We start from the raw sequence: 144,179 nt of genomic DNA, 5'->3' as shown, positions 1-144,179 counted from the left end.
TTCAGCATATGTTTCCATGGTCATCAACAGGGGAGCCACAGCTGCCCCCAAACTACTGCAAACTCCAATGATTCCAAAAGCTGTTGCCCTTGGAGCACAAACAAAAAAGGCATAATAAATCTGTTGAGAATGCACATGGATTTGTGTCACCTTCATGCATTAATTATGGGAGACAATAAGGGATGTGCTTTGTCATGAGAAGATTGATGATATGCTCTTGTGATATACCCAACCTGATCTTTTCTTAAAATTGGGAGCCATCTTGCCACAAAGCCATGGAAAGATAATTTCGGCTTTACTATAAATTACTGCAAATTCTGAACCTACTTGGAATACCTGTCCGTGCCTTGAACTCACCCATGACTGGCTCTCTGACCAGATAGCAGCCCCTCACAAATCTTGGCATCACAAATCTTGGCCTTCCCTGGCTAGATAAAAACCCTCTCTGAGACTCTAATGATCTTCATAAATTCTGATGTCGGGGCCAGCAAAAATGTAAACTATGATTAGTGTTATGCTCCTTAGAGTTTTGTTATCTGAAACCCCCTTTGTGTAACTTTCAGGGCTATAAAGCTGGGCTGCAGGAAAGCTGCGGCTGCTGTCTTGTTCCTGCAGTTTTGGGTGGGAGGGGAAGCCCAGCCAGTCAAAATAATAAGCTTGCTTTAATTTGATTTTAATTGGAGTCAGTAGTCTTTTCTTGTGTCATGGTCTAACACTTATTTTTGAAATTTTTGTTCGTTTGCTAGCAAATTTTCTCAAGTTTACAGAGTATTAAGACATGTTTTATCATTTAGAAATACTATTGTTCATTTATTTAATTTTGCTTTATTTCTCATTATTTTATTTTCTTATTCATTTACTTTATTTTATTGCTACTTTTCAATTATACAAATTATAGTATAGTATTTGATGTGATACAATTGTATATGAACATAATTTTGTCAAGTTCATTTTACAGTTCCTCCTCTATCCTGCCTCTCTCACATCCCCTATTCTAGAAGTTTCCTTCAATTATATTGAAAATTCTTGGTTCCCCCTTTTTTTCTTTCTAGCTTTCACATATGAGAAAACATTTCAACCCTTCAGTTCCTGAGTCTGGCTTATTTTACTCTGCATGGCCTTCTCAAATTCCATTCATTTACCTGTAAATTACATAATTCTGTTCTCTTTATGCCAGCATAAAGCTCCATTGTGTATATTTACCATATTTTCCTTATGCACTCATCTGTTGATGGACACCTGGGCTGGATCCATAACTTGGATATTGTCAGTTGCAAAATAGTATCTCAAATTTAGGTGAATCCAAAGAATACATGAGATGTACATTGGTGGTATATTATCACACCTAAAAGTACCTAGCAAAAAGCTAACTTTGAGTAAACTGTGGCTGTAATTGTTATCATCACCATTGATTATTTGTGTTTTCTTTGCTTGAAAAGTCAGTGATTTGGAAACAGGCCCTTTTTACCCTGATAGAGAACCTGTGAGATTTTGTACCTGATGACGGTGGGGAGCAGTTAATTTGCCTGGGTCAAAGAACAGGTAATACAGGCAAAACAAATTCCTCCTCCCAAAGTTGTCAGAATCATACGCACAGTCGGCATTTCTGGAAAGATAATCCAGGAGAGTCAGGATCTAAGATGAAGGTATTGGCATCCCCCAAATCCAAATGGAAAACCCTTATTGGAGATAGTCACAGTGTAAAATATTCTATAGATAAACTGCACAGAGGTGAAATTTGTGACCAACCTAAGGGACTTGCCTGAATATTTTAAATTATGGTGAATAAAATGTTTTCAATAATTTAATTTATTCTCCTTGCCTTCCCAAGTTTGTCAAATAAAGAGAGAGGATGCTGAATGCAGAAGAAACTCACATTCTTTTTCTTTCCAGTGTCTTTTGTACCATTTATGTGGCAGATAGGACAGTCATATGGGAATTACTGAAGGGTGTCAAAATTACTGAAGGGTGTCTTGCTCTTTTATAAAACACAGTTATAAAAAATACTATATTAATGGACAAGCTGGAGAATAGCCTGATCTAGTAAAATTTATCAAGACTCAAGAAAAAGGACTTCTCTTATGGAAAACATGTCACACTTTGGAAACCACTGAAGGAAACTTTCATAGATTCAGTTACCTACTCTAAGAAGAAAATCTCATGAGAGCTTGAAATCTTGGAGAAGGTTTTCTTGCAGAGCATCAAACTGACATCATTGTTCACATTCAAGAGAAGTGTAGCCTATACATGGGTGTGATGGCACACACCTGTGATCTCATTTTCTCTGGAGGCTAAGACAGAAGGATTGAGAGTTCAAAGCCAGCTTTAGCAACTTAGCAAGACCTTAAGCCATTTAGCAAGACCCTGTCTAAAAATAAAACAGGCTGTGGATGTGGCTCAGTTGTTAAGTGCCACTACAGTCAACTCCTGGTATGTACCAGAATGAGAGAGAGAGAGAGAGAGAGAGAGAGAGAGAGAGAGAGAGAGAGAGAGAGAGAGAGAGAGAGAGAGAGACAAAGAAGAAGAAGAAGAAGAAGAAGAAGAAGAAGGAGAAGGAGAAGGAGGAGGAGGAGGAGGAGGAGGAGGAGGAGGAGGAGTAGGAGGAGGAGGAGGAGGAGGAGGGGAGCCCACAATTGTGGGATTTTGTAAAACATATTACAACACAAAGAGTTCAGCAATGCATGATGATGGATACATTGTTGCTGCTGTACACCTCTTCTCTACTTGAACACATGGAGTTTTATTTCCTTAAGTCAAGACAACTCTCCAATCCAAGGTTGCATTCTGGTGACCTACCATGAGACTCATGTGTAGATACACAGAGTTTGGGAATAAATTGTCTCTGAAGGTGAAGTAATAAGACAGAGCCAGGCAGAGGAAGTGATAGTACAGTGCGGCTCATGATGGTAAGTCTAGACCCTTCATGTTTGCAAGAAAATGTGATTGGCCAATAGGTAAATGTTGTACTGCTGACCTAGAAACTCAGAACTCAGTGGTACCATGTTCCAGGTACTTAACTGACAATAATGAAGAGAAGCAGGCATCTGAACAAACTTTACTGACCTTTGGCTGTTTTCCTAGCAACCTAATGGCAGAATCTGTCCTAAATGCCCAACTTGTGTCAGGAAGACCTTAGAACCCAGTTTTTCTGATTCCTGTATGTGCTACCTGAAAATTTCTGAGGGAAGTGGGGAACATATTTCATTTTTCACCCTGTGCTCTTTCCTCACCTGTAGGCACAAATATGATGGCCAGAAAAGTGATTCCCATCATGGACATGAAAAAAAATATGCTTATACGACGGCCCCTGTGTTTCAGTGCCCAAAGTGAAACACAATTGGCTGGGAGGTTGACTACACCAAGGAGAACCTGGACCAGGAAAACATTGCTCCCCAGGTGCTGGAGGTGGAGAATCAAGCCAAAAGTAGGCAGCATTGTTGCAAATCTGTAGCAAATACACAGGAAAGACACATGCCACAAGGGTTAGCACTTATATTCTTTAGATAATGGTAATACTGGCTCAGTCATTTGTTGGTGTTAAAACATACAGGCATATCTCTTCTTTGGAATATGTGCCTATGGGTGATTATTTTAATTATTAACTGTATTAAAACAAATGTATGATGCTGGAGGCCATCAGTGATGTTTAGTTTGGGGAGATATGAGGGACATTGTGGAAATACAATACAATCCTTAAGGGTCTTTAGGATTTTAGGGTTTTTTCAGCTCTTCATCTGAGTGTTGAAAATATCTTTACATATGTAAATATGCAGTGAGTTACATATATTTATGCAATTCACTCTTTGAAATTTTACCTCCATTAAAGCAAACAATGAAAGCAAGCAATGAAGAAAATCAGAGACAATGTCTGTTCATAGTTGGAGTTTGCAGCATCAGCCTCTGGTGTGAGCCTAGCTGTGTGATATGATAAACAGGACTCCTCACTGTGCAATGGTTCTGTGTCAGTCTTTACATGACCCTCTGACTGTCCACAGCCATCATGGTGCTCTTTATGTCTTCCTCATCTTTTATCTCCAAAGCTGAGCTCACAACATATTGTACACTTTGAAGGAAGGAATATATTCTTTATCCACTCTTTCTGTAAGCATGGTGTGAAGCCTACCTCACCAAGGACAGGAGACAGATCCGTTTACACACGTTGGGTGTGTGGAACAAGTCGCACAGAGTAGGTTTTGTCTGTGTTGCCTTCAGCTCTTCCTTCATGGTGGATCTCGCAGCCTTCAGTTAATAACAGAGACAACAAATTGTTCCATTGTCAGTAAATGATAGGTATTGAGGAAGCACCAAGCAAACACAGAGAGCAAATTCAATAATTTCATTATCTAGTGGAAAACATAGACATTGAAATAATAGAAGGTATAAAAGCAGTGTGCTAGGCGAACTCAGTAGTTCACAGAATCTCAGGGAACTTGTGCAATGAAGACACATTAGCAGGAAACTGGAGAGGATTATACAGCATTGCAAAGAGAGTGTATGTTAGAGATTTATATGAAGAGAGAAACCAAATGATGAGTTAGACTACAATCCTACAATCCAAAGCCCCATTCATACTAGATGGCTATAGAAGTGTAGGTAGTAGAGTTTTTTTTTTTCTCCATTAGTTACTAATGATGGGGAAATAATTCTCCTGTCTCAGGAAAATGAATTATTTCCTGGAAATTTATTTCTTTATTTTTATTTCTTAGTTTTTTAGTCATCCTATTTTATAAAATAACTTGGATGGTGTGTCCCCATGAAAGAGGGACCTGGAATTAAACTTGAATTGGAATCATGGATGATGTTGATTTAAATTAATTTAAGCTCAGGCTGAGTTTTATACTGAAGTGCTACCTTGGACTTGCCAATTGCTTGTTGTGTACCCTGGGAGAGGTGACTGATATCACTTTACCCCAATTTCCTTGTCATTGAAAAGAAGAAATAAAAGAGTCAGGATCAGGAAAAGTAGGGGAAAAACGCTCTTCTCACAAACATTTTCCAGGCTATTTAGTAGTAACAGTAATTTATAAATGTGCATAACAAACTACTTCTACCAGAACTCTTGTACTTATTAATTTATTAGTTATTTGGAGATATTAATTCCATTGCCATGTCTCCTCTACAAATGTGATAATACTATAAAGGTCTTCAGAAAACTTTTGTGAAGAAGGGAATTCAGAGAACTAGACCTACTCCCATGGCTGGGGAATTCTACACCATTGGGAATGGCCCGACAGTTTTCAGCCCTAGCTTCAGTAGTGGAAACAGGATTTATGCTTGTGTTAGAGAGGCATCTGTAGTGATACCCTCTGCACCAAACACATAAACCCATGGCCACTGGCCATTGTTCTTGTGGTATTAATAAGAATTGGCTGCAAGAAGACCTTAAATCTGTCTCAGATGAGGGTTGCAATGCCTGAGAGTGGTCTTCAAACCCTTCCAATATCAAAGTCAAACATCAGGGCATACTGGCTTAATTTGGTACCAGTTACAAATTTTTGATGAGCTTACAGAAATGAGTGGAGCTTCCAGAGATATTTAGGTGGGCAATGCTAGCTGACATTGGGGCTTTACAAGTTGTCCTTCCTGGTAACCCTTATTTGGGGAAGAAGCAGCACCTATTAAAATGGGGATATGCTGGTTCTTCACATTTTATGAATGTATCTTTCTCTGTGACTTCTTTTCTATGCCAATCATCACACCATGATTTGAGGAAAAGCTTGAAATTGTCTCAGTTTTCCAAGTGTGCCAACATAGTGCCTTGAAGTCAGTTCATACTGATTTACAAGAGCTCTTTGTTAAATTTTTAATGATTAAGAGCCTGTTGACATCATAAGGTTAGCTTGAATTTGACTCTGGTGGAATTTAGCAATCCACAGAAATTAATAATTGCTACAATTCTGGACTCTAGGATTTTTTCAAATCTTTGAATGTTGGAGTTAAACATTTACCTCGACACCAGTCACTTTGCCCTTCTGAAGTCATTTGGACTCTACTCAAATGCAAATAACCATATACCCTGACTGCTGAAACCTGGATGGTTCTACCCTAATCTCGAAGACACATTTCAGACACTACAAGTTTCAAGATGCATTCAAAGCCTCCATCTCTACATTGAGGTTAGGTTTCCATCTTTGGGATTCACTTTGCCACATTACTTGACTGCTCAAAGGCTGTATCAAGCCCACTGACCTGGTGGGGTTGGGTGATCTTTCTGAAGACAGGAGCTGTAAATGCTTCTGTCCCCTATCTGTCAAAGAATTTGTCACAAGGAGTTATGGAACATGTTCAGAAAGGAAGTGCAAGAAAGGAAAAATGCTATGGGGAAAGAGGGCAAAACAGAGACCCAAGGCAGGATGCACTTGGAAGCTGAAAGAACTGACATTCCAGTGCCAGTTGAGTAATAAAACAAATCATTTGAGCTTCGGGACAATGTTTGTGAACTTGTTCATAGATAGAAGATGATGATAACTATTTTCTGCTTCTCAAATTTCTTTTTAATATATAATCAATATTGAAAAATCTGCCCATATTTAACAATGCATCTTAATGATTTTGGAAGTAACTGCATACCTGTGAAGTTGTCACCAAAACTTATCAATATACTGAGTCCCTTCAAAATTTCTTCCTCCCCTGTGTATTCATTTTTGTTATTTATTTTGATAAGAACAGTTAGGACAAGATCTGACCTCTTGGACATTTTGAATTACATAATATAGTATTGTTTATTATTGTCAGAATGCCATACAGTGGATTTCTAGAACTTACTTATCTGATGTATTTCCACAATGAAATGGGAATTCAGAGATCTCTTCGAGATCCAAATTTGAATTCCTTTGAATATATACCAAGTTGTGGGACTGTTGGATCAAATAATTCTATGCAAATTTTTGAGGAATTTCCATATTGTTATCCACAATGGTGGCATCAATTTACATTATTATCAGCAGTGTGTACAAGGGTTCTTTTTTATCCATATTCTCATTATTAGTTGTCCTTAATCTAATAAAAGCTCTCCTATCAGGTATAGGAAATATCTCAATGTGCTTTTGATTTCTACTTCCCTGATGCTTAGTGATGCTAAGCCTTCTTTTACATACCATTTTGTCATTGTGTCTTCCTTCACACATGTCCACATTTCAAGACAAAAGAAACAGAAACACAAAAACAACTTACAGAACACAGTAAAGTCTGTATTAAGGACGTACAGGAAAAGCATCAGATGAAATTCAGCATCCTTTCATCATAAAACCTCTCAACAAATTAGGTATTCAAGGATCACATCTCAACACAATAAAGCCCATTTGACATGCTGAAAAAAAGTCAGACCCATGTCTTTACTACAGAGGGAAATTGATCCAAAATAGACTGCAGACTTAAATGGAAGTCCCCCAAACCATTACACTACCAGAAGAAAACTTGGAATAAAACTACATGACTGTAGTGTGGGAAAGGATTTTTAGATGAGACCTCAAAAAGAAACAAGTCAAAATTGACAAGTGGGATTAGAAAAAAATTCTGCACAAAAAGGAAGCAAGGAACATATGGAAGAAACAAAATACACAGAGAGGAAGATATTTGTCAACTATGCTCCGATAAGTCATTGTTCTCCAAGATGTATGAGGAACTCAAATGACTCAATAACCAAAAATTAATTAAAATACAAAAAAAATCTGATATTAAGATGGGAAGACAATCTTCAGAATCACCTGCAGCATCCCCCTCCCTAACACTTACACATGGGGATCCTTATAAGCAGTAGTGGGAACCATTGATTTTTTTTAAAAAATGGGCAAAATATCTGAACAGACACTCTCAAAGGAAGACCTGTGAATGGGCAATAGGTAAAAAAAAATAAATACTTAATATCACTAAGCACACAGTAAATGCACATCAGTCCTACAATGAAGCAAAACATGGTGGCATGTGCTTGTAAGCCCAGCTACTTGGGAGACTGAGGTGGGAGATTATAAATTTGAGCCCAGCTTGGGCAATTGAGTGATTCCCCTCTCCCAAAATAAGAAAGTGGAGGAGATACTGGGGATGTAGCTCAGTGATGGAGCAACCCTGGGATCAATCCCTAGCAAAAGAAAAAAAATTATTACAATGATATATTTACTTCTTCCCTCTTGGAAAGGCTACTATTAAAAAAAACTACAAAGGATTACAAGTGTTAATGAGAATGTGACAACAGAGAACCTTTGCACACTATTTATAGAAATTCAAATTAGTACAATCATGGGAAATAATGTGAAGTTTCTTCAATAAGTAAAAATAGAATTGCTATATTCAGTGTATATAAAAGAGCCAAGATATGGAACCAACTCAAGTGTTCATCAACAGATGAGTGAATAGGTTGGGCTTGATGGTGCATGCGTGCAATCCTAGCAAATCAGGAGGTAAGGCAGGAGCATCACAAGTTTAAGGGTAGCCTCAACAACTTAGTAGGACCCTGTCTCTAAATAAAAAGACTGAAAATGTAATTCAGTGGTAAAACAGAAAGAGGTTCAATTCCCAAAATTAAAGTTAATAAATAAATAAAGATGAGTATGTAAGTAAAATTGATTATATCACAACTAAAGATTATTTAACTTTACCAGAGTGAAAGTACAATATACTTTCTACAGAAATACACTTTGAATTTTGATCATTTCCTTTGGGATACTGCATGATATTCTTTCAACATGTTAGACAGCTGCAGGGAGCCATAGTTCTCATCAACATGATCTTTATGGTGACAACCTACACTCCACCAGGTACTGTGTGTGTATATATACAGTAGATTATATATATTAAATGCACTTTTGACTTGTAACATTTAAATTTATTATTGGTTGTTATGGTTTGGAAATGAGGGGTCACCCCAACGTTCCACTGTTATTGGGGGAGATGAAATGATTAGATTATGAGTATCATACATAGTCAGTGAATTAATCCTTTTGAAGGATTCAAAAATTTGAATGGGTTGCAAAGTGGTTTACCATAGGCAGGTGGGGTGTAGATAGAGAAGTGGGTCACTAGGGAAATACCTTGGGGATTATATGTTTGTTTCTATTTCCTTCTCCTCTATATATTTTGGTTTCCTGATTACCATGAAGTGCACAGCCTTTCTCTACAATGCACTCTGCAAAAAATGCTCCATCTCACCTCTGGACCAGACCTATAGAGGTCAACTGACGATGGACTGGGACCTCTGAAATTGTGAGCACAAAGTAAAATTTTCCTGGGCAAAATCATTCTTCTCAGGTATCTTGGTCACTGACACCAAAAGCTAACTAACATGTTGGTTTATTGAGACTTTTATTAATTAGTTTAATTAATTGGTTTAATTAGCTAGACTTAACCATTCTACTCCGTATGCTTCAAAACATCACATTGTGAAGATAAAAACATACAGTGTTATCTGTCAAATTAAAAACTAGTCAAATAAAAAGAATAAAATCCTGTGGAGGCAGTTGTGTGAATTAATTTTGAGTTCCAAAAGGAAGAAAAAATTGGAACTCTTTGCCTCCTCTGAATAAAATCTCTGTGCCCAATCTTTTCAATGACACCACATTGCATCTTTGGACACCTATTAACAGTGTGTCTTCCCTGTCTCATAAGCACCTCCCATCCTGCTCACCTCTATGGTTAGGGCATCTGCAGAAGTCTTCACCTGTGCAGCTTTTTTAAGTTCCTGTAAGCCCTCCTCGGGCTTGTTGTTGATAATCAGCCACCGAGCTGACTCTGACATCCACCTGATCAAAGACAATGGAAGTGTAGTCAACTCTCACATGATATTTATCACATCACCTTCCATCTAATACTACTACTGGCTTAATTAAGCCAAGAAACACACTGTCATGTTGCCTGGTACCATAATTGGGCAAATGGGAAATGATGCCTGCATGCAATACACCTGCACAGCTGGGATGGCAGACGTGGAGTCCTTCCTATTAGCAGCCTTCTTGGTTGGACACACCTTGACTATGGCACCCATAGCTCTGGAGCATGAGGGACACTTGGCTGTTCAGACCTTATCCAAGTTCTTTGTAAGGGCAAAAGAAATGCTGATTTATAAAGTGTTTTTTTTTCCTAAAATAAGCACCCCCAAAATATTTTTGCTTACTGAAGGTCCCATGCAGACTGGAAACACTCCTATTTCTGCCACTGTGGTGGAATCTGATACACAAACAGCTCAGTCTGCCTGGACACTCTCATCTATGTAATGGGAACAGCAACGTCACCAGTTTGCAGATTTGTTATAATCATGAATGACATCATGGATGAGTGCACCACAGGGTACACCCTCTTGTCTGCCAGAAATCATCTCACTCTCTTAATCTGTGATCATATGTCTGAGAGTCATTCCTCACCAAATGGGCCTCCTCCACTGAGCCAGCTTTTGGGGAGGAGGAACATCAAAACCTATCTTAGGCTTTCTAAAGACAGGAAAGGAAGAAGAGTCATGGAAAAAATGCTATAAGTTGTCCAGGCTGCCTTCATTTTCAACATGATAAACAGTGCTGCTCCTTCATTAAATAGCTATAGATGGAAATATGTCCTTTCTCTCATCCTTTATCACCTCCAAAATTGCAAATCCCCCAAATATTCTCTGTTGGGCATTTTTCTTTGAAAGCTATACACAAAAAAATACATGACATAGTTGCGGCTATCTAATCTTCAAGTGCTTCCTGATGTGATGGAAAATGTTTTATTGTTTTGTCATTTTATGTTTATTAAATACACTTAGTTTTCATTAAGCATCTTCATAGTCACTAAGTATTTTAATTTTTTAAAAAGTACAGAGAGACAGCATAACAGTGGTTGTTACCACAAATTGTACTAAAAATAATATTAATTTTATCAGTTCCCTAAAATAAGAAATAACAGAATCAAATTAAAACTTAGTTTTAAAAATTTTTATTGATCTATTATAACTATATATGATACTGGCATTCATAGATGCACACAGCATAATTTGATCCACCTTATTCCCCAGTATCTCCCCTTCTCTATTCCCTGCTCCCTCACCATGATCCCCTTCCTCTCCTCCACTGGTCCCTCTTCTATTATATTTTAATTAGTGATTTTAATTATATATATATATATATATATATATATATATATATATATATATATAATGGAATCATTGTGGTACCTTTTATCATGGCAATATCATAATTTGGTTGATTTTATTTCCAACTACATACATATCCTTGTTTACTTTTACATTTCCTTTCACTACTCTATGGGTCTCATTTAAATTTTTGTGAAATCCCTTTTTTATTTCTTTTTTTTCACTCCCATTTCTGCATATGAGAAAGAACATTTGACCATTGATCTAAGAATGGTTTATTTCACTTAGCTTGATGTGCTCCAGATCCATCCATTTCCCATAAAATGACTTAATTTCATTTTTTTGTTGTTGTTCAAGTAAAACTCCACTTTGTATATGTATCACAATTTCTTTATCCTCTTATCTGTTGATGGACATCAAGGATGTTTCCATAACTTGGGTACTGTGAATTGTGTTTCCATAAAGATGGGTATGCACGTATCACTATAGAATGCTGATTTTAGTTCTTCTGGATAGATAGAGAGGAGTGGAATATCTGAGTCACATGGTGATTCTTTTTCTAGTCTTCTGATTGATCTTCATATTGGTGTCCACAGTGGTTGTAGGAATTTACAGTTACACCAACATTGTACAAGTATACCTCTCCCCCTCATTCTCATCAGCATTTATTGTTATTTGTATACTGATGAATGCCATTCTAACTGGGGTGAGATGAAATCCCAGTGTAGCATTGATTTGCATTTCCATGATTGCTAAGGATATTGAACTTTTTTATGTATTCGTATTTCTTCTTTTGAGAAATAGGTCTTATTTGTTTTGCTCATTTATTGATCATGTGTTTTTCTGATTTTAAGGTTTTGTGGATTCTTTATGTATTATGAATATTAATTCCCTGTAGGAAGAGCAGTTGGCAAATATTTTCTCTTATTCAGCAGAATCTCTCTTCATGTTCTTGTTTCCTGTGCTCTGCAATTTGTTTTTAAAATTCCATACCATCCCACTTATTAGTCTTTTGTTTTATTTTTTATGCTGTAGGATCAATACCTGCACTAATATGTTGGAATGTTGAACTAATGTTTTCTTCTAACAGTTTCTGAATTTCTGTTCTAAATTCTATGTCCTTGAGCCACTTTGACTTCACTATTATGTCAGATGAGAGGTAAGTATATAATTTCATTCTTCTACATATGAATATTCAGCTTTCCCAGCACCATTTCTTCAAAAGAATATCTTCTCCACTACATGTTCTCAGCACCATTGACAAGGATTATGAGTGTATCTTTGCAGATTTTTCTCTCTGTCTTCTGTTCTGCTTAATTGGTCCTCATGTCTACTTATATGCCAGTTCCATACTGGTCTTGTTACTATAGCTCTGTAATACAATTTGAAGGACATTTTGATGCCTCCAGCATTGTGCTTATTGCTCAAAATTTTTGGCTATTCTACATCTTTTATTCTTCCAAATGGATTTTAGGACTGTTTTCCCAGTTCTGTGAAGAATTTCATTGGCATTTTGATGGGGATAGCATTGAATCTGTAGATTCCTGAAGCAGTGTGAACTAGTCTTCTTTGTCTCTTCTGATTAATTTTGCCTTTCAGTCCTTTTTATCTGCCATGAGATACAGCAAGGATGTTGGCCTGCAGTTTTTGTTCCTTTATTTGTCATTATCTGGTTTGGGTATCAAGGTGTTTCTGCTTTCATAGAATAAATTTGTAAATATTATCCCCTTTTTATCTCATGAAACAAGTTAGAGAGTCTTGAGAAGTTTTCTTCTTTAAAGGTCTTATAGAATGCAACCAAAAATCCAACTAGTACCAGAATTTTCTTTGTCACAAAGGTCTTTATTGTTAATTCAATATTACTGCTTTTTTATCCACTTAGCTTTTCTATACACTTTGGCTGTCGTTTGGGTAAGTCACATGTTTTTACAAATTTTTCAATACCATCTGGATTTTCCAATTTATAGGAAAATAAGTTTTTAATAGTCCTTAATGGTCCTTTGTATTTCAGAAATGTCTGTGGCTATATTGTCCATGTAGCACTAATTTTCTTTAGAAGGTTTCTTCTTTTTTTTCTTATAATTAGTTTGGCTAAGAGTTTAAGAGTCCTCTTTATTTTTTCCAAGAATTAACTCTCTGTTATATTAATTCTGTGAGTTTGAGGGGGTTATTTTTTTATTTCATTGGTTTGTGTTTTGATTATGTACTATCATCTAATGGACATAGAAGTAGTTTGATCCTCATTGCCTGTGGCCTTGAGATGTAATATCAGATTTTTTATTTAGGATATTTCTATCTTAAATGTAGGCACTTACTACATTATATTTTTTCTTAAATCTGCATTCTAAGGGTCCCAGATTTTTGGTATGTTGTATCACTATTCTTATTTTTTTCTAAGAATTTTTAATATTTCTCTTGATTTTTTCTCATATCCAGTCCTTGTTCAACAGTGTGTTGTTCAGAGGCTCCCAAATGGTGAAAAGAGGAAGGAGACACTTCCCACTTGCTCTGATGTTTGGAATTGAGGAAACAGTAATAGTTCTTAATTACGAGATGGGTGTATGAAGGAAATCATTAGAAATCAGTATTTGTCTATCAGAGATTCAGAGAAGCCCAGAAATTCTGGTGCTGTGAACGAAGGATATAAGGAAACATACCAGATCCTGCACCACCACAAAGGGAGGGACCACACAAAGGGAAAGTTAAACCCAGTGAACAACTGGACACATAAACACCTTTAAAAGGCAGTCTAGATTTGGCAGACACAAATACCCCTGAGTGAACTGGTGTTTAAATGTGCTCCATGTTTCTCAACATGTAAATGAAGAACAGAAATGGAGATCTAACTGGAGGAGTTTAAGCTGAAACTTGTTCCTGTAGGAACTTGAGAGTTCTTTACAAAAACTTCCACTTTTATCTCAGCCAGTGCTTACCGTGTTATCTCAAGTTCACCTGAAAAATCATGATCCCAACATGATCATAGTGAATAGCGGAACCAGGGAATTCAGGACAGAAACAGAGGAGAGTATAACCTACTCTCCCTTTGGGCCCTGTGGTGTGAATGATCAGTTGAAAAGGACAGGAAAATTAAACAGGTGGACAGGATACATTTAGGGATGGAGAATTTAAAGTTCATATTTGGTGATCGGTGGAGGGGGGCTACAGAAATCTTTCCATTCACCGTCTATACGTAGTGGTCTACTACCATGATCTATGGGTAGAACTCTTCAGTGATGTTGGAAATCCACATGCCTACCCGAGAACTTCATCTACTCAATCCTAGGGGCCTGAGAATTTAGCATGCAGGATAAGACCCCACACCAAGGTTCGAAGCCAAATACAGTTTCAAAACATTTTTATTTTCTTATTAACTAATTTATCAACCAATTACACAAAATCACCCCCATTTACCACTCAGACTAGTGGATTTCTGGAGAACATTTGTAATACGTTTTTAAAAGATTTATTAGTATGAAATTGTTCTGAAGTGGTGGTAACTACTTGAAATTAATCTCTCTCCTCTCAGTGTCCTCTTAGAGACGAGACATAATAGGAAATTTAAATTGAGTGAAAATGTGAACCTCAAGGCATTCACCCAACCCACAGCATAACAAGAAAATGTCCTTTATATAAAAGTAAAAGAGATAAATATCCCTTAAGTAATACTAACAACATGGAAAGAAATGAATCAAGTCATTCCAAATACCTCCCAATTCAACTAATCCCATTGACGTCATAATGGAGGAAATGCCAGAAAAAGAATTTAGAAAATTTATGTATGATTTGGATATGAGGTGTTCCCCAAAATCTTATGTGTGAGAAAATGCAAGAAGGTTCTGAGGAGAAATGATAGAGTTGTGAGAGTCTTAACTAACCAGTGAATTAATCCCTTGATAGGTATTGACTGAGTAGTAACTGCAGTGGTGGGTTGTAGCTGGCTGAGGTGGGAATTGAGGACATGGTTTGGGGGTATATATTTGTATCTGGCAAGTGGAGACCGCTCTCTCTGCCTTTTGTTCATCATGTGAACTGCTTACCTTTGCAATGATGAGTAGTCTCACCTTGAGCCCTGAGGATGGGAGCCTGCCGTCTATTGATTGAGACCTCTGAAACCGTTGGCCCCCAAATCAAGTTTTCTTCCTCTAATATTTTTCTTGATGGGTCTTGAGTTCACAGTAGCAAAATAAGCTGATTAAAACAGCTGCAAATTAAATTTTTCAGAGTACTAAAGGCATAGCTATGAAGTGAACTAAGAGATAATATACCAGAAATGATATAATATTGAAATAAACAGAAATTTTTGAAAAGAACAAATTCTGGAACAGAAATAATAAATCAAATAAAAAATTCAGCTGAAAGCATCACCAATATATTAGACCACACACAAGGAAGATTTTCTAATATCAAAGATGAAGTATACAATTTTAAAAGCAAAGTTAACAATAAATGAAAGGTAACAAATCATGACCAGAATATACAAGAAATCAGAGATAGCATTAAGAGCTCAAATCTAAGACTCTTTGTGAACAAGGCACCAAGACACAAACTAAAGAAATGTATAAAATTTTTAGTGAAACTATATCAAAAAGTTTTCCAAACTGTAGGAATGAGGTGGAAATCCAAATACAGGAGGAATTTAGAACCCCAAATAGATAAGATGAAAAAACATCCTTTCCAAGACACGTCATAATTAACCATCTACTACACAGAACAAAGATAGAATTTTAAAAGCTGAAAGAGAAAAATGGCAGCCCACATTAGAGGCAAGTTGAGATTATTTTTAAATTCTTCTATGGGTAGTATTTTTTTAAGTATTTTATGTAGTGCTACCTTGTAGTCATGAATTCTTTCAGTATATTCTCATTTTTGGAAGTTTTTATTTTTTATTTGATTCTAAAGGATAGTTTTGCTGTATATAGTGATCTTGGTTGGAAATTTTCTTTCAGAGATTAGATAACCTCATTCTATGCCTTCCTGGATTTAAAATGGTGTGAAGAACTGAGGAGTTGTCTGCATTGGTTTACCTATAATGTGTGCTGACATGTTTCTCTCTCTCTCTCTCTCTCTCTCTCTCTCTCTCTCTACTGGGGATTGAACTCAGAGGTGCTTAACCACTGAGTCACATTCTCAGCCATTATTAGTAGTTTTTTCAGAGTCAGGGTCTCAATAAGTTGCTTAGTGCCTTGATAAGTTGCTAAGGCTAGATTTGAAGTAGCAGCCTCTTGAGCCACTGGAATTACAGGTGTACCACTGTGCCTGGCTCTGACATTTTTCCTTGCAGTTTTAAAATTCCATTCTTATTCACTATGTTAGGCATTTTAATTATGATGTGTCAGAGAGATTTTTTTTGCTATTGTATATGTTTAGTTCTATATGACTCCTACATGTTCACCTAATACTTAAAGTTTTAAAAATTTTCTTCTATTATTCGACTGAAAAGTTCTTAGTACCATTAGCTTGTATCACCATGCCCTTTTCAATTCCAGTGATGTTCTTGTCCTTTGTTCTTTTAAAGTATACATGACATTAGAATATATTTTGACATATTATACATACATATAATTATTCTAATCAAGAACTCATCCTTTTTGTGGTACATGATGTGGAGTTTCACTGGTCATGTATTCATATATGAACATGGGAAAATTATGTCCAATTCATTCTACTGTCTTTCCAATTCCTATCTCCTCTCCCTTTCCTTTATTCCCCTTTGTCTAACTGAACTTTTATTCTTCTTTCCTTGTTGCATGTTTCCATCTGCATATCAAAGAGACATTTGACTTTGCAGTTTGGGGGGTTGGCTTATATCACTTAGCATGATAATCTCAGATCCATTTATTTATCATCAAATTTACAAAGTCAGTTTGGTCTCTTAATGCTTTCCCATAGTTCTTGTATATTCTGATAGTAATTTTATTTCTATTTTAGTGCCTATAAGTATTCAAGTTCATATAAACTCTCTTCAAGGCCTGAAGCTCTGTTTATACAAAATCTAATCTGTTGTTGATTCTTCCAAATTAATTTTTATTCTATTTATTGTGTTTTTAATTTCCAGGAGTTCTGGTTGGGTGTTTTTCTTAGTCAATCTCCCACTGAAATGGTTTTTCACCTCCTGAATTTTCTCTCACTCTGTTCCTTAGATCTTTGTTTAACTCATTAATCATTTTAATAATCATTTTATTATCTCCTTCTGGAATTTCATCCTTTTAAATATGTGTGGGTTTTTTTATTTGGGAAATGCAAATTCGGATGGAGACTTGTTGGCATTGTTTGTCGCATGTTCAGAAGTCCTAGACTTGTGCATCTGTTGAGATAAACTCCTCTTCCTCTTTGATATGGAGGATATTTTGGTGAGTAGTTATCTTTTTGTAATAACTCTTAATCTGAAGATATATCTTAGCTTTAGCATATAAGCTCAGAAAAAATCTATTGTTAATTTTAACTTGTAATGCAACTTTGAAAGCAGAAAATAAGAGTGATAGTTTTAAAGTAAGCCATATGTCCACATCTAGTACAAATGTAATTTCTAATGATCTCTATGACTCTGCTCCTTCCAGAAGAATGTCTATGAATAGCAATAGAGAAGAGCATGAGAGGGCTACACATTCATAATTGTATATTCCATTAGAATCTAAAATATGATACAAATAAAGAAAATAGAAAAAATGAGAAGTCAATGAAGGAAGATGGTGGGTAAGAGAAAAAATACAGAGGTTCAAATGGTTACAGTAAAGTTAGAGCACAAAAGAAAACTATAGTGGAATAGTTATATGGTGGAGATATTAGGTATGCATTATTATCAGTCAGTTATTACATAAATTATCATAGAGAAGTTAAGATTATTTGTTGATGAAGTTTTAAAAACTTAGTTCTTTTGAGATATACATAAAAGAAGAGTGTATTTTGACATTATAAATACATAGAGTGTAACTTATCCTACTTAGGATCCATTTCTTCTAGTTGTACATGATGGGGAGTTTCACTGGTGGTATATTCATATATGAACACAGAAAAGTTATAACCAATTAGAAATCATTAAAACATACTTTTGTATCTGTTTCAAATGTTTGAACCTACAAACTGTGAGAATATTATTTAAATGCAAATCTAAGGCTTTATACTGATTTTGTCTCTAACTCAAGCCAACCAAACTTGTTAAATCACGCATGAAGGCCAATGGAAAAAAATAGAAGACACAGAGATAAATCCATGCAGATACATCTGATTATTGCCAAAGTTGTCAAAAACATACACTGGAGAAAAGACAACATTTTAAACACATTTTGCTGGGATAATTAGATATCCATATGTGGAAGAATAAAATTATATTTCTATCTCTCACCCCGCACAAAGGCAACTCAAAACGGATCAAAGACCTAGGAATTAGACCAGAAATGTTGTAACTGAGAGAATAAATTAGGGTTCACATTGCAACATTCAAGAGCAGGCAGTCACTTCCTTAATAAAGCTGTAGGTTTCGGTTCCTGGCTAACATGAGTTTGGCCCAGGAAACACATACTACCCAACATAGAGTGTGCTTAAGTGGCCAGGAGAAAATCACACATGGAGAGAGGTTTACACAGAGGACAATTGGTTGGGGAAACCCACCTGGCTCTACCCCTCTCCTTCTGACCTGGCTGCGTGCAGTACTGGCTGCGTGCAGTACTGGCTGCATGCAGTACTGGCTGCTTGCAGTACTGGCTGCTTGCAGTACTGGCTGGGAGAGACCTATCTGTCTAGGAACTCAGAAGGGCAGGAGCAAGAGTGATTGAGTTTGGAAACTGAGACCAAGACAAGAAAATGCATTGTCTGAAGGTAACATACTGTACTAAGAATTTGCTCCCTGTAACACACAAGTGGAACCCAGGGGAGTTCCCTGGGGTACAGTCTCCCAGATAGAACAGCCATTGCTGGACACTGGAGGTGTACCCTTTAAATCTCTGGACCAATTGGCATTCAGTGAAGAGCCCGAAGCCTACCTAAGCTTAAACCCTCTCTCCAGGCATTCCACCTATGAGATTACCTCTCTCACTCCAGCAATTCAGAGGGTGGACTGTAACACTCCAGATGATCACCTAAAACTGCTGAGAACAAAACCTGAGAATATTTTGAAGTTCAATTCTTTAACTTTTTAAAACTTTTCATTATTCTTTTCTTTCTTTTTTCTTTCTTTATTTATGTATTTGTTTGTTTGTTTCTTACTTTCTTTCTTTTTTTTCCTCTGTTTAATTGTGACCTCAATGGTTCATGGACATATATACATATTTGATTTTCCTCCTTATTCCTAGCATTTTTGGAGTCACTTATTTTTGATGGCTCAGTTTGTTGAGGACTTGTATGTTTGATTAATATGTTTTAGTTTTTTTATTATTTTATTTTATTTGTAATTTTTAAAAATTTTTACTCTCTCTATATTTTTTCTCTTACCAAGGACATCCCTTGATTCTATTTCTCTATTTTCTTCCATTAACAGCCAATCAGTATTGTTTTTTGACACTTCCTTTAAGTTTTTACTTCTATAATTTCTCCTCCCCCTTCATAATCAAAACATCCTATATCACTCTCTTCTTTCCCTGTCCACCATTTGAAATTATAAACCCTTTTGCAAACTTGCTGTTTTTGTTGTAGACAATCACTGATCGTATGATTTATGTTTATTGTGATAATTAACATTGTAGATGTCATAATAGGAATTATTCAGTTTAATACTTTATATTTTTTGCATTGGTAATTGTTATTATTTGTCTCCCACCAAGCAGTGATATACTGTAGATCATCAGGGACATCATAAGTCCACAGAGTTGAAACTCCACTACCTCAAATTCATACTGTTAGATGGGTAGATGCACAAACAAAATGAAAAAGCAAAGTAACAAATCACACCACACAAACCAAGATACTCCAATAACAGAATGCATCCACACCAAAGTGGAAGAAATGCCAGAGAAGGACTTTAGAATGTACATAGTTAAACTTATCTGCAAAGTGAAGGATGATATAAGGACAGAGATCAAAGAGAAAATGCAAAAAGTGAAAGATTGCTTCAATAAGGAGATAGATATTCTGAAATAAAAAGTAGAAATATGTAAAATGAAGGAAACAACAAACCAAATTAAATATTCATTGGAAAACATCAAATCAGACTAGATCACTTGAAAGATGGAGTTTCAGGCAATGAAGGCAAAACATAACATTGAAAACAAAGTTGATCATGAAGAAAGTATGTTAAGAGACCATGAACAGAACTTCCAAGAAATATGGGATAATCTAAATAGATCAAATTTAAGATTTATCAGAGTAAATGAAGGCTTGGAGATAAAAACCAAAGGAATGCACAATACAATAACATCAGAAAATTTCCAAAACCTAAAGAATGAAAAGTAAAATCAAATACAGGAGGTGTACAGGACCCCAAATATACAGAATTACAACAGACCCACACAAAGTCACGTCATTATAAATATACCTACCTTACAGAATAAGAATAGAATTTTATAGTTGCCAGAGAAAAATTACAGATAACATTTAGAAGAAGACCAATCCAGATCTCAGCTGATCTCTCAACCCAGACACTTAAAGCTAGTAGGTCCTGGATTAATATATACCAAGCTCTGGGGAAAAAAAAATGGATGCCAGCCAAGAATACTATGCCCAGAACAATTGAGTGATTAAGCTTCAGCATTTATTTTGGTATAAAAAACATTCCATAATAAACAAAACTTAAAAGAATTCACAACTAGAAAGCCTGCACTACAAAACATACTCAGTAAGATAGGTAATGAAAAAGAAATAAAAAATAAAAGTGAAAACCAGCAAATGGGGGGACTACACTAAAAGAACAGTGAATCAATTGAGAAAACAATTCAAAGTAAAAGTGCTATTCTGATCAAAATCCCAATGGCATTCCTCATAGAAATAGAAAAGGCAATCATGAAATTCATCTGGAAAAATAAGAGACCCAGAATAGCTAAAGCAGTCCTTAGCAGGAAGAGTGAAGCAGGTGGCATCACTACACCAGACCTTAAACTATACTACAGAGCAATAGTAACAAAAACAACATAGTATTGGCACCAAAACAGACTGGTAGACCAATGGTAAAGAATAGAGGACACAGAGACTAACCCACAAAATTACAATTATCTTATATCAGACAAAGGTACCAAAAACATGCACTGGAGAAAAGATAGCCTCTTTAACAAATGTTGCTTGGAAAACTGGCAATCCATATGCAACAAATTGAAATTAAACCCCTATCTCTCACCATGCACAAAACTCAACTCAAAGTGGATCAAAGACCTAGGAATAAAACCAGAGACTCTGCATCTATAGAAGAAAAAGTAGGTCCTAATATCCATCATGTTGAATTAGGCCTCAACTTCCTTAATAAGACTCCTTTGACACCAGAATTAAAATTAAGAATCAATAAATGGGATGGATTCAAACTAAAAATTTTCTTCTCAGCAAAACAAACAATCTCTGAGGTGAATAGAGAGCATACATCTTGGGAGAAATAAACCAAAATGACAGTAAAAATCAAATCTCAATAATAACATTGAATGTTAATGGCCTAAACTCATCAATTAAAAGACACAGACTGGCATATTGAATTAAAAAACAAGGCCCAACAACATAATGTCTCCAAGATACTCATGTAATATGCAAATACATTCACAGACTGAACATAAAAACTTGGGAAAAAACACATCATAGACATGAATTTCATGACAAGTAGGGGTTTATATGCTTATATGGGATAAAGTGGACTTTAAGCCAAAGTTAATTAGAATGGACAAAGAAGGACATTTTATACTGCTTAAAGGAATTATACATCAACAAAATATAACAATAATAAATATTCATGCCCCAAACAATGGAGCATTTATGTACATCAGACAAACCCTTCTCAATTTTAAGAATCAAACATACTAAAACACAATAATACTGGGTGGTTTTAACACACCTCTCTCACTACTGGATAGATCATCAAAATAAAAACTAAATAAAAAAGATATAGAACTACAAAATACAATTAAAAATTTAGACTTAACAGACATATATAGAATATTTCATCCATCAAAGACTGAATCACTTTCTTCTCAACAGAACACAGTTCCTTCTCTAAAATAGACCACTTTTTACGCCATGAAGCAATTCTTAGCAAATACAAAAAATAAAGATAATACTGTGCATATGATCTCATCATAATGGAATAAAATTAGAAATCAATGATAAAATAAAAAATAGAAGCTTCTTTAACACATGAAGACTAAAATATGTTACAAAATGACAAAAAGCAGAAAAATCAGGAATAAAATTTTAAAATACAGGTAAATGAGACTAATGATTCAACATATCAAAATCTCCAGGACACTTGATGAAAAATAAAATATCACAACAGACACTACTGAAATACAGATAATAATCACAAAACTACTAAATTTAAACTCTAATAAAATAGCAAATCTTTTTATTGATTTTTTAAAAATAAATGACAGTGGAATGCATTACAATTCTTATTAAACTTATACAGCACAATTTTTCATATCTCTGGTTGTATATAAAGTATGTTGACACCCATTCGTGTCTTCATACATGTACTTTGGATAATGATGTCTATCACATTTCACCATCCTTGCTAATTTCTAGAGACATATGACCTACCAAAACTAAATCAGGAGGACATAGAAAATTTAAACAGATAAATTTCAAATAACAAAATTGAAGATGCCATGAAAAGCCTACCAAGAAGGAAAGCCCAGGACCATATGGATTCTCAGATGAGAATTCTTTAAGGAAATGTCTACAAGACCTTCCAAGTCCTATTCTCCTCAAATTATGCCATAAAATAGAAAAGGAGGAAAATCTTTCACACTCATTCTATGAATCTAGTATATCCTGATACCAAAACCAGACAAAGACCCATCAAGGAAAGAAAATATCAGAACATTATCTCTACAGAATTTAGATGAAAAAATTCTTAAGAAAATACTGGCAAATCACATACAAAAAAGGCATAATAATGAGACTCTGTGCCTAATAGAAGAAAAAGTAGGCTCAAATCTTCACCATGTCAGCTTAAGACGTGACTTCCTTAACAAGACTCCTAAAACACAAGAAGTAAAATCAAGAATCAATAAGTGGAATGAATTCAAATCAGAAAGCTTCTTATCAGCAATGGAAACATTCAATTATGTTAAGAGAGAGCCTAGAGAATGGGAGAAATCTGGGTCACCAGCACCTCAGAGAGAGCATTAATCTGCAGGATATATAGAGAACCCAAAAATTTTAACATCAAAAAAACAAATAACCCAATCAATAAATGGGCTAAGAAACTAAATACACACTTCACAGAAGACAAAATACAGTCAACCAACATTTTATGTAAAAATGTTCACCATCACTATCAATTAGAGAAACACAAATCAGAACTACTCTAAAATTTCATCTCACACCAGACAGAATGGCAATTATGAAGGATAGAAACAAGAATAAATGTTTACAAGGATGTGGGGGGAAAGATACACTCAAACATTACTGTTGGGAATGAAAATTAGTGCAACCACTCTGGAAAGCAGTATGGAGATTCTCAGAAAACTTGGAATGGAACCACAATTTGAACCAGCTATCCTACTTCTCAGTTTAGATCCAAAGGACTTAAAATCAGCATATTAGAATGATGCAGCTTCATCAATGTTTAAGCAGCTCCATTCACAAGCTCAACATAGAAACAACCAGTATATATACATGATATATATATACATGATATATATATATATATATATATATATATATATATATATATATATATCATATATATATAATGGAATATTAATCAGCCTTAAAGAAAAATGAAATTATGTCATTTGCCAGTGAAGGGACAGAACTGCAGGATGTCATGCTAAGTGAAATAAGCCAATCTTCCCCCATCAAAAAAACACCTAAAGGTTTTCTTGGATATGTGAATAAAAATTCACCATGGGGATGGGGACTAGGGAAGTATAAAGTTATTTTAGATAGAGGGGATTTAAAGGAGGGGAGGGGGTATGGGGGTAGAAAGATTAGTAGAATGAATCAAATAGTATTACCCTATGTACATGTCTAACTATACAACTGGTGTGATTTCCCATTATGTACAAGAAGAAGAATAAGAAATTATACTCCATTATGTATGATGTATCAAAGTGCATTCTCTCTTGTGCATATCTAATTAAAACAAATAAAAAAATTGAAAAAGACAGTGTAACATGATAAAGTGGGGTTTAGCCCAGGGATGGAAATTTGGTTCAATACATGGTAATCAATAAACATAATTCATCACATCAATAAACTTAAAGACAAGAATTACATGATTATCTCAATGGATACAGAAAAATTATTTGACAAAATGCTGCATCCATTCATTTTCAAAACACTTAAAAAAACTAGGGATAGTTTTACATTGACATTGTAAAACTTGTCTATGTTAAACCCAAGGCCAACATCATTCTAAATGGAGAGAAATTGAAAGCATTCCCTCTAAAAACTGGAACAAGACAGGGATGCCCTCCTTCACTACTATTATTCAGCATCATCCTGGAAGCTCTAGCCAGAGCAATAAAACATAAGAAACACATTAAACAGGTACAAATAGGAAAAGAAGAACCAAATTATGACTGTGTAGAGATGACATTATTCTATATTTAGGAGATCCAAAGCACTCCACCAGAAAACTTCTAGAACTAGAAAATGAATTCAGCAACTTAGCAAGATATAAAATTAACACCCATAAGTCAATTGTGTTCCTATACATCAATGATGAATCAACTGAAAAAAAGAAAACTATCCAATTCATATTAACCTCAAAAAATATTTAGGAATCAATTGAACAAAGAGCCAAAAGACCTCTTAAATTAAAACTATAGGACACTAAAGAGAAATTGAAGAAGGCATTAGAAGATAAAAAAAAAAACTCTTTCATATTCTTGACTCAGAAGATTTATGCTGTCAAAATGGTCACACTAACAAAAGTTCTATACAAATTTAATCCCATTTATATTAAGGTCCAATGACATTCTTTATGCAATAGAGACAACATTAATGAAATTAATTTGAAAAAATTACAGCCCTAGAATACCAAAGCCATTCTCAGCAAGATAAGTGAAGCAAGAAGCATCATGATATCAGACAATTAAATTATACTACAGAGCTTTAGCATAGTATTGACACCAAAACAGTCATGAAGACCGGTGGTACAAAATAGAAGATACAGAAATAAGCACACATAAAAACAGTTATCTCATACTATACAAAGGCACCAAAAACATTCATTGGAAAAAAGATTGCCTCTTCAATAAATGGTGCTGGGAAAACTGAATATCCATATGTAATAAAATGAAATTATACCCCTGCATCTTCTAGAAGAAAAATGTGGGCCCCAGTATTTATCATGTCAGCTTAGAAACCAATTCCCTCAACTAGACTACTAAAGCACAAGAAGTAAAATCAAGAATCAACAAATGGGACTATATCAAACTAAACAATTTTTTATTGATTTTATTATTTTTTTAAATACACAAAAACAGTGGAATGCATTACAATTCTTATTACACATGTAGAGCACAATTTTACATATCTCTGTATATAAAGTATGTTCACATCAATTTATGCCATTACATGCACTTTTTTGCATTACAATTCTTAATAAACATATATAACACAACTTCTCATATCTCCGTTTGAATACAAGGTACGTTGACACCCAATTCAAGTCTACATACATGTACTTTGTATAATGATGACCATCACCTTCCACCATCCTTGCTAATCCCCTTCACCCTCCCTTTCCCTCCCACCTCTCTTCCCTATCTCGAATTAATATAATCCTCCCATGCTCTCCCTCCCTACCCCACTATGAGTCACACACCCCCCTTATATCAGAGAAACATTTGGCATTTTTTTTGGCGGGGGGGGGGGATTGGCTGACTTCACTTAGCATTTTCTTCTCCATCGCCATCCACTTATCTGCAAATGCCATGATTTTGTTATCTTTTAATGCTGATTAATATTCCATTGTGTATAAATGCCAATTTTTTATCCATTCATCCACTCAAGGATATCTAAGTTGTATCCACAGTTTAGCTATTGTGAATTGTGCTGCTATAAACACTGATGTGGCTGTGTCCCTGTAGTATGCTGTTTTTAATCCTTTGGTTATAGTCCGAGAAGAGGAATAGCTGGGTCAAATGGTGGTTCCATTCCCAGATTTCCAAGGAATTTCTATACTGCTTTCCATATTGGCTGCACCAATTTGCAGTCCCACCAGCAACGTATGAGTGTACATTTTTCCCCACATCCTCGCCAACACTTATTATTGTTTGTTTTCATAATAGCTGCCATTCTGCTTGAAGTGAGATAATATCTTAGATTTGCATTTCTCTGATTGCTAGAGATTATGAGCATTTTTTCATATATTTGTTGATTGATTGTATATCCTCTTCTGAGAAGTGTCTGTTTAGGTCCTTGGCCCATTTATTGATTGGGTTATTTGTGGGGTTTTTTTGTTGTTGTTGTTGTTTTTGTTTTTGTTTTGGTGCTTGGCTTCTTGAGTTCTTTATATACCCTAGAGATTAGTGCTCTATCTGATGTGTGAGGGATAAAAATTTGCTCCCAGGATGTAGGCTCTCTGTTCACCTCACAGATTATTTCTTTTGCTGAGAAAAAAACTTTTTAGTTTGAATACAACCTATCTGTTGATTCTTGGTTTTAATTCTTGTGCTATAGGAGTCTTATTAAGGAAGTTGGGGCCTAATCCCACATGATGAAGATTAGGGCCTATTTTTTCTTCTATTAGATGCAGAGTCTCTTGTTTAATTCCTAGGTCCTTAATCCATTTTGAGTTAAGTTTTGTGCATGGTGAGAGATAGGGATTCAGTTTCATTTTGTTGCATATGGATTTCCAGTTTTCCCAGCACCATTTGTTGAAAATGCTATATTTTCTCCAGTGCATGTTTTTGGCACCTTTGTCTAATATAAGGTAATTGTGATTTTGTGTGTTATTCTCTGTGCCCTCTATTCTGTACCATTGGTCTACCAGCCTGTTTTGGTGCCAATACCATGTTGTTTTTGTTACTATTGCTCTATAGTATAGTTTAAGGTCTGGTATAGTGATGCCACCTGTTTCACTCTTCCTGCTAAGGATTGCTTTAGCTTTTCTGGGTCTCATAATTTTCCAGATGAATTTTATGATTGCTTTTTTTATTTCTATGAGGAATGTCATTGGGATTTTGATCAGAGTTGCATTAAACCTGTATAGTGCTTTTGGTAGTATGGCCATTTTAATAATATTAATTCTGCCTAACCATGAGCAAGGTAGATCTTTCCATCTTCTAAGGTCTTCTTTGATTTCTCTCTTTAGGTTCTGTAGTTTTCATTGTATAGATCCTTCACCTCTTTTGTTAAGTTGATTCCCAAGTATGTTTTTTTGAGGATATTGTGAATGGGGTAGTTTTCCTCATTTTCTTCTCAGAGGATTTGTCACTGATACACAGAAATACCTTTTATTTATGGGTGTTGATTTTATATTCTGCTACTTTGCTGAATTCATTTACTAGTTCTAGCAGTTGTCTGGTGAAATGTTTTGGTCTTCTATGTATAGAATCATATCATCAGCAAATAGTGCTAATTTAAGTTCTTCTTTTCATACACTTATTTCTTTAATTTATTTCATCTGTCTAATTACTCTGACCAGTGTTTCAAGAACTATGTTGAATAGAAGTGGTAGAGAGGGCATCCCTGTCTTGTTCCAGATTTTAGAGGGAATGCCTTCAATCTTTCTCTGTCCAACTAAACAATTCTTCACTGAAAAGGAAACAATCAATAACATGAAAGGAGACACTATAGAGTGGGAGAAAAATCTTTGAATATCTGCACCTCAGATATTGCATTAATCTCCAGGATATATAAAGAACTCAAAAAACTTAACACCAGAGAAAAAATACTTACAACCCAATCAATAAATGTGCTACAGAAGTGAATAGACACTTGACAGAAGAAAAAATATGAATGCTCAATAAATATTTTAAAAAGTGCACAACATCTCTAGCAATTAAAAAGATGCAAAACAAAACTACACTGAGATTTTATCTTACTCTAGTCAGAATGACAATTGTCATTTATACAAGTAACAATAAATATTGGCAAGGATGTGAGAATAAAGGTTCACTCCTACATTGCTGGTAAGACTGCAAATTGGTGCCACCACTCTGCACAGCAGTATAGAAAATTTCTCCAAAATCTTGGAATGGAGCCACCATTTGACCCAGTTATCCCAGTCCTTGGAATATACTCAAAGGAAAAATAAGCATGCTATAGAGACATGGCCACATCAATTTTCAAAGCACCTCAATTCACAATAGCTCAGCTATGGAACCACCCTGGGTGCCCTTTAATAGATGAATGCACAAAGAAAATGTGGTACATATACAAAATGGAATACTACCCTTACATAAAGAAGAATAAAATTATGGCAGTTTCTGGTAAATGGATGGAACTGGGGACCATGATGCTAATGAAATATGCCAGTTCTGAAAGAACCAAAGGCCAAATGTTCTGTCTGGTATGTGAATGGTGACACATAATTGGTGGTGGAGAGGGAGAAATGGGGATAGATGGGAATGGGAAAAACAGTAGAATGAATCAGACATACTTTTTCTATGTGCATATATGAATTCACTACATGTGTAACTCCACATCATGTACAACCACAAAAATGATAGTTGTACTCCATATATGAATGATATGTCAAAATACATTCTATTGTCACATATAACTAAAAAGAATAAAAATATGCTCATACATCCATAAACATATCAGTATAATTGAAATGACTCTCATTCAATTTTACTGGCTAATGCCTTCCTTCCTCTAAGCCATAGGTCCCATTTCTTTAATGTACTGGTCTGTCTTCTATTTTCATATTTCCCTAGCATTTTTCCCTTTTATGGTCTTTATCTTCCACATCTAAGAGAAAACATGACACTTGACTTTCTGAGGTTGGCATATTTAACATAGCATGATGTTTCCCAGTTTCATCCACTTACCAAAAAAGACATAATTCTACACTTTATGAGTTGAGTGAAGCTTCATTGTGTATATAAACCACATTTTCTTTATACACTCATCAGTTGACTGGTTTAATAACTTGGCTATTGTGAATTTCATGGCAATGAATACTGGTATGCATGTATCATGTAGAATGCTGATTTTAGTAATTTTGTGTAAATCCAATGACTTGTGAGAGCTGAATCATATTGTGGTTTAATTTCTAGTTTTTGAAGAATCTCCATATTAATTTCCATAGTCATTGTATGACCTTGCAGATCCAACAAAAATGTATAAATGCACCCATTCACAGAAATAATTTCCAGTGCTTATCATTATTTTCATTCTTGATGTTTGCATTTTGAATTGAACTAACATAAAATCCCTATGTATTTTTGATGTTCATTTCCCTGATGTCTAAAGATGTACAAAAAATTTAAATATATATATTGGCCATTTGTATTTATAACGTGAGAAATTTTTTTTATATCAGTGACCCATTTAGTCACTGTTTTTTATTTGTTTGTTTTGTTTTGTTGTTTTCTAGGCTTTTTATACATTCTGGATATTTGTCCCCTATTAGAAGATGCAGCAAAGATTTTCTCCCATTCTGAGGACTCTTTATTCGTGTTAAATTGTTTATTTTGCTGTTCACACCTCTCTCACCACTGGATAGATCATCAAAACAAAAACTAAATTAAAAAATCTATATAACTGCTAAATACAATCTAAAATTTAGACTTAACAAACATACATAAAATATTTCATCCATCAAAGGCTGAATCCCTTTCTTCTCAGCAGAACACAGATCCTTCTCTTAAATAGGCCATTTTATAGGCCATACAGCAACTCTTAGCAAATATAAAAAATAAAGGTAATTCTTTGCATATGATCCCATCATAATAAAATAAAGTTAGAAATCAATGATAAAATAAAAATAGAAGCTACTTAACACATGGAAACAAGATAATATGTTATAAAACGACAAACAGATAGCAGAAGAAATCAGGGATAAAATTTTAAAATACAGGTAAATTAGAATAGTGATACACCATATCAAAATTTACAGGACACTATGAAAGCAATCCTAATAGTCTTCATTCCTTAAAAGTATAGAAAATCAACAAATAAATAACCTAACAAAGCCCTACAATAAATCAACATCAAAAGCAGAAGACAAGAAATAATTAAAATCAGAGATGAAATCAAAACCAAAATATATCCAAAAAATTGATAAAAGAAAAACTTTGTCCTTTGAAAAAAAATCAATTAAATTGATAAAACTTTAGCCAAGCTAACAAATAGAAAGAGAGAGAAAACTCAAATTACTAAAAAACATGAACTACATCCAAGAATTATGGAACAGCATCAAAAGACCAAATCTAGGAGTTATTGGGATAAGGAAAGGCACAGATTTTCAAACCAAAGGAATGCACAATCTCTTTTTTTCAAAGAGAGAGAGAGAGAGAGAGAGAGAGAGAGAGAGAGAGAGAATTTTAGTGTTTATTTTTTAGTTTTCGGTGGACACAACATCTTTTTTTGTATGTGGTGCTGAGGATCAAACCTGGGCCACACACATGCCAGGCGGGCACGCTACCGCTTGAGCCACATCCCCAGCCCACACAATCTCTTAAATGAGATAATATAAGAAAATTTCTCAAGCATGAAGAACAAATTGGAAAACCAAATGCAAGAGGCTTACAGAAAACCAAATGTACAAAATTACAACAGATCTACACCAAGGCACATTATAATGAAAATGCCTAGCATACAGAATAATAATAGAATCTTAAAAGCTGTAAGAGAGAGAAATCAGATCACATATCAGGAAAGACCAATTCATATCTCAGCATATTTTTCAACCCAGACCCTCAAAACCACGAGATTGTGGCAATATATACCAAGCTCTGAAAGAAAATGGATACTAACCAAGAATCTTATATCCAGCAAAATTAAGCTTTAGATTTGAGGAGAAAACAAAAACCTTCCATGATAAACCAAAGTTACAAGAATTTACAACTAGAAAGCCTGCACTACAGAACATCCTCAACAAAGTATTTCAAGAAGAGGAAATGAAAAACAATGATGAAAATCAGCAGAGAAAGGAATTACACTAAAGGAAAATCTAATCAGAGGAGAAAACAAGTCACGTTAAATACCAAAAAACAAAAAATGGCTGGGAATACAAATCATGTCTCAAAAATAACCCTGAATGTTAATGGCCTAAACTCACCAATCAAAAGACACAGACTTGGGCTGGGGTTGTGGCTCAAGTGGTAGCGCGATCGCCTGGCATGCGTGCAACCTGGGTTCGATCCTCAGCACCACATACAAACAAAGATGTTGTGTCAGCCAAAAACAAAAAAATAAATATTTAAATTCTCTCTCTCTCTCTCTCTCTCTCTCTCTCTCTCTCTCTCTCTTTAAAAAAAAGACATAGACTAGCAGATTATATATATATCCCAACAATATGGTGCCTCAAGAGACTCATGTCACAGAAAAAGACATCTACAGACTGAAGGTAAAGAGTTGGAAAAAATCATACCACTCACATGGATTGTGGAAGCAAGCAGGGGTTTCTATTCTCACATCAAATAAAGCAGACTTCAAACTAAAGTCAATCAAAAAGGATAAAGAAGGACACTACATACTGCTCAAGGGAACCATATGCCTATAAGACTTAACAATTATAAATATATATGCCCCAAACAATGGAGCATCAAAAAAAAACTTATCTCAAATTAAAGAGTCAAATAGGCCACAACACAATAATTGTGGGTGACTTTAACACATCTATTTCATCACTACATAGATCTTCCAAACAAAAGCTGAACTAAGAAACTATAGAACTCAATAATAAATCAATAACTTAACTGACATATATAGAATATTTCATCCTTTAATGAGAGAATACACTTTCTTCTCAGCAGCACATTGATCCTCCTCTAAAATAGACCATATATTGCCACAAAGCAACTATTAACAAATAAAAAAGTATACATACTACCTTGCATTCTATCAGATCATAATGGAATGAAATTATAAATCAATGATAAAATAAGAAATAAAATCCACTCTAACACCTGGAAACTAAATAATATGATACTGAATGAACAATGGGTTACAGAGCACATCAAGGAGGAGATTAAAAACTTTTTATAGGTGAATGAGAACACAGATACAACATCAAAATCTGTGGGACATTTATGAAAGCAGTTCTAAGAGGAATGTTCATTGCATGGAGTTCATACCTTAAAAGAAGAAAAAGTCAAATAAATGACTTAACATTACATCTCAAAGCCTTAGAAAAAGAAGAGAAAATCAACACCAAAAGAAGCAGAAGATAGGAAATAATTAAAATGAGAGCTGAAATCAGTGAAACTGAAACAAAAGAAACAATGGAAAAAATTCACAGAACAAAAAGTTGGCTATTTAAAAAAATAAATAAAATTGACAGACACTTATCATTCTAATGAAGAGAGGAGATAGAAGACTCAAATCACTAACATATGTGATGAAAAAGGAAATATCACAACATACAGTACAGAAATACAGAAGATAATTAGAAATTATTTTGAAAACTTGTACTCCAATAAAATAGAAAATATCAAGGCAATGACGAATTGTTAGAATCATATAATTTGCCCAAATTGAATCAGGATGATATACACAATTTAAACAGGTCTATTTCAAGTGACAAAATAAAAGATGACAACATAAGTCTACCAACCAAGAAAAGCCGAATACTGAATGAATACACATCCAGTTCTACCAGACCTTTAAAGAAGAAGTAATACCAATACTCTTCAATTTATTTCAGGAAATTTAAAAAGAGGCAGCACTTCCAAACTCATTCTATGAGGCCAACAACACTGTTTCCAAAACCAGGCAAAGACACATCAAAGAAAGAAAACTTCAGACCAACATCCCTAATGAACATAGATGCAAAAATTCTCAACAAAATTCTAGCCAATCAAATACAAAAACATCAAAAAGATCGTGCACCATGATCAAGGGATGCAAGGTTGGTTCAACATACAGAAATCAATAAATTTAATTCATCACATTCTTAAAGATAAGAATCATATGATCATATCATTGTTCATTCAGTAGCATATTGTTTAGTTTAGGTGATTGCCGCAGTCTGGCTGGGCACAATTCAGGAGCCACTTGTCAAAAGAAACTAACTTTATTTTTAGAACCACACAAGATAAACAAAACAGCTCCTCAGGAAAAAACCCTCAGAGCCCAACTGCCACCACCGGCTTCCCCCAAGCCACACACCCCAACAACCTCTTCCTCCCACAATCCTCCTGCTCTTGAGGCCGATTGGCTGGGTCGCATGGGCGGAGACAAAAAAGTCCCCCAATGAGTAGCTCTGTGGTCTGAAAGGGCAGGGAAACAGCCCAATGAGCATCACCGCAGAGGAGCCAATCAGCTAGATGTTGCTGGGGCCGCTGTGAGCCAATCATCAGCTGGCAGTCTGAAAGTTTGCTGGGGCCCCTTCAGCTCATCAGCTGGCAGTCTGAAAGTTTGCTGGGGCCCCTTCGGCTGTGGCTCTCAACAGGTGATGAAGAAATTTCTTTTTTTATTTTGACGTTGATTTCCAATTTCATTCCATTATGATCTGATAAAATACATGTTAGTATCTCTACTTTTTTGTGTTTGCTAAGAGTTGCTTTGTGGCATAGTACATGGTCTATTTTAGAGGAGAATCCATGTGTTGTTGAGAAGAAAGTGTATCTGCTTGATGCAGGTTGAAATATTCTATATATGCCAGTTAAGTCAAAGTTATTGATTATATTATTGAATTCTATAGTTTCTTTATTCAACTTTTGTTTGGAAGATCTATGCAGTGGTGAGAGAGATTTATTAAAGTCACCCAAAATTATTGTCTTGTGATCAATTTGACTCTTGAACTTGAGAAGAATTTGTTTGATAAACAATGCTGCACCATTGTTTGGGGCATATATATTTATGATTGTTATGTCTTGTTGGTGTATGGTTTCCTTGAGCAGTATGTAATGTCCATCTTTATCCCTTTTGATTATCCTTGGCTTGAAGTCTACTTTATTTGATACAAGGATGGAAAGCCTTGCTTGCTTCTGCACACCATGTGATTGGTATGACTTTTTGCCTTCAGTCTATGAATGTCTTTTCCTATCAGATAAAGCAATATGCTTGATATACTCCTGGAAGCACAATAATGTTGGGTCTTTTTTTTAAATCTCGTCTACTAGCCTATGTCTTTTGATGGGTGAGTTTAAGTCATTAACATTCAGGGTTATTATTGAGACATGGTTTGTATTTCCAGCCATATTTGTTTATTTTTGTTCTTCAACTTGACTTTATATTCTTCTTTGATTATTTTTTCCTTTAGGGTACTACATTGTTGTTGATATTCATTGTTGTTTTTTGTTTCCTCTTCATGGAATACTTTGCCAAGGATGTTTTGTAGTGCTGATTTTCTAGCTATAAATTTTTTTGCTTATCATGGAAGATTTTTATTTCATCTTCAAATCTAAAGCTTAATTTTGCTGGATACAAGATTCTTGGTTGGCACCCATTTTCTTTCAGAGCTGATATATGTTGTTCCAGGTTCTTCTAGCTTTCAGGTCTGCGTTGAAAAATCTGCTAAGATACAAATTGGTTTTACCCTATATGTAATCTGATTCCTTGGAAATCTGAGAATGAAACCACCGTTTGACCCAGCTATCCCTCTCCTCAGACTATACCCAAAAGACTTAAAAAGAGCATACTACAGGGAAACAGCCAAATCAATGTTTATAGCAGCACAATTCACAACAGCTAAACTGTATAACCAACCTAGATGCCCTTCAGTAGATAAATGGATAAAATATGTGGCATATATACACAATGAAATTTTACTCAGCAATAAAAGAAAACAAAATCATGGAATTTGCAGGTAAATGGATGGTGTTGGAGAAGATAATGATAAGTGAAGTTACCAATCCCCAAAACACAAATGCCAAATATTTTGTCTGATATAAGGAGGCTGACTCATAGTGTGGTAGGGAGGGGGAGCATGGAAGGAATAGATGAACTCCAGATAGGGCAGAGGGGTGGGAGAGAAAGGTAGAAGGCAGGGGATGAGCAATGATGGTGGAATGTGATAGATATCATTATCCAAAGTACATGTAGGTACACATGAATTGGTCATCATACTTTATATACAGCTAGAGATATAAAAAATTGTGCTGTATATGTGTAATAAGAATAGTAATACATTCCACTATCATTTATTTTTTAAAAAATTGATTAAAAATCATATGATCATTTCAATAGATGCAGAAAAAGTATTTGACAAAATACAGCACCCTTTTATGTTCAAAACACGAGAAAAACTAGGGATAACAGAAACATATCTCAACATCATAAAGACTATCTATGCTAAGCCCCAGGCCAACATCATTCTAAATGGAGAAAATTGAAGTTGAATTGAACTTCTAAAAACTGGAACAAGACAGGGATTCCTTCTTTTACCACTTCTATTTAACATAGTTCTTGAAACACTGGCCAGAGCAATTAGACTGATGAAAGAAATTAAAGGGATACACATTGGAAAAGAAGAATTCAAGGTGGCATTATTTGCTGAAGATATGATTCTATAACTAGAAGACCCTAAAAGTTCCACCAGAAAACTTCTAGAACTAGGAAATGAATTCAACAAAGTAGCATGATATAAAATCAACACCTATAAATCAAATGCATTTCTGTATATCAGTGACAAATCCTGAGAAAGGGAAATGAAGAAAACTACCCCAATTTCAATAGCCTTGAAAAAATAAAATACTTGAGAATCAACTTAACAAAAGAGGTGATAGATGTATGGAATGAAAATTAAAGCACTCTAAAAAATATCAAAGAAGACATTAGAAGATGGAAAGATCTACCTTGCCCTTGGATATGTAGAATTAATATTATCAAAATGATCATACCTCCAAAGTACTATACAGATTTAATGCAATTTCAATAAAAATTCCAATTACATTCATCATAAAAATAGAAAAAGCTGTCATAAAATTTATCTAGAAAAATAAGAGACCTAGAATAGGTGAAGCAGTCCTTAGCAGGAAGAGTAAAGCAGGTAGCATCACTATTCCAGACCTTAAACTATACTACAGAGAAAAATAACAAAAACAGCATGGTATTGGCACCAAAACAGACTGGTAGACCAATGGTACAGAATAGAGGCCACAGAGACTAACCCACAAAATTAAAATTACCTTATATTAGACAAATTTATCAAAACATGCATTGGAGAAAAGATAGCCTCTTCAACAAATGGTTTTGGGAAAACTGGAAATCCATATACAGCAAAATAAAATTAACTCCCTATCTCTCACCATCCACAAAAGTCAATTCAAAGTGGATCAGGGACCTAGGAATTAAACCAGAGACCCTGCATCTAATAGAAGAAAAAAATAGTCCCTAATCTCCATCATGTGGGATTAGGTCCCAACTTCCTTAAAAAGATTTCTGTGGCACAAGAATTAAAATCAAAAATCAATAAATGGAATGGACTCAAAATAAAAGTTTCTTCTCAGCAAAAGAAATAATTTGTGAGGTGAATAGAGAGCCTACATCTTGGGAGCAAATCTTTACCCCCCACACATCTGATAGAGCACTAATCTCTAGGGTATATGAAGAACTCAAAAAGCTAAGCACAAAAAAAAAACAACCCAATTAAAAAATGGGCCAAGGATCTGAACAGACACTCCTCATAAGATGCTATACAATCAAACAACAAATGTATGAAAAAAATATTGAACACCTCTAGCAATTAGAGAAATGCAAATCAAAACCACTCTATGATTTCAGCTCACTCCAGTCAGAATAGCTATTATGAAAACAAAAAACTTTAAGTGTTGGTGAGGATGTGGGGGAAAAGGTACACTCATACACTGCTGGTGGAATTGCAAATTGGTACAGCCAATATGAAAAGCAGTATGGAGTTTTCTTGAAAAATTGGTAATGAAACAACCATTTGACCCAGCTATCCCTCTCTTCAGTCTATATCCAAAGGACCTAAAAACAGCATACTACAGGGTCACAGTAACATCAATATTTATAGCAGCACAATTCACAATAGATAAACTGTGGAACCAACCTAGATGCCTTTCAATAGATAAATGGATAAAAAGTGGCATATATACATGATGAAATATTACTCAGCAATAAAAGAGAATAAAATTTGGCATTTGCAGGTAAATGGATGAAGTTAGAGAAGATAATGCTAAGGGAAGTTAGCCAATCCCAAAAAAAATGCTAAAAGCTTCCTTTGATATAAGGAGGCTGATTCATAGTGGGATAGAAAGAGGAAGCATAAGAGGAATAGACACTCTGGATAGGAAAGAGGGATTGGAGGGTTTAAGGAAGATAATATGGGGTTATTAATGATGGTGAAATGTGATGATCATTATTATCCAAAGTACAGGTATGAAGACACAATTTGGTGCAAATGTTTTTTGTATACAACTGGTGATATGAAAATTGTGCTGTCAATGTTTAATAATAATTGTAATACATTAAACTGTCATATATAAAAAAGTCAGCATACTATAGTAATATACCACATCAATATTCATAACAGCTCAATTCACAATAGCAAGGGGATGGAACCACCCTAGATACTCTTTAATAGTTGAATACATTTTAAAATGATGAATATGTACAATGGAATGTTACTCTTCCATAAAAAAGAATAAAATTATGGAATTTGCTTGGAAATGGATGGAACTGGAGACTATCATGCTAAGTGAAACAAGCCATTCCCCAAATCCAAAGACTGAACATTCTCTCTATATGTGGATGCTGGCTCACAATAGGAAGGAGTTGGGTGGAGGAAGGAGGAATTAAGAATTACTAGATTGGACAGGGGAGAGTTGGGGAACGGAGGGGAGATGAGAATGGCAAAGTGAGTAGAATGAATCATACATAATTTTCTTTTGTTCATATATAAATACACAACCAGTATAACTCCACATCATGTACAACCACAAAAATGGAAAGTTGAATTCCGTGTACATATGGTATGTCAAAATACATTCTACTGTTATGTATGACTAAAAAGAACAAATAAAAAACAATACAATTAAAACTAAAACATCTGGTTGAATACAGCTGGGAATTCACCAGGTTCTGGATTTTTTTTCTTTCTTTGTTTCTTTGCTTCTTTCTTTCTTTTTTCTTTTTTTTTTTTCTTTTTTGGAAAGCTTTTTAGTACTGCTCAGTCTTGTTGCTTGTTATTGGTCTGCTAAAGTTTACTTTATCTTCTTCATTCAAAATTGGTAGGTTGTCTGTGTCTATAAATCTTTCCTTTTCTTCTAGGTTTGTCATTATATTGGAACATAAGTTTGCAAAGGATCCTATGATCCCAAACAATTCTCAGAAATATCTGTGATGATATCTTTTACTTATCAGTCTCTCATAAGCCTTGCAGGCTTTTTTTTTTTCATTCCTTTCTATGTATCTTTCTTTGAGTGGTTCTGTTCAAAAGATTCAAGTTACTTGATCTCCTTTTTATCTTTCCATCATTTTAATTTTTTTATTAATTGTGCTTATTAAATTCTTCAGCTAGATTTTCTTTTGCTTCACTCTTATGATCTCTAACTCTCTGCTGAGTTTTCATTTACGTCAAGAATAGTCTTCAAATTTTTATTGTGTTTTCTCTTATTCTCTTATATGTCATTAAATTTCCTCAAAAATTTGTATTTTGAAATATTTTTAGAAATTTTCTTGATTAAGAAAAGAATAAGAAAATTCACTTATTTTCTTTTCCTTGTCATCTGTTCTGGAGAATTGTTGCATTCCTTTGGAAGCATTATGATATCTTGCATGTTTACATTTCTTGTCTCCCTACTTTGGTATTGACAGATCTGACAGTTCAGTGGCCTCTAGAAATTTTATAGAATGGTTGTGTATTAAATTTTCTCTTTGGGCAATGATTTTATGGTGTTAGTTGTGTAGTTTGCATTGGATTGTATTGGATATACCAGGTGGCCACAATGGTATAGTCTACATGTACTTTCTTCACCAGCAATCCAGGTCTGTGATATCTGTTATAGTCTCAGTGGTCCAGAATACATGGATTTGAGGATTTTTCACTGGTAGGATGTATCTCTCTTAGTGGGGAGTAGTTGAGACTTGTCAGTGCCTGTGTGTGTGGTTCATGCAGCTACAGGTGTGAGGCAGCTCTCAATTTCCACAGGTTGTGTGGATGAAGGGATGCTCTGGTGAATTGGGGCAGGTAATGTGTGCTTCCCATGGCTGAACGCATGTGGGCAGGTCTACCTGACTGCTCGTCGGTGGGATGAGCTGTTTAGGGTCACCTGAATGAGGATGGTTAGGTAGGAACACACATACTCCCCTATACCACAGAAGTTTGTTCAGGATTACAAGAGGGTATTCTGATCCACTTGGTTTCCCCATGGGTCCTTTGGAGGGTGAGTGCAGCTGCCTAGGTACTTCATAGGACTGAAGATGGGTGAATGAAAGAAAGTACTTGATTTATGGGATCTCAGGTTTTGGGAGTCTCCAGATATTACTATGGAGCAGAACCTTGGCTGTAGAAGGGCACACCATTGGCAGGGAACATTGTCTGAAATAATACAGCTAGGCTGAGGTCCTATGAGGGCTGCAGCCCTCTCTAGCAGCAAATACTTCAGTTTTTCATGGTGTTAGTTGGGACTGTTAGGGGACCTCCTGATTGCCATTTCTGCTTGTGCTTCATCCCTCTTGGAGTCAGAAAAGAGACATTATGTGTTTTATTTCCTTCTTTATAAGACCATTTTGGATTTCCAATCTCCACAGTGTCTCTGCCACATCCTTATTATGCTCTGGTGCTCTACTTCAAATAATCCAGTTATGTTTTCTTGTTTCCTCCTTTTTCAAAGATGAAAGTATGCCAGGCACCTCTACCCAACCTTCTTGCTGATATCACTTACTAAAGTCTTTACTATGATGTCTATGTTCAGAAATTAACCAATTAAATGTCATTTACAACTAGAGAAGTCTAAAATCCAGTGGTCTTTTCAGAGTTTGAGAGATTATATACTGACCAAGGGGTGTAGGGAACATGATGGCAAATGTTGTGATTTAGATATTAAGTGACCACCAAAAGCTCATGTGTGAAACAATGCAAGAGAGTTCCGTGGCGAAATTATAGTATTATGAAAGCCTTAACCTAATCTGTGCATTAACATACTTGAATCGATGAAGTGGATGATAACTGTAGGTCAGTAGGTTACGGCTGGAGATGAGTCATTAGAATTGTGCTTTGGGGGCTTATATTTTGTCCTTATTGAACAAATCTCTCTCTCTCTTCCTCTCCCTATCTCTCTCTCTTTCTCTCTCTCTCTCTCTCTCTCTCTCTCTCTCTCTCTCTCTATTATTCTTCTTCTCCTTCTCTTCCTCTTCATCCTCCTTCTCTTTCTCCTTCTAATTCTTTCCTCTTTGCTTTCCAGTGCCATGTTCTAAACTGCTTTCTTTCTCTGCTGTGCCCTTCCACCATAATGTTCTGCCTAGGCCCAAAGTAAAGAAGTTGGCCATCTATAGACTGCAACATCCAAAACTTTAAGTCCCAAATAAATTTTTTCTCCTCTGATGTTGTTCCTGTCATGTCTTTTGGTCACAGTGGCAAAAAAAAAGTTGACAAAAACAGCAACCAGAGACACCCTCCAGACCTCAGGTCCTGTTACAGGTTCACCTTTCCTGACCTATGGGAGCCCAGGCCCAGGGTAGGCCCAGGTTGCCACCCCACACCTGGGAGCCCAGGCCAGCCCACTTCTATCTTAAGACACTGTAGCCATCGCCAGAGCCTTCCCCAGAACCAGCTACATCTTGGAGCAGGCATCCCAAAGCCATTGTAAGGCCCACCTATTTAGCCCCATCTCAAAAAGATGTTGCATCCATCCTGGGGCACTTCCACTACCATCTCAAGTTACCTCTGCTATTGCTGCCATCACTTTTAGTTACAGTAGCATACACCCTGGGACACCAGAAGGGTCTGGAAGCCCAACACCAAGATTATTAATGGATTTCTCTGCTTTGAGCTGCTTGCAGAACTTACCTTGACTGTGTATCACTTATATGCATTATGAACTAATCTATTGATAATTGTAACAGTACCAGGATATCTTTGCTGACGGTGTCATCGGTGGTAGGAACCATCATATGGCTTGGTATCGTGGCATTTTGTATCCTCCTCTTTCTGTTTGTGGCAGGTTGTTTATGGTGTTTGTGTAAACGCCACTATGGTTGTTATCCACAAGTATGATAAATAATGTTGGGCTGGTAGTCAAAGACGGGTAAGATCCAATTACAATGGTACCAACCTAAGACAGGAGGCAGACGATTTGAGATCAGACCATCCAATGACGGATAAGGACCATATGTAGTATTGGACAACCTAAAACAGGCACGGTCCCTAAGCCACATACTTGTTGTTTAATAAAACAAAAGGGAGGAGATATTGGGGATGCAAATCAAGTCAAGATGGAGCCTGGAAGTTTGCCAGGAGGAGTGGTTTGTGAAGCAACTCCAGCGAGCCATTAAGATAATGAGGATTCCTTATTGGCTGACTGCTGTATCTAGATGATGTTAATTGAGTCAAGCTGTGTGTAATTAGTTAGATATATATACCTCTGCTGTCTCGCAGAAAAGCGGTTCCGCTACCTTAGGAGCCCAATACTTTGAGTTCTTGCTCAGTTCCCACTGAGTTCACTTGCAATAAAGTAGTTCCCGCTTCGACCTTCAAGTTGCTTGTCACCTCCCAGTTATTTGCCCAGCTGGACTGCAGCACAAGATGATGAACAGATAATCTGCACTAATACTATGAGATTATATGGTAGAAACCATACTATCTCAGATCCACACTGCAAGAAAAGAAGACACATAGACAACATGAAAAATCAAGGGAGGAAAGTGCCCCAAACAAACCAGTTTACTACAGTAACAGAATCCATGGACAGCACAGTTGATGAAATGTCACAGAAGGAGCTCAGACTGTTTATAATTAAAATTATCTGTGAATTAATGAATGGCCTAAGTAAGCAAATACAGGCAAAAATTGATCTCCAACAATGAGATAAGAGAGCAAATACAGGCAACCATTGCTGACAACAATAAACAGAGAAGGGAGCAAACACATGCATCCATTGATCACATCAACAAAGAGACAAAAGAGCAAATATAGGTAGAAAAAGATTGCTTCAAGAAAGAGATAAAGATTCTGAAAAAAAATCAAAAATCATTTAAATGAAGGATACAATAAACCAAATTTAAAAACTCAATAGAAAGCATCACCAACAGACTAATCGAATATAAGATAATGAAGACAAAGAATACAATCTAAAAAATAAAGTTGACTACAGTAAAGATGGTAAGAACATACAGATTGCAGAATCACATTGGTTACACATCCACGTTTATACATACTGCCATACTAGTGTCTGTTGTATTTTGCTGCCTTTCCTATCCCCTACTATCCCCCCTCCCCTCCCCTCCCCTCCCATCTTCTCTCTCTACCCCATCTACTGTAATTCATTTCTCTCTCTTGTTTTTTTCCCTTTCCCCTCACCTCCTCTTATATGTAATTTTGAATAACAATGAGGATCTCCTTCTATTTTCATGGAATTTCTCTTCTCTCTCCCTTTCCCTCCCACCTCCCATCCCTGTTCAATGGTAATCTTTTTCTCATGCTATTCAACATAGTTCTCGAAACACTGGCCAGAGCAATTAGACAGATGAAAGAAATTAAAGGCATAAAGATAGAAAAAGAAGAACTTAAATTGGCACTATTTGAGCATGACATGATTCTATACCCAGCAGACCCAAAAGGTTCTACAAAGAAACTACTAGAGCTAGTAAATGAATTCAGCAAAGTGGCAGGGTATAAAATCAACACGCATAAATCAAAGGCATTCCTGTATATCAGTGACAAATCCTCTGAAATGGAAATGAGGACAACCATCCCATTCACAATATCCTCAAAAAAATAAAATACTTGGGAATCAACCTAACAAAAGAGGTGAAAGATTTATACAATGAAAACTACAGAATCCTAAAGAGAGAAATAGAAGAAGATCTTAGAAGACAGAAAAATATACCCTGTTCATGGATAGGAAGAACTAACATCATCAAAATGGCAATATTACCAAAAGTTCTCTATAGGTTTAATGCAATGCCAATCAAAATCCCAATGGCATTTCTTGTAGAAATAGATAAATCAATCATGAAATTCATATGGAAAAATAAAAGACCCAGAATAGCAAAAGCAATTCTAAGCAGGAAGAGTGAAACAGGTGATATAGTGATACCAGACTTCAAACTATACTACAGAGCAATAGTAACAAAAACAGCATGGTACTGGTACCAAAACAGGCGGGTGGACCAAAGGTACAGAATAGAGGACACAGAGACCAATCCACAAAATTACAACTACCTTATATTTGACAAAGGTGCTAAGAGCATGCAATGGAGAAAGGATAGCATCTTCAACAAATGGTGCTGGGAAAACTGGAAATCCATATGCAACAAAATGAAACTGAATCCCTTTCTCTTGCCATGCACAAAAGTTAACTCAAAATGGATCAAGGAGCTTGATATCAAACCAGAGACTCTGCGTCTGATAGAAGAAAAAGTTGGCTCTAATCTACATCTCGTGGGGTCAGGCCAAATTCCTTAATAGGACACCTATAGCACAAGAGTTAAAAACAAAAAAGAACAAATGGGACTTACTCAAACTAAAAAGTTTTTTCTCAGGAAGAGAAACAATAAGAGAGGTATATAGGGAGCCTACATCCTGGGAACAAATTTTTACTCCTCACACTTCAGATAGAGCCCTAATATCCAGAGTATACAAAGGACTCAAAAAATTAAACAATAAGAAAACAAACAACCAATCAACAAACGGGCCAAGGTCCTGAACAGACACTTCTCAGAGGAGGATATACAATAAATCAACAAATACATGAAAAAATGCTCACCATCTCTAGCAGTCAGAGAAATGAAAATTAAAACCACCCTAAGATATCATCTCACTCCCATAAGAATGGCAGCCATTATGAAGTCAAACAACAACAAGTGCTGGCGAGGATGTGGGGAAAAGTGTACACTTGTACATTGCTGGTGGGACTGCAAATTGGTGTGGCCAATTTGGAAAGCAGTATGGAGATTCCTGGGAAAGCTGGGAATGGAACCACCATTTGACCCAGCTATTCCCCTTCTCAGACTATTCCCCAAAGACCTTAAAAGAGCATAATATAGGGATACAGCTACATCGATGTTCATAGCAGCACAATTCATAATAGCTAAACTGTGGAACCAACCTAGATGCCATTCAATAGATGAATGGATAAAAAAAATGTGGCATTTATACACAATGGAGTATTACTCAGCACTAAAAAATAACAAAATCATGGCATTTGCAGGGAAATGGATGGCATTAGAGAAGATTATGCTAAGTGAAGCTAGCCAATCCCTAAAAAACAAATGCCAAATGTCTTCTTTGATATAAGGAGGGAAACTCAAAACAGAGCATGGAGGAAGAGCATGAGAAGAAGATTACCATTAAACAGGGACAAGAGGTGTGAGGAAAAGGGAGAGAGAAGGGAAATTCCATGGAAATGGAAGGAGACCCTCATTGTTATACAAAATTACATATAAGAGGAGGTGAGGGGAAGGGGAAAAAAACAAGAGAAATGAATTACAGTAGATGGGGTAGAGAGAGAAGATGGGAGGGGGGGAGGGGAGGGGGAATAGTAGGGGATAGGAAAGGCAGCAAAATACAACAGACACTAGTATGGCAGTATGTATAAACGTGGATGTGTAACCGATGTGATTCTGCAATCTGTATACGGGGTAAAAATGGGAGTTCATAACCCACTTGAATCAAATGTATGAAATATGATATGTCAAGAGCATTGTAATGTTTTGAACAACTAAAAAACAAACAAACAAAAAAGAAATTCTAGCCCATCAAATACAAAATATGTCAAAAATATAGTGCACCATTATCAAGTGAGGTTCATCCCAGGGATGCAAGCTTGGTTCAAAATACAGAAATCAATAAATGTAATTCATCACATGAATAGAATTAAAAATAAGAATCATATGATCATCTCAGTAGACGCAGAAAAAAACATTTGACAAAATACAGCATCCCTTCATATTAAAAACACTAGAAAAACTAGGGATAACAGGAATATATCTCAACATCATAAAAGCTATCTATTCTAAGCCCCAGGCCAACATTCTAAATAAAAAAAAATTGAAAGCATCCCCTCTAAAAACTGGAAGAAGATAGGGATGCCTACTTTCACCACTTCTATGTAATGTAGTTCTTGAAACACTGGTTAGAGAAATTAGAAAGGTGAAAGAAATTAAGTAGATATGGCTAGAAAAAGAAGAACTCAAATTAACTCTATTAGCAAATGATATGATTCTAAACCTAGAAGAACCAAAAATTCTACCAGAAAACTTCTAGAACTAGTAGATGAATTCCACAAAATACCAGGATACAAAATCAACTCCCATAAATAAAGGGGATTTCTGTACATCAGTGATGAATCCTCTGAAAGAGAAATGAGAAAACTACCCCATTTACAATAGCCTCAATAAAATAAAATACTTGGGAATCAACAAAAGAGGTAAAAGACCTCTACAATGAAAACTACAGAATCCTAAAGAAAGAAATTAAAGAAGTCCTTAGAAGATGGAAAGTTCTACCTTGTTCTTAAATACGCAGAATTAATATTGTAAAAATGACCATACTACCAAAACACTATGCAGATTTGATGGAATTTCAATCAAATTTCCAATGATAATCCTCATAAAAATAGAAAAATTAATCATTAAATTCATCTGAAAAAATAAGAGACCCAGAAAAGCTAAAGCAATCCTTAGCAAAAAGAGTAAAGAAGGTGGCATCATTATACCAGACCTTAAACTATACTACAGAGCAATAGTAACAAAAATAGCATAGTATTGGAACCAAAATAGACTTGTAGACCAATTCTACAGAATAGAGGACACAGAGACAAACCCACATAACTACAGTTATCTTATATTAGACAAAGGCTCCAAAAGCATGCACTGGAGAAAAGATAGCCTCTTCAAGAAATGATGCTGGGAAAACTGGAAATCCTTATGCAACAAAATAAAATTGAACCCCTATCACTCACCATGCATAAAACTCACCTCAAAGTGTATCAGTGACCTAAGAATTAATCCAGAGAAAAATTAGGCCTAAATCTACATCATGTTGGCTTAGGCATGGACTTCCTTAATAAGACTCCTTTAGTGAAAGAATTAAAATGAAGAATCAATAAATGGGAAGAATTCAAACTAACAAGCTTTTCTCAGCAATAGAAACAATCAGTGAGGTGAATAGAGAGCCTAGAGAATGGGAGGAAATTTTTACCACAAGCACATCAGAGAGAGCACTAATCTCTAGGATATATAAAGAACTCAAAAAACTTAACACCAAAAAAACAAATAACCCAATCAACAAATGGGCCAAGATACCTTAAGACACTTCTCAGAAGATGATATACAATTAATCAACAAATACCTAAAAAAAAAAAGTTCAACATCTGTAGCAATTAGAGAAATGCAAATCAAAACTAAGATTTCATCTTGCTCCAATTGGATGGCAGCTATTAAGAATACAAACAACAATAAGTGCTGGCAAGGATATGAGGGGAAAGGCACACTCATACATTGCTGATGGGACTGAAAATTGGTGCAGCCAATATGTAAAGCAGTATGGAGATTCCTTGGAAAACCGGGAATGGAACCACCATTTGACCCAGCTATCCCACTCCTCAGTCTATACTCAAAGGACTTACAAACAGCATACTGCAGGGACACAGCCACATCAATGTTTATAGTAGCACAATTCACAATAGCTAAACTGTGGAACCAACCTAGATGCCCTTCAGTAGATGAATGGATAAAGAAAATGTGGTATGTATGCACAATGGAATATTATTCAGCATTAAAAGAGACTAAAATTGTGGCAATTTTCAGGTAAATGGATAGAGTTGAGAATATAATGCTAAGTGAAGTTAGCCAATCCCCCCCAAAACAAATGCAGAGTGCTTTCTCAAATTTAAGAATGCTTATTTATAATGGGGTTGGGTGGATCATGGGAGAATTAGATGAACTCTAGATAGGGCAAAGAGGAGGGAAGAAAGTGAGGAGTCATAGGAGTAGAAAGATGGTGGAATGAGATGGAAATCATTACCCTAAGTACATGTATGAAGACATGGATGGTGTGACTCTACATTGTATACCATCAAAAATATGAAAATTTCTGCTATATATCTGTAATAGGAATTCAAATGCATTCTGCTGTTATATGTTGCATCTCATGACTAAACACTCAAGGTCACTGCAGATGAACTGGGCTGGCACAAAATAATCAGAGACAGAGAAATATCTTTTTCTTTGGGTCCTATGATGGCTCCTCTGACTTTATGGGTTTGTGAAAAAAGAGAGAAAGAGGAGCATGTGCTAACCATTTTATTGGGGAGAAGCCACTCAAATGAGGCAAGGGGTCATGTTTCAGGGGGTTGAGTCTAGCTTCATGATGTCTGCTGTCAGGAGGTTGACTGACATCTAGGAAACCCATGCCCAAAGGCAGAGCAAGAGAAGTGGAAACACAAAGGGAGTTTCCATGGAACATTCTCTTCCAAACAGGGCAAAGGGAGTAGGATTACAAAGGAATAGATGAGTATAGCTCAACCCCCGCAAGCGATCCCTACACCTGGAGCCATGTCTTGCTATCTGAGCTGGGGTAACGCCCAAGTTACTGGGAGACCTGGCACTACAGTGCCAGACAGAAGGCTATAATTGATCAGTGCCCAAGGGCATCAGGAATTGAAGGTCTGCCAGCTCCTGACAGTCATATATAACAAATTTAACTTTTAAAAAAACCAACCAAAGTAATCTTTTGGTATTTTGAATATTGGGGAACAATTTCACTGTAGTTTTAGGAGGTATCAGTGTTGTATTAGAAAATTTTTTTTTCAATATTTATTTTTTTAGTTTTTTGGCAGACACATCTTTGTTTGTATGTGGTGCTGAGGATCAAACCCTGGCCGCACGCATGCCAGGCGAGCGCGCTACCGCTTGAGCCACATCCCCAGCCTGAAAATTTTTTTTTAATTTATTTATTTTTCTCCATTTTGGTACTAGGAATTGAATTCAGGGGCATTAACCACTGAGTAACATCCCCAACCATTATTCGTATTTTATCTAGAGACAGAGTCTTACTGAGTTGCTTAGTGCCTCACTTTTGTTGAGACTGGCTTTGAACTTGAGATCCTCCTGCCTCAGCCTCCCAGGATGCTGGGATTACAGGCATTCACCAACACACCCCACCTTTTATTGTTTTTTTTAAAATTAAATATAAATTTAGGATTCATTTTGACATAATTTTAACAGTATGCAGTTTAATTTGTTCTAATTCAGTCCCCACTACTTCCCTTTTCCCTCCCCTCCTCCCTCTGCCTGTTCCCTTCCCTCTATTCTACTCATCTTTCTGCTATTTACTTAAAGTTTTGTTTGTTTGTTTGTTTGTTTGTTTGTTGTAAGATTAGTGTCTTGTGGATACACATGATGGTGAAATTCACTTTAAGTGGATTTGGATTGGACAATGGGATGATACAACTTTGTGGATGGGTCCTTTTGGAATAATAAACATAAAAATGGTGATGATTGATACAGCTGAATGAATTATAAAAATAATTGTTTCTGCATGTGGATTTACTTCTAGTGATTGTGAGGGATGTTCCCAATGCGAAAATATCACAATTAAAAGAGTGTTAGTAAGATGAATGGACAACCAGATACCATGTGTTAACCAACATTGTCATGTAGTTTTTATAAAATGGTTGAGGATGCCACAATGGGGGAATGAGGCACTATAGTGTCATGAAAGTAATGGCAGCAGAGGAGCCTAATGATAAGGGGCACCAATGGCATCCTTTGTTCACTAGAAAACTGGGGGCTTCTAAGAATAGAGTTAGGTGTTGCCATATAAAAAACCCAATGTAAGAGGGCTTTGTTAACAGGTAGTATCTTTGAAGAAGGTGTTAACTAAAAACTTAAAATTGTTTACCTGCTGTTCACAGAATTATTTATAATCTGGGTATAAGGCAAATCTGTGTGACTGATGAAATAATCGAATGATGTCTGCCACCCCACTCTGAAATACTGAAATACAAGTTAAGCACTATCTCACTAACAACCACAGTTATGAATATCATAAAATTATAGGGTCCATTGTGCATAATGAATGCACTTGTTAAGCAGTGTCACACTGTTAAAGCCTGTTCAGAGACCTTTTGTCTTTGCTTCTAGAGTTCTAGTGAAGTATGAATCTTCGTGCCCTGATTTCCTCAGAATAGAACTTTATGATATAAAATCATTTAGTTACAGACTAAAATTTTATGCTCACCTTTGGGGTATCTCATTTTATATTTACTTTGTCCCTTTGATAGTATTCTTTGTGGTTTGTTGGAGGACAACAAAAAACTGGCAACTGGATACTGCCACAGTCTGGCTGGGCACAATTCAGGAGCCACTTGTCAAAAGAAACTAACTTTATTTTTAGAACCACACACGCCAAACAAAACAGCTCCTCAGGAAAAACCCTCAGAGCCCAACTGCCACCACCGGCTTCCCACAAGCCACACTCCCTACCACCAGCCTCTCCACCTCCCACAATCCTCCTGCTCTTGAGGCTGATTGGCTGGGTCGTGTGAGCGGAGCCAAAAAAGTCCCCCAATGAGCAGCTCCGTGGCCTGAAAGGGCAGGGAAACAGCCCAATGAGCATCACCGCAGAGGAGCCAATCACCTAGATGTTGCTGGGGCCGCTGTGAGCCAATCATCAGCTGGTAGTCTGAAAGGGCGGGGAAACAGCTCAATGAGCATCTCCAATGAGCATCACCGCAGAGGAGCCAATCAGCTAGATGTTGCTGGGGCCGCTGTGAGTCAATCATCAGCTGGCAGTCTGAAAGTTTGCTGGGGCCCCTTCGACTGTGGCTCTCAACATCTCCCCCTCTCTGTTTAAACAACAAGCATGTGGCTTAGGGACCATGCCTGCCTTAGGTTGTCCAATAGAACATATGGTGCTTACCCGTTATTTTAGGTTGGTACCATTGTAATTGGATCTTACCCGTCACTGACTACCGGTCCAGTATACAGCCACACCTGTGTAGAGGTCTGCAAGCAGTTCAGTGATGATTGACGGCTCCTTTTGGAAAAATTGTACCACCAATGACACCATCAGCATAAATACCCCAACACTAACACAAGTCGATACACCAACAGATAGTTCACAATGCATACAAGTGAGTTCACAATGCATACAACTGATACATAATCCAGGCAAGTTCTGCAAGCAGTTCAGTGATGGCTATTGCAGAAGCTGTAGATTGGTTTTATCTTTGTCTTCACCAGCACTGGGATGAAGATAGAAATTCTGGCAATAATGGCTAAAGAAAAAATTTTGTAACATTCCAGAAGGCACTAAAAGAAAACAATTTTCTTAACAACTTACATTATCTTGAAGAGAATTATTAAATATAATGAAAAGGAAAAGTGAAAGTAAACAAACAGATCTGTTAACCTCCTTTTTTGTTCACATTTTAAAACAATCCTCAACAGCTGTTTACCCAATTTAAATTAAACCATTTAAATCACGTGAAATAAAAAAAAATTTGGATCCATTTTTTCATGAGCACTCATCATATATGATATATGGATATACGTGCATTCAAACATATAACACAAAACACATGTGTCCACACATAATATAATACATACAACACATAACATAATAGTAAAGGCCTTATAACTTTTTACAGGTGAAATCTCCATTGCAATGTTTAAAAACTCTATAGTCAAAAAATAGAACTGATCAGCAAAACATTAACCTAGGTCTGTATGAGCTCAAAAAACAAAATAGAACTTCATGATATGGGAAAGGGCAATAATGAAATAGATATTGAAAAAAGCATTCTGGTTCTGTCGCAGATGTAAGAATAACCAAACTGGAGTTCTGGATATCAGCTGTTATGGATTTGAGCCAAATCATCTTCTTTTTGGTCTGTAGAAATCGCTTTAGTTAATCTCTCTGGAATCCAAATCGGCTGCTGTTCTCCCTGTGGAAACACATAAACAGACCCCCAACTCCAGGCAATCACTGGGTCAGGACCTTAGTTAATCTCTCTGGAATCCAAATCAGCTGCTGTTCTCCCTGTGGAAACACACAAACAGACCCCCGACTCCAGACAATTACTGGGTCAGGACCTTTCCATTGTCCTGTTAGAATATCCTTCCAAAGGACCTTGGGCTTATGTACATTTTTTGGACACATATGCCTTTCTGCAGCACTAAGCCCTGATGAATCCTAATTTAAAAAGTTTAGAGTAAAAAGGGTTATTTTAAGTTTATCTTTGGGGAATATATACCCCTTCCCAATTCCTTCTTTTTGCTTTAATAAGTACATTTTAATAGTTTGATGAGCTCTTTCAACTATGCCTTGTCCCTGGGGATTGTATGGGGTTCCTGTTATATGAGTAATACCAAATGATGAGCAAAACTGTTTAAAAGAGGTAGAAGTATAACCAGGGGCATTATCTGTTTTTAACTGTTTTGGAACACCCACAGTGGCAAAATTTTGTAAGCAATGAGCTATAACATCTTTAATTTTTTCTCCGGCATGAAGGGAGCCCATCAAAAATCCAGAAGAAGTATCAACTGTAACATGCAAATATTTCAATTTTCCAAATTCTGGCAAGTGTGTGACGTCCATCTGCCAAATATGGTTAGGTATCAATCCTTTAGGATTGACTCCAAGATTAACTTGTGGTAAAAATGTCACACAATTTTGACATTGTTTTATTATTTGTCTAGCTTGTTCCGAGTTATTTTAAAACGCTTTTGTAAAGTATTAGCATTGACATGGAACTTTTTATGAAAATTTATAGCTTCTTCTAGTGTAGAGAAAATATGTATGTCATGTATAGTTTTATCTGCTAAATCATTGCCTAAACTAAGGGCTCCAGGCAATCCTGTATGTGCCCTGATATGTCCTATAAAGAATGGATCTTTTCTGTCCCAGATTAGACTTTGTATAGTGGAAAGCAAAAAGAAAACAGTAGAGGAAGGGGAAATCCTACCAGCATCTTCAAGGGATACTATAGCATTAACTATATACTGACTATCGGAAAATAAATTAAATACAGAATTTTTAAACATCACAAAAGCCTATAACACTGTCTTAAGCTCTACCTTTTGAGCTGATTGTTTGGGTACTAAAAATGTAAAAGTTTGATCAGGTGTAACTATTGCTGCTGTACCATTATTTGATCCATCAGTGAATATATTTGGAGCATTCAAGATAGGTGTTTTTCTTGTCATTTTTGGAAAAATTACAGGATGCGATGACCAAAAAGACAATAAAGGATTAGATGGTAAGTGGTTATCAAATGAAACATTAGATTTGCACATGGTTATTGCCCAAGTATTTAACTCATTAGCTAACTCATCAATTTGATCCATAGTATATGGAGTAATAATTTTATTGGGAGAAATTCCAAACACTCCCTTTGCTGCTTTTATTCCTTTGAGTATTAATTGTCCTACAGCCTCAGGATGCCTAGTAAGAATAGTGTTAGGAGAATAAGATAAATGTATCCATAATAATGGACCTTCTTGCCAAAATACTCCTGTAGGAATATTTTTTGTTGGTAGTACAATAAGTAATAAAGGCAAACTTATATCAATTCTATCCAAATGCATATTTTCCATATATGTTTCAATGATTTTTAATGCCTTTCATGCTTCAGGTGTTAATATTCGGGGTGAATTTGGATCTGATGGACCTTTTAGGATATCAAATAAAGGTTCCAACTCTCCTGTTGGTATACCTAGATAAGGCCTTATCCAATTTATGTCTCCTAATAACTTTTGAAAGTCATTAAGTGATTTGAGTTGATCTACTCGTATTTGAATTTTTGGTGGACGGACCATGGTTGAGGATAATAGAACTCCTAAATAATTAATTGGAAAATTTAATAGTACTTTATCTATTGCTATCTCTAGATTATAATTTTTTAATAAGTTTATAAGTGTGGCATAACATTCTAGCAATGTGTTTTTATCTTTGTGTGCTAATAGTACATCATCCATATAGTGAAATATTTGTAGTTCAGGATTTTGATTTCTAAGTGGCTGGATTGCTTTGTTAACATAAATTTGACACATAGTTGGGCTGTTAGCCATCCCTTGAGGAAGTAGTTTCCATTCATATCTCTGATCAAGACCTTCATGATTCAGTGCAGGGATAGTAAATGCAAAACGTGGACTATCCTTAGGATGAATTGGAATTGAAAAAAAAAACAATCTTTAATATCTATAACTAAAACATACCAAGTTTTTTGCAAAGAAGACAATTGAGGAATCCCCGATTGAGCAGGTCCCATAATAACCATCTCATTATTAATGGCTCTTAAATCTTGCAATAATCTCCATTTACCAGATTTCTTTTTGATGACAAAAATGGGAGTATTATGGGGAGATACGGAAGGTTGTATATGTCCTTCTGCTAATTGTTGTTTGACCAGATCATGGGCTGCTTGTATCTTTTCTTTAGTCAGGGGCCACTGAGGAACCCATACTGGTCTTTCTGATTTCCAAGTAATTTTTATTGTCTCAGTGGCCCTTTCTGAAAATCCAACCCATGTCTGTCTGTTCCTTGATCTATTTGTATTGGTGCTGCTATACCTTGTTCTTGTTTTTCTAATCTTTTTCCTTTCCTAAAACCTTGTCTAGTCATAATAGTGGGTGCATTTTGGTTGATGTTATTTGTTAATGTCAAACCTAATTGATCTAGGACATCTCGTCCCCATAAATTTATAGGAAGATGATCCAATACATATGGCTGTAGAGTTCCTTCACATCCTTCAGGATCCTTCCAATCTAATACCATTGCACTTCTATGGGGATTAGTCGCCACTCCTAGGCCTCGAAGCGTTTGAGTGGCTTGTTGTAACGGCCAATGTTTTGGCCATTCTTGACGAGAGATTATGCTAAGGTCTGCACCTGTATCCAGTAGCTCATTAAATTCATGTCCTTGAATATTTAGTTTTAGCATGGGGCAAAAATCTAAATTTAAAGACAGCATAGCCCAATGTACACCTGTGGAGCCTAATCTCTTAGAACCTCTTTCTACAGCACGACTGGAAAATTTATCATGTAGGCTTGGTATTATTAGTAACTGTGCTATTCTATCTCCTGGTGAAATTATTATATACCCTTTGGAGAACTGGCTATAATTTTTATTTCACCTTCATAATCAGGATCAATTACCCCAGGACTTATCATAAGTCCTTTTAGAGTAGAAGAGCTGCATCCCAATAATAAGCCTACTGTTCCTTTGGGAAGAGGTCCTTTCACCCCTGTGGGTATGATTTGAACTCCCATCTCTGGAGTTAGTACTGATCTGGCAGAGGCACAGATGTCCAACCCTGCGCTCCCTCTGGTTTGTCTGATGAGGGATCTGATGGACAATGTCTCCTGGGCACTACCCTGATGGGGTTGCTGGTTTCCTCCAGTGCTCCGTATATTTGTGGTATTGGGCCCCGGAGCATTGGGCCCCCTGTTCACTTTTTGGCAATGAAGCCCAATGCCTTTCTCCATGATATCATGGATAAACACTTGGTCCTTGTTCGTTTTTTGATAATGGAGTACCCTCTATGGTGGTTTGAGAACGGCATTCATTAGCCCAATGTCTCCCTCTACGGCATCATGGGCAAATACCCGGTATTCTACTCCTTTGATACCCAGTTTTGTTAAACCCTCCTCCTATGGGGCAATTCCTTTTAAAATGTCCTTTTTGTTCACAATTGTAGCATGTTCTTGGCCTGGCATCTAAAGCCTGTTTTACTGCAGCTGCCACAATTTGCCCTTGTTCATTAATGTCTCTGGCATCTAAAGCCTGTTTTACTGCAGCTGCCACGAGTTGCTCTTGTTCATTAATGTCTCTACATAATTTAATATATGTGTTTAAATCTTCATGTTTCCATGGTCTAATGATATCTCTGCACCAACAATTCGCTTGGTCATAAGCCAGTTGTTTTATTAATGGCATTTCTTGTTCTGTATTCCCAAAAACTCTGGTAGCTGTTTGAATAAGCCTATCTACAAATTCAGCGTAAGATTCATTAGTTCCTTGTATTATCTTAGATAATTAACCTTGTAAACCTCCATGTCCTTGTAAAGTCTTCCATGCCTTAACTGCATCTACAGCAATTTGTAAATATACACCAGGATCATATGCAATTTGTTGCTGCTGATCCACATAAGGTCCCTTTCCTAACAACATATCTAGATTTCTCTGAGGATAACCAGCTGCTGCATTTCGCCTAGCCGTCTCCTTGCAAAATTCCTCATTGGCAACCTTCCATAACAGGTATTGTCCTCCATTTAGCACAGCTTTACACATATTAGCCCAATCTGCTGGCGTCATGTTCAAGTTGGTAATGGATTCGACCAAGCTTACCGTGAAGGGTGCTTGAAGACCATAGGTTGTTACAGCCTCTTTTAGCTGCTTCACTGTTTTGAAATTTAAAGCATGGTAAATTCACTGCCCTCCTACCTCAAATACAGGGCATGTTAATACTTGAGATCCTGTCTCAGGATCCCAACTATCAACTGCGGGGGTTGGGAGCCTCCCAGCATATGGAGGTGCTGCTGTTGATTGGACACTTATGCCCTCTGGTGATAGAAAGGTGTTAGTAGAAGTCTCCTGTTGTAACTTTTCCCCTGATGGCTTTTTCTGCTCTAAACTTCCTTCCTCTGTCTGAATTGAAGGCTTTGGACTAAGCAAACAAGATACCAACGTACACAATGGCAATGTGCCAACTGGCAGAGTTCCTGGGCTGTTCTTTTCTATTCCTTTTAAATCTTCCCCATGATGGTTCCATTGTGATATACTTAACAACTCCTCCTTAAAAAGCCATGGGCTACATTTTTGTATTGTATTAACGTATGCCCTGACTGCTCTTGATTTTACTGGGATGCCTCCTTCCTCTAACAACTTACTTAACAATCTTTCAGTTTGTTTTTTACTAATTTCTGATCCCATATTTCTACTATAATACAACCCAACAAGATGACGCCAAACAAAACCGAGACAGAATGAAATAAAAATGGAATCACACAAAATCATTATAACCTTTCTATCCTCCTGACATGTGCATCCGTCCTTTCTCCCTATCTGTTCCTCAGACGTAAATAGTTTTTCCTCAGATGTGAGCGGTTTTTCTTCCGTCTCACTCATCTCCAGGGACAGGCAACTTAAAACAAAAATGAAGCAAAACAAAAGAGGAATCTTAAAATGGCTACCCATCCTCTCGCCCTGCCCTCAGGGGCGAGCAGTTTACTTACCCTCAGTCGCTCCCTGTGCGAGCCACCAAATGCCAGTCTGGCTGGGCACCATTCAGGAGCCACTTGTCAAAAGAAACTAACTTTATTTTTAGAACCACACACGCCAAACAAAACAGCTCCTCAGGAAAAACCCTCAGAGCCCAACTGCCACCACCGGCTTCCTACAAGCCACACTCCCTACCATCAGCCTCTCCACCTCCCACAATCCTCCTGCTCTTGAGGCCGATTGGCTGGGTCACGTGGGCGGAGCCAAAAAAGTCCCCCAATGAGCAGCTCCATGGCCTGAAAGGGCAGGGAAACAGCCCAATGAGCATCACCGCAGAGGAGCCAATCAGCTAGATGTTGCTGGGACCGCTGTGAGCCAATCATCAGCTTGCAGTCTGAAAGTTTGCTGGGTCCCCTTCGGCTGTGGCTCTCAACAGGATACTATTCATTTCACCACATAAATAAGCTAACCTAGCTCATTACCTATACTGTCTATACCTGTCATACTGGGATCTTCTGCTATAAGCTTAGTAAAGAGACCATGATTGGCCTCTTGAAATCGTGACTTTACCAAAAAGTATGGAGGAAAGGGAGCACAAAAATAGATGTTAATAGTATCTAGAACACTTTCAGGGAATCAATAATTTCATCTTCTTTTGATACACTTTCCCTTACTTGAGGAATTTGATATACCTTCCCTTACTTGGAGATTTTCTTGATATCTTTGTTAATTAAACTCCAATCTTTGTAGTCACCCTAATAAAATACTTTGAGTTGAGCCCTTAATTCTTTCTTTTATTCACTGAAAAATTAAACAATCCCTATTCAGACCAAATCAGTTAATTCTGTCTACCAAATGAATCTTTATCACCATGATAAAATCAGAGTGAAACTTATAGCATTTTCTGACCTTATGTAGTTTCAGCCCAAAATAGAAAAACAATATTCAGGATCTAGTTTTGTATAGTAAAGTGTTAACTCAGTGGTTTGGGATTTTCAAACACTTCCCAGTCCAAGTAAAAGAAAGCCTTGTTACTGCTTTGTGGAAGATGAAACCCTTTGGAATGTATTACCTGTTAAGGGTGATGGTATATAATTTGGGCCTTGGGACATGAAAATGTATTGGTTCTTTCCCATTGATGTCACAAACACCTGAGGCAGCATGACTTATAAGAAAAAGTTTTATTTATCTCATGGATTTGGAGAATGAGAACTCCAACTGAATGATTTCAATTCTGGTGAGTGTCCCTCAGTTTGTGTCCCTTCATGCATATGGCTTCAGAGTGAAACCACATGCCAGAAGAAGAGTTCATATGGCAGAACAAGAAGGCAGAAAGCAGGGAGGGGCAGGTCCTTCCCTAGCAATTGGGAGCAGGAAGGTGGTGCTCAATTGCTCTCCATCTGGTTTCTATTCAGTAGGAAAAGCTCCTTCAGGGAAAATTTTCAAGAGGAATTTGTGTTAGGAACTACTGATCTCACTATTGAAGATGACAATCACAGGAATTTGATACTAATAAGAGTACATGTTTTTGTATCTATACCAGGTGACACAGTTCAGAAACCTTTATAATAAGTTTGTGGAAAGAGTTTGAAAACCTTTGGGGAAATGGGTTACAGAATCCCTAGACTTTCAAAAACAATCTTAACAGATGACTCCAATGGAGATTAGAAGATCGGAATACAGATAGAACTGTGGACAGCAATGGCTATGCTGATGAGTTTTTGGATAGAAATGAGAACCGTCTTGGAAATTGGTCAAGGGGTATACGTCTTATGTTCTAAAAAAAGAAAAATTATTTACATTTTGTCCATGCCCTGAAAGTTTGAGAGGCTCTATAAAGATCATGGACTAATTGCTATGATGGAGGAAACTTCAAGGCAGCACAAATTTCAAACATTTTCATGGGTATTGCTGGCTGCTTCAGTCATGTTTACAGTGAGAAGAAGTAAGTTTAAATCAGCAGAGAAATGAAAACATGCAGTTTGGCAAGCAAAGGAGTATATTAATAGTGACCAAGGAGACAGCAGTTGATCAAGAGATTAGAGACATTCCAAAGAAACCAAGTACAGTAGGAAAGGTGCCTTTGGACTTCTCAGGAATTGACAAGGCCCCATCAATTCCAGGCTCAAATATATAAAAAATATAAACTCATTTCAAAGTCTGCTTTGAGAAGGAAGCCCCAAAGTGCCCCCATCCACCAAGACAATTGCTGTCCTGAGGTTTATTTCCTGGTATCAGCTGGGAAGGCACTCAGAAGCATATGCAGGCTTGGTTGAAGTCCATTCAGGTGTAACTCCCATTAGCAGCAAAACTTGGCATCAACTAGGTGATGCTGGTTTCACAGGCTTGCAGAAGGGAAGAGTTGTGGGTCACAGAGGCTTCCACTGAGATTTCAAAGGAAGGTCTGGGAGGCCAGGTGATGTGTGGTGGGGTTGGAAGCCCTGCAAAAATCCCCTGATATAATGATGTGTTAAACTGTTGAGAGTGAAGGTGAAGCTGCTGTGAAGAAGTTAGAGGGTCCAGAAGTACAGAACACTTGCCATGGGAGGTGCCATCAGTGCCCTGATCCAGTCCACAAGGGTGGGTCTGCTCCAGTCCTTTTGATCTCACATCACACCCTGTGTCTGAAATACTATACATGGAATTACAGGATTTAATCTATACTCTGATGAATTTTGGTCCCTTCTATGTACCTATTTACCCCCTTTGGAATGGGAATGTGTCTCCTGCCTCTGTCTCACATTATTTGTTGGAAAATAGCTTTTTAAACAGGGAGTCACAGCTAAGAGTATGCCCTGATTTTAGGGGAGACTTTGGTCTTGGAGATGCTAGAACTGTTAAGACAAAGGGAGTCTTTGGAAATTAACTCAGTGCATTTTGTATTATGGGATGCACATGAAATTTTGGGCATGGGGGCAGAATGTTAAAGTTTAGATCTGAAGTGTGCCCCAATAAGTTATCCGTTAAATGCTTTATCACCAGCTGGTGGTATGATTGGAAGGTGGTAAATATTTCAGAAATTTGTACCTGGTTGAAGGGATTTAAATCAGTGGGAGCATGACCTTGAAGGAAGTATTGGGATCCTCATAACTTCGTCTCTCTTCTTCTTGTCTTCAATGAGGTGAGCAGGTTGTTCCACCATGGACTGCCCAATATAATACTTTCCATTTCCATAGACCCAAGGCAACAGGGCAAAGCAAACATGGAAAGAAACTTCGGAAACCATTTGCCAGTATAAATTTTCCCTTGATTTAAGTCATTCCCTTGATTTAACTCAAGTATTTTGTTACTGAGACAGAAAGCTGACTCACATACCGGTATTAATTTTTATATGTATTTGGAATTACTAAGTTTCAAGTTTTTTCAAGGGTGTCAGGTTCTTCATTGTAATTATTCCATAGAATACTCTTTCTATAAATTCAGAAAGAAAAATGTTTTAAAGCTAATTCCATCTCCCTATTCAGAAACATTTTAGGTGTCTACACTATACAAATATTCCCTCATATGTTTCAAAGAATTACAGTTTCTTTCAACTTCTTATGGTTCATAAAGTATCTTATATACAATAATTTAGATTTACCATTATAAATGGGAATTGTTATTTCCTTTGCTTCTATTTATTTTAATTTTTGCTGGTATCTTGGAGTAATCTTTACATTTCTTCCTTTTTCTTGCTTTTTGATTAGTATCCAATTTGTGAAATTCCTTAGAAGTGTGTCACTTTGATGGAGGTATCTTCCTGCTCTGTTTTTCTTGAGCCTTTCCCACTAGAACATATATGAAAAAAAATACATGATGAAAGAAATACAAACAAGAAAGGACATGGAGGAAGCAGTATCTCCTGCATTCTTTACAGCAAGCTGATCCTTTCCCCACCAACCTTGGTTAAAAAAAAAGACACCTGCCCATGTATTTCAGTAAAACTTGTGAACTAAAAGTCAAATATTCCTGTAGTATTTGGAAGGCAGCTTTTATGGTTTCTACTGTCATCCTTGGGTACCATGTAATTCTCCAAAGGAGTCTTTGGGAAAATCAGGGAAGCACACAAAATTTTAAAAAATCTTTCCCAATCATTTATCATTTTAAAATTCCTTTATTTACCATTGCATTCTTTTATTTTGTGAATACTTTCATTCCTAGTGAAAACAAGATAGTCTGAATCTCACAGGCAACACAACAAGACTCCTCCCCTAAAATGTATTTTCAGCTATGGAAGGGGCCCTAGTCTTATAATGATCACCCCTGGGTTCTTCAGTGACCAGGGAAGAGCTCAAGCCTATAAGAAATGACAGTGCCAGACAGCTACCAGCAGTCATTGGGCTACAGGATAGTAGGACATAGAGAGTGAGATTTGTCATTTGTATATATGCATGTTTGTGAAATACCTTCAGTTACACTGTAGCAGCAAGGACTGAGTAGATCTAATTGTGTTGCATTTACTACTAAACCTACTGGGGAAGTTTGGGAAGAAATCGATGGCATGATCTAGAAATCTTCAGGGGAATATCTGAGATCACTGGTTAAAGGATATTCCTTTTACTAAACCAATGGTACTGACCACATGAAAAGAGAGTAAGTCTACAATTTCCAGAGACATAGGGCCCCAGTGGAATCTGTCTTCTCATCTCAGATTTATGGTACATAACTCCTCTAAGGAACCATGAAAGGGTTCACTCACCCATTTTCTATATCTTGGAGGGAGTCAGGCAGTTGATGATTCCTGGTTTCTGGAAGGAGGAAGACAACAGGGCTAGTAAAGATGCAGGAGGCTCCATAGATGATCCAGGGCAAGGGTTCAGCATATGTCTCCAGGGTCATCAACAGGGGAGCCAGAGCTGCCCCCAAACTACCGCAAATTCCAACGATTCCAAAAGCTGTTGCCCTTGGAGCACAAACAAAAAGACATAATAAATCTGTTGAGAATGCACAAGGGTTTGTGTCACCTTCATGCATTAATTATGGGAGACCTAAAGGGGTATGCTTTGTCATGAGAAGTTTGATGATGTGCTCTTGCTTTTGAAATTTTTGTTGGTTTGCTAGCAAATTTTCTCAAGTTCACAGTCTATTAAGACATGTTTTATCATTTAGAAATCTATTATTCATTTGTTTAATTTTGCTTTATTGCTCATTTATTTTATTTTCTTATTCATTTACTTAATTTTATTGCTACTTTTCAATTATACAAATTATTGCATACATTTGTATATGAACATAATTTTGTCAAGTTCATTTTATAGTTCCTTCTGTATCCTGCCTCTCTCCAATCCCCTATTCTAGAAGTTTCCTTCAATTATATTGAAAATTCATGGTTCCCCACTTTTTTCTTTCTAGCTTTCATATATGAGAAAATATTCAACCCTTGAGTTCCTGAGTCTGGCTTATTTTACTCTGCATGGCCTTCTCAAATTCCATCCATTTACCTGCAAATTACATAATTTTCTTCTCTTTATGCCTGCATAAAACTCCATTGTGTATATTTACCATATTCTCCTTATGCACTCATCTGTTGATGGGACACCTGGGCTGGATCCATAACTTGGATATTGTCAGTTGCAAAATAGCATCTCAAATTTAGGTGAATCCAAAGAATACATGAGATGTACATTAGTGGTATATTATCACACCTAAAAGTACCTAGCAAAAAGCTAACTTTGAGCAAACTGTGGCTGTAATTGTTATCATCACCACTGATTATTTGTGTTTTCTTTGCTTGAAAAGTCAATGATTTGGAAACAGGCCCTTTTTACCTGATAGAGAACCTGTGAGATTTTGTACCTGATGACGGTGGGGAGCAGTTCATTTGCCTGGGTCAAAGAACAGGTAATACAGGCAAAACTAATTCCTCCTCCCAAAGTTGTCAGAATCATACGCACAGTCGGCATTTCTGGAAAGAAGATGATCCAGGGAGTCAGGATCTTAGATGAAGGTATGGGTATCCCCCAAATCCAAGTGGAAAACACCCTTATTGGAGATATTCACAGTGTAAAATATACTGTGGATAAATTGCACAGGAGTGAAATTTGTGACCAAAATAAGTTATTATCTGAATATTTTAAATTATGGTGAATAAAATGTTTTCAATAATTTTATTAATTCTCCTTGCCTCTCCAAGATTTGTCAAAGAAGGAGAGAGAATGCTGGATGCAGGAGGAACTCATTCTTTTTCTTTCCAGTGTCTCTTGTATCATTTATGTGGAAGATAGGACTTTGATGTGGGAATTACTGAGGAGTGTCAGACCCAGGCACTCAAGGAATTTAAAACCATGATCCATGCCCAGTAGTGACATGGAGTGAATATTATAAAAGACTGTTATAAAAGAACAAGAATACCATATTAATGGACAACCTGGAGAGTAGCCAGATCTAGTAAAATGCATCAAGAATCAAGAAAAAGGACTTCTCTTATGGAAACATGTCACACTTTGGAAACCACTGAAGGAAACTTTCATATAGTCAGTTACCTACTCTAAGAAGAAAATCTCATGAGACCTTGAAACCTTGGAGTAGGATTTCTTACAGAGAGCAGCAAACTGATATTATTGTTCACATTCAACAGAAATGGAGCCTATAGTTGGGCGTGATGGCACACAACTATGATCTCATCTTTTCTGTAGGCTAAGACAGGAGGATTGAGAGTTCAAAGCCAGCTTAACCAATGTAGCAAGACCCTAAGCAATTTAGCAAGACCCTGTCTAAAAATAATACAGGCGAGGGATGTGGCGCAGTTGTTAACTGCCACTGTGGTACATTCCTGGTACTAAAAAAAGAGAGTGAGAGAGACTGAGGAGTGGAACTCACCAATGTGGGATTTTGTAAAACACATTACAACAAAGGAGTTCAGCAAAGCATGGTGATGGATATGTTGTTGCTGCCATACACCTCTTCTCACTTGAACACAAGGGGTTTTATTTCCTTAAGTCAAAACAACTCTCCAATCCAGGGTTGAATTTCTGTGGTTACCTACCATGAGACTAATGTAAAGACACACAGAGTTCAGGAATAAATTATCACCGAAGGTGAAGTAATAAGACAGAGCCAGGCAGAGGAAGTGATAGTACAGTGTGGTCATAATAGCTCATGACGGTAAGTCCAGACCCTTTAGTGTTCCAATGGGTAAATGTTGTACTGCTGACCTAGAGAAACTCAGAACTCAGTGGCACCATGTTCCAGGTACTTATTGATCATAATGAAGAAAAGCAGGTATCTGAACAAACTTTACTGACCTTTGGCTTTTTTCCTAGCAATCTAATGGCAAAATCTGTCCTAAAAACCCAACTTGTGTCAGGAAGACCTTAGAACCCAATTTTTCTGATTCCTATAGGTGCAACCTGAAAAATCCTGAGGGAAGTGGGGAACATATTTCCTTTTTCACCCTGTGCTCTTTCCTCACCTGAAGGCACAAATATGACGGCCAGCAAAGTGATTCCCATCGTGGACATGAAAAAAAATATGCTTATACGACGGCCCCTGTGTTTCAGCGCCCAAAGTGAAAGATAATTGGCTGGGAGTTTGACTACACCAAGGAGAACCTGGACCAGGAAAACATTGATCCCCAGGTGCTGGAGGTTGAGATTCAAGCCAAAAGTAGGCAGCACTATTGCAAATCTGTAGCAAACACACAGGAAAGACACATGCCACAAGGGTTAGCACGTATATCCTTTAGATAATGGTAATACTGGCTCAGTCATTTGTTGGTGTTAAAACATACAGGCATATCTCTTTTTTGGAATATGTGCCTATGGGTGATTATTTTTTAATTATTAACTGTACTAAAACAATGTATGATGCTGGAGGCCATCAGTGATGTTTAGTTTGAGGGCATGTGAGTAATATTGTGGAAATATAATACAATCCTTAAAGGATCTTTAGGATTTTAGAGTTTTTTTCAGCTCTTGATCTGAGTGTTGGAAATATCTTTACATATGTAAATATGCAGTGAGTTACATATATTTATGCAATTCACTCTTTGAAATTTTACCTCCATTAAAGCAAGCAATGAAGAAAATCAGAGACAATGTCTGTTCATAGTTGGAGTTTGCAGCATCAGCCTCTGGTGTGAGCCTAGCTGTGTGATATGATAAACAGGACTCCTCACTGTGCAATGGTTCTGTGTCAGTCTCTACACGACCCTCTGACTGTCCACAGCCATCATGGTGCTCTTTATGTCTTCCTCATCTTTTATCTCCAAAGCTGAGCTCACAACATATTGTACACTTTGGAGGAAGGAATACATTCTTTATCCACTCTTTCTGTAAGCATGGTGTGAAGCCTACCTCACCAAGGACAGGAGACAGATCCGTTTACACAGGTTGGGTGTGTGGAACAAGTCGCACAGAGTAGGTTTTGTCTGTGTTGCCTTCAGCTCTTCCTTCATGGTGGATCTCACAGCCTTCAGTTAATAACAGAGACAACAAATTGTTCCGTTGTCAGAAAATGATGGGTATTGAGGAAGCACTAAGCAAACACAGAGAGCAAGTTCAATAATTATCTAGTGGAAAATATAGACATTGAAATAATAGAAGGTATAAAAGCAGTGTGCTAGGCAAACTCAGTAGTTCACAGAACCTCAGGGAACTTGTGCAATGAAGACACATTAGCAGGAAACTGGAGAGGATTATACAGCATTGAAAAGAGAGTGTATGTTAGAGATTTATATGAGGAAGGAAACCAAATGATGAGTTAGACTACAATCCTACAATCCAAAGCCCCATTCATAGTAGATGGCTATAGAAATGTAGGTAGTAGAGTTTTTTCTCCATTAGTTACTAATGATGAAAAAACAATTCTTCTGTCTCAGGAAGATGAATTTTTTCCTGGAAACTTATTTTTTATTTTTAGTTTTTAGTTTTTGAGTCACCCTTTTTTATAAAATAACTTGGATGATGTGTTCCCATGAAAGAGAAACCTAGAATTAAACTTTAGTCAGAATCAGGGATGATATTGGTTTAAATTGATTTAAACTCAGACTCAGTTTATACTGAAGTGCTACATTGGACTTGCCAATTGCTTGTTGTGTACCCTGGGCAAGGTGACTGATATCACTTTGCCTCAACTTCCTTGTCATTGAAAAGAAGAAGAAAAAAAAGAATCAGGATCAGGAGAAGTAGGAAAAAAAGCCCTTCTCACAAACATTTTCCAGGCTATTTAGTAGTAATAGTAATTTATAAATGTGCATAACAAACTACTTCTACCAGAACTCTTGTACTTATTAATTTATTAGTTATTTGGAGATATTAATTCCATTGCCATGTCTCCTCTACAAATGTGATAATACTATAAAAGTCTTCAGAAAACTTTTGTGAAGAAGAGAATTCAGAGATTTGGACCTACTCCCGTGACTGGGGAATTCTACACCATTGGGAATGGCCCTACAGCTTTCAGCCCTAGCTTCAGTAGTGAAAACAGGATTTATGCTTGTGTTAGAGAAGCTTCTGTGGTGATATCCTCTGCACCAAACACATAAACCCATGACTACTGCCCATTTTCTTGTGATATTATAAGAATTGACTGCAAGAAGACCTTAAATCTGTCTCACATGAGAGCTACAATGCCTGAGAATGGCCTTCAAACTCTTTCAATTTCAAAGTCAAACATCAGGGCATGCTGGCTTAATTTGGTACCAGTTACAAATTTTTGATGAGCTTACAGAAATGAGTGGAGTTTCCAGATATATTTAGGTTGGCAATGCTTGCTGACATTGGGGCCTTTATAAGTGTGTCCTTCCTGGTAACCCTTACTTGGGGAAGAAGCAGCACCTATTCAAATAGGGGGTATGCTGGTTCTTCACATTTTATGAATGTATCTTTCTCTGTAACTTCCTTTCTATGCCAATCATCACACAATGATTTGGAGAAAAGCCTGAAAATGTCTCAGTTCTCCATGTGTGCCAACATTGGTGCCTTGAAGTCAGTTCATTATGATTTACAAGAGTATTTTGTTAAATTTTTAATGATTAATGGACCTGTTGACATCATGAAGTTAGCTTGAATTTGACTCTGGTCGAATTTAACAAACCACAGAAATTAATAATTGCTATAATTCTGGACTCTAGGATTTTTTCAAATCTTTGAATGTTGGAGTTAAACATTTACCAGGACACCAGTGACCTTGCCCTTCCGAAATCATTGGGACTTCACTCAACTGCAAATAACTATATCCCTGACTGTTGAAACCTGGATAGTTCTATCCTAACCTCGAAGACACATTTCAGACACTACAAGTTTCAAGATGCATTCAAAGCCTCCATCTCTACATTGAGATTAAATTTCCATCTTTGGGATTCACTTTGCCACATTACTTGACTGCTCAAAGGCTGTATCAAGCCCACTGACCTGGTGGGGATGGGTGAGCTTTCTGAAGACAGGAGCTGTAAATGCTTCTGTCCCCTATCTGTCAAAGAATTTGTCACAGGGAATTATGGAACATGCTCAGAAAGGAAGTGTAAGAAAGGAAAAATAGTAATGGGGAAAGAGGGCAAAACACACAGACCCAGGGCAGAATGCATTTGGAAGCTGAAAGAACTGACATTCCAGTGCCACTTGAGTAATAAAACAAATAAATTTAGCTTTGGGACATTGTTTATGAACTTTTTCATTGATAGACAATGGTGATAACTATTTTCTGCTTCTCAAATTACTTTTTAATGTATAATCAATACTGAAAAATCTGCCCATATTTAACAATGCATCTTAATGATTTTGGAAATAACTGCATACCTGTGAAGTTGTCACCAAAACCTATACATCAATATACTGAGTCCCTTCAAAATTTCTTTTCCCCCTGTGTATTCATTTTTATTATTTATTTTGATAAGATCAGTTAGAACAAGATCTACCTTCTTGGACATTTTGAAGTACATAATATCGTATTGTTTATTACTGTCAGAATGCCATACAATGGATTTCTAGGACTTATTCGTCTGATGTATTTCCACAATGAATATGAGAATGCAGAGATCTCCTCAAGATCCAAATTTGAATTCCTTTGGATATATACCAAGTTGGGGGACTGCTGGGTCAAATAATTCTATGCAAATTTTTGAGGAATTCCCATGTTGTTATCCACAATGGTGGCATCAATTTACATTATTATCGGCAGTGTGTACAAGGGTTTGTTTTCCTCCACATTCTCATCATTAGCTATCCTTGACCTAATAATAGCTCTCCTAACAAGTATAAGGTAATGTCTCGATGTGGTTTTGATTTCTACTTCCCTGATGCTTAGTGATGCTAAGCATTTTTTTACATACCATTTTGTCATTGTGTCTTCCTTAACACATGTCCACATTTCAAGACAAAAGAAACAGAAACACAAAAAACAACTTACATAACACAGTAAAATCAGTAATAAGGAGGTACAGGAAAAGCATCAGATGAAATTCAGCATCCTCTCATCATAAAACCTCTCATCAAATTAGGTATTCAAGGATCATATCTCAACACAATAAAGCCCATTTGTGAAAATCCCATGGCTAATATGACACTGATGGGCATCAGGGGAGCCTAAAGCTTTGTTTTTAATGTCTAGAACAACACAAAGATGACAATCTATCACTTCTTTTCTATGTAATATTGGAAATATTCAAGTAATCAGAACAGAGAAAGGAATAAAATGCATTCAAATTGGAGAAAAAGAAGTTAAATTACTCTGCTTGCAGATGACATGAGCTTATAGAGAGAAAATGCTAATGAGTCCATCAAAAAGCTAATAGAACTCATAACCAAATTCAGTAAATGTGTGTGATAAAATTCAACATGAAAAAATCAGTATGATTTCTATAAATAATAATAATAATGTGTGAAGAAAGAATTCAAGAAAGTAACTGCATTTACAAAAGCTACAGAAAAAGTACCTAGGAATAAATTTGACTATAAAGGTATAATGAAAATTATAAAACATTTGTGAAACAAATTGAAGAAGACACAAATAAACAGATGCATATCCTAGGTTCATGTATTAGAAGAATTAACATTGTTACAATATACCTATTGTTCAAAACTAGCCATAGATTTAATCTCTATCAAAATACAATGGGTTTTTTTGTAGAAGCAGAAGTGTTTTCCCAAATATATATCCAAAATATTTTGAAACCATTAAAGATCTTGAACAATCAAATAATCTTGAGTAATAAAAATAATGGAACAAAATCAAAACCTAACAAACACAAAAATCTAGAAACAAAGATGTAGGCATCATGCTATCTGACTTCAAAATATACTACCAAACCAGAGTATTCAAAATAGCATGGTGTATAGGAAGAAAACAAACTCAGACCAGTGGAATAGAAGAGAGAGCCCAGAAACAAATCTACACATTTCCAAGGAACTGATTTTCAACAAAGGTTCTGAGTATACAAACTGGAGAAGAAACATTTTCTTTAATAATGATGCTGGAGATAAAATGGATATTGTCATGCTGAAGAAAGAAGGCAGACCCATGTCTTTACTGCATAGGGAAATTGATCCAAAATAGACTGCAGACTTAAATGGAAGTCCCCCAAACCATTACACTATCAGAAGAAAACTTGGAATAAAAATACACGACTGTGGTGTTGGCAAGAATTTTTTAGATGAGACCTCAGAAGGGAACAAAAGTCAAAATTCACAAGTGGGATTAGACAAAAAATTCTGCACATAAACGAAGCAAGGAACATATGGGAGAAACAAAATACGCAGGGAAGAAGATATTTGTCAACTATGCTTCTGACAAGTCGTTGTTCTCCAAGATGTATGAGGAACGCAAATGATTCAATAACCAAAAATGAATGAAAATACAAAAAAAATTAATAAAACTAATCAAATATTAAGATGGGAACACAATATTCAAAATCATCTGGAACAGCTCAAAAATACAGATTCCTAGGCTCCAACATCCCCCTCCCCAACACTTACACACAAGGATCCTTATGAGCAGTAGTGGGAGCCATCAATTTTTTAAAAAGTGGGCAAAGATCTGAACAGACACCTCTCAAAAGAAGACCTGTGAATGGGTAATAGGTTTAAAAAAATGCTCAATATCACTAAACACACAGTAAAATGCACATCAGTCCTGCAGTGAAGCAGGAAATGGTGGCATGTGCTTGTAAGCCCAGCTACTTGGGAGGCTGAGGCAGGAGAATTGTAAATTTGAGTCCAGCTTGGGCAATTGAGTGATTCCCCTCTCTCAAAATAAGAAAGTGGAGGAGATACTGGGGATGTAGCTCAGTGATGGAGCAACCTTGAGTTCAATCCCTAGCAACAGAAAAAAAAAATATGTACAGTGATATATTTACTTGTCCCTATTTGGAAAGGCTATTATCAAAAAAAAAAAACACAAAGGATTACAAGTGTTAATGAGAATGTGAACAACAGGGAAACTTTGCACACTGTTTATAGAAACAAATTAGTACAATCATTATGGGAAATAGTATGAAGTTTCTTCAAAGAAGTAAAAATAGAATTGCTATATTCAGGGTGTATATCAAAGGAAATGAAATCAGCGTGTCAAGAAAGATGTCTATCTGCATTCACATGTCTATAGTATCATCATTTACAAGAGCCAAGATATGGAACCACCTCGAGTGTTCATCAACAGATGAGTGAATAGGTTGGGCTTGATGGTGAATGCGTGTAATCCCAGCAAATCAGAAGACTGAGGCAGGAGCATCACAAGGCTAGCCTCAACAACTTAGTAGGACCCTGTCTCGAAATAAAAAGACTGGAAATGTAGTTCAGTGGTAAAACAGAAAGAGGTTCAATTCCAAAAATTAAAGTTAACAGATAAATAAATAAATAAAACCAGATGAGGGAGCAAATAAAATTGATTATATGATTAGATTAATAATATCATAACATAGTCAGTGAATAATCCTTTGGAAGGATTCAAAATTTGAATGGATTATTCAATTTTACCAGGGTAAAATTACAATACACTTTCTCCAGAAATAAACTTTGATTTTTGATCATTTCCTGTGGGATACTGCATGACCTTCTTTCAACATGTTAGGCAGCTGCAGTGAGCCATAGTTCCCACCAAAACATGATCTTTATGGTAATAACCTACCGCCCCGTGACCAGCACAGGCAGTTAAACTAGAGGTCGCTCAAGTGAATTTCCTAAGGCATCAAATAAAACACAGACCACAATTTACCTTTAAATTCAAGCCCCAGGACAGCTCCTCTGCCCTCGGCCTCAAGCTCCCCAAACAGGAGAGGGAGGAATATCACAAGAGGCTTCAGAGAGACAGCAAGCACGTTTCCGAGTAGTCTTTTATTGGGGGGACTCTAGATTCTTTAGAAATTTCCATCCAATAAAGGTCAAGAGAGGCAGGGTTACAAGGACAGGTAAGGTAACTCAACCTCTGCAGAAAGGCACGCCCATGCATGAAGACACATTTGGATGCATTTTTACATTTTTACTACCCTCAATATTGGGGCTACCATCTTCAGCCACTTAGAAATAGCCAGGTCTCCAGGGGTGACCGACAGTGCCTTGAACTGATCAGGAGGGGAAAACACTGGTTACATAATGTGATAGCCTCCCACAACAGCCTACACTCCACCAGGTGCTGTGTGTGTGTGTGTGTGTGTGTGTGTGTGTGTATCAGATTATATATATTAAATGCACTTTTGACTTATTGTTGGTTGTTATGATTTGGATATGAGGAACTCCCGCCTCCCCCACCAATGTTCCACTGTATTGGTGGAGGTGAAATGATTAGATTAATAGTATCATAACTAGTCAGTGAATAATCCTTTTGAAGGATTTAAAATTTGAAGGATTGCCAAGTGGTTTACCATAGGCAGGTGGGGTGTGGATGGAGGAAGTGGGTCACTAGGGAAACACCTTTGGGATTATGTGTTTTATTTTTGTTTCCTTCTCCTCTATTTTGGTTTCCTGATTACCATGAAGTGCACAGCCTTCCTCTGCAATGCCTTCTGCAAAAAAAATACTCCATCTCACCTCTGGACCAGACCTATAGAGTCAACTGACGATGGACTGGGATCTCTGAAACTGTGAGCACAAAGTAAAATTTTCCTGGGCAAAATCATTCTTGTCAAGTATTTTGGTCACTGACACCAAAAGCTAAATAACATGTTGGTTTATTGAGACTTTTATTAATTAGTTTACTTAATTGATTTAATTGGCTAGACTTAACCATGCCACCCTGTAGGCTTCAAAACATCACATTGTGAAGATAAAAACATACAGTGGTATCTGTCAAATTAAAAACTAGTCAAATAAAAAGAATAAAATCCTGTGGAGGCAGTTGTGTGAATTAATTTTGAGTTCCAAAAGGAAGAAAAAATTGGAACTCTTTGCCTCCTCTGAATAAAATCTCTGTGCCCAATCTTTTCAATGACACCACATTGCATCTTTGGACACCTATTAACAGTGTGTCTTCCCTGTCTCATAAGCACCTCCCATACTGCTCACCTCTATGGTTAGGGCATCTGCAGAAGTCTTCATTCCATTCACCCGTGCAGCTTTTTTAAGTTCCTGTAAGCCCTCCTCGGGTTTGTTGTTGATAATCAGCCACCGAGCTGACTCTGACATCCACCTGATCAAAGACAATGGAAGTGTAGTCAACTCTCACAGGGTATTTACCACATCACCTTCAATCTAATACTACTACTGGCTTAATTAAGCCAAGAAACACACTGTCGTGTTGCCTGGTACCATAACTGGGCAAATGGGAAATGATGCCTGCATGCAGTACACCTGCACAGCTAGGATGGCAGACGTGGAGTCCTTCCTATTAGCAGCCTTCTTGGTTGGACACACCTTGACTATGGTACCCACAGCTCTGGAGCATGAGGGACACTTGGCTGTTCAGACCTTCTCCAAGTTCTTTGTAAGGGCAAAAGAAATGCTGATTTATAAAGTGTTTTTTCTTAAAATAAGCACCCCCAAAATATTTTTGCTTACTGAAGGTCCCATGCAGACTGGAAGCATTCCTGATCCTGCCACTGTGGTGGAATCTGATACACAAACAGCTCAGTCTGCCTGGACACTCTCATCTATGTAATGGGAACAGCAAAGTCACCGGTTTTCAGATTTGTTATGAGGATGAATGACATCATGGATGAGTGCACCACAGGGTACACTCTCTTGTCTATCTGAATTTATCTCATTCTCTTAATCGGTAATCATCTCTTAGAGTCACTTCTCACCAAATAGGCCTCTTCCACTGAGTCAGCCTCTTGGGAGGAGGAACATCAAAGCCTGTCTTAGGCTTTCTAAAGAAAGGAAAGGAAGATGATTTGTGGAAAAAATTATGTAAGTTGTCCAGGCAGCCTTCATTTTCAACATGATAAACAGTGCTGCTCCTTCATTAAATAGCTGTGGATGGAAATATGTTCTTTCTCTCATCCATTATCACCTCCGAAGTTGAAAATCACCCCAAAATTCTCTGTTGGGCTTTTAAATTGAAAGCTAAACACAAAAATACATGGCATAGTTGTGGCTATCTAATCTTCAAGTGCTTCCTGATGTAATGGAAAATGTTTTATTGTTTTGTCATTTCATGTTTATTGAATACGTTTAGTTTTCATCAAGCATCTTCATAGTCACTATATATTTCAATTTTTAAAATTAAAGAGAGAGAGCATAACAGTGGTTGTTACCACAAATTTTACTAGAAATAATATTAATTTTCGCAAGTCCCTAAAATAGGAAGTGGCAGAGTCAAACTAAAACTTAATTTAAAAAAACTTATTAACCTATTATAACTGTATATATAATACTGGGATTCATTGACATATTCATAGATGCACACAGCATAATTTATCTATCTTATTCCCCAGTATCTGCCCTTCTCCATTCCCTACTCCCTCATCATGATCCCCTTCCTCTCCTCCACTGGTCTCTCTTCTGTTATATTTTAATTAGTGGTTTTAATTATATATAAAAATTGATTCATTGTGGTACCTTTTTTCATGGCAATACCATAATTTAGTTTTATTTCCAAGAACATACCACCCCTCTCATTACATTTACATTTCCTGTCACTACTCTATGGGTCTCACATTTTTGTGATAGCCCTTTTTATTTCTTTTTTCTCTCTCATTTCTGCATATGAGAGAGAACATTTGACCATTGATCTTCTAAAGTATGATGTATTTCACTTAGTTGATGTGCTTTGGATCCATCCATTTACCAGAAAATGACTTAATTTCATTTTTTGTTCAAGTAAAACTCCACTTTGTGTATGTGTGTGTGTGTGTGTGTGTGTGTATATATATATATAATTTTCTTTATCCACTTATCTGTTGATGGACATCAAGGATGGTTCCATAACTTGGGTATTGTGAATTATGTTGCCATAAAGATGGGTATGCATGTATCACTATAGAATGCTGATTTTAGTTTTTGTGGATAGATAAAGAGGAGTGGAATATCTGAGTCACATGGTGATTCTTTTTCTAGTCTTCTGAGTGTCCATACTTCTGCCCACAGTGGTTGTAGGAATTTAGTTACACCAACATTGTATAAGTGTGTTTTCCCCCTCATTCTCATCAGCATTTATTTCTATTTGCATACTGATGAATGCCATTCTCACTGGGGTGAGATGAAATCCCAGTGTAGTGTTGATTTGCATTTCCATGATTGCTAAGGATATTAAACTTTTTATGTATTTGTATTTCTTCTTTTGAGAAATATGTCTCATTTGTTTTGCAAATTTATTGATCATGTGTTTTTCTGATTTTAAGGTTTTGTGGGTTCTTTATGTATTATGAATATCAATTCCCTGTAGGAAGAACAGTTGGCAAATATTTTCTCCCATTCAGCAGGATCTCTCTTCATGTTCTTGTTTCCTTGCTCTGCAATTTGTTTTTAAAATTCCATACCATCCCACTTATTAGTTCTTTGTTTTATTTCTTATGCTGTAGGATCAATACCTGCACCAATATGTTGTAATATTGAACTAATGTTTTCTTCTAACAGTTGCTGAGTTTCTGTACTAACTTCTATGTCCTTGAGCTACTTTGACTTGACTATTATGTTGGATGAGAGGTAAGGATATAATTTCATTCTTCTACATATGAATATCCAGCTTTCCCAGCACCATTTCTTCAAAAGACTATCTTCTCCACTCTGTTTTCAGCACCGTTGACAAGGATCATGAATGTATTTATGTGGATTTTTCTCTGTGTCTTCTATTCTGCTTAATTGATCCTCATGTCTATTTCTATGCCAGTTCCATGCTGGTCTTGTTACTATACCTCTGTAATATAATTTGAAGAACACTGTGATGCCTCCATTATTGTGCTTATTCCTCAAAATTTTGGGCCATTCTACATCTTTTATTCTTCCAAATGAATTTTATTTCCAAATGAACTGTTTCCCATTTCAGTGAAGAATTTTACTGGCATTGTGATGGGGATGGCACTGTATCTGTAGATTCCTTAAGCAGTATGAAATAATCTTCTTGGTCTCTTCTGATTAATTTTAGCTTTCAGTCCACTTTATCTGCTATAAGATACAGCAAGCATGTTGGTCTTCAGTTTTCATTCCTTGATTTTTAATTATCTGGTTTGGGTATCAGGGTGTTACTCTCTTCATGGAATAAATTTGTAAATATTACCCAGTTTTTTATCTCATGAAACAAGTTAGAGAATCTTGAGAAGGTTTCTTCTTTAAAGATCTTATAGAATGCAACCAAAAATCCAACTAGTACCAGAACTTTCTTTGTCACAAAGGTCTTTACTGTTGCTTCAATCTTATTGCTTTTTATTGATCCACTTAGCTTTTCTATACACTTTAGCTCAAGTCTGGGTAAGTCACATGCTTTTACAAATTTGTCAATACCATCTAGTTTTTCCAATTTACAGGAAAATAAGTATTTAAAATAGTCCTTAATGGTCCTCTGTATTTCACAAATGTCTGTGGTTATATGTCCCCATGTAGCACTAATTTTCTTTATATGGTTCTTTCCTCTTTTTCTTACAATTAGTTTAGATAATGATTTATCAGTATTCTTTATTTTTTCCAAAAATCAACTCTTTGTTACATTAATCCTGTGAGTTTGGTTTTTTTATTATTTTTTATTTCACTGGTTTGTATTTTAATTATTTTCTATCATCTAATGGACATAGAAGTAATTTGATCCTGGTTGTCTATAGAAAAGTTATATCCAATTAGAAATTTTTAAAACATACTTTTGTATCTGTTTCAAAAGCTATAACCTACAAACTGTGAGAAAATTATTCAAATGCACATCTCATGCTTTTTACTGATTTTTCACTCTAACTCAAGCCAACCAAATTGTTAAATCACACATGAAGGCCGATGGAAAAGAATAGAAGACACAGAGACAAACCCATGCAGATACATCCGATTCTTGCCAAAGTTGTCAAAACATATGGAGAAAAGACAACATTTTAAACACATTTTGCTGGGAAAATTAGATATCCATATGTAGAAGAATAAAATTAGATTTCTATCTCTCACCCTGCACGAAAGGCAACTCAAAATGGATCAAAGACCTAGGAATTAGACCAGCAATGTTGCAACTGAGAGAATAAACTATAGGGTTCACATTGCAACATTCAGGTGCAGGCAGTGACTTCCTTAATAAAACTATAGGAGATGCAGAAGATGGTTCTTTGCAAACATGAGTTTGGCCCAAAATATAGGCCCAGTAAACACATACTACACAACATAGAGTGTGCTTAAGTCACTAGGAGAAAATCACACATGAACAGAGATTTACACAGAGGACAACTGGTTGTGGAAACCCACCTGGCTCTACCCCTCGCCTTCTGATCTGGCTGTTTGCAATACTGGCTGGGAGAGACCTGTCTGTCCAGGAATTCAGAAGGGCCAGAGTAAGAGTGATTGAGTTTGGAAACTGAACCCAAGACAAGAAAATGTGATGTCTAAAGGTGACATCCTGGACTAAGAATTTGCTCTTTGTAACACATAAATGAAGGGGTACAGTCTCCCAGCTTAGAACAGCAGTTGCTGGACCCTGGAGGTTTACTGTTTTTAAATCTCCAGACCAATTGGCATTCAGAGAAGAGCCTGAATCCTACCAAAGCTTAAACCCTCCCTCTAGGCATTCCACCTAAATTTTGGTCTAATTCTAGGGTCTTTGATCCATTTTGAGTTGAACTTTGTGAAGGGTGAAGAATAGAAATCTAGTTTCATTCATTCTTCAGAGGTTGGGTTTTGTTGTTGTTCTTGCTTAGTTGTTTGTTTTCATAAGGGGAATAATAGAGATTTTACTTAGGCACGATCTACAACTGAACATCATCCCTATCATTTTTTATTTTCTTTTGAGTCAGGGTCTCACTAAGGTGCCCAGGCTGACCTATTACCTTTAACTACCTATTTCAGACTCTCAAATCACTGAGATTATAGACATGCACTACTGCATCCAGCCTATTTCTAAGGATTGTTTTTTCATTTTGCTTTGTTTTTGAGCCTATAGCAAATGGATTTGTTTTCCTGATCTCTTTTAACAAAGTCGTTATTAGTGTTTAGGAAAGTTATTGATTTTCTAAATGCTGATTTATTTTCCAGCAACTTCACTGAATTCTTTTATTAGATCTAGATGTTTTCAGTTGAAGTTTTGAATCTTTCAAATACAGCATTATATTAATCTTCAGACAGTGAAAATTCGACTATTTCCTTTCCTGTGTGCATTCCTATTATTTCCTTCTCTTGCCTAACTGATCTGGATAGAGTTTCAAGAGCTATATCAAATAGGAGTTATGGGAATGACCATGCTTGCCTTGTTCTTTATTTTAGAGAAAATGCTTTCTATTTTTCTTCATTCAGTATGACTTTGCATTTGGATTATTCATATATAGGCTTCATGGTATTGAAGTAAATTTCTTCTATCAATAATTTAGTTAATGTTTTATCATGAATTGGTGCTGAATTTTGTCAAAGATTGCTCTGCATTTATTGAGATGACTGTCTTAATTCTCTGTGGTAGATTACACTTATTGATTTGCCTATATGAACCATCATTTCATTCCTGGAATGAAGTCAACTTGTTCACAAGTACAACATTCTGAATGTGCTCTTGAATTCAATTTACTAATATATTTTGAAGATTACTGTCTCTATGTTTATCTGGAATATTGGTCTGTAATTTTCATTCATTTGTGTGTTGTTCTTTGGTTTTGTTATCAGGGTGACATTGACTTCATAGAATAAACTTGATAGTGTTTCACCCATTTTTACTTTATGAAATAATTTGAGGAGCTTGGCATTCTTTTTTTAAAAAAGTCTAGTAGATTTCATATGAATTCCCATGTGTCCTAAACTTTTCTTTGTTGGAAAAATTTTTACTACTGCCTCGTATTTTAGTTGTTATTGATCTGTTTGGGTTTTATGTATGCTCTTGATTCAATTGTGGCAGGTTATATGTGTCTAAAAATGCATCCATTTTTTCTAGATTTTTCAATTACTTGGAGTATAAGTTTTCAAAATTGTACCTAATGATCCTCTGTATTTACGTGATGTCTTTGTAATATCTTCTTTTTCTATCTGATTTTATTAATTGGTGTCTATTTTCTTTATTTTGGCTAGCTTGGCTAAGAGTTTATCATTTTGTTTATCTTTTCAAAGAATCCATGATTAATCTCATCAATATTTTTTATTTTCTTTTTTATTGGATTGGCTCTGATAGTATTTCCTTTCTTCTATGGGTTTTGCAATGGGTTTGTTCTTGTTTTTCCAGTACTGTGGGATGTATCACTGGATTGTTTTGGGATCTTTAAGATGTTCTTTTTTAGGCACTTAGAGCTATAAACTTTGTCTTATAACTCCCTTCATGGTGTCCCAGATGATCTGATGTTCTTTATATCTATTCTCATTTCATTCTAGGAACCTTTAAATTTCCCCCTTGTTTTCTTCTATGACCCACTTATCATTTGACAGTGTAGTATTTACTATCTGTGTGTTTTCATATTTTCTGTAGTTTTTCTTGGTGTTTGTTTCTAATTTTGTTCCACTATGATGTAATAAGATGAAGTAATTATATTGGTATTTTTGTATTTTTAGGAGTGACTCTGTAGCCTAAAATATGGAATATTTTATAGAAAGTACATTGAGTACTTGAGGAGAAAATTAATTTGGGTGTTGCTGGATGAAATATTCTATTGATGTCTGGTAAGTACATTCTACTTATACAATATTTTTTAGGTCTAAAGAGGCTTTGCTGAGTTGATGTCCGAGATTTATCGATTGGAAAGAGAGGTGTGTTAAAATCACTCAGTATTTTTTTATATTAGGGTCTTTCTGATTCTTGAAGTCTAGTAGTGTCTGTTTTTTATAGTGAGGTGCACTGGCATAAATATTTATTATCATTACATCTTTTATTGGATTAATTTGACCTGTTTGAAGTGACCTTCTTTCTCTTCTGATAATTTTTGTTTGAAGTCTGATTTGTTGGATATGAGCATTTCTAGATTGACTTCTTTGGAGGCTCAATTTGAATGGAATATACTTTTTCATGCTTTCTCTTTAAGCATGTTTCTGTCTTTTCATATAAATGAGTTTCTTGCCAACAACATATAGATGGGTCTTGTCTTGTAAATTATCCTGCCAACATATGTCTTTTACTTAGAAAGTTGAGACCTCTTACATTCAATGGTAATGTACAGAGGTGCTTATTAATTTTTGCCATTTTTTCTAATGTTTAATTTGATCTTACTTCTCATTTTCTTAGCTGTTCTTTAAATGAAATTTGTCCATTTGTGAGCTCATGAGTTGGAATCTGACTTCTTCTGTGTGTACTATTTAAGTATTTTTGTAGTTCTCTCTTGGTAGTTATGAATTATTTTCTGCTTATGCTAAGAAATTGGAAGTGATCTGATGTTTTTTTTTCTCTTGAGGATTTGGAAATTCTATGCTTTCTTTATATTTTAGGCCTTTTAATTATAACATGTTGTGGAGAGATTCTATTTTGATCCTGTCTATTTGGGGTTCTGAATGCATCCTGTATCTGAATATCCAACTCATTTCCAAGATTTTGAAATTCTTCTGTTAATGGTTCCCTTAAGAGTTTCTCCATGTCATTAGCCTACATCTCAAAACACTCCCCAATTCAAATAAGTCTTAAATTTGTTCTGTTTAATGTCTCAGAATTCTTATATATTCTCTTCATGTTTCCTTTTTATTTTCCTTAAATCTATCTGAATATTTGAGGCCACACAGTTTGTCTTCCAGGTCTGAGATTCTATCATCTACACAGTCAACTCCTTTGGGGAGACTTTCATCTGAATGTTTTATATGATTTATGGTGCCTTTCATTTCCAAGATTTTGGTTTGGTTCTTTCTAAATATTTCTATCTCTTTGCTAAATTTACCATTCATATCTTGCACTGCCTTACTCCATTTATTCAGTTATTTTTCTGTGTTCTTGCATAATTCCTTGATCATTTTTATAATTATCCTTTTGAGTTATTTACATGGTATTTTGTTCACTTCAATATCTTTGGAATCATTTGCTGGTGAGTTACTAACTTTAATAGTGTCTTGTTATCTATCCTATTTTTGTGATATTTCTTGTATTCCTGTGTTGGATTTTTGCATCTATTTGAATAGATTTCTCTTCGGCTCTTATGCGTTTGCCTTTTTAAGGCACATCATTTTCCTGAAAAAAGGGTTCTGTAATATCAGGTTGTTGTTAATTGTTCCATGTACTTCCAGGTGAGTTTTGTAATAGAGCATCCCTACTAGTTCTTAGTGGTGTAATTTGTATACTTTTATATGGAGTGCATTGTGTCGTGGCTTCAGAATTACACTTTTCAATAGGTCTCATGAGAGTGAGATACTTCTATAGATGGCAATGGTGTTGTATACAGCAGGGTTCATGGTTTACACTTCCATGAGATTTTTCCTAGATTTAACAATTCTGTGTATTCTTTAAAAGTATGGGAAAATTATATTGAGACCCTTTTATGTGTGGTGTCCACAGTTTTTGTGTTATTTCTCTGTATTTTTTTCTTAGGAGGAGTAATACAAGGAATGGCACCTGAGTCCCTATGCCCAGTCATTCCTACTTAGGACCTGATTATCAGATTGAGGGTTTCATCTCCTTTACTCTGTGTATTAAAGTACTGTTAAAGTAAAGAGTAGGTGTTGTCTGTGAAATCCATCCTACTAATAAACACAACAGAGGAGTAGTAGGAAATTATTTAAACTAAGTAGTTCTAAATGGTGATAAGAATACATTTTATTAAAAGGAAATAAAATGGAACAAGAAGAAAGTTGGAATAATCAGTACATTACGCATAGAGAAGGAAATGAGATAGCATGTGAGGGGTAAAAAAAGTGGAAAAGAAAAACAGAAGAGAACAAAAAATAACATAGAGCAAGAACATCTAGCTATTAGATGAAAAAGAAAGGAAAGAGTAACCATGAAACAAAAACATTAAAAGAAAAACTTAACAAAACAAATACAAACCTTAATCCTCAAAAAATAAAACAGAGGAAAATAACAAATGGATATTTTTTAAAAATGATGAACATGAAAAAGGAAAAAGAAGCAAATGTATGTGTGTGTATATTCATAAACCTATCAGCAAATAAACACACACACACAGAAACATTTTCATGAAACTTGAAAGAATATTCTCTGTGGAGAGGGTCAAAATTTGACAAGGATAGATGTTCTCTGCCTATGACAGACCGACTTCCTGGACTCTCTCCCACTTAGAGCAAGGAATAGATAAACCCTTCCTTTTTTGTGTTGCTCACCAAGCTGCCAGATAGATTGTCCTGGAACCAAAACTGGTTGAAATAGCTCTCAGCTTCTCTTCTCACCAGTATAAGGTAGAACCAAATTGGGAGGGAGTACTGTCAGTGGCATTTTGTCTGGATAGATTAGGTCAGTGCTTTCCCATGGTGGAGATGACGTAGAGTTTAAAATGGGAAGCCCTGGTGGTTGGAGTTTATCTCTGCTCCAAACTCTGGAGCTTTGTCTGGTATAACTGTCAGGAGATAGACAAATAAAAATGGCGGGAACTTGAGGTTAAGAGAATATTCTATTAAAACGCCCACTGTGCTCACCCTGACATGCTTTCTACTGTAGCACTATCTGGCCTAAGTGAACAGGATATGTCACACTCCTCAGCAAACTACCTTTTATTTCCAAGATTCTAACTACCTTTCATTTCCAAGATGTTAACTGCAGGAGAAATGCAGCCCCAAGATAATGTCAATGAGAGGAACCCAATTTACCCTGAAGGGGGAGACTTTTTTGACCAGATCCTGAAGCCCTGGAGATAGATTAGTTCCTTCTACCCTAAAATCTGTAAGAATGTATCATCAAGTATCCAATTAGTGTTTCAAGGACTATGTTAAATAGAAGTGGTGAAAGAAGGCATCCCTATTTTGTTCCAGTTTTAAGAGGGAATGCTTTCAATTTTTCTCCATTTAGAATGTTGTTTCCCTTGGACTTAATATAGATAGCTTTTACAATGTTGAGCTATTCCTATTATCCCTAGTTTTTCTAGTGTTTTGAATATGAAGTGGTGCTATATTTTCTCAATTTTTTTTGCATCTATTGAGATGATCACATGATTCTTATCTTTAAGTTTATTGATGTGATGAATTATATTTATCGATTTTCATATGTTGAGCCAAACTTGCATCCCTAGGATAAATCCTACCTGATCATGGTGCACTATCTTTTTAATGTTTTTGTATTCAATTTGCAAGAATTTTATTGAGAATTTTTGCATCAATGTTCATTAGAGATATTGGTCTGAAGTTTTCTTTCTTTGATGTCTTGATCTGGTTTTGGAATCAGAGTAATATTGGCCTCATAGAATGAGTTTGGAAGTATTCCTTCTTTTTCTATTTCATGGAATAACTTGAGGAGTGTTGAAATTATTTATTCTTTGAAGGTCTTGTAGACCTCAGTGGTGAATCCGTATGATCCTGGGCTTTTTTAGGTTGGTAGACTTTTGATGGCATCTTCTATTTCATTGCTCAAAATTAATCTGTTTAAATTGTATACATCATCCTGATTCAGTTTAGGTCAATCATACGACTCTAGAAATTTTTTGATGTCTCTTATATTTTCTATTTTAGTGGAGTACAAAGTTTCAAAATAATTTCTAATTATCTTCTGTACTTCAGTAGTGTTCATCATATTTCCTATTTCATCACATATTTTAATAATTTGTGTTTTCTCTTTCCTTCTCTTCATTAGCATGGCTAAGTGTTTATCAATTTTATTTATTTATTTAAAGAACCAACTTCTTATTTTGTCAACTTTTTATTTCTTTGGTTTTAATTTTATTGATTTCAGCTCTAATTTTAAATATTTCTTGTCTTCTATTACTTCTAGTGTTGATTTGTTCTTCATTTTCTAGTGCTTTAAGATGTAATGTCAGGTCATTCATTTGTTGACTTTTTCTTCTTTGAAGAAATAAACTCCATGCAATCAACTTTCCTCTCAGTACTGCCTTCATGGTGTCCCAGAGATGTATATATATTGTACCAGTGTTCTCATTTACCTCTAATAATTTTTGAATCTCCTCTCTGATGTCTTCTGCAATCAATTGTTCATTTAATATAATATTATTTAGTCTCCAGGTGTTTGAGTAGCTTTTATTTTTTATTTTATAATTGATTTCTAATTATGTTTCACTATGATCTGATAGAATACAGGGTACTATTGTGTTGTGGTCTATTTGACTCTTGAAATTGTTTAATGAATGTAGATGCTACATTGTTTGGGGCATATATATTTATAATTGTTATCTCTTGTTGGTGTATGGTTTCATTAATCAGTATGAAATATTCTTCTTTATCCCTTTTGATTAGCTTTGGCTTGAAGTCTACTTTATTTGATATAAGTGTGGAAATGCCTGCTTGCTTATACAGTCCATGGGAATGCTATGTTTTTTCCCAAACTTTCACCTTCAGTCCATGGATGTCTTGTGCTATGAGTCCCTGGAAGGTAGCATATTGTTGAGTCTTTTAAAAAATCCAGTCCGCCAGTCTACTTAAAAATTGTACATATAAAATAAATTAAAGGGATACAAATAGTAAAAAAGAAGAATTCAAACTCACTATTTATGGTAACATGAATATATACTTAGAGGATCCAAAAAATTCCACAGAAAATTTCTACAACCAATAAATGAATTTATCAAAGTAGCAGGATATAAAATCAATACCCATAAATCAAAACCATTTCTATACATCAGAGATGAAACCTCTGAAAGAGAAACTTGGAAATCTATCCCATTTACAATAGCATCAGAAAAAAAATCAAACACTTGGAAATCAATGAAAAAGAAGAAAAAACTCTACAATGAAAACTACTAAATGCTAAAGAAAGATATTAAAGAAGACCTTAGAAAAGAGAAAGATCTGCCTTGTTCTAGGATAAGCAGAATTAATATTGTCAAAATGAACATGCTACCAAAACACTATATAGATTTAATCAAATTCTGATCAAAATCCCAATGGCATTCCTCATAGAAATAGAAAAGGAAATCATGAAATTCATCTGGAAAAATAAAAGACCCAGAATAGATAAAACAATCTTTAGCAAGAAGAGTGAAACAGGTGGAATCAGAATACCAGACCTTAAAGTATACTCACTCACCATGTACAAAACTCAACGCAAAGTGGATCAAGGACCTAGAAAATAGATCAGAGACCCTGGGCCTAATAGAGTATATACCAGTATAGACCCAAATCTCTATCATGTTGGACTAGGCCCTAACTTCCCTAGCAAGACTCCTAAAGCACAAGAAATAAAAACAAGAATCAGTAAATGGTATGGATTCAAACTGAAAAGCTATTTCTCAGCAAAAAAATCAGTGAAGTGAATAGAGAGCCTACAGAATGGGAGCAAATTTTTACCACATGGACATCAGATAGAGCACTAATCTCCAGAATATATAAAGAACTCAAAAAACAGCAAAGCAGCAAATAACCCAATCAATAAATGGGCTAAAGAATTGGAACTGAACAGATACTTCTCAGAAGATGATATACAATCAATCTATAAAGTATATGAAAAAAAAATGTTCGACACCTCTAGCAATTAGAAATACAAATCAAAACTAATATTTCATCTCACTCCAGTCATAATAACAGTTATTAAGAATAAAAGCAACAATAAAAGTTGGTGAGGATGTGGGGAAAAAGACACATCCATACATTGCTGATGGGACTAAAATAGATGCAACCAATCTGGAAAGCAGTATGGAGATTTTTGAGAAAACTTGGAATGTACTCAAAGAATTTAAAAACAGCATACTACAGTGACACACCCACAACAATGTTTATAGTAGCACAATTCACAGTAGCTAAATTGTGGAGTCAACCTAGACGCCCTTCAATAGATGAAAGAATAAAGATACTGGTATATATACACAATGGACTATTACTCAGTATTAAAAGAGAATGAAATCATAGCATTTGCAGATTAATGGATGGAATTGGAGAATATCATACTAAGTGAATTTAGCCAATCCAAGAAAACCAAAGGCTAAATGTTTTCTCTGATAAGTGGATGCTGATCCATAATGAGAATCAGGGGGAGCATGGGAGAAATGGAGGAACTTTGCATATGGCAAAGGGAAGAAGGGGAAGGGGGAGGTATGAAGGTAGGAAAGATTGTGGAATGAGATGGGCATCGTTACTTAGGTACATTTATGAAAACATGAATGATGTGAGGCTATTTTGTGTAAAACCAGAGAAATGAAAATTGTGCTTCATAAGTGTACTATGAATTGAAAATCATTTTGCTGTCATGTATAACAAATTATAACAAGTAAATAATTTTTAAAAAAAAAGAATCCAATCAGAACTGGTCAGCATGGGCCAAGGTGACTTGGAATTGTCATGGCAGTCGGAACTTCGAAGTCTGATATCATGTGCTGCCCATCAATCATCAAGTGATGGACCAGGATAGGATTTGCTAGAAACTTCTCTTGGATACCCAATAAAACTGGAGTGCAGAACAGTCATGTTGTCCCTTTCCTGTGTCAGAAGACCAACTCTCTACCTTGAGAGTGTCCCCTTTTCCTATCCCTTCAATAATGTCATTCCGCTTACTCTGACTTACATATTTGAAATCTTACTAACTTGATCACAATAATTTGGTTTGAAGAGGGGGTCTTCATGTTGCAGCAGTTCCTTGGAAGGCCCACGCTCTATAATAGTAACTGCTTTGGAGAGATTAGATCACACACACCTAAGGCCAGATAATGCTGACCTCTGCTGGGAGTCTTAGTCCCAGGGGATTTCCAAAAATATAGGGCTAGATAACCCATTCTCTACAATTCTTATACACTCTGCACTCTTTTTTAAAATATATTTATTTTTTTAGTTGTAGTTGGACACAATACCCCCATTTTATTTACTTATTTTTATGTGGTGTTGAGGATCGAACCCAGGGCCTCCCGTGTGCTAGGCAAGCGATGTACCACTGAGCCACAACCCAGCCCCACTCTGCAATCTTGAATATGGCCTTCCTACATTCAGTCATGCCCACCTGTTCAGACTCCTGACCCATTTCAACTCATCCTTTAACATCTTTGCTGGACTTTAAAGAGTTCAAAGAATCAGTCAGATTCTTCTATCTTCCTTCAAAGCTGGCTTTGAATAAAACCAACTTTCCTAACAATTTGATTCTGAATATTTCTGGGGCAGGACATGTTGCAGCCTGGGTTTGTCCCCCAGCCTGACATTGGTTCCCTTGGTAATAGGATTCCTTTATTGTGGTTACCTCTTTATAATAAGCCCTGTGCTGGGAGGATAGCCTAGCTTCAACACATCACATCAGCATAATCAAAATGTTAATTTCAACTTCCAATTCCTCTTTGAAAGGAAAGATGCCATAAGTAACAGTGGTAGTGTAAGGGTTACCCATATATCAACACACATTATACATGCAATTAAAAATGATCTCTATAACTCTATTAACCCAGGAGGAACATGTGCAACAACTAATACAGAACAAGCTCTAAAGATCACATGTTAACAATTGTAGAATAAATTGAATTTGAAGATGGAACAAAAAAGAAGAAAAAAGAAAGAAAGTATGGGAAGGGATGGAAGACAAGAGTTAAAATGGGGAGAGTACAATGAGTGCAGGACGGGGCTCAAGTGAAGATTGGCAAGGAGGACAAAATTGTGTATGGGAGTTTATGTTGTGTGTAGGATATGTGTCTAAGGTAAGGCAATAATTTTCATAAAAGTGTTTGGATTGCTTCTTTTGAATTTTTGAAATGAGAATTTTTTATTCAGTGTTTTAATTTTAGAAACCTCCAAATGTGAGAAAGAAAAATGACTTCATGATATTTGCCAGTAAATGGATGGATCTGGAGACTATCATAAGTGAAATAAGCCCATCCCCAAAAGCCAAAGGTCAAATGCTTTCTCTAATATGGGGAAGCTAATCCAAAATAACAGGAAGGGGAAAAATAGAGGGTCAGTAGATTTCCCAACGGGGATTGGAGGGAAAGCAAGGCAGACAGAAAGAAGAGAGACATTGGATGGACCTGACATAATTTTCCCTGTACATATATGAAAACGTCACAGTGAATCCCACCATCATGTACATACACTAGAATAGAATCCTAAATAGAATGAGATATATCCCATGCTAGCATAATTACATCAAACTGGATTTTTAATGTCATATATAACTAAAAAATCCAATAATTTTTTTAAAAAGAAAATCTCTATTATACAGAATTCACACACTTTGTAGTTTTCAGGACTGAGCTAACCTGCCAAACTTGCCAGGTTAGTCTGTATGCTAAACTGAGCTAGCTTCTTGCTTGGCCCCCTTGCTGAGGGGTCGTGGAGGGGTGAGACAGTTTTCACTCTCCAAATGGTTTTTTTGTTGTGTGTGCAGGTGGGAATGTAGGTCTGCAGGTCTCCTGACCAGCTCCTCCACTTGCTTTGTCTATAGACTGACCTGAATTAAATTCCATTCCTCTTTCCAATAGTTACTGCACATGTGCTAGGAAAAGGTGTGTAGAAACATCACTCTATCATCCAGCCTCTCCTAGGCTTGAAGATATGGGACTTTATGTTTCATCATAATCTATTCCAGTCCCCTACATCAGTCACACTTTTCCTTCAGAGATTATACTGTCAATTTCAAAGGGAAGCCCTCTTTGTTGTTCTCCACTCTGCAGACTGATTGACTAGTCACTCTGAGTTTAACCCCACACTGTATTCTCATAAAAGAGTATTCTCTCTTTGTTGCCCAAATCGGCTCTCAGTATGGACACTCACAGATATTCAAAATGCATGTGTACCAAGTGAAAGACAAAAATGAAGAAAAAAGAGGGAGAAAGAAGACAAATAAAACAGGAAATGCTATCTAAAAAACAAGGATAAAATTCAGGAATTCCCAGTTGGGGAATCAGGAAGGATAATTAACAAGTTCCTTTAAGCTGTCAGGGCTTCCCCGATCCAAACACCTCTGCTGGAAGGCTCCAAGACCTTTTCGGGGAGTGGTGGTTCACTCTCCAGCAAGACACATCTAAAACATTCTCCTGAGTAAACACAGTTCAGCTTTCCTGAATTTATTGTCTGTTCTGATTGTGGATATATTGGTCAGTGTCTGTTTTTCTAGAGCTAGGTGGTAGAAAGACTTTTGGCTTCTTGAGAAATGCTTCCCTTCTTGCCACTGAGGGATTGCATTCCTGACTCTTCCACTGCTTATTATTTCTCTTTCTGTCCTGAAAACTGATCATTTTTGTTTTCTCCTGATTATTAGTTCACTAAGTTGCCTCCCTGCTCTTTCCCCTCCTTCACCTACCTCAGTTTGTCACTGCAAACTCTTGAGGAACTTCTCTGACACTCTGGATCCTTCTGAGTTACCAATCTCCAAAGAAAAATATGTTTGCAATAATTCTTTCTACACATTACAAAATGAGACTTACATCAAGGATAAGCTGAAAGACTCAGAACTTCATGTATGGATTCATTGCTATTTTGTTTTCATGGTTCTTGTTTTAGTAAATATAACTAGAGTAAGCATAGTTGACTTAAATTCCAAATAGTGTATCATATTTTAAAAACTGAATCCCATGCCTAAAACATTATTTGTTGCTTATCTATGATGTAAATATAATAGGATATCTTATATTTTACTATAATGTAAATATAATAGGATACCTTGTATTTTACCTATTAGTAAAAACAGTATATAACAGTTAAAGAGAAATTCACATAAACAGTAAATAATTTTCAGTATATCACTTGCAAAGCTTGGGATAAAAATATTTACTAGTTATCATGAATTGAAAGATTTTCAATGTCCTCAATTTCATCTGACCATCCTACTTGCCCTGCTTCTCAAATTCTACCAAGACACATGTTCTGAGAGCACATCCTCATGTAGAACCAAGAAGAAATCAATTTTTATGTCCTGATGCCATGAACATTACCATACCATGGTTTTAGAAGAGAAAGACAAAAGGGAGCTCATACCTTGAAGAAATAAAAAAGAAGAACATCGGTATAGACAGAACCAGCTGAAGAGTATGCCAGTTTCGAATAGCAAAAGCCAGGCTTCCCAGTAGGATATCCCCGAAACTAGTAGCACACACTGCCATTGTTGTTCCCATAGCTTGGTATTTGGTACTTGTCCATTCTACAACTGAAAGAAAACATCACTGAATAATTACTTCAAGCAAAGGTAGAATATCAAGGTCAAAGTCAAATCTCAGTAAACGTCCAAGAGTCAATGCTGACTTACTGAGAAGAAGAGCATTTGTCACGATGGCCATGGTGGACATGCCAGCCAGGAAGCGTAGTGAGCAGTAAACCAGGAAGGTGGGAGCAAAGGCAGCACAGGTGTCAGCAACAGCCACCTGGAGAAGACACCATGTCAGAAGTAACCTCCTCCCAAACCTATGGAAAAGGGAAAGATGAGATTGTGGGAACAATAACAACTGTGGTAAAAGTTAGCACAAAGAAAACACTTCACCCCTATGAAATATCCATAAAGGACCAATGTTAGAGTCTGTAAACAAGTCAGGATGGTGCCTGGCATTTTGCCAGAGAAATGTTAGAGTTTGTAAACAAGTCTGGATGGCGCCTGGCCAAATGCCAGAGGGAGTGGTTTGTGAAGTAACAAAAGCGAGCCATTAAGTGTGGAGGTTCCTTATTGGTTGACTGCTGTATCTATTTTATGTTAATTAAGATAAGCTGTGTGAAATGTATAAATATCGCTCCGGTTTATCCTGACTTGTTTACAGACTCTAACAGACCAACAGCTGATATTCTCAAATCAACTCTCCTTCTTTTAAAATAGATAGCTTGTCCTCAAAACTACTTCTTCAATTGTTACCAGTAGTTCAACACCAATTCAAGCTATACAAGACATGTTTCAGTGTTAGAAATATTAATACATCATAATATTTCTTGCACTGAGCCATACACTTATGATAGTGGAGAGTCAACGTTGTGTATAAAATATTAAAATCAGCCCTTGAGACTCTAGAACTGCACAGGTTATGGCTAACATGATGGAATAGGAACAGCTATGAAGCAGAACATCAACGTTGCTGATGGGTTGGGTAAGAGTCTCTATCTGGTGAGTTTGGATTTGTTGACCTTGGGAAACAAAACATATTTGTAAAAATATAACATGTATTTATCACAGCAAAAGAACATATGAAGTTGACCTTTTCTTAGATTTGGGAGGGCGAGCATTGGGTGGTAATCTGGTTGTCCATTTCCCAAAAGTGGCTCAGGAACACTGTTATGGATTTCCACTGTGGAGCATTATGTAGCAATTAGAAAAGTGAACTAAAAGTACAAATAGGAATATGTATGTATCCCAAAAACAGAGTGGTAAGTACACAAAAGAAGAAAAGGAAACAACACATTTAAGTTACATGAAAATTAAGATCCATAAACCCAACTGTCTCATTTTGCAAAACATGAATTTATAGATTCATAGGCAACATACTATAATGAGCCTTATTGAGAAGCAAAGGTTGGGATGCTTCCATGTATTCTGAAGAAAAATCTCCCAATATTCCATTGAAGATCCATTTTATGTGAAAAAGCACATTTTCTTGCTTCATTGGGACTTCACTCTTTTACTCTTCAACATTTTTAGGATAATGTAGCATAGTGAAGTCCTTTGAGTTTACCTACTGAGATTTTATTTTCATGATGCCCCTGAGTGACGCTGACAATGTCTTTTTCCTACCTGCATATTCAAGCAGGCTGGATCCAATGTGGTGACATATCCACCTCTGTGTCCCCATTGTTAACTGTGATCTTTCAAACCCCATGTTGTGGCATCTTCTCTCCAAATTCTCTGATAAAGCACCTCCAAATCTTATACTGATTTCCTACACACAGGATTCAGTCTGTTTAAAACAGCACTGAGTGACATTTTACATTTGTGTTTGTAGATCCCTGGGAAAAAAGGTACACCCAGGACAGTGTAATTTGTAATAATTTTTTCATATGCATAAATGATTCATAAGCTGATGACAGTACCCAGGGGTAGAGAGATCTGTGAACCAGAGACACTCACCTGTCTGACAAATAGCCACATACAATGTTTCCAATCAACATTCCAGCCATGAAGAAGAACTTAGACACTGAATTCAGTGACTGAGATTCACATACCAGGTCCCACTGGAAGACAAGGAAACCAGCATAAAAAACACCTTCACAGACCTGCAGTTTTCTTAATAATAGGTCCCTGTCTTCTTCAACAGCTTCCCTTTTCAAAAACACTTGAATTCTACCATCCATTCCTCAGTTTAATAAATGTTTATCTAGGAAGACTACCTTACACCTGTGGGTTACATTAATGATCACTTTTAACTAAGAAGTCCTCTAATTTGGCCACAGTCCACCATCATTGAAGGACTCTGAAAATTTTACTGTAAATCTTCTCATATGATAGGAGTTCAGTCAGGGTATGCAGGTTTTGGTCAACCCACCTCCATATTCAATTGGCAATCAAGACAGTGTGTTACTGGCTAAATATCACAATTTTCACAAGACACATGACTTACTCGCTTCGATCAAAGTGCCATGACAGTAGGCTCCTATTTGTTTTTTATCATTACCCTAAGTATGTTCCCTGAATTGCATTAAAAAAAAATCAGTAGTTTCTGAAAAAAGAAAAGAAGAACCAACTCCCACACAGCAATTAAAGGCTCAAAGCATGTTCATTATTTTCATTGTTTCCACACACCCAGGTCAATTACTTATGAGTGAAAAATTAAGCCTTTTACCTCAGTCACGGTGGTGGAGAGGAACGAGCTCCGGTCATATACCCAGCCATCCACGCAGGGCTCCGTGTCCACCTCACTCATGTTTGAGAAGGTTCCATTCGGATGAAGGAGCTGCCACTGTGGGTGGATGAAGCGATGACACTTGTCTGGCCTCAGGCTTGAGTCTAGTGGGATGGAGACCCTCAGGAGGGCTTCTTGGCTGAGGGTCCCAGTGTCCTTGTCAGAGACAGTGGCATTGTCGAGTATGTGGACCCAGCAGCGATGACCAAGGATGACTGCAGTGAAATTCTCCAATAAAAGATGAGTCTGTGCCATGGCATTGTAGGTAAGAAGAAAAGCCATCTGGATTATCTGGAACCTTCCCAGACCACCAACTTGATCCAGGAGGTCCTGAAAGGCCATGGTGGCTGAATGACCCTCACCAACTGAAAGCAAAGTGGTCGTATCTAGATGAGTTCAAAGAACAAAGTGTTCTATCCTCTCTCACTGTGACACAGCAAAGGCTGTTGACCCTGAGCAGTGTCATCATCCCCTCTTCACCTCTGCGGCAAGTCCACAAAGCTAATATTCCCTAGTCATCCTCAGGTTACTTGGGTGGCTGTTTTCTTTAAATCACTGAGAGAGAGATTTTGCTGAGGTGCCTTCTAGTTAAATCTGTTAATGATCTACTTTGTGAAAATTCTTGTTGTGGGCAATGAACTGCAGTTAATCTTGGACATTGATCTGCAAATACTCTGCAAGCAAACCGGAGTAACTCTGCTACATGTGATGTGATTTTTTAGTGAATATATGTGGTTTGAAATACTCCATTGAAGTGTTTGATTTTTCTAGGAGAAATGGAGAGAAAATTTTTGGTTTGTTTAGTACTAAGTCTTGATTGACAGAGATCATGAAAAGCATCCCAAGTAAAATATTGCAGTAAGGTGTAAGGTTTAGGTGGGAGATAAATTCATATGTTAGGCAATGCAGGAGTGTTCAGAGGGGTTATGATTAGCTTATGAGTGCTCAAAACATATCAGTGAGTTAAATCATTTGACGGATTAATAGTGGCTACTGGGTGGTAACTTAAGCAGATAGGGTTTGGCTGGAAGAAGCAGATCACTGGGGACATTCATTTTCAAACAGAAGTTATGAGAGTTGACATTCCTGTACCCTGAACTTTATGGAAAGCACTCAACTATCAGTCTCTTCCACGATGATCCCTGTGTCTGTTTTATCTGCTCTATTCATTTTTCTTTCATTTTTTCCCATTCTTCCTGTTTCATAACTTGAATTATTCTATGCTCACATACATCAATTCTTTTTTTTATTGATTGTTCAAAACATTACAGAGCTCATGATATATCATCTTTCATACATTTGACTCAATTGGGTTATGAATTCCCATTTTTTGCCCAAATACAAATTGCAGAATCACATCTGTTACACACTCACATTTTTACATAATGGCATATTAGTGACTGTTGTGTTCTGCTACCATTCCTATCCCCTACTATCCCCCCTCCCCTCCCCTCCCCTCCCATCTTCCCTCTCGAGCTCCTCTGCTGTTGTTTAATTCTCTCCCTTTTTTCCCTCCTCCTTTCCCCTCACAACCTCTTATAATATTGTGTAACATTGAAGGTCTCCTACTTTTTCCATATGCTTTCCCATCTATCTCCCTTTCTCTCCCCACTCTCGTCTTTGTTTAATGTTAGTCTTTTCCTCATGCTCATCCTTCCTGTTCTGTTCTTAGTTGCTCTCTTTATATCAAAGAAGACATTTGGCATTTGTTTTTTAAAGACTGGCTAGCTTCGCTTAGCATAATCTGCTCTAATGCCATCCATTTCCCTGCAAATTCTATGATTTTGTCATTTTTAGTGCTGCATAATATTCCATTGTGTATAGATGCCACATTTTTTTTATCCATTCATCTATTGAAGGGCATCTAGGTTGGTTCCACAGTCTAGCTATTGTGAATTATGCCGCTATAATCATTGATGTGGCAGTATCCCTATAGCATGCTCTTTTAAGGTCCTCAGGGAATAGTCCGAGAAGGGCGATAGCTGGGTCAAATGGTGGATCCATTCCCAGCTTTCCCAGGAATCTCCATACTGCTTTCCAAATTGGCCTCACCAATTTGCAGTCCCACCAGCAATGTACAAGTGTACCCTTTTCCCCACATCCTCGCCAACACTTATTGTTATTTGACTTCATAATGGCTGCCAATCTTACTGGAGTGAGATGGTATCTTAGGGTGGTTTTGATTTGCATTTCTCTGACTGCTAGAGATGGTGAGCATTTTTCCATGTACTTGTTGATTGTTTGTATGTCCTCCTCTGAGAAGTGTCTGTTCAGGTCCTTGGCCCATTTGTTGATTGGGTTATTTGTTATCTTATTGTTTAATTTTTTGAGTTTTTTGTATATTCTGGATATTAGGGCTCTATCTGAAGTGTGAGGAGTAAAGATTTGTTCCCAGGATGTAGGCTCCCTATTTACCTCTCTTATTGTTTCTTTTGCTGAGAAAAAACTTTTTAGTTTAAGTAAGTCCCATTTGTTTATTCTTGTAATTAACTCTTAGGCTATGGGCATCCTATTAAGGAATTTGGAGCCCGACCCCACAGTATGTAGATCGTAGCCAACTTTTTCTTCTATCAGACGCAGTGTCTCCGATTTGGTATCTAGCTCCTTGATCCATTTTGAGTTAACTTTTGTGCGTGGCGAGAGAAAGGGATTCAGTTTCATTTTGTTGCATATGGATTTCCAATTTTCCCAGCACCATTTGTTGAAGATGCTATCCTTCCTCCATTGCATGTTTTTAGCCCATTTATCAAATATAAGAGAGTTGTAACTTTGTGGATTAGTCTTTGTGTCCTCTATTCTGTACCATTGGTCCACCCACCTGTTTTGGTGGCAGTACCACGCTGTTTTTGTTACTATTGCTTTGTAGTACAGTTTGAACTCTGGTATCGCTATACCTCCAGATTCACACTTCCTGCTTAGAATTGCTTTTGCTATTCTGGGTCTTTTGTTTTTCCATATGAATTTCATGATTGCTTTATCTATTTCTACAAGAAATGCCATTGGGATTTTGATTGGCATTGCATTAAACCTGTAGAGAACTTTGGATAATTTTGCCATTTTGATGATGTTAGTTCTGCCTATCCATGAACAGGGTACATTTTTCCATCTTCTGAGATCTTCTTCTATTTCTCTCTTTATGGTTCTCTAGTTTTCATTGTATAAATCTTTCACCTCTTTTGTTAGGTTGATTCTCAAGTATCTTATTTTCTTTGAGGATATTGTGAATGGAGTGGTTTTCCTCATTTCATTTCAGAAGTTTTGTTGCTGATATACAGGAATGCCTTTGATTTATGCGTGTTGATTTTATATCCTGCCACTTTGCTGAATTCATTTATTAACTCTAGCAGTTTCTTTGTAGACCCTTTTGGGTCTGTTAAATATATTATCATGTCATCCGCAAATAGTGATAATTTAAGTTCTTCTTTTCCTATTTTTATGCCTTTAATTTCTTTTGTCTGTCTAATTGCTCTGGCTGGTACTTCAAGAACTAAATTGAATAGAAGTGGTGATAGAGGGTATCCCTGTCTTGTTCCAGATTTTAGAGGGAATGCCTTCAGTTTTTCTCCGTTTAGGATGATGCTAGCCTGAGGTTTAGCATATATAGCTTTTACAATGTTGAGGTAAGTTCCTGTTACCCCTAGTTTTTCTAGTGTTTTGAACATAAAGGGATGCTGTACTTTGTCGAATGCTTTTTCTGCATCTATCGAGATGATCATGTGGTTCTTATCTTTAAGTCTGTTAATGTGGTGAATAACATTTATTGATTTCCGTATATTGAACCAGCCCTGCATCCCAGGGATGAATCCTACTTGATCGTGGTGCACAAGTTTTTTGATATGCTTTTGTATTCGATTCGCCAGAATTTTATTGAGAATTTTTGCATCCAAGTTCATTAGAGATATTGGTCTGTAGTTTTCTTTCTTTGAAGTGTCTTTGTCTGGTTTTGGGAATAGGGTGATGTTGGCCTCATAGAATGAATTTGGAAGAGCTCCTTCTTTTTCTATTTCTTGAAATAGCTTGAAAAGTATTGGTATTAATTCTTCCTTGAAGGTTTTGTAAAACTCCGCTGTATACATCCGGTCCAGGGCTTTTCTTGGTTGGTAGTATTTTGATGGCTTCTTCTATTTCTTCCTTTGATATTGCTCTGTTTAAATTGTGTGTGTCTTCCTGACTCAATCTGGCAGATCATATGATTTAAGAAATTTATCGATATCTTCACTATCTTCTATTTTATTGGAATATAGGGTTTCAAAATACTTTCTAATTATCTTCTGTATTTCTGCAGTGTCTATTGTGATATTGGCTTTTTCATCCCGTATGTTAGTAATTTGAGTTTTCTCTCTTATTCTCTTCATTAGCATGGCTAGGGGCCTGTCTATCTTATTTATTTTTTCAAAGAACCAACTTTTAGTTTTATCGATTTTTTCAATGGTTTTTTTTTGTTTCAATTTCGTTGATTTCTGCTCTAATTTTAATTATTTCTTGTCTTCTACTACATTTGCTGTTGTTTTGCTCTTCCTTTTCTAGGTTTTTGAGGTGTAGTGTGAGTTCATTTATTTGTTGGTTTTTCTTTTTTTTGAGGAAAGAACTCCAAGAAATGAATTTTCCTCTTAAAACTGCTTTCATTGTGGCCCATAGATTCCGGTATGTTGTGTCTATATTATCATTTGTCTCTAAGAATTTTTTTATCTCCTCCTTTATGTCTTCTGAAACCCATTGATCGTTCAGTAACATATTGTTCATTTTCCATGTGTTGTAGGATTTTTCCTTCCTTCTTTTATCATTGATTTCCAATTTCATTCCATTATGATCAGATATGGTGCATGGTATTATCTCCACACCTTTATATTTACTAAGAGTTGCCCTATGGCATAATATATGGTCTATCTTTGAGTAGGATCCATGTGCTGCTGAGAAGAACGTGTATCCACTTGATGATGGTTGATATATTCTATATATGTCGGTTAAGTCTAGGTTATTGATTGTGCTGTTGAGTTCTATAGTTTCTTTATTCAGTTTTTGTCTAGAGGATCTGTCTAATGGCGAGAGCGGTGTGTTGAAGTCACCCATTATAATTGTGTTGTAGTCTATTTGACTCTTGAAGTTGAGGAGAGTTTGTTTTATGAACATTGCGGCTCCATTGTTTGGTGCATACAAATTGATAATTGTTATGTCTTGTTGGTGGATGGTTCCTTTTAACAGTATATAGTGTCCTTCTTTATCCCTTTTGATTAACTTAGGTTTGAAATTGATTTTATTTGATATGAGTATGGCCACTCCTGCTTGCTTCCGAGGGCCATGTGAGTGGTATGATTTTTCCCAACCTTTTACCTTCAGCCTGTGTATGTCTTTTCCTATCATATGAGTCTCCTGAAGGCAGCATATTGTTGGATTTGTTTCTTTGATCCAGGTTACTAGCCTATGTCTCTTGATTGGTGAGTTTAGGCCATTAACATTTAAGGTTACAATTGAAATATGATTTGTACTTCCAGTCATGTATATTTATTTATTTATTTTAGTTTGGTTAGTTTTACTTTTTGGTTTTTTTTCCCCCCCCCTTTACTGAGATACCTCCCACTGTTAGTTTTGGGCACAATTTTTCAATTCCTCTTCTTGTAGTATTTTGCTCAAAATGCTTTGCAGTGCTGGTTTGATTGCTGCGAATTCTTTTAGCTTTTGTTTATCATGAAAGATTTTAATTTCATTGTCAAATCTGAAGCTTAATTTTGCTGGATACAGTATTCTTAGTTGGAGGCCATTATTTTTCAGCGTTTGAAATACATTGTTCCAGGCTCTTCTCGCTTTCAAAGTCTGTGATGAAAAATCAGTCGTTAACCTAATTGGTTTACCCCTGAATGTAATCTGCCTCCTTTCTCTCGTAGCTTTTAATATTCTCTCCTTGTTCTGTATGTTGGCTATCTTCATAATGATATGTGTTGGAGTTGGTCTATTACAGTTTTGAATGTTTGGGGTCCTGTAGGCTTCCAGGATTTGGCAATCCATTCCATCTTTCATCTCTGGGAAGTTTTCTAGAATTATTTCATTTAGTATGCTGTCCGTTCCTTTGGTTTGAATCTCTATGCCTTCTTCTATCCCGATGACTCTCAAATTTGGTTTTTTTATGACATCCCATATCTCTTGAATAGATTGCTCATGGGATTTAAGCATCTTTTCTGTGTTGACTATATTCTTTTCAAGTTGATAAACCTTGTCTTCATTATCTGATGTTCTGACTTCTACTTGATCTAGTCTATTTGTAATATTCTCATTTGAGTTTTTAATTTGGTTTATAGTTTCCTGCATTTCTAGGATTATTGTTTGATTTTTTTTAAGATCTCTATCTCCTGGTAAAGCTCGTTCTTTGCCATTTGAATTTGTTTGTTTAATTCATTTTCAAAATATACTTTTATTGCTTGGACTTGCTGTCTCATGTCTTCTCTAATATTCCTTTCCATTTGAGTTAGGCATGCCTTGAGTTCTTTCCCTAACCCTGTTTTTGATGCTTCTAGGTCTTCCTGTAGAATTAAGTTATTCTGCATTGTTTGTACTCCTTTTTTCCCTTGTTTTCTCATGATGTTCACGTTACTTTCCAGCTCTATTTGATTGCTGTGTTTCTGCTCTCTTCTATAGATTTGTTTTGGTTTTGTATATCTCTGTTGTCTCTCCTTTGTGTTGGTAAACTACGCCTGCTAACATGGATTCCGCTGGGAAGGAATTCCGACAGCCGAGCTCCAATGACGTCACTTCTCTGCTATGACGGGCCCCAGGCTCCTTGCCGGGGTGTCCCACTAGGGGGGGTGTGACTGGAATGTCTCTGGTTGGTTTCAGCTCCCGGTCACGGCAGGCAGGCGATCTCCAGCCGCCCAGTCGCGCAGGCAGTGGGCGGGTGATTGGTCGCCGGCAGGGGGGTGGACTCCAGCCGCCCAGTTGCACAGGCAGCGGGCCCGCCTGTCACCAGCAGGCAGGCGATCTCTAGCCACCCAGTTGTGCGGTCGGTAGCCAGCGGGCAGGCGTTCTCCAGCCGCCCAGTTACGAGGACAGTCGGTGGACTGTCGCTGGCAGACCTGCGGTTTCCAGCCGCCCATTCGCCAGGGCCTGGCCTCTAGACCCCTGGCTTCTCCTGCTAGTCTTGGTTTCTCCTGCTAGACCAGATTTCCCCTAAGTGACGGCTCTCAGCAGTTCAAACCGTACTCTGGGCCGGCTGTTTGTTGGGTGTGGAGGGTGGCTATTGGGAACCCCCGCACTCTATTGTTTTGATTTTCTCCGCTTGCCCCTCCCCCAGCGCTGGCTAGACAGATTTCGTTTTGGCTGCCGATGGGAGGGGGAGTTGAAGATCAGGTGTCTCTAGTTTTGCCCGAGTCTTATTGCAGGCTCGCTCTGATACTCCCTCCCCCGGAAAGCCTAGGAAAGATTTTATGAGACTTCCCTGATGTATGAAGGATGAGCTGAGTAACACACCTGTTTTATTGTTGCAATCTGTCCAAGAGTGGCGGTGGTCACTTCAGCTCTCCAAGATGGTGGCTGCTGATTTCCTTGGTGGAGTCTCCGCTGTGGGAGACAGAACTGTACTGCTTCCTTCACCATCTGGAATCCCGTACTCAGCCTGGGGGTCAGTGCAGGCTCAGCCGGCGGGATTCCACAGAATCGCAGCCACTTTTCTCCCTGCTTGCTAACTAATCGCTTCTCTGCGGCGCCCCGCTGTCTGTAGCCGCAGGGCAGGCCGCGCGAATCCTACATCAATTCTTTTTTCAGCCAAATCAAATGTGCGGCTGTGAACTTTAATCAATTTATGCAGCAGTTATTTTCTATTTCAATTCCCAATTTTTCATATGGCTATATTTTAGAATACCTACATCTTTATAGAATTTTCATAAGTCACTATCTTACTTTTATTCCTTAAGCATGTTATTTGAACACATTTTAACTAACTTCTTTGAAGCTTTTATATGATAAATAAAATATCTGGGAAACTGCATAACCATTATATCTATTTGAGTTTGTTAAATTTTTTTAGTTGTGATGGACACAATACCTTTATTTTATTTGTTTTTATTTTATTTTATTTTTAAATTATTTTTTATTTATATATGACAGTGGAATGCATTACAATTCATAGTACACATATACAGCACAATTTTTCATATCTCTGGTTGTATAAGAAAGTATATTCACACCAATTTGTGTCTCTATACATGTACTTTGGATAATAATGCCCATCACCTTCCCTATTCCCCCTCCCTTGCTTCCCACCTCTGCCCTATCTAGAGTTCATCTATTCCTCCCATGCTCCCCCTCCCTACTCCTCTATGAATCAGTCTCCTTGTATCAGAGAAAACATTTGGCATTTGTTATTTTGGGATTCTCTGAGTTCACTTAAAATTATCCTCCCTAAATCCATCCATTTACCTGCACATGCCATGATTTTATTCTCTTTTATTGATGAGTAATATTTCATTATGTATATTTGCAACATTTTTTAATCCATTCATCTATGGAAGAGCATCTAGGTTGGTTCCAGTTTAGCTATTATGAATTGTGCTGCTATAAACATTGATGTGGCTGTATCCCTGTAGTATGCTGTTTTTAGGTCCTTTGGGTATAGACCAAGGAGAGGGATAGATGGGTCAAATGGTGGTTCCATCCAATTTTCCAAGAAATCTCCATACTGTTTTCCATATTGGCTGCACCAATTTGCAGCCCCACCAGCAGCGTATGAGTGTACCTTTTTCCTCACATCCTTGCCAACACTTATTGTTCTTTGTCTTCAAAATAGCTGCCATTCTGACTGGAGTGAGATGAAATCTTAGAGGGTTTTGATTTGCATTTCTCTAATTGCAAGTGATGATGAACATTTTTTCATGTGTTTGTTGATTGATTGTACATCATCTTCTGAGAAGTGTCTCTTCAGGTCCTTGGCCCATTTATTGATTGGGTTATTTGTCTTTTTGGTGGTCAGATTTTTGAGTTATTTATATACCCTAGAGATAGTGCTCTATCTGATGTGTGGGGAGTAAAGATTTGCTCCCAAGATGTAGGCTCTCTATTCACCTCACATTTTGTTGCTTTTTCTGAGAAGAAGATTTTTAGTTTGAGTCCATCCCATTTATTGATTCTTGGTTTTAATTCTTGCATTATAGGAGTCTTATTAAGGAAGTTGGGGCCTAATTCTACATTGAAATTAGGGCCCACTTTTTCTTCTATTAGATGCAGGGTCTCTGATTTTATTCCTAAGTCCTTGATCCATTTTGAGTTGAGTTTTGTGTATGCTGAGAGATAGGGGTTTAATTTCATTTTGTTGCATATGGATCTCCAGCTTTCCCAGCACCATTTGTTGAAGAGGCTGTCTTTTCTCCAATGCATGTTTTTGGCGCCTTTGTCTGATATAAGATAACTGTAATTTTATGGGTTAGTCTCTGTGACCTCTATTCTCTACCATTGGTCTACCAGTCTGTTTTGGTGCCAGTACCATGCTGTTTAAGTTAATATTGTCTGTAGTATAGTTTAAGGTCTGATATAGTGATGCCACCTGTTTCACTCTTCCTGGTAAGAATTGCTTTAGCTATTCTGGGTCTCTTATTTTTCCAGATAAACTTCATGACAGCTTTTTCTCTTTCTATGAAGTATGCCATTTGGGATTTTGATAAGTTTGCATTAAATCTGTGTAGTGCTTGTTTTAGTATGATCATTTTAATATTAATTCTGCCTATCCAAGAGCAAGGTACATCTTTCCATCTTCTAAGGTCTTCTTTGACTTCTTTCTTTAGGATTCTGTAATTATCATTATATAGACATTTTTACCTCTTTTGTTAAGTTGATTTCCAAGTATTTTATTTCTTTTTGAGGCTATTGTAAATGGGGTAGTTTTCCTCATTTCCCTTCCAGAAGATTTGTCACTAATATACAAAAATGCCTCTGATTTATGTTGCTGATTTTATATCCTGTTACTTTGCTGAATTTATTTACTAGTTCTAGAAGTTTCTGGTGGAACTTTTAGGGTCTTCTAGGTATAGAATCATGTCATCAGCATATAGTCCCAATTTGAGTTCTTTTTTTTTTCCCATGTGTATCCTTTTAATAAACCAAATTAAAAACTCAAATGAGAAAATAGCACACTTAAGGGAATCCCCATTAGACTAGCAGATTTCTTGGAAAAGACCTTACATATCAGAAAAGAATGTTATGATATATTGAAAATCCTCAAAAACAAAACACTTCTTAACAGAAAACTATACACAGCAAAGCTGGCTTCCAGAATGAAGGACATATAAGGACTTTACAGCACAAGCAAAAGCTGAGGGATTACTCATCACCAGACTGGCCTTAGAAGAAATGCTTCAAAAAATCCAAACATCAAGAGACAAAGGATAATAACCATCATCATGAACATGCAAAAGCATAATTCAGAAAAGCAGAAACTCAAAAGAGAAACAGAAAAAATCAGGCAATATCAATACAAAAACCTACCAAATCACAAAATTGTACAATAAGAGAGGAAGACAAAGAATTAAAAATAATAATAATAAAACAACCACCACAACAACCAGAAAAGAAAAATCACCAAAATCACAAAGTCCTTTCCTGTCAGTAATAATCTTGAAAATAAATAGATTAATATCCCCAATTAAAATATTTAAACTAGCTGTATTAAATGTGAATTAATAAAAACATGACCTAATGATTCACTACCTACAATTAACGCACCTCACTGGTAAAGACACATAGAGGCTAATACAAACCAACAGTGAGCTTACATGTATCAGATAAAGTAGAACTTAAGTCAAAAATTGTAAAAAGAGACAAAGGACAAGTGGCTATATAGTGGTACAGTGGTCAATTCCATAAGCAAAAATAACAATTGTAAATATATATGCATCGAATGACAGAACACCCAATTATATAAAACTAAAATTATTAAATCTAGAAGGAAGGGTAGACATCAATACAGTAGTAGTTGGGGATTCCAGTACCCCAGTTTCACCAATAGATCTTGCAGACAAAAATATCATTGTAGAGACTTAGGAATTATACTATACTAAAGGCCAAATGGACCTAACAGAATTTACAGAACATTTAATTTTTTTAAAAAAAGCAGAATATGTGTTCTTCTCATAAGCACATGGAAAATTCTTCAGGATAAACTCTATGTTAAGTCACAAAGAGGATTGCTGGGAGCCATCAGCCAAGTAGGTACGACAATTTCCTTGCCAACATACTCCCATGCTGACTAGTGGAAGGACTCCTGAAAGGTGACCTTGCACAAGGACCAGGGCGGATCCGTGTTTAGGGTGTTCCCGGTTTAGCATAATACAAGATTAGGGTGTTCCCCGTTTAGAATAGGGCGTATCCTGATGCCTGAGTTCCTCTTGAGTTCTTAGGGTCAGACAGTATATTTTGGGAGACAGAAGCCCAGTGGAGGTGGAATTGGGCAGAGAACGTGGATTTCCCCAGAACGTGTTTGTAGACGGCCGGTGTGAGTTCGGGAATAAAGAATTGCTGTTTGAATCTACAAGCTGTGTGGTGACTCGTGATTTGTGCCCAGCCAGAGACTGCGGCATTTGGTGGCCCGTACGGGGAACGTCTAAAAATTGGAGGTAAGTGAAATTACTCACCCCTGAAGGAGAGCAAAAGAATGGGTGAGCATTTCAAAAAACAATGTGTTCTTGTTCTGATTTATTTTGTTTTTATTTCAAGTTGCCTGTTCCTAGAACTTTCTCAGACAAACTGGGGAAAATGGTTGACTCAAAGTTTGAAGTTGTTCGCCTCCAAGGAAGAGAAATTGTTAGAGAAAGGAGGCAACCCAGTAAGACCAAGAACAATTAGGGCATATGTTGATACAATACAAAAATGTAGCCCATGGCTTTTTAAAGACAAGTTATTAAGTATATCAATGGGACCACCATGGTATACTGTAGAAGGATTTTTCTTCAACAAGAAAGAGATGGCTAATTCTGTTTACTACATTTGTCTAAGATCTTGGTTTCTACAAAGTTCTAATTAATTTACAAAGCTAAAATGTTAAAATATCAACCACTAAATATAAAATCAAGTGTTCTTTACTTATTAAGTTCCATAAGGTAATATATTTAAACATTATGTGTGTTTTCATAAATTGGTGAATGGAAAAAGGTTTAATATTGCTTTGGTCTGTGTCTTTCCTGAAACAAGGTTACTAAGAATTAAGATTCTATCATGTGTAATTTATATACAAAGAGTATAAGAAGTTTCAATTGGGTTTCAATTACAGTATTATAGTACCATAAAAAAACAAGAAAGTATTTCATCTTATTAAAGTGGAGTAATTTGTCTAAATCAGAAATTTTATAAGGGTTGTTTCAGAATGTGAATTTATAAAAAGGGTTAATGGTTAAAAAAGAGATATAAAAAGATTGAAGATGTGAAAATATATTTTAATATAAAAGGTTAATAGAAAAAGAAATGTTCTAGATGAGATAATCTCTGTGTGGTAAAGTAAAAAGTTGTAAAATAAATACCATTTAAAAAGATTTTGAGGAAATTAGACTTACTTTAAAAGCTTGAGAAAGGAAGAAAGAAGAAAAAGGTATTTGTACATGGCAGATTGAGACAAAGCTTCTTAATGGAGTAAAAAAGGCCTTTGGTTGAAGGGCAGCCATGTAAACTAATATTAAGCGATTTAAACAGAATTTAAGCCTCATTTAAAAGAGTAAAGCTGTAGGTGGTAAAAAAGTACATTTAAAAGTACAGTATAGATGATAATTGAAAGGCTTTAAAAGGTTAAAGTGAAGGTGGTTAAGATGCCTTCATGACGGAGGAAAAATTGCATTGTTCGAAGCCTAGTTAATCTTATAAGAATTACTTAAAAAAAAGAAAACTATGAAAATGGAAAGATAATAGGATAAAAGATATTTAGATAAAGAAGATTAAAAATTTTAAGTGAAACTTTAAAGACAGAAGTATAGAAAGTTAAAAAGAAAAAAAGATAGAGAAGATGTAGAAAGATAAAAAAGATGTAGGAAGACAAAAATTTTAACCCACAAAATAGGAAACAAAAGAAAACTAGGAGGAAAAAAGCAACTAAGTGTGAATGTATAAACCTTAGGGAAAAAAAACTAGAAGATACAAATAAGATAAAAAATGGTTGAAAATGTCAAGTAAGGTATTTCAGATAAAAAATGTAAAAAGCTAAGACAACTATTAGATACAAACATATACTTATTAAAGGAAAAAGAGGGAATTGGAAAAGGGTATATACCCCCAAAGATAAATTTAAAATTACCCATTTTACTCTAAACTTTTTAAATTTGGATTCATCAGGACTTAGTGCTGCGGAAAGACATATGTATCCAAAAAATGTTCATAAGCCTAAGGTACTTTGGAAAGATATTCTAACAGGACAATGGAAAGGTCCTGACCCAGTGATTGTCTGGAGTCGGGGTTCTGTTTTTGGTTTTCCACAGGAAGAACAACAACCGATTTGGATTCCAGAAAGACTAACTAAAGCAATTTCTACAGATCAAAAAGAAGATGATTTGACTCAAATCCATAACAGCTGATATCCAGAGCTCCAGCTTGGCCATTCTTACATCTGTGACAGTAATTAACCAGGATGCTTTTTTAAATATCTATTTTATTATTGCATTTTTCCACATCATAAGGTTCTATTTTTATTTTTTGAGCTCATACACACCTAGGTTAATGTTTTTTTGACCAGTTTTATTTTTTGACTGTGGAGTTTTTAAACATTTCAATGGAGATTTCACCTAGGTAAAGCTACAAGGCCTTTATTATTGTCTTATGTGTTGTACTTTTGTGTTTTGTGTTGTATGTCTGTGTGTACGTATGTCCATATATCATATATGAGGAGCGCTCATGAAAAAATGGATCCAAATTATTATTTTTTTTATTCACGTGATTTAAATGGCTTAATTTAAATTAGGTAAACAGCTATTAAGGATTGTTTTTAAAGGTGGTTAACAGATCTGTTTGTTTACTAATTTAAATCAGGTAAACAGCTGTTAAGGATTGTTTTTAAAGGAGGTTAACAGATCTGTTTGTTTACTTTCACCTTTCCATTTCATTATATTTAATAATTCTTTTCAGGATAATGTCTCTTTAGCATCATTGCCAGAATTCCTATCCTCATTCCAATGAATATAACTCAACAAGTATGCTCAATCAAGGAGTCAACTTACTTTGGGAGGAAATAAATTTTGGGAGGAGACAAACATATTGATAGATTCCTCCACTTTGAACCGCTTGCAGAACTTGCCTAGACTATGTAACTATCGTTTAGTGCAGCAAATTGTGGTAATGCTGGCATATCTTTGCTGATGGTGTCACCAGTGATGCAATTTTTATTTCCTTGCCAGCGCACCACATGTTAATTGTGGTAATGCTGGCATATCTTTGCTGATGGTATCACCAGTGATGCAATTTTTCCAAAGGAGCTGTCAATTGGCTTGGTGTCATGGCATTTCTGTATCCTCCTCCCTTCTGCTAGTGATGGTCTAAATTTGGGGGCCAATTGCTATATGCTGGACCGGTAATCAGTGACGGTATGATCCAATTGCAGTGGTATCAACCTAAGACAGGAGGCTAAGGCCTAAAGGTCAATTTTCCAATGACGGGTAAGAACCATATGTTGAATTGGACAACCTACCAGGCACGGTCCTTAAGCCACATTAACCTCACTCCCCCACTGGCACCAAGGCCAAATTTGGGGGCCAACAGAGGTGAGGCAAAGAACCTCACCCCCCCCACTGGTGCATAGACCTATCCACAAGTATGGCTATATGCTGGACCGGTAATCAGTGACGGGTATGATCCAGTTGCAGTGGTATCAACCTAAGACAGGAGGCTAACGTCTAAAGGTCAGTTTTCCGATGACGGGTAAGAACCATATGTTGAATTGGACAACCTACCAGGCACGGTCCTTAAGCCACATTACTTGTTGTTTAATTAATCAGAAGGGGGGAGATGCTGGGAGCCATCAGCCAAGTAGGTATGACAATTTCCTTGCCAGCATACTCCCATGCTGTCTAGTGGAAGGACTCCTGAAAGGTGACCTTGCTCAAGGACCAGGGCGGATCCGTGTTTAGGGTGTTCCCGGTTTAGCATAATACAAGATTAGGGTGTTCCCCGTTTAGAATAGGGCGTATCCTGCTGCCTGAGTTCCTCTTGAGTTCTTAGGGTCAGACAGTATATTTTGGGAGACAGAAGCCCAGTGGAGGTGGATTTGGACAGAGAACGTGGATTTCCCCAGAACGTGTTTGTAGACGGCCGGTGTGAGTTCGGGAATAAAGAATTGCTGTTTGAATCTACAAGCTGTGTGGTGACTCGTGATTTGTGCCCAGCCAGAGACTGCAGCAGAGAATTTTAGAAAATGTTATCATATACCTTCTCTGACCTCAATAGAATAAAATTACAAATCAATAACAAGCATGTATTGGAATATCACACTGTATCCCAAAAATATGAACAATTACAACTCAAAGTTTAAAATGTTTTTAACAATCACACAGAAAAGATTTAGAAATTGTACAAGTACATGAAAATGAAATGAATAAAAAACAAATGAATCAATAAAAGAATCAATAAGGACCCTTAAAGAATCTACTCACTCCTACTCAAAAAATAGATGATCTCTGATACCCAACCTGACAATGCAACTTGAGGAAGTGGAAAAGCAAGAGCTCATATAAAAGTCACTGGTTCAGCACCAGCCAACACAGCATCACAGAATTTATGGAAGCAGCTTGGATTGTGCACTATAAATGCACAGGATGCTTAAAAATTTCCCCTGTTAAAGTTTGTTTCTAAAAGTTTGTGCCCATTTCTTGTCCTTATATCAACCCAGAATAAACCTCAGGAGAAAACAATCAATTGCTTCTTTAGGTATTTCCTGATATAATGGTCAGGTATGTGTGCTCCTATGGTGGGATACTCTTAATTTGTCTATATAACTGCCCCACAGCCTAAAGGGCCTTTGCCTTACCACAAATTCAGACTTCAATTTTGTTGGTCTTATTGCCATGGCCTGGGCCATTTTCCAGAAATGTAAGAGAATATGAAATTATCTAGACATCAGGAGAAGTTATAAGATGAGAATGGCTCATCATGGGATCTGGTTTTTTTTTTCTGTTAAGAATCCCATGGCCAAGAACTTGCAACGTTCCAAAGGGAAGTCATAGCCTCCCATATTTTCAACCCACAGGTATGTATTGGAGGATATAAACTCATCTCAGGTAGGACACTGGTTTATTAAAGATGTAAAGACACACTGAAGTAATCCTTAATTTTTACATACATGTTCTTTGCCTATGTCCATATCAAAAGCCAAGTTCATTAGACATACAAATAATTTTACACACTCCAATAAAATATATATATATATATATATATATATATATATATATATATATATATATATATATATAATTCTTTTATTCACTCAAAAATTAAATAATCCCTAGTCCAACAAAATCAGCTTATTCTATCCATCAAAAATATCTTCATCACCATGATAAAATCAGGATGAAACTTATAGTATTTTCCTGACCTGATATGATTTCAATCCAAAATGAAGAATTGATATTCAGATTCTAGTTTTGTGAAGTAAAGTGTTTACTCAATGCTTTGGGATTCTCAAACCTTTCCCATTCCAAATGAAGGACAGTCTTCTTACAGATTTGTGGGAGGTAAAATTATTTGAAGTATCTTGCCTGTTAAGTTGATGGTGTATAGTTTGGGCCTTGGGCCATGAAATTGTATTAGTTCTTTTCTGTTGCTATAACAAAATGCCTGAGACTGTATAACATATAAGAAAAAAATGTTTATTATCTCATGACTTTGGAGGATGAGAATCCTAACTGTATGATTCAAAATCTGGTGAATGTCCCTCAGGTTTTGTTCCCTCATGCAGATGGCATCATAATGAGACCACATGCCAGAGAAAGAAAGTGCATACTAGGAAAAGAAGGCAGAGAGAAGGGTGGGGCAAGTCCATTCTTAGCAGTTGGAGGTATGAAGGTAGTGCTTTATTGACCCCATATGTTTTACCTCTTGTGCTCCACATGTGCATTCTCTTTATATAGAAGTTTCAATTAATTAAAGGAATGGGTCCTTCAGAGAAAACTTCTAAGAGGAATTTCTGTAATGAACTACTGATCCCTATTACTGAAGGTGACCTCAAGTCTGTAATTGTTACTCATCACCTTTCTCTGTTATATTCAGTTTGATGTTCCCCTCATAATTCTGGTTTAGGAGAAACTGTTAGTCAGCTTTTTTGTGGCTATAATGAAAATACCTGATACAAAAAAACTTTCAGGAGGAAAATCTTATATTGGGTCAAAGTTAACTTTTATGGTAAGCTTGTTCCAAGGCAGAAGCTTCCTAGAATAAGGGCAAGTCAGAAGAAAGAAGCTTGGCACATGGCATCCAGGAGAAAGGGAGGGGGGATAGAAAGAAGCCAGGGAGAAGATATAGTCCCCAAAGGCATGCACCCAGTGAACTGTTTCCTCCAGTCATGTCCCACGTGTCTACAGTTATCACCTAATAATCTATTCAAGTTATGAATCCATGAATGAAAATAGAGCCATCATGATTCAATTATTTACAATAAGCCCAAACTCTGATACTTGAAAAATTGGGGACCATAATTTTAACATGTAGGCCATAAGGGAAATATTTCAGATCCAAACCATATTAATACCCAAGGATAAACCCCACTGATCTATTTCCTCTGCCATGCCTGCAAGAAACCATCTGTGAAATACATGAGAATCTTCACTCGACATGAAGCCAGGGAGAGTTAGGCCTGGCATTGCGAACTATCCATGGCTTTCCCATGGCAATAGAGTGCCCAATGCATAGAACCGTTCTCTCAACTCTGCAAGGAAGTTTCCTCATAGTAGCTCTGGAGACAGGTATAACCTGTTACGAACTGAACAGCTCGCTTTTAATTTTTTTTAGAGAAGAATATTATATAGAATCTCTATGATGTTTCCTAATATAAATAAAGCAGGTGCAGGCTCCATTTGTCTAGAAGTACAAGCCGTCCAATCAGCTTGCCCATCTTGCCCCTGCTTTTGAAATTACTTTCTGTATTCTGTGGTTTTTCAACATTCTATTCCTCTTAGCTTTTATTTCTCAGCCAACCCATTCCACTGAGAAAAAACTCATTCCCACTGCCCACATGGGATGTGGGTGGGATAACCAACATGCCTACAGGTTCCAACACTTTGAAGCAATCCATTAAACAATCAGTGAAGATATCTGAGCTCTCATAATCCCATCATTTCCCAAAAGCACCACCACTGAACAGAGCCACTTCCTTAAATTATGTGAGGAGTACAGGCTGGAAGAGTTTTGATATGCAGATTGTTAAATGCCTAAATTGCCTTGAAAATATTACTGCTAAAAATGAATGTTAAAGATGATTCTCACGAAGTTAGAATGTTAGTATTGTGGAAAAAGTTCTACTGATTTTGAGAATACATTTTCCATCAATAAAAAAAACAGTGATAGCAAAATGAACATAATTGATGAATCTGATGAATATTATGTCATTGTTATAAAGAATGAAGGTAATTTTTCTGAACAAAGTGCACATATCCCAGGTGTTTGGGGCTATATTATGAGAACAGGTTAGGAGTTCAAGGGCATATTATTGCCATAACATATGAATATGAGCTTCCTTTTTTCTCATTTTTATTGTTAATAAAATGCCAAGAACACATTTCATAAATAGTAGAATAAAGCATTACTTGGGACCTTGAAAATTTTTTAAATTAGATGGCAACAACAGCATTAGCTTCCATGAGACTAATGTTTGGCTTATTTCTGAGAATCTATTGTGTACTTAAGAATTCTTCAACTCCTCTTGTATGGGCCACACTGATGAATTAAATGAAGACACACTGTGAATGACTGCCCCCTTATCCTTTAGGCTGTTTGGGTGGGGGATAATCTCTGTTATTAACCACAAATGCATATTATTTTTGACAGAATACCTTAGGTATTTTCAGTATTGTCTCATTTTCTACTTGGCTTATTCTTGTTTGATTGTTATTACTCCAATGGTCAAAGAATTAATGTGGGTTAATGTTAAATCCTGTTATCAATGTAAAGGATAACAATATAATCGGTTTTTAATTTACACCTCTTTTGGATACACTGTGAAAAGACCTTGGATATGTCATCCTTTATTTTCTGTTTACACAAAAAATCCTCACTGAGAAGGATGAATGATTACTTTAATACTAGTATTACTTCATTGAGTAATAATTCCAGATTTTCAATTAATCCCCAGTGGATGTTCACTGAAGTAACTGTTGTATTATTCTTGAGAATGAATGTTTGAGAATTCTGTTGGAAGAGGTGGTTTGAATTATGGTCTCTAATTTTCTTGTAGCAGGAAACTTCCTGTGCAAAGGCACAGGTTAAGACTTCCCAGTTGCTATGGTGATGTCCTGCTTAAAGGAAGTCCTCTGCAAGTAACAGTATTATTAATCTTGACCATGAGTTCACCAGATGCCAGAAGTAGAGAATTATAAGTGCAAAAACAATTATAATTGGACTTCATCCTTCAGCCTGCTTGTTTTGAAGATACCTTCTCTCAGAAAATGCTTTTGATGTTAAAACCTATATAGCAACTATGCTGAGATATCTCTGAGTCATTCACCCTCCCTCAGAGGGTGAATTACCACCCAGCCCTAGCTTCCTCTCTATGTGTGTTTGTGTTTTACATATCCCCCATCATTCCTCACCAGTTTCTGAATTAACAGCTATGCAGGTCATAGCAGTTGCCTCCTGTACAGTTACCAGACACTAGGTAAATTCAATTGTCAGATGAGAAAATGTTCCTGAGGATGAGCATCAGATAAAGAAATGTGAAGGGCACAAGTTTATAGATGGGTGTAAGACATGGAACAGCTAGGATCCAAGGAAAGGGATCTTGATGTTGCTATGCTAATGGACACTATGAAAGCAGTTCTAAGAAGAAAGTTCATTGCATGGAGTTTGTTCCTTAAGAAAAGAAAAAGTCAATAAATAAATGACTAAACATGACATCTCAAAGCCCTAGAAAAAGAAGAGAAAATCAACAACAAAATCAATAAAAGACAGGAAATAATTAAAATCAGAGATGAAATTGAAACAAAAGACACAATGGAAAAAATTGACAGAACAAAAAGTTGGATCTTTGAAAAAAATAAATAAAATTGACAGAACATCAGCCGGGCTGATGAAGAGAAGGAGAGAGAAAATTCAAATCACACATACATGATGAAAAAGAAAACATCACAACAGACTCTACAGAAATACAGAATATAATTATAAATTATTTTGAAAACTTGTACTCCAATAAAATAGAAAATATTGAAGGCACTGACAAATTTCTACAGTCATATAATTTGCCCAAATTGAATCAGAATGATATACACAATTTAAACAGATCAATTTCAAGCAACAAAATAGCAGAAGCCATCAAAAGTCTTCTAACCAAGAAAAGCCCAGGACTGGATGAATGCACAGTCAATTTCTACAAGACCTTTAAGGAAGTACTAATACCAACACACTTCAATTTTTTGAGGAAATAGAAAAAGAGGCAGCACTTCCAAACTTATTTAATGAGGCCAATATCACCCTGATTTCAAAACCAGGCAAAGACACATCAAAAAAAAATTCAGACCAATATCTCTAATGAACATAAAAGCAAAATTCTCAATAAAATTCAGGCAAATAAAATATAAAAAACATATCAAAAAGATCATGTACCATGATCAAGTGGGGTTCATCCAAGGGATGCAACATTGGTTCAACATAAATCAATAAATAATTCATCACATCAATAGACTTAAAGATAAGAATCATATGATCATCTCAATAGATACAGAAAAAGCATTTGACAAAATATAGCACCACTTCATGTTCAAAATACTAGAAAAACTAGGGATAACAGGAAAATATCTCAACATCATAAAGGCTATCTATGCTAAACCCCAGGCCAACATCACTCTAAATGGAGAAAAATTGAAGACATTCCCTCTAAAAACTGGAACAAGAGAGGGATTCCCTCTTTCACCAGTTGTATTTAACATAGTTCTTAAAACACTGCCCAGAGTAATTAGACAGATGAAAGAAATTAAAGGAATTCACATAGGAAAAGAAGAACTCAACTTGGCACTATTTGCTGATGATATGATTCTATACCTAGAAGACACTAAAAGTTCCATGAGAAAACCTCTAGAACTAGTATTTGAATTCAGCAGAGTAGCAGGAATAATAAAATCAACACCCATAGATCAAAGGCATTTCTATACATCAGTGACAATTCTCATAAAGGGAAACAAGAAAAACTACCCAATTTACAATAGCCTCAAAAGAAAAAAAATAAAGTAAAATACTTGGGAACCAACTTAATTAAAGAGGTGAAAGATCTATATAATGAAAATTACAGAACCCTAAATAAATAAGTCAAAAAAGACCTTAGAAGATGGAAAGATCTACCTTGCTCTTGGATAGGCAGAATTAATATTATCAAAATGACCATACTTCCAAAAGCACTAGACAGATTTAATGTAATTCCAATCAAAATCCCAGTGACATTCCTCATAGAAATAGAAAAAGCAATTATAAAATTTATCTGGAAAAATAAGAGACCCAGAATAGCTAAATCAATTCTTAGCAGGAAGCATGAAGCAGGTAGCATCACTATACCAGACTTTAAACTATACTACAAAGTAATAGTAACAAAAACAGCATGGTATTGGCACCAAAACAGTCTGATAGACCAATAGTTATGTATATACATTGGTTATGTATAATTCTTTTTTTATAAATATTTATTTTTTAGTTGTAGTTGGACACAATACTTTTATTTTATTTATTTATATTTATGTGGTGCTGAGGATCGAACTCAGGGCCCTACTCGTGCTAAGTGAGCACTCTACCGCTGAGCCACAACCCCAGCCCATGTATAATTCTTTTAAGCACTATGAAATGTCCTTCTTTGTCCCTTCTGATTAACTGTGGCCCAAATCTGAATCATGTTGGCTTAGGAACTGAATTCCTCAGAATATAGAACAAAGAGACGAACCCACAAAATTACAATTACTTTATGTTAGACAAAGGTACCAGAAACATGCATTGGAGAAAAGGTAGCCTCTTCAACAAATGGTGCTGGGAAAACTGGAAGTCCATATGCAACAAAATGAAATTAAACCCCTATCACCATGCACAAAACTCAACTCAAAATGGATCAAAGACCTAGAGATTCTGCATCTAATAGAAAAAAAAGTAGGCCCTAATCTTCGTCATATGGGATTAGATCCCAAATTCCTTAATAAGACTCCTGTGACACAAGAATTAAAACCAAGAATCAATAAATGAGATGGACTCAAATTTAAAAGTTTCTTCTCAGCAAAAGAAACAATCTGTGATGTGAATAGAGAGCCTAAATCCTGGGAGCAAATCTTGACCCCTCACACATCAGGTAGAGCACTAATCTATAGGGTATATAAAGAACTCAAAGCTAAGCACCAAAAATCAAATAACCCAATCAATAAATGGGCCAAGGACCTGAACAGACACTTCTCAGCTGAGGATATACAATCAATCAACAAATATATGAAAAAAATGTTCATCAGAGAAAAAAAATAGAGAGATTACATTGTGACATTTAGGTGTAGACAGTGAGTTCCTTAATGAAACACTAAGAATTCAAGAAATAAAACTGAGAAGCTTCTGCACAGTAAAGAATAATGTAAAGACTGAATTCACAGAAGATATTTTGATATGTTGCATCACTATTCTCATTTACGTGTTTTTTTTTTAATTTCATCCCTGATTTATTCTGCTATCAACTTGTCATTCAATGATGTATAATTTAGCCTCCAATTGTTAGAGTAGCTTCTATTTTTTATCATTACTTCTTATTTCATTCTATTATAATCTGATAGGATCAAAAGTATTATCTCTATTTTTTATATTTTCTAAGAGTTGTTTTGAGGCCTGTGATATGGTCTATTTTAAAGTAGAATCCATGTGCTGCTGAGAAGAAAGTGATTCAGACATTGATGGATGAAATATTCTATATATGTCTATTAAGTCTAAATTATTAATTGTATTTTGCAGTTTTATAACCTCTTTCTTTAGTTTTTGTTTCATGATCAATCCAGTGGTGAGAGAGGTATGTAAAAGTCACCCAGTATAATTGTGTTGTGATCTATTTGATTCTTGAGATTAAGAAGGATTTGTTTACTCTATCTCTATGCTTCATTGTTTGGGGCATATATGTTTAGATGGTTATGTCTTGGTTATGTATAATTCCTTTAAGCACTATGAAATGTCCTTCTTTGTCCTTTCTGATTAACTGTGGCCCAAATCTGAATCGTGTTGGCTTACAAACTGAATTCCTCAGCAAGACTCCTAAAGCACAAGAAGCAAAATCAAGAATCAATAAATGGGATCATATCAAACTAAAATACTGATTCACAGCAAAGAGAACAATAAGAACATGAAGAAAGAGCCTACAAAATGGTTTAAAATCTTTGTCATCCGCCCCTCAGAGAGGAGAATTTACCTCCAGGATAAACAAATAATCCAATGTATAAATGGACTAAGGAACTAAACAAACACTTCACAGAAGAAAAAATATAAATGGTCAACAAATATATGAAAAAATGTTCAACATCACTAGCAGTTAGAAAAATGCAAATCAAAATTACTCTAAGATTTTATCTCACACAAGTCAGAATGGCACTTACGAAGAATTCAAGTAACAATAAATGTTGGCGAGGAAGTGGGAGAAAAAGTACACTCATATATTGGTGGTGGAACTGCAAATTGGTGAAACCAAATAAAATCAGTATGGAGATTCCTCAGAAAACTTGGAATGGAATCACCATTGAATCCAGTTATCCCACTCCCTGGCATATACCCAATGGACTTAAAACCAGTATACTATAGTGATATGGCCACACCAGTCTTCATAGCACCTTAATTCACAATAGCTAAGCTATGGAACTAATCTAGGTATCCTTCAATAGATGAATGGATAAAGAAAATGTGGTACATATACATAAAATGAAATATTACTCTTCCATAAAGAAGAATGAAATTATGGCATTTGCTGGTAAGTGGATGGAACTGAGGAATATCATACTAAGTGAAATAAGCCAACCCCCCCCAAAAAAAAACAGGCCAAATGTTCTCTCTGATATGTATATTCTGACTCACAATAAATGGTGGGGAGGAAGGAGTGAAGGTTCACTATTTTAGACAGAGAAGAATGGAGTGAATGTGGGGAGGTTGGTATGGGAAAGACAGTAGAATGAATCAGACATAATTTCCCTATGTTCATATATGAATACACTACCAGTGTAACTCCACTTCATGTACAACCACAAAAATGGAAAGTTAGGGGCTGGGGTGTGGCTTAGTGGTAGAGTGTGCACGTAGCACAGCAAGGCCCTGGATTCTATCATCAGCACCACATAAAAATAAATAAAATAAAGGTATTGTGTCTAACTACAACTAAAAAATAAATTTAAAAAAAAATTAAAAATGGGAAGTTGTACTCCATGTATGTATGACATGTCAAAATATATTCTATTGTCATTTATAACTAAAGAGAATAAACAAAAAATATTCATACATGCATAAAACAGAAATGTATAATTTTGTCAATTTTACTTCATAGTACCTTCCTTCCTCCTTCCCACAAGTACCTTTCCTTTACTGTACTGGTCTGCTTTCTATTTTTATATTTCCCCTGAATTTTGCCCTTTTTCTCTCTTTACCTTCCACATCTGAGAGAAAACATGACACTTGACTTTCTGATGTTGTTATTTAACATAATATGACTTTTCCAAGTTTTATCCCTTTACCAAAAAAAATATGTAATGTTGGGGACCACAAATCAAGTCAAGATGGCGCCTGACAGTTTGCCAGGAGAAGTGGTTTGTGAGGCAACGCCACCGAGCCATTAAGTTTGTGGGGATTCCTTATTGGCTGACTGCTGTACCTAGATGATGCTAATTGAGTCAAGCTGTGTGTAATCAGTTAGGTATATATACCTCTGCTGTTTTGCAATAAGGCGGCTCCTGCTACCTTGGGTGCCTGCTACTTTGAGTTCCCGCTCAGTTCCCGCTGAGTTTTCCCTACAATAAAGCAGTTCCCGCTTCAACCCTCAAGTTGCTTGTCACCTCCCGGTTATTTGGCCCAGCCAGACTGTGGTAAAACTTCATTGTGTATATAAACCACATTTTCTTTATACATTCATCTATTGATGGATACTAGACTGATTTCATAAGTTGGCAAGTGTGAATTGCATGGCAATGAATACTGGTATGTATGTGTCATGTAGAATGCTGATTTTAATAATTTTGAATAAATACCAAGGAGTTGCAATAGCTGGGTCATATGGTGGTTCCATTCCTAGTGTTTGAGAAATCTCCAAGCTAATTTCCATAGTTGTGCTAATTTCCATAACTATACTAATTTGCAGTCCCACCAACAATGTATAAATGTACTCTTCCCAGAAACCCTTGCCACTACTTATTGTTATTTTCATTCTTGATGTTTGCCTTTCTAACTGGACTAAGATGAAACCCTTGTGTATTTTTGATGTTCAACTCCCTGATGGCTAAAAACATGGAAAATTTTACAATATATTTGTTGGCAATTGTATTTTTAACTTGAGAAATATTTGCTTATATCACTTGTCCATTTAGGCACTGCTGTATGTGTGTGTGTGTTTCTAAGTTATTTTACATATTCTGGATATTAGTTCCCTGTTAAAAGAGTATGTGGCAAAGATTTTCTCCCATTCTTTGGGCTCTATATTCATGTTCAATTGTTTCATTGCTGTTCAGAAACTTTTTAGTTTGATGCCATCCCACTTATTGATTCTTGGTTTCATTCCATGAGCTTTATGAGTCTTATTAAAGAAGTCTATGCCTACATCAATAGTTTGGAGTGTTGACTGAATGTTTTCATCTGTCATCTGCACAATTTTTGGTCTAATTCTAGGGTCTTTGATCCATTTTGAGTTGAATTTTGTGCAGGGTGAACAACAGAGATCAAGTTTCATTCATTCTTCAGATGTTAGGTTTTGTTGTTGTTGTTGTTGTTTAGTTGTTTGTTTTGGTGGGGGGAATAATAGAGATTTTACTTAGGCATGATCTACCACTGAACATTATTCCTATCACTTTTTATTTTCTTTTGAGATAGGGTCTCATTAAGTTACCCAGGCTGACCTATAACTTGTGATCATCCTATTTCAGCCTCCCAAATCACTGGGAATATAGACATGCACTACTGCACCCAGCCTATTCTAAGTAGTGGTTGGTTTGTTTGTTTTTTCATTTTGCTTTGTTTTGAACCTATATCAAATGGAGTTGTTTACCTGATCTCTTTTTAACAAATTTATTATTAGTGTTTAGGAAAGTTGTTGATTTTTAAAATGTTGATTTATTTTCCTACAATCTAGCTGAATTTTTTGCTAGCTCTAGAAGTTTTCAATTGAAGTTTTTGAATCTTCCAAATACAGTATTATATCATCTGCAAAGAGTGATAATTTGGTTACTTCCTTTCCTGTTTGCATTCTTATTATTTCCTTCTTTTGCCTAACTGCTCTGGATAGAGTTTCAAAAGATATAGCAAATAGGAGTTGTGAGAGGGCCTTGATCCTGATGTTAGAGAAAATGATTTCTATTTTTCTCCATTGAGTATGATTTTGGTTTTGGATTTTTCATATGTAGTCTTTGTAGTGTTGATGTAAATTTCTTCTATCAATAATCTCTTCAATGTTTTGAATAGATGCAAGACTTTCTCTGCATCTATTGAGGTGATTGTACTAATTCTATGTGGTGGATTACATTTGTTGATTTGCATATGTGAACTATCCTTTCATTCTGGGAATGAAGTCAACTTGTTCGTGAGAACAATCTTCTGAATGTGTCGTTAAATTCAATTTGCTAATATATTTTGAGGATTGTTGCTTCTATGTTTATCTGGGATATTGGTCTGTAATTTTCATTCCTTGATGAGTTCTGTGGTTTTTTTATCATGGTGATATATACTTCACAGAATAAACATGGTATTGTTTCTCCCCCTTTCTTTTTGATGAAATAATTTGAGGAGCTTGGCATTATTTCTTTTAAAGTTTTAGTAGAATTCATTTGAAAACCCATCTGGTTCTGAATTTTTCTTTGCTGGAAAGATTGTTACTATTACCTCAATATCTTTAGCTGTTATTGATCTGTTTGGGTTTTATGTATCCTCTCAGTTAAACTTTGACTGGTCATATGTGAATAGAAATGTATTCATTTCTTCTAGATATTTCAATTTCCTAGGCTATAAATTTTAAAAATTGTACCTAATGATCTCTACTGGATTTCTGTAATGTTTTTGGTAATATCTTTGTTTTCCCTTTAATTTTATTAATTTAGTGTCTTCTCTCTTTCTTTTGGCTAGCTTGGCTAAGGGTTTATCATTTTGTTTATTTTTTTAAGTATCAATGTTTCATTTCATCAATATTTTTTATTTTTTATTAAATTGGCACTGATAATATTTCCTTTCTCTATAGGTTTTGGAATCTGTTTGTTCTTGTTTTTCCAGTGCCTTATGATGCATCATTGGATTGTTTAGAATCTTTCAGATTTTCCTTTGTAGAACCTACAATAAACTTTACTCCTAGAACTGCCTTCATAGTGTCCCAGATGAGCTGATATTTTGTATATCTATTCTTATTTGATTCTAGGAATCATTTACATTTTTCCCTGAATTTCTCCTTTGACCCATTTATCATTTGGCAGTGTAATATTCAATATCTACTTGTTTCTGTAGTTTTTCTTGGTATTAATTTCTAATTTTTTTCCATTATGATCTACTAAGATGAAGGGATTGTATTTTTTTTTTGTATTTTGTAAGAGATGCTTTGTGGTCTAAAATATGGACTATTTCAAAGAGTGTGCATAGAGTACTTGAGGAGAATATTAATTTGGCCAAAAGAAAGGGAGAAGACACCAATGGATGACATATTCTATTGATGTCTGTTAGGATCATTTGACTTACAATATTTTTTAGGTTTAAAGAGACTTTGCTGAGTTGATGTCCAGGACACCTATCTACTGGAGAGAGAGGTGTTTTGAAACCACACAGTATTTTTTTGGAGTCTATCTGATTCTTCTAGACTAGTAGTGCCTGTTTTATATATTCAGGTACACTGGAATCTGGGGCACAAATATTTAATATTTAATATCTTATTGTTGGATTGTTAACTTTACCTGTATGAAGAGGCCTTCTTTTGCTTCTGATAATTTTTGCTTAAAGTCTAATTTGTTGGATACGAGCATTGCTACTCTTAATTGTTTGGGGGCTCAATATGAATGAAATATAATTTTTTATCCTTTCTCCTTAAGAATGTTGCTGTTTTTTCTGTAAGATGAGTCTCTTGCAAACAATATATAAATGGTTCTTGTCTTGTAATCCATTCTTCCAATCTATATCTTTTATTACTTAGAGAGTTGATATTACTTACACTCAATGTTATTTTAGAGAGATGTTTATTAACTTCTGTCTTTTTTCTAATGTTTAATTTGGTCTTATTTCTCATTTTCTTAGCTGTTTATTAAATGAGATTTGTCCATTTTTGAGTTCTGAATATTGTTTCTGATTTCTTCTATGCTCAGTATTTAAATATTTTTGTAGTTTTTTCTTGGTAGTTATAAGTTATTCTCCACTTATCCTGAATTGTTTTTTTAAAAAATTCTGAATGGTAGCTTTTCTTGGGATATTAGCTTTTGTGCTAAGAAATTGAAAGTGACATGGTGTTTTTCTCTTGAGGATTTTAAAATTCTATTCTTGCTTTATATTTTAGGTATTTTAATTATAATATGTTGTGAAGAGATTCTCTGTTAATCCTGTCTATTTGGGATTCTGAATGCATTCCTATATCTCAATGTCCAACTCATTTCCAAGGAAATTTTTCTGTTATTGTTTCCCAAAGAGTTTCTCCACATTATTGGCCTGAATCTCAAAAACTTCTCCCAGTCAAATTTCCATATTTGTTCTCCCACTATTGTATATTCTGTTCCTGCTTACTTTTCCTCTAGATCCTCTGAGTCACCAATCTCCAAAGGAAAATAGTTTTGCAGAAATTTTTTCTTTTTATTATTATTAATAAGTTTTATTCTAATTTGTTATGTATAACAGAAGAATGCATTTCAATTCATATTACACACACATAGCACAAATTTTCATATCTCTGGTTGTACACAAAGTAGAGTCACACCATTTGTCTTCATACATGTACTTAGGGTAATGATATCCATCTCATTCCACCATCTTTCCTATCCTTAAGCCCCCTCCCCTCCCCTTTGCTCTATCTAGAGTTTGTCTAATCCTCCCATGTTCCCCCATCCCCAATATGAATCAGCTTGTTTATATCAGAGAAAACATCCAGCATTTGATTTTTTGGGAGTGGCTAACTTCACTTAGCATTATCTTCTCCAACATCATCCATTTACCTGCAAATGCCATGATTTTATTCTCTGTTATTGCTGAGTAATATTCCATTGCATATATATACCACATTTTCTTTACCCATTCATCTCCTAAAGGGCATCTAAGTTGGTCCCACAGTTTAGCTATTGTGAACTGTGCTGCTATAAACATTGTTGTGGCTGTGTCCCTGTAGTATGCTATTTTTAAGTCCTTTGGGTATAAACTGAGGAGTGAGATAGCTGGGTCAAATGGTGGTTCCATTCCAAGTTTTCCATGGAATCTCCATACTGTTTTCCATATTGGCTGCACCAATTTGCAATCCCACCAGCAATGTATGAGTGTACCTTTTTCTCCCACGTCCTAGACCACACATATTTTTGTTTGTATTCATTTTTTTTGAAATATTGAAAAAAAATTTAATTTTTATGCCATTGCTTATTTGAGCAGAATACATATAATTTTAGAGAAATAAATTTAATAATTTACTTCTGGTTTCAAATTTCTGGGGATAATGCATTCTTCCATTAGTAGGGATAATGGAAGAAACTTTTCCTTGTGAAAACAGTAAATGATATCCCAAACTGAACTCTTCATGTGCTAACGTGTAAATATAAACAAGACTCAAGTTACAAGAGGGAACTTGAAGAACACCACTCCAACTTAGTCAATCCCTAAAAAACAAATGCTGAAAACAAATGCCAAATGTTTTCTCTGATATAAGGAGTCTGACTCATAGTGGGGTAGGGAGGGGAAACATGGGAAGAATAGAGTAACTCTAGATAGGGCAGATGGGTAGGAGGGGAAGAGACAGGGTAGGGGGTTAGTAATGATGGTGGAATGTGATGAACATCATTATTCAAAGTACATGTATGAAGACATGAATTGGTGTGAACATAATTTATATACAGAGATATGAAAAATTGTGCTCTATATGGGTAATAAGAATTGTAATGCATTCCACCATCATGTATTTAAAAAATAAAATCAATTAAAAAGAAAGAAAGAAAGAAAAAGAACTCAAAAATCTTAACACCTAAAAAAAAACACAAATAACCCAATTAATAAATGGGCCAAGGAACTAAACAGATACTTCTCAGAAGATGACATACAATCAATCAACAAATATATGAAAAAAATGTTTAACACCTCTAGCAATTCAAGAAATGTAAATCAAAACTACTCTAAGATTTTATCACATTCCAGTCAAAATGGCAGTTGTTAAGAATACAAACACGCTTCCCATGGACCAAAAGAACCCTCCACTGGAGTTTGAAGAAGAGGTAGTGTCAACTGTGTGCATTTAAATGTCTAACTTCCAGGCTTGTGGAAACAGGGAACAGTGATCTGACACTGTACCGTAGGATTTTATTTGTTCATTTGTTTCTGAGTTACATGTGCCTTTTCCAATGGAAATGTTTTATCCTAGTTCTGCCAACAACAAGTCTGTGCTTTGGTCAACTCATTGAAGGAATTCTTTCTACACATTACCATATAAGGCTTACATCAAGAGCAAACTGAAAGACCCAGAATATTCAGGTAAGGATTCATTGCTATCTTGTTTTCAGGGGTTTTGTCTTATTAATATAACTAGAATGAACATAGTTGATTTGAATCCAAATACTATATGACTTTTTAAAAACTATATCCTATGCCTTAAAAATTATTTGTTTTGGCTATTCTGGGTCTCTTTTTTTTTCAAATGAATTTCATGATTGCTTTTTCTACTTCTATGAAGAATGCAATTAGGATTTTAATAGGAATTGCATTAAATCTGTGTAACACTTTTGTTAGTATCTTCATTTGCTAATGTGTGTAAATATAAATAAGACTCAAAATTAATATTTTGACAATATTAATTCCGTCTATCCTGGAGCATGGTAGATCTTTCCATCTTCTAAGGTCTTCTTCAATTTCTTTCCTTGGTGTTTTATAGTTTTCAGTCTAAATCTCTTTCACCTCCTTTGTTAGATTGATTACCAAGTTTGTTATTGTTGTTGTTGTTTTGTTTGTTTGTTTGTTTTGAGGACACTGTGAATGGGGTATTTTTTTCAGGTTTGTTTTTCAGAGGTTTCATCACTGATGTACAGAAATACATTTCATTGATGGGTGTTGATTTTTATATCCTGCTACTTTTCTGAATTCATTTATTAGTTCCAGAACCTTAAACTATACTACAGAGCTACAGTAATAAAAAGACATGGTATTGGCACCAAAACAGACACATAGACCAATGGTACAGAATAGAAGACACAGAGCCCATACAAATACAATTATCTCATATTTGACAAAGATGCCAAAAACATTCACTGGAGAAAATGGTGCAGGGGAAAATACATGTAACACAATTAAATTAAACCCCTATCTGTCACCCTGCACAAAACTTAACTCAAAGTTGATCAAAGATTTAGACACAATAACAAAGATCCTGTGCCTACTAGAAGAAAAAGTTGGCCCAAATTTTACCATGATGGGCCTAGGATCTGACTTCCTTAACAAGGTCCCTAAAGCATAAGAAGTTAAGAATCAATAAATAGGATGGATTCAAACAAAAAAACTTCTTCTCAGAAATAAAAGAGCTACCACAGAGTAGGAGAAAAATTTTAACTATACACACATCAGATAGAGCACTAATTTCCAGAATATATAAAGAACCCAAAAAACTTAAAAGCAAAACAAAAAACAAATAACCCAATCAATAAATGGGGTAAGGAACTGAACAGACACTTCAAAGAATAAGAAAAACAATTAAACTATGATTCTATACCTAGAATACCCAAAAAACTCCACAAGAAAACTTCTAGAACAATTAATTCAGCAAAGTAGCAGGATATAAAATCAACACCCAAAAATCAAAGACATTTCTGTATATCAGTGACAAAGCCTCTGAGAAGGAAATTAGAAAAATGACCATATTCACAATAACCTCAAAAAAATAAGATTCTTGGGAATTAACTTAATGAAACAGGTGAAAGATCTATACAATGAAAAATACAGAACCCTAAAAAAAGAAATCAAAGAAGACCTTAGAAGATGGAAAGATCTACCTTGCTCTTGGATAGGCAGAATTAATAATATCAAAATGAACATACTACCAAAAGAACTATACAGATTTAATGCAATTCTGATCAAAATCCCAATGACATTCCTCATAGAAATAAAAAAAGCAATCATAAAATTCACCTGGAAAATTATGAGACCCAGAAGAGCTAAAGCAATCCTTATCAGGAAGAGTGAAACAGGTGGCATCACTATATCAGACCTTAAACTATACTATAGAGCAGTAGTAACAATAACAGCATGGTATTGGCACCAAAACAGACTGGTAGACCAATGGTACAGAATAGAGGACACAAAGACTAACCCACAAAATTACAATTATCTTATATTAGACAAAGGTACCAAAAACATGCATTGGAAAAAAGACAGCCTCTTCAAGAAATGGTGCTGGGAAAACTGAAAATCCATATGCAACAAAATGAAATTAAACCCCTATCTCTCACCATGCACAAAACTTAACTCAAAATGGATCAAGGACCTAGGAATTAAACAAGAGACTCTGCATCCAATAGAAGAAAAAGTAGGCCATAATCTTCATCATGTGGGATTAGGCCCCAACTTCCTTAAAAGGTCTCCTTTGGTGCAAGAATTAAAAACAAGAATCAATAAATGGGATGGAATCAAACTAAAATGTTTCTTCTCAGCAAAAGAAACAATCTGTGAGGTGAACAGAGAACCTACATCCTGGGAGCAAATCTTTACCTCTCACACATCAGAAAGAGGACTAATCTCTAGGGTATATAAAGAATTCGAGAAGCTAAGCACCCACCAAAAAAAAAAAAACAAATAACTCAATCAACAAATGGGCCAAACACCTGAACAGACACTTCTCAGAGAGAATATAAAATCAATCAACAAATATATGGAAAAATGCTCATCATCTCTAGCAATCAGAAAAATGCAAATCAAAACTACTCTAAGATATTGTCTCACTCCAGTCAGAATGGCAGCTATTTTGAAGACAAACAACAATAAGTGTTGGTGAGGATGTGGGAATAAAGGTATACTCATACACTGCTGGTGGGACTGCAAATTGGTGCAGCCATTATGGAAAGCAGTATGGAGATTCCTTGGAAATCTGGGAATGGAAACATCATTTGACCCCGGTACCCCTCTCCTCGGACTATACCCAAAGGATTTAAAAACAGAATACTATAGGGACATTGCCACATCAATGTTTATAGCAGCACAATTCACAATAGATAAACTGTGGAGCCAACCTAGATGCCCTTCAGTGGATGATCGGATTTAAAAAATGTGGCATATATTCACAATGGAATTTTACTCAGCAATAAAAGAGAATAAAATCATGGCATTTGCAGGTAAATGGATGGTGTTAGAGAAGATAATGCTAAGTGAAGTTACCCAATCCCCCCCAAAATGCCAAATGTTTTCTCTGATATAAAGAGACTGACTCGTAATGGGGTAGGGAGGGAGAACATGAGATGAGTAGATAAATTCTAGATAGGGATGAGGGGAGGAAGGGAAAGGGAGGAGGTAGGGGATTAGCAAGGATGGTGAAATGTGATGAACATCATTATCCAAAGTACATGTATGAAGACATGAATTGGGTGCCAACCTACTTTATATACAAACAGAGACATGAAAAATTTTGTAATGTAGTTGTGTAATTGTGAATATATGTGTAATAAGAATTGAATTGCAAAAAACAAGTACATGTATAAAGAATGAATTGGTGTGAACATACTTTATACAAAGATGAAGAATTGTGCTATATATGTATAATAAGAATTGTAATACATTCAGCTGTCATGTATTTAAAAAAATAAAATCAATTTAAAAAACTCGAATTGGATATCAACATACTTTATATATAAACAGAGATATCAAAAATTGTGGTATATATGTGTAATAAGAATTTTAATGCAAAAAAACAAAGTACATGTATAGAGACATAAATTGGTGTGAACATACTCTATATACAAAGATATTAAAAATCGTACTCTATATGTGTAATAAGAATTGTAATGCATTCTGCTATCGTGTATTTAAAAAAAATAAAATCAATAAAACTAAAAAAATACAATCAATCAATAAATATATGAAAAAATGTTCAACATCTCTAGCAATTAAAGGAATGCAAACCAAAACTACTTCAGTCAGAATGGCAATCATCAAGAATACAATAATATGTTGGTGAGGATGTGGAGGGAAAGTATACTCATACACTGCTGGTAGGACTGAAAATTAGTACAACCACTAAGGAAAGCAGTATTTATATTCCTCAGAAAACTTGAAATGGAACTCCCATTTGACTCAGCTATCCTACACCTAGGTCTATATCGAAGGACCTAAAATCAGCATACTACAGTGATACAGCCACATCAATGTTTATAGAAGCTCAATTCACAATAGCTAAACTATGAAACCAATCCTGGTGTCCTTCATTATAAAATGTCTCTCATACACACACACACACACACACACACACACACACACACACACACACATATACACACATATATTGTGGTGCTGGGGGTTGAACACAGGGCATTATGTATGTAGGGCAAACACTCTTCCAACCGAGCTATATCCCCAGCCTGAAAATGTGGTATAAATATATTCAATGGAATATTACCCAGCATAATAAAGAATAAATTATGGCATTTTCTGGTAAACGGATAGAATTGGAGAATATCATGCTAAGCAAAATAAGCCAATCCTCAAAAACCAAAGGCCAAATGTTTTCTCTGATATGCAGATGCTAAATAACAATAAGGTAGGAGACACTAGAGAAGAATAAAGTTACCTTAAATTTGGTAGAGGGGAGTGAAGGAAGGGGAAGGGATACAGAGATAGGAAGAATACTAGAATAAAATATACATTATTAACTTACATATATATATATATATATATATATATATATATATATATATATATATATGACTGCATGACCAATGTGATTATACAATATGTACCATCAGAAAAATGATAAATTATAACTTATCTATGTATAATATACCAAAAGTGCATAAATGCATTCTACTCTCATGTATAACTAATTAAAACAAATAAAAAATTTTAAAAAATTTTTGTTGTATATCTATGATATTAATATAATGGGATAGTTTATATTTTACCTAATTAGTAAATACAGTATATAACAGTTAAAGAGAAATTCACATAAACAGTGAGTAATTTTCATATATCTCTTGCAATACTTGGGATATAATTTTCCAAAAATATTTATTAGTTATTGTAAATTGAAAGACTACTCAATGTCCTAAATTTCACCTGACAGTTCTACTTTCCCTGCTGTTCAAATTACACACAGACAAACAACTTAGAAAGGCATATTAGCCAAGACTCCCTCAGATACCAGGACTGAAGCTTTTGTTCTGTCCACGCTGCACCTTCTAAGCATATGTTTCTCCAATTAACTCTCCTAGCTGCTAAAAAAAGAAAGATTATTCAGTGTTCTCAATTTCATCTGACAGTCCTACTTACCCTGCTTCTCAAATCACACATGGACACCTGTTCTGAGAGCATATCCTCAGGAGTAGAATCAAGACAAAATAAATTTTTATGTCCTGATGCCATGTATACATTCCCATCCCACAATCCAGTAAGAGAAAGAGCAAAAGGAGCTCATACCTTGAGGAAATAAATATGAAGAACATCGATATAGACATGACCAGCTGGAGAGTATGAGAATAGCAAAAGCCAGGCTTCTCAACATGATGTTTCCAAAAGTAGCAGCACAGACTGTCATTGTTGTTCCCATGGTTTGATATTTGGGACTTGTCCATTCTGCAACTGAGAGAAAACATCACTGAATAATTACTTCAAGCAAAGGTAGAATATCAAGGTCAAAGTCAAAGCTCAATAAATGTCCAAGAGTCCGTGCTGACTTACTGAGAAGAATAGCATTTGTCAGGATGGCCATGGTGGACATGCCAGCCAGGAGACGAAGTGAGCACCAAACCTGGAAAGTGGGAGCAAAGCCAGCACAGGTGTCAGTGACAGCCAGCTGGAGAAGTAACCTCCTCCCAAACCTATGGAAAAGGGAAAGATGAGATTTCGGGAACAACAACAACTGTTAAAAATTAACACAAAGAAAACACTTCACACCTATGAAATATCCATAAAGAACTAACAGCTGATATCCTTAAATCAACTCTCCTTCTTTGTAAATAGATATTGTATGAACAAAACTTCTTCAATTTTTACCAGTAGTTTGGTACCAATTCAAGCTATATAAGATGTGTTACAGTGTTAGAAATATTAATAAACATAAAGATCTCTTGCACTGTACCATACACTAGCATAGTGGAAAGTCAATATCATGTATAAAGTGTTAAAATCAGCCCTTGGGATTCTAGAACTGCCTAGGTTATGGTTAACATGATATAATAGGAACATCTGTGAAGTGGTACATCAAAGTTGTTGATGGGTTGGGGTAAGAGTCTCTATCTGCTGAGTTTGGATTTTTGGCCTTGGGCAACAAAACAGATATGTAAAAATATAACATGTACTTTCTCACAGGAAAAACACATAAAAATTGACCATTTCCTTAGTTTTGGGACAGCGAGCATTGGGTGGTAATCTGGTTGTCCATTACCAAAAAGCAGCTTAGGAACACTGTTATGGATCTCCATTGTAGAGCATTATGTGACAATTAGAAATGTGAACTAAAAGTACTAATAGGAATGTGTGTGTATCTCAGAAACATAATGCTAAGTACACAAAAGGAGAGAAACAGACAGCACATTTGAATTATATGTAAATTTAAATACACAAACCCAACTGTCTCATTTTGTAAAACATGAATTTACAGGTGCATAGCTAACATGACTATGTTAGTAGAATGACTCTTATTGAGAAGAGGAGGCTAGGATGCTTCCATGTTTTCTGAAGAAAAAAAAGTCATCTAATATTCTATTTAGGAGCCATTGTATGTGAGAATGCTCTTCTTTCTTGTTTCATTCGAGTTCACTCTTTGAATTTAACATTTTTATTGTAATATATCATAGTGACGGCCTTTGAGTTTACCTGCTTAGATTTTATTGGGACAATTGGATTTGTATATTGTGAGATTTCTTCAAATAATGTCTCAGCCCACTACTCTCTCTTTTCTCCTTCTGAGACTCCCATAGTGCATATGTGGGTGCACTGCATGGTGCTCCATACATCCTTTGCATGCTAGCATCTTCCTTCAATCTAGTTTTTTTTTAATTATTATTTAATTTTATTTTTGGCTCATCAGACTTGATGATTCCTACTGATTCTCATTTAAGTTCATGGATTCATTTTTATTCAGCTATTATACTTTTCTCTTTCAGATTTCTGTTTGGTTCCTGCTTTACAATTCCTATATTATTATTGATAGTCTCACTTACCATACATTTTTTACTAACTTTCTTCATCTCTATTTTCATTATATCTTCTATTTTTTGAGCACATGTAAACTATTTATTTATGTGACTAATTTTCTAATAATTCTTAGAGAATATTCTTATATATTTTTTTCCATTTGAATGAGATATTGACCCTTCCACAATATAAGAATACATTTTAGTCTTCCTCTGCTGTGTGAAGACAGCAGACAGCAAGACCCTACCAGTTATCCAATAAGCTGATGCCTTGACCTTGGACTTTCCAGTCTCCAGATCTGTGAGAAACACAATTCTACTATTTATAAGTTACCCAGTATCAGGTATTTTGCTAGACCTTCAGAATCAATTAAGACACATTATTCTCTAGAGATCAGATATCAAATTCAAAATCTTTCATAAGCAAAGCACTCAGAAAACTAGAAATGAAAGGGAACTTCCTGAAACTTATTAAGGGAATCTATCAGAACTCTATATAGTTAATGGCATACACAGGACTGAAAAGCATACTACATTCACTGAAAATCATCAAGAAAATCAGGATGTCAGTTCTCACATGTTTCATTTAGCATTGAAAGGTAGATCCTAGTACTGTGGAGAAAATAGTCAAAGGCAGAAGAAGCAAAAACAAGAAGTCAAACTATCCTTACTTGCAGATGATATGGTTGTGAAATAAAAAAAAATTATCTAAAACAAATCTTCTAGAACTACTAATATTTGTATATTGCAAAACTTTTTCAAATAATTTCTCAGCCCATTAATCTCTCTGTTCTCCTTCTGAAACTCCCATAGTGCATATGTGGATAAAATGTGTGGTACTCTGAAAGTTCTTTGCACAGAATGATTGTTTTCAATCTACTTATATTTATTTTATTTTTTAGCTCCTCAAATGATAATCCCTAGTATTCTTTATTCATGAACTTGTTCTTTATTTATAAAATTGTTCTTCATTTATGAATCTACCAGTATAGCAGTTCATAAAATCAGTACATAAATAAATTGAAGTTCTATTTTAATAGTATTTATTAACATAAGCAAGGAATAAAAAATTAGGCAAAATATAGACAAAGGATGTGTGAGATTCATAAGAATTGAATCTAGTCACAGAAGTACTTGCTTATACTCAATAATGTGCCACTGTTGAAAGCATCTTATTTTGAATATTGCAACCTTATTTATTGTATATACTTAGAAATTGACCTAAGTCAAATTTTATTCATTGGATTAAAAATAAAAGATATCTTATAACCTCAGGACATGATAAAGATCTAATTAGATACATGAAAGAGGGACTACTGAAATGCCAAGTATAGTCTTCATATTTAATAACTATTTATAATTATTTTAAAAAAGAAATTCTTCATAGTAGTTATTAGTACAAGGCAATTAAAGTTAAAAGAGACTACTTCATATCCTCAAAAACTAAGTTAATTGGCAATAAAGTATGAGGGCAATCATTGTCTATCATTTCAAAGAACACATGTAAAGGCACAGGATCAAAATTGTTGTACCACAAATTGCAACACTAATTGTCATTAAATTAATTACCCTACATGGTTGAAAATCTTCCTTAAAAAGTTGTTCTGGCAAAAGCAAAATTGAAGGTGACAGGCAGAACCTCCCACACACCACAAATGACATGTTGCTGTGGACTCTACAGGAGGAATGGGACTGTCAAGCCATACTGCATTGTCCACACAACCACAATGAGCATTCTCTTGACACCAAAAGGATTTGGTGCAGTATCCAGGAAGGACTGAGCACAGTACCCTTGGGCAATACTGACAGTGTTCTTTTCCATAGCAGCATATTCTAGCAGGCTGGATCTGATGTGGTGACACATCTTCATCTGTGTCCCCAGAGAAACACTTTGTCACTCTTTGTGACATTCAAACCCCATGATGTTGCATCTTCTTTCCATACCCTTTGGCAAAACACTTCCACATCTCTGGTGATGTCCTGCACACAAGACTCAAACTTTTAAAATTAGGTCTCACCACATTGAATTAAATTTTGCATTTGTGTTTGTAGATCCCTAGGAACAAAGGTATTCCCAGGACAGTGTAGTTTGCAATAAGTGTTTTATAATGGATGAATAATTCATAAGCTAATAAGAGAACCCACTGGTAGGAAAGAGCTGTGAACCAGAGACACTCACTTGTCTGACAAATAGCCACATACAATGTTTCCAATTAACATTCCACCCATGAAGAAGAATTTAGACACTGAATACAGTGACTGAGATTCACATACCAGGTCCCACTGGAAGACAAGGAAACCAGCATAACAAAATACCTTCACAGACCTGCAGTTTTCATTATAATAGGCCCCTATCTTCTTCTACAACTTCCCTTTTCAAAAATATTTGAATTCTACCATACAATCCTCAGTTTAAACAAATGTCTATCTAGGAAGACTACCTTACACCTGTGGATTACATTAATGATCACTTTTCACACATGCTGAAAAGTTCTCAAATTTGGGACCATCATTCAAGGACTTTGAAGAATTTACTGAATCTTGAATACCACTGCACACCTTCCCACATGATTACTCTAGGAGTTCATTCTTGGTATGTAGGTTTTTATCAACCTACCAGATGTCTCTAATTGGCAATCATGGCAGGGAATTACTGACTAACATGACATTTTTAACAAGACACATGATCTACTTGCTTAAACTGTAATCATCACAAGAATAAAAGTGTCATGATATTGGATTCCTATTTTTTATTTATCATTACACTATGTATGTGTCCCATATTGCATAAAGAACCCATAGCTTCTGGGGAAAAAAAAGAAGAACCAGCATCCACACACCAATTAAAATCTCAAAACATGTTCATTATTTTCTTTGTTTCTACATGTCAAGCACTCACAGTGGAAAATTAAGCCTGTTACCTCAGTTACGGTGGTGGAGAGGAACGAGCTCTGGTCATATACCCAGTCACTTCACTCATGTTTGAGAAGGTTCCATTCAGATGAAGAAGCTGCCATTGTGGTGGATGAAGCGATGACATTTCTCTGGCCTCAGGTTTGAGTCTAGTGGGATGGAGATCCTCAGGAGGGCTTCTTGGCTGAGGGTCCCAGTGTCCTTGTTAGAGACAGCATCATTGTCAAGGAGGCAGACCCAGCAGCAATGACCAAGGATGACTGCAGTGAAATTTTCCAATATAATATGAGTCTGTGCCATGGCATTGTAGGTAAGAAGAAAAGCCATCTGAATTATCTGGAACCTTCCCAGACCACCAGCTTCATCCAGGAGATCCTGAAAGGCCATGGTGTCTCTATGACTCTCCCCAACTAAAGGCAAAGTGAACTTATCTGGATAAGTTCAAAGAACAAAGTGTTCTATCCTCTTTCACTGTGACACAGAAAAGGGTGTTGATCCTGACCTCAATTTCTCTTTAATGGTCCCCTCTTCACTTCTGTGGCAACTCCATGGAACTAATATCCCCTAGTCATCAGGTTATTTAGATGACTGATTTCTTTAAATCAATGATAGAAATATTTTTGTTGATCTGCTTTCTGCAATTAAATTTGTTAATGTTGTACTTTATGAAAATTCTTGTCATGGAAAATAAACTGCAGTCAACTCTGAACATTGATCTCCAAATTCTCTGAGGAAAAAAAAAAGAGTAATGCTGTTACATTTTTATGATTTTTTTTTACAGAATAGGTAGTTTGAGTACTGATTGAAGTGTTTGATTTTTCTAGGAGAGATGGTGAGAGGAAATTTTTGGTTTGTTTAGTACTAAATCTTGATTGACAGAGGTCATAAAAATCATTCCAAGTAAAATTAATTCAGTGAAGTGTTACGTTTTGGATGCAAGATACCCCACAAAAGTTCATATGTTATGCAATGCAGGAATATTCAGAGCTGCTAGGATTAGTTTATGAGTGCTCTAACCTCATCAGTGGGTTAATTTATATGATGGATTTATAATATGAGTGGCTACTGGGAGATAACTTAGGCAGATAGGCCTTGGCGGGAACACTTAGACCACTGGGGCCTGCACTTGGGGATCACATCTTCTCCTTGGCTCCTAGTACACACACCCCTAACCCCCGTGTCTGTCTCTCTCTCTCTCTCTCTCTCTCTCTCTCTCTCTCTCTCTCTCTCTCTCTCCTGGCTGCCGGAGCTAAGAATCTTTCTTTGCCTGGTCTTTCTGCTACAATGGTCTGCCCCATATCAGGGACAGAGTAATCAAATTGGCCAACCATGTACTATATCTCTGAAATGGTGAGCCCCAAATAAGCTTTTGTTCCTCTCTATGCTGTTCTTGTCAGTTATTTTGGTCAAAGTGATGAAAAGATGACTAACACATGAAGTATGGTCCTATATTTTGGTGACTTTCTGCTTGAGCTCAAATAATACCGCTGGAAACTGGGCAGCTTCTTGAAGGAAAGATGGTGTATTAGAGGCTCATAGCATTCACCTGCTTCTCCTTGAGATTGAGCCAAAACAACAGGAGTTGTGGCTTCATGTTGCAGAAGAAGACTATTTAAAAAATAACTAGAGGGCAGCAGTAAAAAAAATCAGTGACCAGGAAACCCCCAGAAAAATTTCTGTAAGGGAAATGGAGCACCCCAACACTGAGTGCTCTGCTTCTTGGTAGGAAGAGGGGAAGTACCCCACAGTGGAATAGAGAGAATCCTGGCAATCTCCACAAGTGCATCTTTGTCTATTTGCATCTGGAGCCTTGCAAACAAACAATTGAAGCAGATAGGAGACCTGGGATTTCTGCAGCATGCCACGAGTGGGGAAGAGATTCTCAGTTCCCAGCATATTCATAAGGTACCCCATCAGAAAGCCCTCTTAGAAAGGGTCCCATCATCTGAACTTACTGCTTGGCTGATCAGAAGTCCCTAAAATTTTGTATCAGAAGATCTCACAGCATCTTCTTCTCACTAGTCAATGGGCTCCTACCCCAAATGCCAGTTTCAGCCCCAGTGAAGTAAGCTTGACCCAGATCTGCTGAGAACTTTATGCAGTAGGAAGTCCAGTGTGCAATGTGGAGGGAAGCTGAAGATGCTCCACTTAAATAAGCAGTTCTACCTCTCTCATGGGGATTGAGACTACTATGTGTGGATTCAAGGTGGTCTAGGTCTGTGATCATCATGGCCTGAACTGGTGAATTATTTTGTTACAAAGGATGCCTCAGCACAAATTGTGTTTTCATTTCTTTTTTCCTGATCAGAAGCAGTGAGAGGAGATGACACTGTGTCTTGGATATTTTGCCTTGGATACAAAAAGACTAAAGAGATTAAAAACAAATAAAGAAATGAGTCAATATTTAAAAACAAAGAAACAAACAAAAAAACTCCCAAGAAAGAAAAGCTCCAAACCAGATGCATTCAGCTGAATTCTACCAGACTTTTAAAGAAGTAGTACCAATGCTCCTCAAGATATTCCATAAAATAGAAAGGGGAGGAACTATTCTAAATTCATTATGTGAAGTCAAAATCTGATAAAAACACAACAATCAAAAATAACTTTACAAACTAATATCCTTGCTGAACATACATGTTAAAATCCTCAAAAAAAATCTTGCAAATAAAATTCAGGTTCACATCAAATATCACACATCATGCACCACAAAAAGGTTGGCTTCATTCCAGTGATGCAAAGTTGGTTCAACATAGGCAAATCAATAAATGTAATATATCACTAAGGGCTATATATGGTAAATGTGCAGCCAATATTTTAATAAACCATTCCAGGAGGAATGGTTTGTGAAGTAATGCCAACGAGTCATTAAGATGATGAGGATTCCGGAGTGAATCGTGCACCCAGAGATTCAGGCTGTTTGATGGGTGGCCCACCCCGCTGCTAGAGACTCCGGCACACTGGGAAACAGCGTGCCAGCAACGCAGAGGAAAGGTGCTGCAGATTCTGTGGGGTTCCGCCGGCTGGGCCCTCACTGTGCTCCGGGCTGAGTTCTGGGTTTGAGACTGGGAAGGAAGCGGGCCAATTCTGTCCTCCACACCGGACAGTCCACTGAGGAAGCCAGCGACGACCGTCTTGGAGAGCTGATGTCACCATCACCAGTTTTCGACAGATTGCAGCACGCTCGGCGATAGAAAAGATGTGTGTCATTTAGACCATCTCCCATACAGCGGGGAAATCGCATAGAATCTCTCCCCAGCTTTCCGAGGGCGTGATTAACACAGTGAGGGAAAGGTAAAGGCACCTGACTTCCAACTCCCCCCCACACCAGTGGCGAAAACGAAACCTATCTCGCCAGCTCTCGGAGGAGGGGCTAGCAGAGGGAATCAAAACAATACAGGCGGTTACCAGGAACCAGTTCCTCCCCTTTCTATTTTATGGAATATCTTGAGGAGCATTGGTACTACTTCAGGAAACTGCAGGCCCAGAGTGTAGCTTGAACTGCCAAGAGGTAGCACATTGGGAAAGGCCTGGCTGGCAGGAGAAGCGAGATGACTAGAGACCAGGAATAAACCTAAGCTAACAGGTTTTTGCGGGGGGGGGGGGGGGGGGGGGGGGGGGGGGGGGGGGGGGCAGGAGAGAGCCTCACACGAATTGTTTCCTACAGCCAGAGGGCAAAATCATGGCCCGGAAGGCACAGCACCACCTACTGGAAGTGACGAAAATAGAAGCCTAACACTGCTCTTTTTTTTTTCTTTCTTTCTTCTTTTTTAAAATTTTTTAATTTTTTTAATTTTTTATTTTAATTTTTTAAATTATTTTTTAATTGTAATTTTTATTTTACTGCATTTTATTATTTTTTATCATTTCTTTTTCTTTTCTATTCTTTTCTCTTTCTTTCCTCTCTCCCTCTCTCTTTCTTGGTTTGCTTCCTTATCTTTTCCCCATCTTTCCTCTTAAGCATGACCACCCAGATTACATACAACTTACTAAATGCAAATAGATGATTACTACAAATCGGTCTATAGTCCGCCTAAGCCTTTAACTACCCCCAAGTACTCCTGTCTATTCTCTTGTTAATATCCGCCTGCATTTGAGCAACCCCCCAAAGAAGCTAACATATACTAACCTCCATACGATCAAATTGCCCTACCTCAACATAAAATCCTAAATTCAAACCTCAATTCTCTATATGCCATCAAAATATGTAGGCCTTTAATGAAACTAATGAATTTACCTTAAATCACAATTAAATCCAACATCTCTAAACATTGTCTCCCAACACAAAGGAGAGATATTGGAACTATAAAAACCAAAACAAATTTAAAGAAGAAAACAGAAACACAGCAGTCAAACAGAGTTGGAAAGTAACGTGAGCACCAAGGAAAAAAAGGATTACAAACAATGCAGGAGAACTTAAATTCACAGGAGAACCTAGAGGCATCTGAAAAATGCACAGAGAAAGAACTCAAGGCATACCTAACTCAGATGGAACGGAATCTTAGAGAAGACTTTAGACAGCAAGTCCAAACAAGGAAAGTATACTTTGAAAACGAATTACATAAGCAAATTCAAATGGCAAAAATGAGCTCTACCAGGAGATAGATTTTAAAAAAATCAAACAGTAATCCTAGAAATGCAGGAAACCATAAACGAAATTAAAAACTCAAATGAGAATATTACAAATAGACTAGATCAAATAGAAGTCAGAACATCAGATAATGAAGACAAAGTTTATCAACTTGAAAAGAATATAGACAACACAGAAAGGATCCTAAGAAATCACGAGCAAACCATCCAAGAGATATGGGATGTCATAAAAAAACCAAATTTGAGAGTCATCGGGATAGAAGAAGGTGTAGAGGTTCAAACCAAAGGAATGAAAAATCTATTGAATGAAATAATCTTAGAAAACATCCCAGAGATGAAAGATGGAATGGATTGCCAAATCCTGGAAGCCTACAGGACCCCAAACATATAAAACTGTAATAGACCAACTCCAAGACACATAATTATGAAGATATTTACATACAGAACAAGGATAGAATATTAAAATCTACGAGAGAAAGAAGGCACATTATATTCAGGGGTAAACCAATCAGGTTAACATCTGATTTTTCACAGATGTTGAAAGCGAGAAGATCCTGGAACAACGTATTTCAACGTATTACACCAGCAATACCACAATTCGTTGCACCAACAGATAGCTCACAATGCATACAAGTGATACATAGTCCAGGCAAGTTCTGCAAGCAGTTCAAAGTGGAAGAATCTATCAATATGTCCATTTCCTCACAAAGTAAATCAACTCCTTGACTGAGCATCACTTGTTGAGTTATAATTCATTGATGCATCAGTTTATACAGTTTGTTGTGATAACTATCGAAGAAGCTGTAGTTTGGTTTGATCTTTGTCTTCACTGGAACTGGGATGAACATAGGAATTCTGGCAATGATGCTAAAAAAAAATTATGTAACATTCCAACAGGTACTAAGAAAACAATTTGCTGAACAATTTACATTATCCTGAACAGAATTATTAAATATAATGAAAAGGAAAGGTGAAAGTAAACAAACAGATCTGTTAACCTCCTTATTTGTTCACATATTAAAACAATCCTAAAAGCTGTTTACCCAATTTAAATTAAACCATTAAAATCACATGAATAAAATAAATATTTGGATCGATTTTTTCATGAGCACTACTCATATATGATCTATGGACATACGCACATACAGATATACAACACAAAACACAAGTGTGCACACATAACATACAACACATAAGACAATAGTAAAAGCCTTGTAGCTTACACAGGCGAAATCTCCATTGCAATGTTTAAAAACACCACAGTCAAAAAATAAAACTGATCAGAAAAACATTAACCTAGGTCTGTATGAGCTCAAAAAATAAAATAGAACTTTATGATGTCCGAAAAGGCAATGATAAAATAGATATTGAAAAAAGCATCCTGGTTAATCACTGTCGCAGATTTAAGAATAGCCAAGCTGGAGCTCTGGATATCAGCTGTTATGGATTTGAGTCAAATCATCTTCTTTTTGGTCTGTAGAAATCGCATTGGTTAGTCTCTCTGGAATCCAAATCAGCTGCTGTTCTCCCTGTGAAAACACACAAACAGAACCCCGACTCCAGACAATCACTGAGTCAGGACCTTTCCATTGTCCTGTTAGAATATCCTTCCAAAGTACTTAAGGTTTATGTACATTTTTTGGACACATATGCCTTTCCGTAGCACTAAAACCTGAAGAATCCAAATTTAAAAAGTTTAGAGTAAAGAGGATTATTTGAAGTTTATCATTGGGGGATCTATACCCCTTTCCAATTCCCTCTTTTTGCTTTAATAAGTACATTTTAATAGTTTGATGAGCTCTTTCAACTATGCCTTGTCCCTGTGGATTGTATGGGATTCCTGTTATAGGAGTAATGACAAATGATGAGCAAAATTGTTTAAAAGAGGTAGAAGTATAACCAGGACCATTATCTGTTTTTAACTGTTTTGGAATGCCCACAGTGGCAAAATTTTGTAAGCAATGAGCTATAATATCTTTAGTTTTTTTCTCCGGCATGAAGGGAGCCCATCAAAAATCTGGAAGAAGTATCAACTGTAACATGCAAATATTTTAATTTTCCAAATTCTGGCAAGTGTGTGACGTCCATCTGCCAAATATGGTTAGGTATCAGTCCTCTAGGATTAACTCCAAGATTAACTTGTGGTAAAAAGGTCACACAATATTGACATTGTTTTATTATTTGTCTAGCTTCTTCCTTAGTTATTTTAAAATGATTTTGTAAAGCATTAGCATTGACATGGAACCTTTTATGAAAATTTGTAGCTTCTTCTATTGTGGAGAAAATATGTGTCATGTGTAGATTTATCTGCTAACTCATTGCCCAAACTAAGGGCTCCAGGCAATCCTGTATGTGCCCTGATATGTCCTATAAAGAATGGATCTTTTCTGTCCCAGATTAGACTTTGTATAGTGGAAAACAAAGAGAAAACAGTAGAGGAAGGGGAAATCCTACCAGCATCTTCAAGGGATACTATAGCATTAACTATATACTGACTATCAGAAAATAAATTAAATACAGAATCTTTAAACATCACAAAAGCTTGTGATACTGCATTAAGCTCTACCTTTTGAGCTGATTGTTTGGGTACTAAAAATGTAAAAGTTTGATCAGGTGTAACTATTGCTGCTGTACCATTATTTGACCCATCAGTGAATATATTTGGAGCACTCATGATAGGTGTTTTTCTTGTCATTTTTGGAAAAACTACAGGATGCAAAGACCAAAAAGACAACAAAGGATTAGATGGTAAGTGATTATCAAATGAAACATTAGATTTACACATGATTATTGCCCAAGTATTTAACTCATTAGCTAACTCATCAATTTGATCCATAGTATATGGAGTAATAATTTTATTGGGAGAAATTTCAAACACTCCCTTTGCTGCTTTTATTCTTTGAGTATTAGTAGTCCTACAGCCTCAGAATACCTAGTAAGAATAGTGTTAGGAGAATAAGATAAATGTATCCACAATAATGGACCTTCTTGCCAAAATACTCCTGTAGGAATATTTTTGTTGGTAGTACAATCAATAATAAAGACAAACTTATATCAATTCTATCCAAATGTATATTTTCCATATATGTTTCAATAATTTTTAATGCCTTTCTTGCTTCAGGCGTTAACATGTGGGGTGAATTTGGATCTGATGGACCTTTTAGGATATTAAATAAAGGTCCCAACTCTCCTGTTGGTATGCCTAGATAAGGCCTTATCCAATTTATGTCTCCCAATAAATTTTGAAAGTCGTTAAGTGATTTGAGTTGATCTACTCGTATTTGAATTTTTGGTGGACGAACCATCATTGAGGATAATAGAACTCCTAAATAATTAATTGCAAAATTTAATTGTACTTTATCTATTGCTATCTCTAGATTATAATTTTTTAATAAATTTGCAAATGTGGCATAATATTCTAGCAATGTGTTTTTAGCTTTGTGTGCTAATAATACATCATCCATATAGTGAAATATTTGTACTTCAGGATTTTGATTTCTAAGTGGCTGGATTGCTTTGTTAACATAAATTTCACACATAGTTGGGCTGTTAGCTATCCCTTGAGGGAGTACTTTCCATTCATATCTCTGATCAGGACCTTCATGATTCAGTGCAGGGATAGTAAGTGCAAAACATGGACTATCCTCAGGATGAATTGGAATTGAAAAAAAAAAAACAATCTGTAATATCTATAGCTAAAACATACCAGGTTTTTAGCAAAGCAGACAATTGAGGAATCTCTTATTGAGCAGGTCCCGTAATAACCATCTCATTATTAATGGCTCTAAATCTTGCAATAATCTCCATTTACCAGATTTCTTTTTGATGACAAAAATGGGAGTATTATGGGGAGATATGGAAAGTTGTATATGTCCCTCCACTAATTGTTGTTTCACCAGGTCATGGGCTACTTGTATCTTTTCTTTAGTCAGGGGCCACTGAGGAACCCATACTGGTCTTTCTGATTTCCAAGTAATTTTGATTATCTCAGTGGCCCCTTCTGAAAATGCAATCCATGTCTATTTATTCCTTGATCTATTTGAATTGGTGCTGCTATACCTTGTTCTTGTTCTCCTAATATTTTTTCTTTCCTAAAACCTTGTCTAGCCCTAGTAGTGAGAACATTAGGATTGATGTTATTTGTTAATGTCAAACCTAATTGATCTAGGACATCTCGTCCCCATAAATTTATAGGAAGATCATCCAATACATATGGCTATATAGTTCCTTCACATCCTTCAGGATCCTTCCAATCTAATACCATTGCACTTCTATGGGGATTAGTTGCCACTCCTAGGCCTCAAAGCATTTGAGTGGCTTGTTGTAATGGCCAATGTTTTGGCCATTCATGACGAGAATGATGCTAAGGTCAGCACCTGTGTCCAGTAGCCCATTAAATTCATGTCCTTGAATATTTGGTTTTAGCATTGGGCGAGAATCTAAATTTAAAGAAAGCATAGCCCAATCTACACCTGTGGAGCCTATTCCCCTGGAACCTCCAGTACAACTGGAAAATTTATTATGCGGGCTGGGTATTATTAATAACTGTGCTATTCTATCTCCTGGTGAAATTACTGATATACCTCTTGGAGAACTAGCTATAATTTTTATTTCACCTTCATAATCGGGATCAATTACCCCAGGACTTATCATAAGTCCTTTTAGTGTAGAAGAACTGCATCCCAATAATAAGCCTACTGTTCCTTGGGGAAGAGGTCCTTTTACTCCTGTGGGAATGATTTATACTCCCATCTCTGGCATTAGTACTGCTCTGGCGGAGGCGCAGATGTTGAACCCTGTGCTCCCTCTGGTTTGTCTGATGAGGGATTTAATGGATAATATTTCCTGGGCACTACCCTTTTGGTGTTGCTGGGTTCCTCCACTGCCCCGTATATTCGTGGTTGTGGGCCCCGGAGCATTGGGCCCCCCAATCCGTTTTTTGGCAATGGAGCCTGATGCCTTTCTCCATGATATCATGGGTAAACACCTGCTCCTTGTCCATTTTTTGATAATGGAGAACCTTCTATGGTGGTTTGAGAACGGCATTCATTAGCCCAATGTCTCCATCTACGGCATCGTGGGCAAATACCCGGTATTGTATTCTTTGATACCTAGTTTTGTTAAACCCTTTTCCTATGGGGCAATTCCTTTTAAAATGTCCTGTTTATTCACAATTGTAGCATGTTTTTGGCCTGGCATCTAAAGCCTGTTCTACTGCAGCTGCCATGACTTGCCCTTGTTCATTAATGTCTCTACATAATTTAATATATGTGTTTAAGTCTTCATGTTTCCATGGTCTAATAACCTCTCTGCAGCAATGATTTGCTTGGTCATAAGCCAGTTGTTTTATTAATGGCAGCTGTTTGAATAAGCCTGTCTACAAATTCAGCATAAGGTTCATTAGCTCTCTGTATTACCTTAGATAATTGACTTGTAAATCTCCATGTCCTTGTAAAATCTTCCATGCCCTAACTGTGTCTGCAGCAATTTGTGCATATATAGCAGGATCATATTCAATTTGTTGCCGTTGAACCTCATAAGGTCCCCTTCCTAACAACATATCTAGATTTCTTTGAGGTAACCAGCTGCTGCATTTCGCCTAGCTGTCTCCGTGCAAAATTCCTCATTGGCAACCTTCCATAACAAATATTGTCCTCCATTTAGCACAGATTTACACATGCTAGCCCAGACTGCTGGAGTCATGTCCAAGTTGGTAATGGATTTGGCCATGCTTACAGTGAAGGGTGCTTGGGGACCATGGGTTGTTACAGCCTCCTTTAACTGCTTCACTGTTTTGAAATCTAGAGCACGGTGAATTCGCTGCCCTCCTGCCTGCTCAAGTACAGGGCATGCTAATCTTTGAGGTCCTGTCTCAGGATTCCATTTATCAACTACGGGGGTTGAGGGCCACTCAGCTGTCTCTATAGGTGGACCTGTTGGTTGAATTATGCCCTCTGGTGATAGAATGGTGTTAGTAGCAGCCTCCTGTTGTAGCTTTTTCCCTAATAGCCCCTTTTCCTTTAAATTTTCTTCCTCTGTCTGACTAGCTCGAGAGACCTTATCTTTTGCTTGATCTAAAATGTCTTTCTCTTGGGCTGGGGATGTGGCTCAAGCGGTAGCGCGCTTGCCTGGCACGCGTGCGGCCCGGGTTCGATCCTCAGCACCACATACAAAGATGTTGTGTACGCCTATAACTAAAAAATAAATATTAAAATTCTCTCTCTCTCTCTCTCTCCCTCTCTCTTTAAAAAAAAAATCAACCTTTTAAAAAATAAAAAATAAATAAAATGTCTTTCTCCATGGTCTAAACCTCTAACAATTTACTTACCACTCTTTCGGTTTGTTTTTTACTAATTTCTAATTTACTATAAAGATAACGCAACCCAATAAGATAACACAAAACAAAACCGAAACAGAATGAAACAAAAATGGAACAAAAAATCGTTGTATCAATTTTCTCTTCCTCAGGGCCGAACAACTTCAAACCTTGAGTCAACCATTTTTCCCAATTTGCCTGAGAAAGTTCTAAGGATAGGCAGCTTGAAACAAAAACACAATAAATAAAATAAGAACACATTGTTTTTTGAAATGGTCACCCATTCTCTCGCCTTCCCTCAGGGGCGAGCAATTTCACTTACCTCTAAACTTCAGGCGTTCCCCATACGGGCCGCCAAATGCCGCAGTCTGGCTGGGCACAAAATCACAAGCCTCTCAAGCAGGAACAAACTTTATTTCCGAACTCTACCAGCACACTCCACACACGCTCCCGGGAAAAATGCCGAATGCCACACCACGCAGCTCCTCCTGGGACACACTCCCCAACAGGAAATCCCTCCTCCGGAATTCTCTCCTACCTCACTTCCCCAACCAATGGGAACTCTCTGGGAGTCCCATGAGAGCTCCAAAGTAGCAGGCTGAGGCGGACAGCAGGGGTCTAATCTCCAA

The 144,179-nt window shown here is 36.2% G+C and overlaps 1 protein-coding gene and 1 pseudogene across 1 annotated transcript; both read right to left on the bottom strand.

Annotated features, from left to right (window-relative positions):
- Nucleotides 1-60,309: 60,309 nt before the first annotated feature.
- On the bottom strand, nucleotides 60,310-92,199 carry LOC143391919 (organic anion transporter 7-like). Its single transcript, XM_076844710.2, has 10 exons — nucleotides 91,798-92,199; nucleotides 91,086-91,189; nucleotides 89,289-89,443; nucleotides 89,021-89,189; nucleotides 72,017-72,140; nucleotides 64,877-64,992; nucleotides 63,994-64,208; nucleotides 62,379-62,487; nucleotides 61,282-61,485; nucleotides 60,310-60,370 (listed from the first exon to the last, which is right to left on the bottom strand). Exons 1-10 carry the CDS (start codon nucleotides 92,197-92,199, stop codon nucleotides 60,310-60,312), a joined length of 1,659 nt encoding a protein of 552 aa, XP_076700825.2.
- Nucleotides 92,200-99,526: 7,327 nt separating this feature from the next.
- Nucleotides 99,527-133,034, bottom strand: LOC143390566 (organic anion transporter 7-like; annotated as a pseudogene).
- Between the last annotated feature and the right edge of the window lie 11,145 nt (nucleotides 133,035-144,179).

The sequence above is a fragment of the Callospermophilus lateralis genome, chromosome 2 (assembly GCF_048772815.1).
Source record: "Callospermophilus lateralis isolate mCalLat2 chromosome 2, mCalLat2.hap1, whole genome shotgun sequence".
NCBI classification, from domain to species: domain Eukaryota; kingdom Metazoa; phylum Chordata; class Mammalia; order Rodentia; family Sciuridae; genus Callospermophilus; species Callospermophilus lateralis.
The sequence above is the reverse complement of the archived record's forward strand: the minus strand, read 5'-3'. Positions and strand labels throughout refer to the sequence as shown.

Bases quoted from the DNA above. Each gene is read 5' to 3' on its own strand.
- LOC143391919 (XM_076844710.2), bottom strand. From the start codon at position 92,199: ATGGCCTTTCAGGACCTCCTGGATCAAGTTGGTGGTCTGGGAAGGTTC. The intron at 91,190-91,797 runs GTAAAAGGCTTA...CTTGTCTTCCAG, and splicing joins TCTCCACCACCGTGACTGAG to TGGGACCTGGTATGTGAATC. The intron at 89,190-89,288 runs GTAAGTCAGCAT...GTTTTCTTTCAG, and splicing joins GACAAATGCTCTTCTTCTCA to TTGTAGAATGGACAAGTACC.